This window comes from Hyaena hyaena, unplaced genomic scaffold (genome assembly GCF_003009895.1).
Source record: "Hyaena hyaena isolate Hyena2069 unplaced genomic scaffold, ASM300989v1 scaffold_138, whole genome shotgun sequence".
Classification (NCBI taxonomy): Eukaryota; Metazoa; Chordata; class Mammalia; order Carnivora; family Hyaenidae; genus Hyaena; species Hyaena hyaena.
In genome coordinates, this window is record NW_024080770.1 from 1,716,274 (window position 1) to 1,853,661 (window position 137,388).

Here is a 137,388-nt window from a genome sequence, read left to right on the forward strand (position 1 = left end):
AAGACACAGGAGGAAAGACAGACAGACGGCGGTGGGGGGGGGTGGTTCTTACACAAAGGGATGGTAAGTCAGGGTGGTTCACACAGCTTCACACCTGCAGAATCCCCTCCTATTTTGTTACATAGAAAGATTCAACACATGCCTTTCTCTGTAGCTGCGTCTTTGTCTCTCAAAAGACTACCCCCTTTTAAGTAACAGCATTATTGAGATATAATTCACAATTCAGTCATTTAAAGTGTACAATAAAATGGCTTTTATTATAGTCACAGAGCTGTGCAATCATCACCACGAGTTTAGAAGATTTTCGTCACTCTATAAAGAACCCCATTTTACCCAACACCTTCTAGGCAACGGCTACCCTACTTCCTGTCTGGATGCATTCGCATGTTCTTGCCATTGCACGTCAATGGAATCACACAGTATGTAGCCTTTCGTGTCTGCCTTTCAATTAGCACAATGTTTTTTAATGTTTTTATTTATTTTTTGAGAAAGAGAGAGAGAGAGAGTGTGTGTGCACGGGCTCTGAACGGGCAGAGGGAGACAGAAGATCTGAACTGGGCTCTGCCCTGACAGCAGAGAGCCCAATGCAGGGCTTGAACTCATGAGCCATGAGATCATGACCTGAGCCAAAGCTTAACCGACTAAGTTACCCAGGTGCCCCCAGGGCATCACTTTCATCTGGACATAAAGATTTAGGCAGTTTTTTAACAACCAAAATCAAACCACCTTCCAGATGTCCTTGCCCTGCTCACATCAGTCACCTCTCACCCCCCAACACATGTGCAGAACACTGGCCTCTTCAAGCTATGGCAGGTCAGGTCATGGTGCACCAGCACTGCCCAAGGCTGGCGTCACTCTTCCAGGGCAATGGGACTTGAGGGCATGGCATGGGCTCTCTGGGCCTCCATTCCTTTGAGCAGGTTATGAAATGGAAGATGAACACCAGCGGGTGGGGCTCAGGGAGAAGGCCGAGCTAAGTGCCTGTAAAAAGGCCACTTCAAGCCCCTCCACAGCAGCCATTGTTGGATCTGGAGGGAGGAGGACAATTCCAGGCTTCTGAATGCCTCTCCTGTGATGCGCTAATGGATGTGCATTATCAGTGTCCTTCCTGGCCACCAAGTCACTTTCCTGACTTCAACTCCTGGTTAGAGAACTCTGCATTCTTCTGGAAAAGCAGCTGTCATGTCAGAGGCCCAACAAAGGCATTTCTCCACAAAAGGACCATTATGACCGTCACTGCATCAGAATGGTGGCTGCTGGTGCCTGCTGCGTGGACATCAGTAGGAGAGCTTGGTGTGCCCTTAATGTCTGTGACATCTTCATTAAGACCTCCACCTCCAGGAAGTCCACTTTGTTGTTTTTTTTTTTTTTAAATGTTCCTTCATTTCTGAGAGAGTATGCGGGCCTGCATGTGCAAGTGTGTGCGCGCGCACACATGTGGGGGAGGGGCAGAGAGAGAGAGACAGAGACAGAGGATCCAAAGCATGTTCTGTGCTGACCGCAGAGCCTGATGTGGGACTCAAATCCACAAACCGGGAGACCATGACCTGAGTCTAAGTCGGATGCTTGACTGACTGAGCCACCCGGGCGCCCCTGGGAAGTCCAGAGATTGCAAAGGGATTAGAAGGGAGTGGTTTTGAAAGAACATACACATGGCTCCACGTGGTCACGTGCCTGCGTACAGAGTGGGTGACATTTCTAACGTGGGGCTGTAAGTATGAATTCATAGGCCTCTGTCCTACCTGGGGGCCCTGACATTGGCCCTGTGTGGAAAAGCAATTCCAGGGGGCTCTTTGCTTTGGGGCTGGCCTTCTGTAGGCCACCTGCACCCCCAGGGAGCTGCCTGCAGAGCTCTGCCCTGAGAAGAGAAGGAAATTCATCAAGCTCCCCCCTTGGCTTCCTCTGGAATTTGGGGAGAAGAGAACTGAGATCTGACTGGCCATAGAGCAGAAATTTCAAGAAAAACAGGGAGGGCAGGAGAGCAGCCTATGAAGAGGAGGGGCAGGGCTTTGTTCCTTAGCCCAGCAGGCTCTGCTGTCCCCATTTGAGGCCACATTCTATAAAACTAGTTATTTCTACCACAGCATTTGACAGGAGATGTGAGCTTAAAACCACAGAACATGGGGCCTGAATGGGACTGAGGGGCCCTCTCCTCCACAAGTCCCCTCTCTGCCACTGTTCAGAGGAGACTGTCCCAGAGGTGCTGGCCCAGGTCTTGAGGCGTGCCGATCGATAGCTGAGCTGGGTCTAGAACCTTCCACTGCTTCTTCCTCCACTTTTGATCCTGCCTTGGGCTCTGAGGGGCTGCACACCAGTCCCTGGGAGGGGCACACTCTGGCTCCTGGGCAGCTCAGGCCTTTCCCCCTCTGCCCACCCCTCCACCCCCCACCCCCACCCAGACAGCCCCAGGCTGCTGCACTAATGCACGCATTAGTGGATAAAAGCAGTCTCAAGGGGCTCTTCATGAGGCCCCTTTGGCTGTAATAAAGCAAATTAAAACCCCATTCAAAGGTCAATTGAAATCGCTTTCATTCCAATTCTCTGCACAAATTGATTCCTCTTTGCCCTTGGGGTCATACTGAAGGCCAGCAAAGTGGCCCAGCTGCGGGGCTGAATGGGAAGCTCTGTGAAAAGGGCCGGGGCTGGGAGGGGGGAGGGCACCAGGACCCTCCCCCATCCCCTGGGCCATGGGGCACCAGGGACGTTCTCCTCTGCTGTGCTCCAGGTTTCAGGGTCCCTTTTCGGAGGTTAGCTCTGCCCCCTAAGCCCCACCAGGCTCCACTTGGAGAAATTCTTAATTAGTGTTTCAATTGACCAGAGTCTAAGGGTGGTTAGCATTCTCAAACCTGCTGGGCGGTCCTGCAAGAATCCCTCTGCAGCACTATGCGAGGGGCTTTGAGCCTCCCCAGGGAAATTCAGAGAAGTGACTTGCCTAAGTTCAAGGAGCTCATGGTTTCCTCCTTCAAACCTCCTCCAAGCCCCTTAGCCTTCCCCCATATCTCTGAACGCTCTCACCCACTCACTATCCAGCTGCTTAAGCCAGAATCCGGAAACTTCTTTAAACTCTCCCTTTGCTTCACTCCCACATCTGCCCCAAATCCTGTTGAGTCAGACCCTGAAAAGAAGCTGTTGGCTGTTTGACGTCTGGTTGATTCTGCAGACAACAGCCAGAGCCGTCTCTTACAGGAACTCTAGTGAATGCCGTTACTCCCTTGATTAAAACCCAGCACTGGTTTCCCTCTTTTTTTGGCATAAAATCTAAGTCATCATCTAATGAACATCATAGCCCTCAAGACCTGTTCCCTCACGTCCCTCCATTCCAAGGGTGGCTCCCCTCCCCTTCCTCCCATTCCAGCAGCTCCTGGAACTCTCTTATCTTCTCTGACCCAGGGCCTTTGCACACTCTGTTGCTTCTGCTAAGAAGCTTTTCCCTCCCCGCTCCCACTCAGTTTCACGTTGTACTTATCACAGTTTTTAACTACTTATTGATGTGAAAATTAGTAATGGGAAACCTCACTACAATGGAGTCGGGTGCTTTCTGCAGGGGGAGCTCTCACACCCTAGCACCTGTGGTCAATTGGAGACAGGAGGAGATGGACTTGACCTTACCTAGACTTGACCTTGCACATGGATACTCCTCTACTACTCCAGCTGGAGGAAGGGAAGCTTTCCTCATCACCCAGGGCAACAGTGCTACCAGTGAAAAGCCATGCTTCAAACTCACAGTTTATTCCAGTGTAAACTTACCCCTATTCTCCTTAAAAAGCATGCCTCTCCTATATTCCTCAGACTTGCCTATAGTTTTGCTGTAGCTTGTGTGTCCTGGATTGCAATTCTCCTCTGAATAAGCCCATATTTTGCTGGTAAAATAACTGGCAGTGTCTATTTTTTTTAAGTTTATTTATTTATTTTTGAGAGAGAGAGCATGAGCAAGTCGGGGAGGGGCGGGGGGGGGGGGGAGAAAGAGAGTCCTGAGAGGTTCCACACTGTCAGCCCAGAGCCTGATGTGGGACTCGAACTCATGAACCATGAGATCATGACCTGAGCTGAAGTTGGAACTTTAACCAACTGAGCCACCCAGGCACCCCAGGCAGTGTCTATTTTTTTAAATATTTATTTTTGAGAGAGAGAGATAGAGTGCAAAAGGGGGAGGGGCAAAGAGCGAGGGACACACAGAATCCAAAGCAGGCTCCACTCTCTGATCTGTCAGCACAGAGCCTGACACAGGGCTCAAACCCTTGAATCATGAGATCATGACCTGAGCCGAAGTTGGACGCTCAACCAACTGAGCCACCCAGACACCCCGGCAGTGTCTATTTTTCAGGTTAATATTGACTACATTATTTTCAGTTTCCCTAGAGCTGAATTCACCACAGGGGAGGTCTGTCCAGGCCCACGTGAGGGTCAATAGCCGTTTGTTGAGTGAATGAGTGATAGAAGCAGCTCCTTCCCCACTGCACCTGGTGGCCTCTGAGTAAGCACTGGGTGGACACCGCGGGGTTGGGGCAGAGAGCAGACTGGACAATAGCTGCTTCAGAGTCAGCACGTGTCAGCTTGTCCCCACTCCCAGCCCGCCCACCCCGGGCCCCACCGTGAATCCTGCCCAAATTCTCCCCCTGGCAAACCCTGCATCCAGCCAGAGCCTAAGGACTGACCATGACTCTTTAATGACCCTCCCACTCTCTCCCCCTACTCTTTGCCCTCCCTTCCCTCCTCTACTCCTGGGTGGGGAAGGGAAGCAGACCCAGAGCCCCCGACCCTGGTCACCCCATCCACCTTGCTGTATAAGGGGTCCTCCTCTCTGCGGCATAAGGCGGGTCCGCCTCGAGCCTGGCAGCGCCCTGGCTTCCCTCTGGGAGGCTCCTCTTCCCCCAGGGAAATGTCCCCCATTGCCTGGCTCCAGTGCCTGGAGGCTGAGGGCGAAGCCACCCTCCTCATGCACCCCTCCCGTGTCGGGCCCCCAGCCACACATCCTTGTTGCCTTCCCCTGGAGGTCACCTCTGCACCTGTCTTTGTAACGCACTCACACCCTGGTGACATTGCTTTTTCAATTAAACCCTCAAAGGTGAAAAGCTAGGATGACGAGAGCAGCCCTGGCCCTGAGCCCACAGCCAGGTGTGGGTGCGTCACCTCAGCCCCAGGGTCCTCACACTCAAAGTCTCTCAAGGAGCCCTCATCTACCCAGTCCAGAGACCCCCTGTCGGCTCCTGCCTTCTTTCCCTGTCTTCTTGCTTGTCCCCTCGCTCCTCCCACTCTTCCTTCCACTCCAGGCTGGGCTCTCCTGGGGCCAGCACTCTATGACACTAAGGATAAGGGCTAGCACTCCGAAGGGCTAGTTAGCAGCCAGGCTCTGCTCTAAGATCTTTACACCTATTACCTTATTTTGTCCACATGACAGCCACTTGGCTTCGTGTAACCATTCCCTCATGTCACAGATGGGACAACTAAGAACAGAGAAGGTGGGGATTTGCTCAGAGTCACACAGCTCGGCAGTGGTTGAGTGGGGTTAGGATCAGGGAGTCTGGTTTCGGAGCTGCGAAACCGCAGCACCACAGTGTCTGTCCGTGAAGCCACAGCAACCGTAGACAGGGACGAGTCCATGACCCCCTCCCCCACACGGATGCCTCTCTTTGTGCTTCATGAACTTGCCTTTGCCTCATCTGCCCCCTCGCTGCTCCCACTTCTGGCTGGACTGGTCTGCAGGCCTGGGAGCAGAGCACTGGACTTCTGATCATCCCTTGCTGTATCCGGGCTCCGTCCCCTCTGATTACCCTCCTCACTGCCACAGAAATCTGGTCCTAGTGCTCTTCTGACTCAGTCCATAAATGGTCCACTACTTCCTCCCCCATGCTTCTGACTGTTTCCAGTATTCTCTCTCTCCCTCTGCTACATGCACCCAGCATGCCAGAAACATATCCAAATTTCTTCTGCCTTAAGCCCTTTGCACATGCTGTTCCCTCTGTCTGATCACCTTTCCTTTCTTCATCTTGGCATCAAGACTCAGCCCAAATCAGCATTTGCTTCTCTGGGGAACCCTTGCTGATCACCCACTGCCTCTACCTAGCAGAGCAAACCACCTCCAGATGCCTGTTCGGGAGGAGCGAGCCTTGTGTAAGTCCAGGCCCCCAAAGCAGCCACATGCGAGAGACCCCACGGCAAGACTACACAGAGACAGGAAGGAGTGTCTGAGGGGCCCCAACTATTCTTGACCCCAGATATTTGAGTCTTTCCAGCCCAGGAACCAGTCATGTGAAGGGGTGGCTTCAGTAATTATAGATGCCAGGCTTCAAGCTACCCAAGCTGATGCCAAGTGGGGCAGGGACATGCTGGCGGCTGCTGATCATACTGCAGATTTATGAGCAAAATGAGTGCTGTTTTAAACCACTAAGTTTTGACAGTGGTTTGTAGTATAGCGTTAGATAACCAGAACAACCACTACTGACACTTCGATATATCTTAATCTTTATCTCAATTCCTATCTTTTTCTCTATTTGCATCTATATCTTATTATACTTCCTCCACTTAACAACACATAGTAGTCACTTTTTATGTCTAGAAATAAACATCTACATTGTTTTGAATAGCTTCAAAGTATTTCATCACATGGCTTTGCCATAATTTTTATAATATACCCGATTATAGATGTTCAGTTTATTTTATTTTATTGCTACTATAAACAATGTCGTATGAATAGTCTTGAGCAGTATTTAGTGTAACTGTTAGGTAATTTCCTTAGGATAATTCCCAGGAAATGTTGGGTTGAAAGGTAAAGGCTTTGGTTCAGAGAGAAGTCCACTCATCTTCCCATATGGCTTATCCTACAAGTCTACTTGTGTCTATGCCTCCTTCTCCTTCACCACTGTTGTGGAAGAGGAAGACTGTCCACTGTTCGAAGGTCAGGTTCTTCCTCTGGATCTCATTTTTACTAATACTTGGATTAGTAGAAGACTTGGATTATTTGGTTTTCCCCTCTCAATTTCCCCCTCACCACTGGACCATTCCCATCGCATGTAACCATGCTCCAGTACCTTTCTGCTCTCTTTATCTGTGATCCTATATTACCCTCTACCACTGCCCCACATTCACCATTTGATTTTTAGGAAGTTGTTTTTATGTCAGGACTAAAGGGAGAAGCTAAATTCACAAAAAATAATGGGAAGATTTAAAAATCATACTTCTATCAGTAACTAATAAAATAAGAAGACAAATAATTTGAAAGGATATAGAGGGGCACCTGGCTGGCTCAGTTGGTAGAGCATGTGACTCTTGATCTTGCAGTCATGAATTCAAGCCCTATGTTGGGTGTAGAGATTACTTAAAATTAAAAAATAAAAAAGGAAAGTATATAGGATATTTAAGCAACCATAAAATATATATTCTTTTGAAATGCCTATGAAACATTAATAAAAGTGGGATATGTTCATCTATTAAGCAGCTCTCCCCACACCGCCTTATTTCAAAGGACTGAAATAAAATAGAGCATGGCCTTTGACCACAGGTGAATTAGGCTAAACATTAGTTTCAGAACATAACTAGAAAATCCCCAATGTTTGGAGGTTAGGCAGAACACTTTTTGGTAACCCATAGGTTAATTCAGGCATCTCAATGAAAATAATGAGATATTTTAAACTAAATGACAATAGAAATACAACATAGCAAAGCTTGTGGGATGAAACTAAAGCCACACTTTAAAAGAAATTTATAGCCATAAACATACATCAAAAAGAATAAAGGTTGAATATTAATTACCTAAGTAAAAGCATTCATTTAATGTCCAACTCAAGAGGATAAGAAGAACAACAAATTAGGAATTAGAAAGCAAAAAATAATAACATAGAAATTTCAGAAATAGATAAAAGTGAACAAATCATAGCAAAAATAAATGAAACTAAAATTAATTCCTGAAAAACACTAATAAAATTGATAAACTAAGAAACTAGTCCGGACAAAAAAGAGATGACATAAATTACCAACATTAGAGCTAAAAGGGGACCATAATTACAGATTCCATAGATGCTGGGAAGATAAAAAGAAAATATAAGGAAAAAATTTTAAGCCGATACATTTAAAAATTTAGATGAAATGGATAAATTTCTAGAAGTAGGCATCTTGCTAAAACTGACACAAGAAATCGATGATTAGAATAGTGTTATTCAAGTAATTGAATCTGTAATTCAAAGCCATTCAACAAACAAACATGGTGTTTTTTTTTTAATGTTTTATTTATTTCTAGGAGAGAGAGAGAGAGAGACAGCGTGAGCAGGGGGAGGTCAGAGAGAGAGGGAGTGACAGACTCTGAAACAGGCTCCAGGCTCTGAGCTGGCAGTCAGCACAGAGCCCGACGCGGGGCTCGAACCCACGAACCACGAGATCATGACCTAAGCGAAAGTCAGACGCTTAACCGACTAAGCCACCCAGGTGCCCCAAACAAACATGGTTTTACTGATGAGTTATCTCAAACATTTAGGGAAGAGATAAACACCATCGAATGCCACTTGTACCAAACTATAAAAAAGAGTGGAGGGTAGAGAGTTCCAGCTTGCTTTATGAGGACAGCTTAATTTTGATACCAAAATCTGACAAGAATTCTGCAAGAAAGGAAAATTACAGGCCAATCTCATAAACACAGATAAAACATCTTAAAGAAAATATTAGCAAATTGAACCCAGTGCTGTGTAAAGGTAACACAGCATAATCAAATTAGGCTCAATCCAGGAATAAGTGGTTGGTGTAACACTAAAAGTCAACAGTGTAATTCACCACATTATCTCAGTAAAGGAGAAAAATCACATTATCATCTCAATCAATCAAAATGACCTGTTCTAGGCTTTCAAAGAGACGCAAGTGCTAACGCAGCAAGGGCAACGGTCAATCCTTCCTGGTGGCATCTGCCAAAGTGGGAACAGCAACCTTCACTTCAGTAGCGATCTGGTTTCCTTTCTAATTGGATCTAATCAACAGCCTGATTTGGGTCTTGATTCTGGCCAGCTTTCGTCCCTTGCCCTCTTTTGGATCCTGGTTCCCCAATCTGCCCAGTGATTCTATATGCGATTCGGTGGTCTTTCAGTTCTGCTACATGTAATTAAGAACTCGGCTAACAAAGGAGGACAGAAGCTGGGTCATTCTGAACTTTTCTTGGTCTGGCTTTTCTGCTACCACCAGCTTGCCTTTTATTGTATTATAAAAGTAATACAAATAAGGTAAAATCACAATCTGATTTAGAGTACTCACAAGCCCGGTGGTAGCGAGGCAGGCGTGGGTGGAAGAGGGAAGATGGAAGACAGCATGGAATTTGCTCCAGCAATGAGGGCTATGTGTACACATGGGACGGGAATGGGATTCTTAGGAGAACAGAGAAAGCCATGTTTCATGCCCCCAGGTAGCACAATTAACCAAGTCAGGCTGCAGAGAACAGGTGACAATTGATAAGCTAAATCTTAATGCAGGAAAGTCTAATTTTCCTGGGTGGGTGGAGAGGGGAAGGATGTTCCAGTTGTGGGAGTGGCATGGACAAAGACATGCGGGCTTGAGAAAGTCGTGTTCATGGGAATGAGGATGTTGTGGATGATTGAAGGGCCAGGATGCAGGATGGACAGGTGGGAGACGACCCTGGAAAGAGGGTGAGCGAGGCCAGCTGAGAAAAGTTCAGTGCTTACAGTTTAGGAGCTTACATTTTTCCTGTGCCCAGAAGGGAAGGTTTGTGGAATACAAAGCCAATGTCACCAATCAGAATTTCTTAAGGGAATGTTGGAGTCCGAAAGAACATCTGACTGGGAATAAAGAAAGCTCCTGTGATTGGCAGATTAAAACAAGCACCTTGAAAAATATAAGAATTAAAAAAAAAAACCAAAAACAAGCGCCTTGATTTGAAGTTCTGTTTAGTTCCAACACTCCTCTCACCCCATGATTCTTAGTTTTTTCTACTTCTTTACTCCAGGTTAAGGTAGAGGCCACCGGGAAAGTACTTCAGCTGCTCTTTATAGAGCAGCTGCTTCCTGCTTCCCATTAATACTCAAAGGTTAACAGCACCTTTTCCTTGGGGGTTTGGGGCACAGGAGGGAGCCTGCTCTGGACTAGGCCCCAGGAGGGGCAGTGCAACTTGACTTTGCACCCCCAAGAAGGGGTGAGTGGCTCCTGGGCCTCAGGTGAGTGACTCCTGACCTTCTCTGCTCCCCCCTCGAGCCCCTGCGCCTTTCCACTACTCCCCCCACCTCCCACCCGCACCCCTAACCTGGAACAGAGGGATTGTGATTCCCCATGACATCTTCACTGCAGTTTCCAAAGGATGGGGAAATCTGAGGCATTACAGACGTAGCTCCCCTTTGCGGTGATATTTACCTCCAAATGCGAACGAGGCAGATGCTAGTCCAAGCACGTTCACAAGCAACTTCACCGTCTCCTCAACGACCTCAGCAGGTGCTCCAGGCCTGCCCCACACCTGGGTGCTAAGCCGCCTGCTCGTCCTACCTGGAGACCTAACACCATCCTTAATTAAGTTCTTTCCTGATGGCTGCCAGGTGCGCCCTTCAGCGGAACAGTGTTAATTCCAGCCTCCGGGGGCAGAGATCCAGCCCCCTTTCCGGGCACATCTGCTCTTGCGCTAGCCCCTACCTAGAATCCCCCCTCCAGCGCCCCATGGCCCCCCTTCTCATGGTCGGGGGAGTTGCTGGTTACGCTGCCAGGAAGTTCACGTCGGTTGCCCACCCGGGCGAGCCCCGCAGGTATATAAGGACGGAGGAGAGCGACCCAGGCCAGGCGGCGGCGAGCGAGGAGAAAGGACGGAAGAAAAGTGACCTAGCGAGGCCGAGGAGCCCGGCGCAGCGGGAGTCGCCCAGAGCGCAGCCTCTCCACTACAGGTAAGGGCGCAGCGGCGCAGAGCCTACCTCTTACCCCGGAGCCCCCGGCCCCGGGGCCTCGGGATGCTCTCTCCCGGCTCCGATCGCTGACTTGAGGCTCCCCAGGTTCGTTGCGGCCCTGAGTTTCCTGAAAACTTTCTGTACTAGGTGCGGCGTGGGAAGCCGCCCAAAGAGGGGGCCAGCCTTCGGCTGCTGGGCGAACGGCTGCGACGAGGAAAGCAGTGCCTCCCAGGAGCCTGCTGCCGCGCCTTCTCCGGGGAGTCGGGCTGCTAGGACCCCTGAGTCTCCTACAACCTTCTGGGGGAGATCTCGGGAAAGCCCGGTCTTTTGGCTCCTCTTCCTCCCGGATTTTCTTGGGTAGATGTCACTTCTTAAAAGATACCATACACTGCAACGCAAATTAACGTTGGGCATGGGAGCAGGAGAGTAATGGCTAAAAGTTACAATAAACTCTCTGCATTCCGGTCTTCTTTGGATTCAGACCCCTGATCCTCCTTTCCCTGCTCACCTTAGCGCATACAATGTGGCTAAGCTCCGATCAAGACACGGTCTCCTCTAGGAGACCCAGCTGGGGTTAAAAAGACGGGTCCCGTGTGGGAACTGTCCGAGGTTCTGAACCACCCTATGTGTGCCCTCAATAGGACCTCAGAGTGAATCTCCCAGCCCGAAGACCCCAGACTGAAGGGTGGAAGCAGCCCTTTGAGCTGATGGAGGCTCAGGCAAAGGAGGTTTCCCGTGAAAGAGGGAGAGTCTGCAGGAAATTTGAATCCCCCAAATTCTTCATGTATAAATGGGGAGGTGGTGGTTCTCACAGAATTGCTGGAAGCAGCCAAGGAAAGTACAAGCATGCATTTATTTTGTCCATTGTGAAGATATGCCCAGATTACACCTTATTGAATGGTTTACTATTCCGTTGACACTTTGTTTTGGGACTTGATGCATGTGTATAATGGTGAAAGGAGAAAACTCTGCATCTCTGCTTTTCTAATCTTTACAGAAGGGCATGACCACTGTGCAGTTTTAGACTGACAAACACAACGCTTTGTTTAGCTCAAAGAGCATTCATCTACACATATGAAATTCTAATAAGTATAGTTCAATTAAAAAGTTAATGCCGATATTAGTAAATTACAAATTTCTATTTATTTTTCCAAGGCTTTCAACTATTGTATTATATATACCACTCTCCTTACCTACAAAAAGCACAGTATTTGATGTCTCCCCATTGCTTTACTGCTTGTAAAAAAAATAACATGAGGTAATATTTGTTCATTGTAGAAAACAGAAAATACACATAAGTAGAAAGAAAACAAATTGCTTTCAGGAAACTAACTTTTTAGCAGTAGGATGGGACTCTGACAGGGTGGGCAGTGAGAATATTCCCATGTTGTACAACACAGATAGCCAGTGGGTCCGAGAGAGAGAGAAATGCTCTCTGGGGCTTTTCAGGTAGGCCTGAAATCATGAGGTAAGTTTTTAGAAAATGAAAATCATCCTGAATGACCAACCTTGAGAATTGAAGTCTAGTTGAGGGGACTGCAAGATCTGTATGATTTTACTTCTTTCTTCACAAATGTGTTATTCTACACTTGCCCATAGTGATATGTAATTACAATTTTTTTTAAAAAAATTAATGTATATTTATTTTTGAGAGAGAGAGAAAGGGGCAGAGAGAGAGAAGGAGACACAGAATCTGAAGCAGGATCCAGGCTCTGAGCTGTCAGCACAGATCCCAATGTGGGGCTTGAACCCATGAACTGTGAGATCATAACCTGAGCTGAAGTCAGATGCTCAACTGACTGAACCACCCAGGTGCCCCTGTAATTAACATTTTTCTGCTTCTCTTATAAATCGTGGCATATTTCTGACCCCACTGTGTTGTGTGGTCTCAGAGATTTAATATACATGGTCTTGCCCACCCACTTTGGGCTCCATTTTTGAACTACAGCATCAAAATGCTACAACAGGAGCAAGATGTTCCTGGTCAAGACTGGACACCAAGGCGGATCAATTCTCTCCCAGTTGCCCCTTTGGCCTGAGGTGCTGATGGACCGGCTCACTGGCTGCCAGCGCCATCTAATGGCTACTCTGAAAACACTCCAGTAGTGCCTGGCAATCGTTCAGGAAGGGAGCCCGGAGCTGGCTCAGATTTGGGGGAGAGGAATGGGGGTGGGGCAAAGAAAAGGAAATGGTTTTCTAAAGTAGATAATGAGAGCCAGAGAGAACTTTCATTTCCAAAACTTTCTCTATTAAAAAAAAAAAAAAACAACAACAACCTTGGCCACCCCTCCACAAATGAGAGGTTTCTTTTAGGCAAACATTTTTAAAATGCAAATGTCCATTAGGAGAGATAAGAAAATTAGTCATCCACACCTTAATGTGAATTACTTTTCTCATTTAACGAGGTTTCTTTCTACAGCTGTTTGAAGAGATCTTCTGAAGTCCAAAATGATTGTGGGTTGGTGGTGAGCTAGTGACAAAACTTGGGGTCAACTCTGGAAGCTGATTTGGGTGCAGGGGTGGGGGGGCGGGGACATGTAGTGGCAGAGCTGGAGGGCTGGTGAAAGTGTTGGGCACAGGGGGCAAAAGGGGGCTTTACTGCTCTTCTCTTTACTGCCTCCTGACCTCTTGACTTCAGCATCTGCCCAGGTACTTTCTGACTTCTCCGAAAGTGTCTTTGGTGGGTGCTCACGATGGGGGGTGGGTAGTTCCCTTCTGCTTTGTGTGTCTATCTTCTTCCCTTCTACATTTATAGCATCTTCAAGTCACCTATTTCAGACTACATCTGAGAGGCTCTGAGAACAAGACAAGTTCTGATATGTAGCATATTCAGAAAATGAGCCAGTTTTAAAAGAATGGGAGTCTGCTTTAATAATAAACCTCAAAGCTGCAGGAATCTAAGAAATAGTGACCATCTCAGTGATTTGTGCACAAAACATCAGATTAGGTAAGCTGAAGTTTTGGCCAAATTGGCCAGAGGTTTTATTTGCCTTTATGCAAACCTATTATTTTTAGGAAACCACATCTGAAGAATAATAGGATCCTGGTAGAGGAGGAGGGGAATAGACCATCTTGAGCAGGAATTTCAGAATTCCTTTGTCTTTCCCAAGTTACTCCTTGAATCTGGCATGTTGGAACTGGGGTTTCATGAAGATGGTGAAGTATTAAAGTTCAGGGAAACAGGAGAACTTAGCCTTGCCTTGTCATGAACACCCAAATTATTATCTCTCTCTGGTCCTCCCTTTCCTCATCTCTCAAATAAAGGGCCGGACCAAATGATCTCTAAAATAGCTTCCAGCCCTAACCTCCTTTGGGATCTGATTTTAATTGGAGACAAAGGGGGAAACTGCACATAGATTACCCAGGCCCTGCTCCCCTCCTCTCCACCACAACTCATACCAAACTTCTCCTTGAACTGCTCCTGTCCTCAAAAAGCCTTGAGCTCCACAAGTGAATGTGTTGTTAATATTGGCTCACAGTCCTTCCTGGTCAGTGGCCAACATTGTTCTGCTCCTTGTAGGGGGTCCCACCAATCTTATTTGCCTCTGCAGAGCCTCAGCCTGCCTGGAAGATGCCGAGATCGTGCTGCAGCCACCCAGGGGCCCTACTGCTGGCCTTGCTGCTTCAGGCCTCCATGGAAGTGAGTGGCTGGTGCCTGGAGAGCAGCCAGTGTCAGGACCTCACCACGGAAAGTAACCTGCTGGTATGTGGGCTATGGCCGCCATCTTGGTTTGGGCATCAGATGGGACTGGGGTGGGGACTGGGAAAGCACAAAAGAAAGGGGGCAGGGGAAGGAGAAATTCATTCCCAGAGATATGGGTAACTCAGCGCAGGGCAGGGGACTGAAGTCAGAATTGAGCCAAGGAGGGGAAGAAGCAGATTTGGGAAGATGGGTCTGCTCCACAATTTCTACTTATCTTACTACCCTGTCTTCTTATATAAAGACCCCATTCCATTTAAGCTATTTAGAGATATCACCATTAAAATAATAACAGTGATAGTAACAGTAATAATCATTGTTCCCTCTACTGTTTTATTCTATTCTTTTAGACTTTTTATTCCTTTTTAAATAACCTTGTGTCACATGCCATTTTCATTCCCTTTTAATCTACTATTAACTACAAAGGCAGCTTGGTAGTACTGCAAATCATCTCCAGAGGGAGAAGGAAAACCCAGGTGCCATTGTTCTCTGACTTGTGCTAGATGTCTCATGATTCTTCTGGAGGACTGATCTTCCACGACCTTTCCAGAAGCATGTAAAGGCCTTTTATGCCAGGCTGGAAGTGTGTGTGTGTGTGTGTGTGTGTGTGTGTGTGTGTGTGTGTGTACTGGGAGGCACAAATGAGAAATTATACCAAGTCAAGGACTAAAAGACACATTGCTAGTGTCAGTGACTGAGTTCGACCCTGCTGCCAGCACCTGCCTGGGGAGAGTGGACTATATATCACTACATTCAGTGTGTTTTGTTAATGGAGAGCTAGTAAAGGTGAAGAGAGAGAACTAAAAAACGCAGGGCTGGTTGCATGTACAATATAAAATAGAGCAACCCCAGGGAAGTCTGTGAGTCCTAGTTCAGAGAGAGACCCAAGAGACTCTTGATGGGAGACACCCACTGCACAGCCTCTCCCGTTGAGAACCCACCAGAGAAGGAGCACTGACCATGGTCACAGCCCATGGGTTCTAGCCCTGGCTCTGCCACTGAGGAGTTGTGGAAACTTACCAAGCTCCTTTCATGTCCCTGAGCCTCCTGCTTTGTTATACGTTCAGGGGGTGAGGAATGTGAGATAGTTTTTACTTTCCACTGTTAATATTCTGCAGTGTCATAATTCTAAATTTGTAATTCTGGAGTATGAAATTCCCAACTCGACAGAGTGGACAGGATCATTCTGTTTCCTCCTTTGCAGTCCCATGTAACTGAAAACTCAAGGCTGGAGCCTGTAGGTCATTTTCCCAAGCAAATGCGTACCATCCTCCAGAGATGCTTACAGAGAGCAGAGACATAGGCTCCATGACCCACGCAATGGAAACAATCCTGGCTGTTTACCCCTCCCTCCAGTCAGAATGAGGTGACAGGGAAGTGACCCACTCCCTCCCAAAGCTCACTGATTGGGGAAAGTGCAGGATCTGTTCAAAAGACTTGAGGGGAAAAAACCCCACAAAAAAGTGCCAGATGGCATGGGAAAATATTTGAGGCATGTACAAGGGAGATGGCTGGGGTAGGGCATGAGTTAGGCTTGCAGATTCCTGGGCTAAAGTTGAGGCATTATTGAAAACACAGGCTCTGGAGGCCAGATTTCTCCCACCTGAATAGATTCTACCCCCACTTTCAGCCCAATGCCCCTCCCAGATGCGAACTGAACCAATTTATTCAATATTCATTAAATGCCAATAACTACCACCCATTTACCATTTATTGATCAATTCCTATATATCACGCATAGAATAGTAAGGAGCCGACCCTATTCACAAAAGCTCGCGATAAGTAAACCACAGAGCGGGATGGGGCATTGGTTGTGGCTGTGAGGCAGAAGAGCCAAGGGGCCTAGGGGACAAAAGAGGAGATGCCTCAGCCGAGTCCGCTGTCCATGGGCGCCGAGAGGTCAGGTCCTGGCCAGGAGGCCACGGCTGCCCAAGCCTTATCCCGCTCCCGGACCACACGTGCCCAGGGCGTCGGGCTCCGCGCGGGGGGGCCGGGCTGCAGGACAGCGCGGCCCTAACCCCCCACCCCCACCCCGCGCGCTCGCGGCCCTCCCCGCAGGCGTGCATCCGGGCGTGCAAGCCGGACCTCTCGGCCGAGACGCCCGTGCTCCCTGGCAACGGCGACGAGCAGCCGCTGACCGAGAACCCCCGGAAGTACGTCATGGGCCACTTCCGCTGGGACCGGTTTGGCCGCCGCAATGGCAGCGCGGGCCAGAAGCGTGAGGAAGAGGTCGCGGCGGGCGAAGGCCGCGCCCCTCTGCCCGAGGGCGGCCCCGGGCCCCGCGGCGATGGCGAGGAGCTGGGCCTGCGCGAGGGCAAGCGCTCCTACTCCATGGAGCACTTCCGCTGGGGCAAGCCCGTGGGCAAGAAGCGACGCCCCGTGAAAGTGTACCCCAATGGCGCCGAGGACCAGTCGGCTGAGACCTTCCCCCTCGAGTTCAAGAGGGAGCTGGCCGGGGAGCGGCCGGAGCCGGTGCTCGGCCCCGAAGGCCCCGCGGCCTTGGCCGACCTGGAGTACGGCCTGGAGTACGGCCTGGCGGCAGAGGCCCAGGTGGCCGAGAAGAAGGACGAAGGGCCCTATAAGATGGAGCACTTTCGCTGGGGCAGCCCGCCCAAGGACAAGCGCTACGGCGGCTTCATGACCTCGGAGAAGAGCCAGACGCCTCTGGTGACGCTGTTCAAAAACGCCATCATCAAGAACGCCCACAAGAAGGGCCAGTGACGCGCAGCGGGCCAGAGGCTTCTCTTCCCAGAAGTGGACCCGAAGGCCCCCTCTCCGCCCCTGCCTCCTCCTGCGGCCTCCCAGCCTGGGTGTGCTACTCGCTCAGGCAGTGAGAGCCCCTGATAGTCAGCCTCTGAAAGCTGTCTGTAGTTAGGAAATAAAACCTTTCAAGTTTCACATCTGACTCTGACTTTGAATGTCCATTGGGTGAATGAAATAAAAATACATAATCCATCAAAAAAATACATATATATATATATATATAGGAGAAACAGTGGTTGCCGTGTGGCCACGTGGTAGTACATTTTATAGGTCATAGTGGGAATGAAAAGAAAATGCTCACTGCCCCCCCGACCCCCCGCGGTTGGTCTTAAAGGGAAGGGTGCGGGGTCTCCCCAGCTCCCCTCTATTAAAGAACAAACACTAAGTAAATCTGAAGGTCTCATTGCTTTTATTATTTTTTTTTTAAATATTTTTATTTCTAGGAGAGAGAGAGAGAGAGACAGCGTGAGCAGGGGAGGGTCAGAGAGAGAGGGAGACACAGAACCTGAAGCAGGCTCCAGGCTCTGAGCTGGCCGTCAGCACAGAGCCCAACGCGGGGCTCGAACCCACGAACGGCGAGATCATTAGCTAAGCGAAAGTCGGACGCTTAACCGACTAAGACACCCAGGCGCCCCCTCATTGCTTTTATTAAGTGATTCATGAGTCTGGTAGCATCCTGTCTAGTATGTAGAGCAAAGCTTAGGGGAATTATATAGGATGGAAGGTTTTTGAATTTTTTGCTTTTATTTTTATTAATTTTGAGAGTATGAGCCAGGGAGGGGGAAGAGGGAGACAGGGAGAGAGAGAGAATCCCAATCAGGTTCCGCTGCCTGCACGGAGCTTGCCTAGAGACTAGATCTCACAAACAGGGAGATTATGATCTGAGCAGAAATCAGGAGCTGGATGCTTGACTGACTGAACCTCCCAGGTACCACAAGATGGAAGGTTATTATAGGAAGGAGGGTTGGGCAAGAAAGTTACTAGCAAAAGAAAGGATTGTTCCAGACAAGGTCTTTCCTTAGAAAAGCAGGAGGTCTTATGCTGATCACCTAATCTTTGGAGTGGGAGGGGGCCTGTGCACGCGCCTACACAGGGCCTATGAAAAGGGCCCATGCAAAGGACTTGTGTGATAGATTATCTTACTGGTGCTTATCAGGAAATTCCTGATTAAGGAATTAGACTTACATTTCTAGGGGAGGTTGAAACTGCAATTAAGTAAGGTATTAAGTCCTGGTGACTTGGCCTAAGTGGTGCCATTTTAGGTCTGTGGTTCTCTTTTTAACACCTCTGAGAGCAAGTCCAACATTGGTTGAAGCTCATTGCAACTGGGGCCTGTGGGCTGTGGGTGGGAAGCTACAGTAAGGCCTCCCTGGATCTAGCTATCTGTGTGACCTCAGGCAAGTCTCTAAACTTCTCCCAAGATGTAGTTCTCTCATCAGCCACACCTCCCTTCCTAGTGTGGGGGCTATTATAGGTTTAATGAGAATATGGACGTGATCTTTTTATCACTGAGAAGCTACATGTGACAGCTGAGGGTTGGTAACGGTTAGATTGGACTGCACTTCCAGGCTACTCACAAATATTCTCAAACACTTGTTCTCACCTACGTAGACACGCATAAATACAATACACACAGATGCTTCTTCCAGTCCCTCAGGCTCAAGTCTTCACGTCTCTTTTTCCTCTAGCAACTCCCAAAATCCTCACCATATTGCTAGCTACAGCCTTTCTCATTATTCTCAGTGCTCAGCCTTGATCATCCAACAGCTTCCTAACTAACTGGTGTCCTTTACTTCAGTCCCTCTCCTCCCCAACCTATCATACACAAGTTCTTCCTATTAATGTATATAAAATCTCATTTTCCTCACATTCCCTGGTTCAAGACCCATTGCATCAACGTCAGATTCTGGGCCATGGCATGCAGGACCTTGTCCATTTTCCTCCCTCTCCTTACCAAACTGTATTTCCCGTGTTTCCACCTACTGATCTTCTCTTTTCCTTTCCTCCTTCACCCTCTGCCTCAGCTCTCCACCTTCCCCCACCGTTTTGAAACTCTTTTTAAGACATGAGCCTGGGCTTGAGTCCAATCCTGCTGGGAAAGTTGTGATCTCTTCCAGCTGAGCCTCCTCATTCTCAGCACCGGAGGGCACACAGACCAGCTCGAAAGGCAAGTTTCTAGCCGCACGGATGTCTTGTGTTCTCCTTAGGGAAACTCTAAGCTCCAAAGGGCAGAAGCCAGGGGTTGTGTTTCTTTTATATGTCGTCATGGTGTTTGTCCCATGCTGAGGCCATGGATTTACAGCCACACACATTTACAGTTCACAAGAAACTCATAGATGCTTATATACACACAGAGATGCAAACATACACGTCAATTACATTAGGCATACCAGTGGATGGCATACATTAAATCCAGCTGGGAAATATTTGTGTATGGAACCTGCACATATACCCCCATATTTTGATGCTCTAAAAGTTCATAATTAAGGAAAACTGTATGCACCCCAGGAAATCTTGTGTAAAGGGAATTGGAAAGCCATATTCTTAAGATAAAGTTTCCCCCACTGTGGGTTATACTATGGGACTAGAGTCTAGTCACTGTGATGAAGAAATGGCCCAGGCTTTCCCATCTGAAGATGCTCCCATGCTGGGAATTCTGAGCTTCATGTTTACATCCTGGTAGCATCCTCTCCCCCACTCCTCTTCCTTTTTAGGTGAGTAAAGTATGATAGGTGGAGGTGGCTAAATGTCAATAGTTAATGTTGGTATTTTCAGATTGTTTGCAATCCCCCCAAAATCATTTACTTTAAAGAAATCAAATAGACAACCATGTGGTGACAACATTAACATTTATTTGAAAAGGGCATCCCGAAGACTCACTGAGAAACCATGACTAATAATCCTAAAGAATGATCTTGCTAATAGTCCTTCTTCCTACACCCCCCCAACCCAATCTTCTTTCCCCTTCCTTAAAATAAAACTAATTTGATTCAATGAGTTTAAAATACAGAACACTGCCACAGGCACTAATTCTGCACTCCCATATAAATAATTCAGCTGTTATGTACATATATGGTCAACTATGAACTACATTACACACACGTGTGCAGGTGGGCACGTAACACTCTCAGCCAGGTCATGAAGGTCTACATGGATGCAGACACGTTACAATATGTGTAATGCTGCAGCATTTGTGGATTTACCGCTCTGCACTCCACAGGTCAGAACTGACATTCATGGAGGAAGAGCTCAGAAGGGGAAGGTGACGGTCCGAGGCCCCAAGGTCCTCCAAAGGAGAAAAGACCTGGTCAACCCCGCCGATGTTAAAGGAGAGCACAGAAAACTGCCTTCGGACCCCAACAGGCCACAGAGCTCACAGTCCCTGTCTCCTCCCCACTTCCCCGGCTGGCCAGGCCGTGTGACCAGCCTTCCACAATCTTCAGACCTTGGGTCACTCTAACCAGATTTCTAGGGGATGAAGAAGCAGTACATGGCCCAAAATCTCCTCAGACACCAGGAAGATGCCTTGTTTCGGCAAGATCTGCCTGCCAGGGTCTGTGGGTTAGGGGAAGCAGCATGACCTACTCTGATGAGGTGTCCTCCCTGTCTGCCTTTAAACTTCATACTCAGCCTTACACACAGGTCTAGTCCTTTCACACAGACCCCCATGGGCCGGCTGCCATTTTATGGTCACAGAGAAGGATTGGGAGAAATGGCCTCACTTCCCAGCGACACTTTCTGTGCCCAGGTCAGAAGGCCTGGGGACCACACAATAGCAACCGGAAGCTATCATGACCCAGGGGCCCCCAAAGCAGCCCAGAGGTCTGGCCTTTGAGCTGTTTAATGGTACCCCAAGACTGCTGTGATTCTCAGGCCAACTGAAACATGTCCCAGGGGACCCAGAACACCCAGGGCAAAGGGCAGAATGTATACGATCCTCATACTTCTCAAGCACTGTGGATGGTCCCAGCCCCACCTTTTCACTGTTCATCCGTTTAGACTTGTCTAGGAGGCTGGACAGAGGACAGCATCTGAGTGAGGGCTTTTTCAGTTCTTCTCACCTGCTTGGGCTCCTTCTTTGGTAAGGAGGCATCTAGGAGTCAAGAAACCACTTATCTCTACTTTTCAGAGAGAGGAAAATGGGAACAGGTGCAGGGCACTGGGGCCTCCACTGCAAGGGAAGGAAGGGGCCTCTGGCATCATATTGGTACTTTCTGCGACCAGCTTCTTACCCGCTTACATGACTCAACCACATTAATAGAACTTCCAAATCTCAAATGCATTCATGCCTCAAGTTCTGCTAACAGAATGCTAACCAAACCTACCGCTTGGCCGTGAAGCAAGAATCCTCAGGGGCTCTGGGGAGCAGCTGGTTTGGATGGGCTTGCTGGCTCACAATCAAAACAGAGACAGTTGGCAAAAAAAAGGGTCGGTCATGTGACAAAGGGCTGCCAGACGCCAGAGGGCTTGGAAGGCAGTAAGCAGTGATTCTAAGCCAAGGGTCAGGGAACACCCCCCCACACACACACACACACTCTGTTTGCTTCTCTCCTTGGGCTTGTGGGAAGGGGCTGTGTGTGTGTGTGTGTGTGTGAAGGACACTGCTGAGTTGACCAAGTAGTTGTCTGTTTGAGTTAACAGTCACCTTACACTTTCTGACTCTGAGGCATATTTGGCTAGAATCTAGGTTCTACTTCATGTCAGCAGGCAATCCAATATTCTACTCAGTGTAAGTTTATAAACTGAAACCAAGAAGAGAGCATTCAGGAAATGGCGAGTTCTCCAAAAGAAGCACATCTTTGCTAAGCAGCTGTGATGTAAAGAAAGAGCTGCTTCAGACAGATACAGGGTCAAGTGTAGGAAAAATGGGAGCCCTGTACCTTTTTCTTCACTCTGTTCCCAGGCTGGGGGAGGAGGGAGGCATCTGAGTGGGCCAACTGAGCTCTGGTTGTGGTGGCTCTAGAAAGAGGCTCCAGGGCCACGATGCCCATGCCCCAGGACCCCAAAGGGCAGTATTTGGGGCTCAGTTGTCATGGGGTAGACCCTAAAGTCAAGTAGACATGAGAAAGAAACCAGGTTTCTCATCAAAGCCAAGTAGGGGATAAAGATGGAAAGATCTGGTAAGGGAAGACATGTTTGTGGCTCAAGATTGAGATTTTTCTCTCAAGTTTCTTCCAAAGGTTATTTGCCTTCAAATTTTATTTTAAATGTTGTTTCCTAAGAACGAGATAGTAAGGTAAAGAGAAATCTAAGTTCATGCTTACAAATTTGGGTTGAGCGTTAGCCAAGAGCCACAGAACTGATCCAAAAGCTGCAGGGGTGGGGCGCGGGTGGGGGACAGGAGTCAGGCTCCTTGGGCCTTGTAATCATGCAGGCTGTCTGGAAGCCACAGGCCCACAGCACAGAGGCACCGACCAAGGGTAGAAACTATGGGAACGAGAGTCAGATAGCCACCCCCCTCCACTGAAAACATTGACTGCACATGTAATGGGAAAGTGCATACGTTAAGGTTTTCCCAGTTTGGGAAAATATACCAATTTGTCCTAATAATCAGGCTTTCATTATGTGTCTGTGTAGGACTGTGCACACAGGTGTAAGCAGAGAGTGTCCCAAGAAGCTTGCCCTCCCCTTAGCAGAAACGTCTGGCTTCTGACCCTCCCCACACTGCCTAACATTGTACCCTATAAAGGGTTTCCTTCGAGCCAAGAAATCTACTCACGCTCCCTCTTTTTAAAAAACAAATTCTCCAGGGAGGGATCTTCTGACCATTCACACCTTACTGGGAGTTACATCAGCTCAGAAAAGTTAGGGGAGGTTTGCCTGGAAGAGGAGAAAAGGGCTATTTTGGACCTTGGGGTTCTGCCACTGGAGGAGGCCCCAGGCGGGACGATGGGTGGGGGTGGCCAGGAGAGCAGACAGGCCGTGCAGCCCTTCCTCGGCACACAGATGGCACTCGGGGAAAATGGAAACCCAGACCCCAAAGGGGTCTCCACTGCCTCTCCCCAAGCCGGAAGGTTTGCCAACTGGCAGTGATGTCCTGACTTTGTCCAAAGAGTGGAGAGATCATTCCAGTGTTAGGTGCCGGATCCTTCTTTCCTTGCATGAAATATCCACAAGGTTGACTTCTGACATCCTTGAGGTGCAAAGCGCTGCTCCTCATAACCCCTCTCCCCCACCCCTTCCGCAGACCAGGCTGGGAGCTTCTCCCAAAGGAAGTGATGTGGGCAGGCCTGGGGGCCCTTGCGGTTTGTCTGGCGCCATGCAGAACCAGATTACCTCATTCTGCCCTCTCTCAAGCCAGAGGCTGTAGAAACATGCTAGGATCCTCAGGAAGAAAGGCATCAAAGAGAGAAGGCTCAATGCAGAGAAGCATCCGGAAGGGAGAGAACCACAGGTGGACCCAACAAGCTCCCTCTGAACGAAGGGGGTGAGAAGATGCCACAGAGGGACGTGGCCTTGCTGACTTCTGCCCTCTCCTCTACAGGGGGTGGGCCCAGCCTGGGGACAGCCAGCCCTCTCTACAAGCCGGTGCCCGCCCTTCACTTTAGCCCTTCGCTGCCCCACGTGATGTTCCTACTGCAGCTCCTCGTGTAAGGGCTCAGGGTGAACTAATACTAGAAAGATTCACAGGGATACAACTGGTGTGGTGAGCAGGAGAGTTGAAGAGACACCAAGAGGCTAGAGGCCTCCTGGCTGAGAGGAGGGAATATTCTAGGGGAGAGCAGCCATCTTCCAGCCTCGTGTGCTACTGCTTTCCAGGAGGAGCTAGTAGCTCTGCCCTGCTTCCTCTGACTGGCCGTGTCTCTGTCTAGTTCCCTCCTGGGGACTGGTGGCTCTGCCCCCCAGCCCCAGCCCCATGAAAGCCCTGTGTGCTACGCCCGACTCCAGCCTCCCTCTGAAGACCCTCCGGGCTCCTGGCTGACACTAAGGAGGAAACAAAGGGCAGGTGGGAGGCTGATTGGCCCCAGAGGGGCAGGGGGCTGATCTCCCTCAGGGAAGACAAGGAGGAAGTGGGAGGGCCCGACACTACATTTTGTTTAGCTGGGGAGGTGCTTGCCAACCAAGGTGCTTTTTCTCTGAGATCCCAGTTTGATTCCCAGGTCCCGGGGTGGGTTGTGAGGGCGAGCCCCTCCCTCAGACCCCACCCCTCTGAGGAGCTCCGTCTTTTGGAATTCAGTATACTCAGTATACGCACAGATCCGGAAACTTCATCTCGTAGACTGGGATGGAGTGGTTCTGAGGCTGGCCGTAGGCTGCGGTGATGGTGCCTGATGGGCTCGGCGGGGGGCTGAGGCAGGGACACGGAGGAGAGAGGCATGAGAAGGGGGTTCATGTCGCGACCCATGCAGTCAAAAAGAGGAGCTGGTTTGGGTTTTTCTTTGAACAGGGACCAGAGACCGTCACTCCATGGGTTCCTAGGTTTCGAGTTCTAGAATCTAGCTTGAAGTCTAGTTTCCCTGCAGGCTTTTTACAGTGGCATTATTGCTTTAGAAAGCACCAGCCTAAAGCCCTGGAACCCCTGGCTCTTTTTGGGGTTCACTGAGCTGTCTCTTTCTCCCTCCAGTCTTGATTTCCTTGGCCGGGAGAGTTGGTGGCTGACTCCAGCCCTGGAGACAGAGGCTGCAGGCAGGGAGGCCTGGAGACACGTGTGAGAGGGAGGACTCGGGAGGAGGGGGTCCCTGCCCAGGGCCGCCACTTACCGGATGGTGATTTCAAAGATCTGATTGAGTTTGCTCTGCAGCAGCGATGCCTAGACACAGACAGACGGAAGTGAGCTGGGGGCTCCCCCACACCTACGCCGGCTCTCGTGAGCCCAGCCGCCCAGAGTCCAGGCTTAGGGAGGGAAGCTGTGTGAGCTCATTGACAGCACTTGGGTGTGGCCCCTGGCCGTGGGTTCAGATCAGGGAGGGCCACCCCACAAAAGCACAGAGGCCAGGACCCTCAGGAGGACCTCGGCAGGCAGTCCTTTAAGGGGCTCGGTTCCTGCGAGTGGGGCAGTAAGGCCTTGTGGGCACAGAATCAGGAGGCTCAGAGCTGGTTTCAGACTTCCCCTTAACTCCCCAGGAGCAGCTGCGCACAACCGGTGGGTTAGGAAGGATGCGCCCTCCGGTCCCTTCCGGCTCCAACTGTGCCCACATGCACAAACAGTGAGAATGGGCCTCAGCTTGGAGCTCATGAATGAGCAGCACCTGCTCTGGAGATGGGCCATGAGGTTAGAATAACATAGGGCCAGGAAAATCTATATGTATCTACATGTACTATGTATTATGTTATTATCATGTATCAGGATATACCAGAAATATACAATACACTATATGTAATAGAAAATAACATGTATATTTACTGAGAGGGAAAAAGACAATAAAATAGAAGTTATTGGCGGATTTTGGATGTTTATGATCCTGTTTCATTGTCACTAACATGGCCACCGTGACTAACAGATCCTGACCTATAATCTGTTTCGAGAAATGTCTGTGCTCTTCCCTTAAGTACAGAAATAGACACGAGTCCTTCTTTTTACTTATCTGGAATCTTCTCTTTCAAATCTCTTTTCCAGGGCCAGGCTGTTGCCCTTCCCCTGATGGGGTCCCCTGGTTGGAAGCAGAACTCTGTGTTGCAAATGTTGGCCATCTTTCCTTCCCCCACCACTCCGTAACGAGGTGAGCACAAAGGCACCAACCTCGCAGAGTTGACGTGACGATGTCATAAGCTAATAAATGTCAGAAGCTCTGACGTGTATCTAGGTGCTAGTTGCCTACTTGCTATTACAAGTATTACTGTCTGTCTGTTTGATATGGGAGCTCATGAGGTCAGGACTTCCTCCCTATCTGGAAATTGTGAGATCTAAAGGAGTGAATGGCTAATAGCCAAGCCTTTTGGGTTTGGGGGAAACAATGCAGTGCCAGGGCATTGTTGGGGGATCTAATCTCTAATTTCTGGGTAACAAAAGTGCCAAGGTCTCCTAGAAACTCAATCCTATCCTGGACCCAAATCTAGTATCTGTGCTTGGTCCCCAAATACTTAACCCCTGTTATGCTTCACTCACCCGGGCCCCGCAGTGTGCCGCAATCTCCTCAAAAGGTGCCTTCTGGAACTTCTCCACCACCTGTCGCCGCCGTTCACGTTCCTGCTCCTCGACTGCCACGCTGTCCACTGCAGTACAGAGTGCCCAGTCAGCCCTTAGATCCTGCTCCTCTGATGTGGGGGAAGGGCTGGAGGAGATGGGAAGATGGGCAGACCCCTCCAGGGGAGCACCGTCTGTGATTGTGGTGCAGGGTGGTGAGCAGGGCATGGAGGGTGAGGTGCTATTACCTGGCTCCACAGGGCTAAATCTTTTCCTGATTCAGCCCGAGAGCTCAGCCGCTGTCCTTATGAAAGAGTTTGAGAATTAGTTAAGTGGACCCGTAAGCTGGGCTTTTAAAGCCCCAAGTGGTATTACCACTAGGACTCTCAAAGGAAGTTCCTGGAACAGGAAGTACTCTGGCTCTATTCTGAAAGGGACATCAACGATGGAAAAGCCAGACAAGTCACAAAAGACAATAAAAGCTCAGTCCTTATGGCCCAGCAGTCCAAGGTCGTCTAGTTTGAGGCTTCTACATATTCCTTTTGGTATCCAAAATGAGTTAGCAAAAATAGAGATGGTCAAGTATGTTCACACGTTATGCACATTCAGAAAGAACACCCTCAATGACAACAAAAATTAAAACAGTTTGGCATTTGAAAGCATAATTTATTATCAGTTCTTGGAAAAATTCTCTTATTTGGAATAACTTCATTGCCCAATAAGCCAGATAAATGAGTTACTGCTGCATTTTAAGATCTATTGCCAATAAATATTAAATGATGTTTTTAATATCCTTCATTTGTCAGCTTGTTCTTCTGTAACACGACCCACCAAAAAATAGTCACAGTATTTATACAAAATTGCTTTTTACAACTGGCTGGGACCCTCAATTGATTACTTTTTTTTTTAAGTTTATTTATTTTGAGAGCGAGGAGCAAGCAAGAGAGGGGCAGAGAAAGAGGGAGAGAGATCCCAAGCAGGCTCTGAGCTGTCAGCACAGAGCCTTATGGCAGGGCTCAGTCTTACAAACCATGAGATCATGGTCTGAGTTGAAATCAAGAGCGTGACGCTTAACTGACTGAGCCATGCAGGTGCCCCATTGATTACTTTTTTTTTTTTAATGTTTTATTTATTATTGAGAGAGAGATAGAGACAGCGTGAGCAGGGGAGGGTCATAGAGAGAGGGAGTCACAGACTCCAAAGACAGTCTCCAGGCTCTGAGCTAGCTGTAAGCACAGAGCCCAATGCAGGGCTCAAACCCAAGAACCGTGAGATCATGACCTGAGCCGAAGTCAGATGCCCAACCGACTGAGCCACCCAGGTGCACCCCCTACTGATCTCCATCCAGAAAGCAGAATTCCTAACTGCAGCTTTGGTGGTTGTTAGGAGTTCAGATGAAGCTGCCAGCCTCCCTTCACCTCTGTGCTGAACTTGCATCAGGCTGTACGCACCCACGCCTCCCCCAGGACCCAGCCGGCGCATCCCCTCCAACTTACCAATGGCCTTCTTCAGCGTCTCATAGGTGATCTCCTCGGCAGGCACTCGCTGAGGGAGAAGGAACAGAAGTGCTCAGGAAAGCGGAGTGGGGGTGAGGGAGGCAGTCTCGGCCTCCTCAGTTATCTGGCAGCCCCTTTGCTTCTCAAAAGACTGTCCCGATGGGAGGAAACTCCCCCAGGACACCACTTTCTCACCAGGGTCCCCGAACCTCCCCAAGCAGGCAGGCACAGAGCCTGTAAGTGGAGGTGGAAGGTCCCTTCCTCATCAGAGTGCTGACACTCACTTAAAAGAACTCACTGCCCTCCCCCCTAGCTTGTCCCCTTAAGCCCCGTGGGAGGAAAACACTGCGAAATTCAAAAATATCTCCTGAGAATGTAATGGAAAATATTGGCAGCAAGAGGAAGCAGTTGGCAAATATCTCAAATGTAAATTTCAAGAGCTGGATAACATTTTTGAAGACTTAGTATATAAAATTATCTACTGAGGTGATTTGAGTATTTAGTAAAGGTAAGACATGCTGAGGTTGGTCCAAGCACATGGATCCCAGGATCTCAGTTCTCACAGAGCCTATTAAAGGAGGTAGCAAACAATGAACCCAAAGAAGGATACCCCATGGACCACAGCCTCAGGCCAGAGGCTGAAAGTGTTTGAACTAGGTCCCAGGGACTAAGTCCCAGGTAGTCCCCAGTACACTCTGAGCTGCTTGAGGCAGGACCCACGATTCACTCATCTCTCATCACTTAAACATAATATTAAGTGAAAGAAATAGACACAGAAGAGAATGACTTCACTGACATAGAGGCCAAGAAGTGACGTAAGTAAGGCTAGTGGCACCCTTTGGGAAGGGGGTCTCTTGGGCAATGACAACGTTCCATTCCCTGATCTGGGTGTGACTGCACGGGTACATTCCTTGTGTGAAAGTTCACTGAGCTGTCCTTTTCTGATTTGTTTAGTGTTTAATGAACGCTGGAAAGGCCAGAGGTGTACAGTCATTGAAGACTGAGTCTGTGCGGGGCTCTTGGCTGGTCACTCAGTAGAAACGGCACAATCTGTTAGCGTGGGAATTATAAGCCAGAGGCGGCAGTGATCTCTCTGCGGAGTCCTCCTCTCTGCACATCCATCCACACAGCCTCTTGGCACTGACCAGTGTGTGAGATGCTAGGGAACTGTGTGGTGGCAACAGAGAAAAGAAGAAGATCACTGGTCAAGGGCAGGTAGAGAGAGGCTTATGGAGAAGATAGGACACAAGCTGGGCAGAGAAGAGTAGATGGCTCATGGGTGCAAAGGTGCAGAGGAAGGGATTCACACACGGGATTATCAGCAAAGACCTGCAGCTGAAGGGGACCCTGTGGGGGAGACCGAGCAGACCAGCATGTGACACAGTGGCTTCAGCCAGAGAGGAGAGGGAAGTAACATGATCCAGTAGGACCAGCCCAGACTGTAAATGGCTCTGAATGCCAGGTAGCAGGTTGGGGGCTTGACTAAACCCGCATTTATTGATCAACTGCTATGAACTTGGCAGATAAGGGAGCCAGCGCAGGGGTCCGGGTGGGGGGGGGGGGGGGGGATGGTGGGCTGAAAGAAGGTGGGTGGAAAGAAGGGTAGCCTGGCAGAAAGTCATGGGGTGGAGGCCCCCACACCCCTACTTCAGCTCCCAAGCCACCCCCGAGCCAGGCAGACTCTCCAGGAGGGAAAGGGACCCATTCCGGTGACCCAGGTGACATTAGAGAGCAGGAGGCTCTGTACACAGGCAAGCATTTCCCCTTCTACTTCACTTTACTCCTCGATTCCCGAAGGTCTCTCAGCTCCTGGGAAGGGAGGATCACAGCTCATGCTGTGGTCCTGACACACTGAGGTTCCCTGTCATGCAGCGCCGGAAGCCTCAGAGGACACTTGGTTCAGCCTCATTCCGCTCTTCCAATTAGTGTGAGTCAGAGCCCCCTTCCTTCTATAGGAAAGTTCCAGACAAGTTCCCCAGTGAGAGGAGAGTTGAGAAAGCAGCTGAGGGCGTGGCTGGAGGGAGGCTCGGTCGGGACCCCAATGACTTCTCCTTGCTCCAGAGCGTCTGAGGAAAGGCTCAGGGTTGACGTTGCCCTCCATGGCTCCCCCAGCCCCCAAGGGGCAGTAACTGCCCGGGGCCCTGCCCCACCCCCAACGAGCATCCTTCTCACTTCTTGCTGAAGCTTCCCCACGTCTCCATCAATTCCCTTATGGCAGGAGACACCATTAAACACAGTGTGTTTTGTCTTATGGCTTCAACTCCCTCGTGACCCCTTTCTCCCCCCCTCTGCCCCTCCCCTATTTCCTTCTCATCTGCACAAGTTGGGTATTTCCATTGTGATTCCTTCCTCTCTTTTACTCATGGGCACATCTGCTTTATTTTCTGAGGCAGAAGAAGTACGGGCAGGGGAGATATTGCCAGTTCATTTGAACAGAAGTTAGCTATTCACAGCCCCCAAGAGAAGGTGCAAGAGACATCTTTAAGCCACAACTTGGACTTTAAAAAAGCACCTCTGTTGATTGATCTGGAAGAAACACCATGAAAGCTATTCTCACCCCCATCTCTCCTTGTTAGACCTTTCAATATCCAACGCGGTGCCTGTCTGTCCCCACGGGAATGGGGGATGACTACCAGCAAGCCTTTCAAGAGTGACTTGTGTGACACCGCCATGGGGGTGTGCCTGGGGGGAGCACATACAGTTTCTCCAGATGGAAATGTCTATGATATATATGATGAAGTAAGAAAATGGGCTGCCCGAGGCATTTGCTTTCCCTGCAACTTAAAATGTGTTATGCACTTAAGGAAGCCTGGAACATGGAGCATCTGACTGCACAGGAGACGGGTCCCCTCCCCTTGGGATGCAGGACAGTATATCAAGAAGAGGACACTCACCTCCTCCTTCTCAGGGCTGTTTCTGGATTCCACCTCCACCTGCAGGGAAATGGTTTCTCCAATGCTCTTCCTCTTGGATAAGCGATCCTCATCTGGGAAAGGAAAGCCCAGAAGCTAGAGTTCCCAGGGCTCAGAGCAAGTGGGGATCACACCTCTAGCACCATCTCCCACCTCCCCTGCCCCCACCTTTGCCTGGCCCACAGTCCTTTGAGGGCTCAATATACACCAAGGCTACAGCTGGTTTATTTAGGGCTGCCTGCCTCCTCTGCTCATCTTAGGGTGGTGAGTTCAGCTCTTCTTAGGTTTTGAAATCATCAAGGAGCACACAGGCACTGCCCATGACCAGAAAGCAGACCTCAGCTTGAAAGAGTATCATCCACTCGTAGCACAAGTGGCTCACTGTCATTTGTGAAGCAGTTACTGAAGTGCATTTGCCTTTATAGTTTCACTGACGTCTCACACCAACCCTCTAAGGCAGGTATTGTTAACCTCTTGTTTTACAGTCAAGGAACCAGAAACTCAGAGATGCCAGGAGACTTGTCTCAGATTTTTTAGGAAGTGCACTGCAGAGAACGGGGTCTCTGATTCTACACCACAGCCCACGTGGGCGCTTTCCGCCCCATGGCGCCTCTCCCAGCCATAGCCAGCCTATCTCATGGGCCACTTTCCCCAAGGATCCTGCCCTGAGGAGAGGAGACGGGGGAATCAAGGTGGTCTCACTGCGTCTTTCAGCTCTGGTGTGACATGCGAGGTGCTGGGGAGGCGACAGAAGGGCACACAAGTCCCTCACTCTCACTCCCCCTTCGTGGTGAGGAAGAGCCAGAGGCAGCCTTGGAAGTCCTTGCACAAGCCTCCCACCTGTCAGCTGAGGGATGTAGGGCAGGCAGAGTCTGTCTGAGTTGTAGCCGCTGCCCCCTAGGACCTCACTGATCTTGCTCTGGCGGAAGAGGAGCTCAATCACTGCTCCATCAAGGTTCTGAGACAGCCTGGAATGCAAAGAAGGGAAGAGGCAACCGGAGGGATTTCCTGATGACTCCGTGTTACACAAGGAACACTCATCGTAACAAATGACAGAGAAGCGGAAGGAAAAGAAAACCACCCGCAGTCCCACTTCTCAGAGGCAACATCATTAGGTGCTGCGCAGAATCCCTCAGTCACGTGGTTATCTGCATGCACACACATCACCCCACCCCCTAAGTTCCTATTCTGTGATCGATTTTATCCACCGCCTGCTTCCCATGAACTTGTCTTCCAAAACCTGCTGGGGAAAGGCTGTGGCTCGTAAAGCTGACCCCTATTGTTGGACGTTTGTTTTTTTCCACAATATTTTCCTTGAATTCCTCTGAGGCTCAAGTGACCCCGGCCCCAGACCGCAGTCCGAGAATGCCACCTGGACCGATCCAGTGTCTTGCAGGAACGACTCCTCCAGGATACATGTCCCAGAGGCTCAGCCAAGGCTCCCAGGGGGTACGTCACATCCTCCACAGTGCAACACACTGACCCGGCTCGACGCGTGGATTACGGCCACATGAGGAAGGCCACGCTGGACCCAGGACTTCTGAGCCACAGGCAGGGCCCACTTTCGGCCCTTGAGCCCACAGAGGCCTCAGCCCCTGGCTTCAGACCCCTCCCCTCGCACTCAGCTACCTTGGGTGTCCTTGACCACGGCCCAGGTGGGCTCCTCACCTAGGCCTCTCCACAAACACGTCCTCGGGGAGCATGTACGGAGCCTCTTTCTTCCTGGTCTCTATCACCTGGAGTTGGGAGGAATCACACACAAGAGCTGGGTTTGCTGGGGAGGGGGCCTGGGCACAGGCAAATGACAGCGTAGGGAGAGGGGGCTGGGCACAGGCAAATGACAGCGCGCTCTCCCCAACCGTTGCTTCCTCCCCCAAACTCCCTGGCGGAGCCCTTTACGCTGGGCTCCTGAGGGAGACACTCAGATCCACAGGGGTCCTTAGAGCAGGCGGATGCTCAGGCTGTCCCCAGTGACACATGACACATGTGCATTAAGTGTCCTGCAAGTGCAGGGCCTTAGCCCCCGAGGGACTGTGGTTTTTGGTTCCTGGGCCCTATTTCCGTTTTCTATGAATATGAAAAGGGAGGAGAGGTCATACCAAGCCCACCCCCACCCCACTCCTGGACCTAGGAGTTTCCCTCAGTACCCTTTGCAAATTTTTGACGGGAAAGGTGAGAGTTACTAAGACACAAGCCGGGGAAGGACAGTGGGCGTGCAAGTCTGTGCTGGAGGCGGTGGAGACATGCTGCTGCTATTTTAATGAAGACGACGTCAGGGCATTGCCTTTCCTGCACTCCCTCATCAGCCTGTGCTGGGGGCACAGTGACACAGCACCCTCCCCCCAGTACCCCCAAGCCAGCTGAGACCAGACGTTTCCTGTTTTCTTTCATTTTGCTCATGTAAAGTTAATCCTAGACATTATATCATTCCACCTGTAAATACTTCAGTGGTTTTATTGTTGTTGTTTGCTTTCCTTATTTTGTTTTATTTTTCTTTAAGTTTATTTATTTTGAGAGAGAAAGCAAGGTAGGGGCAGAGAGAGAGGGGAGAGAGAGAATTCCAAGCAGGCTCCACACTGTCAGCACAGAGCCCGATGCTCCATCTCACAAACCATGAGATCATGACCTGAGCTGAAAATAAGAGCTGGACACTTAACCAAGTGAGCCACCCTGGCACCCGTGTTGTTTTGTTTTAAAATTTTTATTTTAATTTTTGAGAGAGAGAAAGCCCACGAGAAGGGGAGGTAGAGAGAGAGAGAGAGGGAGAGAGAGAGAGAGAGAGAGAAAGAGAGAATCCCAAGCAGGTGCCACACTTGGCTCGGAGCCTGATGTGGGGCTCAGTCCCACGACTCTGGGGATCATGATCTTAGCTGAAATCAAGAGTCGAGCACTGAACTGAGCCACTCAGACACCTCTTGTTTTTTTAAGTAGGCTCCATGCCCAGCTTGGAGCCCAATACAGGGTTTTAATTCACAACCCTGAGATTAAGACCTGAGCTGAGATCAAGAGTCAGACGCTCAACTGTCTGAGCCACCCAGGTGTCCCAGTTCTTCAATGTATTTTAAAATGTCTTTTGGGACATGTGATTATAGACTGGGTATTAGTTAGTACCCAGGCATTACTGATAACTTAATTAGGTATGTTAATAGCATGGCAATGATGTAGGAAGGTGTCCATATTTTTTTAGGCAAAATACCAATATATGTTGGGGTGAAGCAACATGATAGCTGAGATTTGCTTTAAAATAAGAAAAGGAAGGGGCGCCTGGGTGGCTCAGTCAGTTAAGCGTCTGACTTCGGCTCAGGTCATGATCTCACGGTTCGTGGGTTTGAGCCCTGTGTCGGGCTCTGTGCTGACAGCTCAGAGCCTGGAGCCTGTTTCAGATTCTGTGTCTCCCTCTCTCTCTGCCCTTCCCCTACTCATGCCTCTCTCTGTCTCTCAAAAATAAATAAATGTTAAAAAAATGTTTTCTTAAAAAGTAGTTTTCATCTCAAATCACATGAGAGGTGTGTGTACCTCTGTCTCTGGGAGTGAGGACGGCACAGAGGGGCAGGAAGTTGAGGTTGGGAGGTAGCAGGTGAAGAAGGGGTATAGGTTCCTGCCTGTGGCCAATGCCACCATGCTGTGTCAGGTCACCAGGAGGAAATGCTGCCTCTAGTAACTTCTCACTGTCCCTAGTTCCTCCGTCAACGCTTCCTCAATGCCTGGACTAAGCACAGGATTCATGCAACTAAGGACAAGTTGTTCTGGGGAAACCCAGGGTCGAGGGTGTCCTGAGCTGTCAGGGTCACGAGGACACCAACCTCATGGATGTGCTGGCAGAAGGCAGGGACCGTTGTGAGCTGGCTGATGAGGTTCAGGTAGGCAGCGCCCAGCGCGTAGAGGGCACAGCGGTTGTACACAGGCAGGTTCTCTTCATTGACCTGGGCCACGTCCTGTGGCAACACAGAGGGGACTTGGGGTTTCTAACTGACAGACTATACTGGTGCCCCCCTTCACCCAACCTCTCCTAACCTTCTTCAGAGGTGGCCTTCTCTAGACTAAGCCTTTTCCAGCATTTGCCCCATAACTTCCTGGGAGACAGAAGGCATCCTCATTAAAGCTGAAGTGTATCATCCCTAGAATGATCCGTGAGCTGGAAGCTCATAAGTACTTGGGTAGAGGGGTGTTGACTTCATTCTCCACTCTGCAGTTCCAGCTTCGGTGACCTTGACTGTCCAAACCCTCATCATTAATCCTACCTCTAGGATGCTGTGTCCTTTAATATAGACCTTGAATGATTCTTGGGGGACCAGGCTGGGTTGCTAAACTAGGTCCATATGTTAAGTTGAAAAAGAAGTGACAGTTACTAGGGATTGGGACACAAAGGAATCTTAAATCCTAGACTGAAGACAATCATGGCAGCTGGATTAGCCTTGCAGGATTCAGGCCCGAGACTGTCCACCACTGAACTCTCAGATTTGCCCTAATTCATGCTCCTAGGGTGGTATATGATGCCCACCTAGTTGCAGGACCCTGGAGACCCTGGTCTTTTGAGTCTGAAGGACCCACCCCAGTTCCCAGTATCCTTGACAGTACACTTCCACCCAGAAAGACTCTAGAAGTCTGAAGCCCTATGTGGTGAAGCATGGCTCTCTTAAGAGTCATGACGGAGGCCTGTTGAATCTTCAGGTCCCTGGGCTTGGGGGTAGAACTAGGAATATGTATTTTTAATAAATGCTTATGGTAATTCTGAAGCACAGCCAGGCTTGGGAGCCAGACGAATCTTTAGACGAAGTTTGCTTTGTCGGGGCTTATGAGCACCCTCTTGGTATTCCTTGGGATCTCATTCAGACCTTCCAAGACTTGAAACACTAGGGGCTAAAGGGTGTTTTTGAAAGGCTAAAGGGTGTTTGTTCCTTGGGTCTCTTTTAGCCTGAGGATAGGCTAAAGCCATGAATGAGGCATTCTTTGGTGGTTTCCCAAACAGAACCATGGCTTATGGTCTCTGGGGGAATGACCAACTAAGGGTGTGGTATTACCGGGCTCTGGGATAGTCGTTGAGCTGCTTCTACTTGGTTCTCTCATGAGTACTTGGCCCAAACTGGTCCCCTGCCCTGGGCCCTACATGCTGCCCACACCAGGTCCCACCTGAACAGCCAGCACCAGGCGGATGAGGTCCACTACCACTTCCTCGTTGGCCAGCTCAATGCTGATGAGCGCCAGCAAGCCGTAGAGCGCCTCGTAGTGCTTCTGTATGTTCGTCTCCTCCTTACAGCTCAGGTAGATGTGTCTGTAGAGCTGCTGGGAGTGCTGGGTGGGGGCAAGGGACAGTGGGCGGGTGGAGACAAGGAGGGCAAGGAAGACCAATCTGCAGGCGGCGCAACAGTTGTGTGTACCCCACCTCCACCCTCAGGGAAAAGATGCTTCTCTCTCTCTCTCTCTTTTAAGTTTCATTTATCTAAGTCATCTCTATACTCAACGTGGAGCTCAAACTCATGACCCCAAGATCAAGAGTCATGCTTTCAACTGAGCCAGCCAGGCACCCCAGGGAGAAGATGGCTTTAAAGCAGACCCCAGTGGAAGCAAATGTGCAGGACACGTTTAAGGAAGGGTCGGGGCAGTGAAACCAGCAATAGAAGCCACTGCGCAAATCCAGCTGCGTATAGAGGTCCACAGCCCAGCCCAGACTGGCTCACCAGCAGTGCTCCAAGCTCTGGCCTTGGTGTTGAGCGTGACCCTGAGGGCTTGGCCCCCTCAAGGGGTCAACTGGTCATCCTGACTAAGCAAACTCAAAGAGAGAGGGACAGGGGGACAGTCAGCACTGACTTGGGGGTTGGGAGGTGGGGGTCCACAGAGCCTGGCCCACCTGGGGTTCCTTGGGTCTTAAGGTCACACTTGCTAACCTTCTTCATGAAGACGGTGTCCTGTCGGGAGCACTTGTCCACTTTCAGCTTCAGGACAGAGATGTCGCTGAGGGTACTGGGAGGGGACACAAGGAGCTAATATGGGAATTGTTCTCTCACCTGGGTGTGACACCTATCGGGAGTCTTCTCCCCCATCACACGCCAACTGGAGGGGAGATGTAGAGAACTCACCTGATGGTAGAGAACTTGTGGCGGTTGCCGTGACGATCAATGAAGCTGATGAGAATCTCTAGAACAAAGAGACGGATCTCTGCGTCCTCCATGAGGGTGGTGGAGAGAAGGCGGTCGAGGAAGTTGCTGGGCAGGGCCGACATCATGTTGTTGCACTGGAAACCTGTGGACACCTGCAAGCGAGCCCAGCATGGCTGCGCTGAGGAACGCTGGCCCTTTCCATGCAGTGAGGGGCAGGGGAGCGGCCCGCAGAAGTGGGGTCTACAGCACCCAACCTCTCTAGCCATCACCCAGTCCAGCTCCCCTTGTCTTCCACCCTAAGCCCTGAACGTCTGTGGCCACTTTTCTGAACATGCCATCAACCACCTAGACAAGTTTTACATTGTAAAAAGCAAGCAAGGGCTAAGCACTAGAGGGGAGCAGGAGCCGGGGAGCCTCGGGACCTAATGTTCCAGCCGTCAGGGCACGGCTGATGAGCCCTCACCAGGAACACAATGTTGCATTGAGAGCACAGACAGTCACAAAGACATGGCGGGACAGTGGAAGAACTTACAGCTGGGCTGAGGGACCAGAACCCACACAAGGGCAGCAACCATTTCATTACATCGCTTCTATGTGGCCATATGGGGGGGAGGGGAACGGCTTCTGAGTAAAGCCAGCAGGCATCAGTAGACACATCACACATGATGTTGTCAAATCATTCAAAAGCAGCAAAACATGTTTACTGTTAAGTCCATTTTGCAAAATGATGCCTTTGGCGATTCAGCAGGCCCTTGAGGATCCAGCAGAGCCTGTGGCATCAACAGTAAACGCCCACTGAAGTGGGTGTGTGGGAGTGCACACCGTCACCTTGATAAGGTACTGGGTGCGACAGGATAAGGAGAGTAACGTCAGCGGAAATGGCAGTACCAGACCGAGGAGGTAACCAGATGTGGGCGGTGTCAGCATGAAAAGCCTTTATAGGGGCGCCTGGGTGGCTTAGTCGGTTAAGCGTCCGACTTTTGCTTGGGTCATGATCTCGCGGTTCGTGGGTTCGAGCCCCGCGTCGGGCTCTGTGCTGACTGCCAGCTCAGAGCCTGGAGCCTGTTTCAGAGTCTGTAACTCCCTCTCTCTCTGACCCTCCCCTGCTCACGCTGTCTCTCTCTCTCTCTCTCTCCTATAAATAAATAAAACATTTAAAAAAAAAAGAAAAGCCTTTATAAAAACCTAGTGGCATGCAAGGCATGGGCTCGGGAGAGGGCAGGCAAGGCGTGAATGGGAGTAAGTGGGCTGTGCAGACTGGCATGGCTGGAACAGAAACTGGGGCTAGGGATCCTTGAGATGGGGAGTCAAGGGAGAGAAAGGCGATGGGATTTTCTTTCTTTAAAAAAAAATTTTTTTTTTTGGTGTGTGTTTATTTTTGAGAAACAGAGCATGAGCAGGAGAGGGGCAGAGAGAGAGAGAGGAAGACACAGAATCCAAAGCAGGCTCAGCACAGAGCCTGACGTGGGGCTTGAACTCACAAACTGTGAGATCATGACCCGGGGTGAGGTCAGACGCTTAACCGACTGAACCACCCAGGTGCCCTGGCGACTGGGATTTTCCACCTTTGGTCTGAGAAGTTTGAAACCTGGAGGCACATCAACTGTAAACTGAGACCTACTATTTGAAAAAGAGCAACATGTGGGGAACAGTATTTCTAGAAAATTCTTCTTGTGGTTGTATTTATGATTGGTGCGGACAGATGGAGATAAGGGCAACTATGAGCATAACCTAGGTGTGAGATGTCCAGAGTTTAGGCAGGACTGAGCGTGAGAATACCTGGGGAGCCTGTTACAAATACGGATTCCAGGACCCCACTCAGACCCACGGCTCAAAGTTTCTAGGGAATCTCTCTATATTTTAACAAGTTGCTCATGGAGATGGCATTTGAGAACAATGAATCTGGACTCCAGTGATGGGTGCAAAGATGTAGACAGGAGAAATGTAAAACACTGATGAAGGGAACGACAGTGGCTGGAGACTGGGATGGGCACAAGTGCTGAGGGGAAAATAGGTGGAAAGGACCCAGGGAAGTACTTAGAAGGGGGAGGAGTGGGAAGGACAGAAACCAATAGATTCTATCCCACTAAAGAGATAATGTTTGAGTGACAAGACAACCAGGAGCTGATGAGGAACCTTTGTGAAAATTAGGAACAGGTGCCCTGCCTGCCTTGGGTGACCCAGGTCTGTGGATGCCCAGACTGCTAGTAAGTTCAACACAGGCTGGATTTAAGGCCCCTATTCACCCTTTTGGTTGGGCATATTCGTGCAGTGCGTAACCTGCACGGCTGTATGTGGTAGCCTTCTCTTGGTCTCTTGGAAGGAGCTGCCTCCTGTACAGACTGAGTAGGAATGCGGACAGGAGAGGCTCACCTGAAGGAGGGATTTCAGCAGCATAATCTGCGTCAGCCGGTTCCTGTTCTCTCTGTAGACCAGAGACACAAATACTCACCAGGATGGTGATGTGGGCGGAGAGCGCACACTTGCCTGCCCCGTTCCCCTTGTGATTAGATTCTCCATAAGGCTTATCTTGTTGAGTTGCCCAGGACAGTTGACTTGCAGAGCCAAGAAGCAGACCAGAGAATTAACGGCTTGCCCCAAAGGTGGGAGGCAGTTACTGGTGGGGCAGCCTAAGGAATTGTTGTGGGGTCCAAGGGCCCCTCTCAAGGCTGCTGAGGGATTTGAGAGTAGAGGGAGAGAAGTGAGGGCAAAACCAGGAAGGTCAAAGTGGAGAAAGGAGTGGCCAGAAAACACAGGGAGGGCAGCTGGGGTGGAATGGGCGGGAGAGGGTTCGGGGGAGAGAGGCTGGTGGCCTTACCCGGTCTTTCCCGTGTCTATGGGATGATGCAGGGAAGGCAGTGGGACCTTGCTCATGATGAAGAGGATCACCTCGGAGCGCTGGTAAGTGGGCAACGTGCTGGCAAAGGACCCTGCAGGGAAGAGATGGAGGAGGGGGTCAGTGCGGGTGAGGCCTGCAGCTGCCAGGGTCTCAGACGAGGAAACTACTGCCCAGAGTGCAGGCTGTGTCTCTGAGGAAGACAAGACGAGCAGAGGGAGAACCTAGATGACTCCAGGGGGCTCTTCCTGACTCCAGTTCCTTCACTTGTTACCGCGCGGTGGTTAGCGTCCCGGGGAGGGAGAGGGGGGCGCCGACAGTGCTAAGCCGGGAAGGCCCTGAAGTGATGGGCTCTACAAGCCGGAGAGGCGGCCGCGTGGCTCTCCCCTTGCGCATCCATGTGCACATCCGTGGCCGTTTCCCTGTCCTCCGTCCTGCCTTTTCTCTTCCTTCTCGCCTCCCCTCCAATCGCTCTAACGGGGAAGCATCAGAGAGGCCCGCCGGGGACTGGGGTGCAGGGAGAGGTCGTTCTGTGCTCTCCCTCAGGCCAGAACCGGGCCAGTCCGTGGGCTGTGCGCGCCGTCGACGGATTCCATTTTCTCCAACGTCCGCGAATAACACGATTTGAGCGGAGGAGCGGGTGACCCTCTAACAGGGCTGCGGCGTGGGCCCTGCGGAGGCCGCCCTCTGCCTCACCCAACCCAGTTGGGACCCAGCGGCGCCGGGTCCCGCCCGCCAGGCCCCGCCCCTCGCCGGGCGCCGCCCACCCAGGCCCCGCCCCTCGCCGGGCCCCGCCCGCCAGCCCCGCCCCTCGCCGGGCACCGCCCACCCAGGCCCCGCCCCTCGCCGGGCACCGCCCACTCAGGCCCCGCCCCGGGCCCCACCTATGGTCTTGATGACGGCCTCCTGGAACATGCGCTCTTCGTGCTCCTTGATGATCTTGGTGCCCAGGCTGAGCGCCCCGTCGTAGCTCCCGGTCAGGGCGTAGTCGATGCTGAGCCGCAGCTGCCTCAGCAGAGTGTTGAACATCTCCAGCACCGTGGGCCCTGAGCACAGCGGGTGGGAGACCCGAGATCCAGGGCTGGAACCGCCCCCGCCTCCCGCCCCGTCTCCCCTGCCCTGCATCCCAGCCAGGGGCTTCTTCTGCCCCCCACCTGCCCTGGCTGACTTCTAAGGAAAACCGGCTCTGACACCTCCCTGCGCTCCCTCGTCCTTTTCTGGAAGGGGAAGCGGCCTCCTGCCAAGGGCGGTTGTTTGTCCTTGGAGGCTTCCCAGCCCCTACGCTGTCACCCAGGCCCCCTTACCGACAGAGCCGGTGGCAGCGATGACGGCAGCTTCCGACAGGACCTCCACGATGCCCGCCCGCACCGTGGCCGCGCTGCGGCTGTTGGCATCCAGGTGGCTCAGGAGCTGCTGGATAACCAGGTGGGAGTGCTGCGGCTGGGGGGAGGAAGACGTGCTGGCCCCAAACAGCAACCCCCACGTGGCCTCTGCGCCAGGGCAGCCCTCGGCTGGGACCCCACGGCCGGGGTGGACAAAAGTGAGGTCCTGAGGCGGGTGGGCACCACCCCGGTTCCTTGTCCTCAGTGCCTCTCTCTTGGTCCAACAGGAGCCGAACCCTGTCCCAGTGACCACCTGGATTTCCAGAGTTGTCCTGGGCCCTTCCGCCTCAAATGGGTCAAAAGTCAATTTTAAAATACTGTCTTCCGTTTCATCGTTCCCGGGTCCCAGGTCATATGGACAAGGGCCACCTCGGCCACAGGGTTTATTTAGTCCCGGGGCGCACAAAGTGTAGCCCAGTTACATGGGGACAGTACAGCAATTGAGAGTGTTTAGTAAGCAATGCAACGAGGCCATCTGTGGCAGCCAAGTGTGGCCTGGGGGCTTGTATTTTGCATGAGTTTTTCATTTACTTTTTCCAAGAATTCTTACTAATTGTACTTTATAAAGTATTGATCTCTGCCGTACCAGAAAGAAAACCAAACCCGCCCTTCCTCACAGCTGGATTAAGCAGCACAGTTAGACACCCAGAGGCTTAGGAGATGTCACAGAGGACAGCTGGCTTTCTCCTTTGGCGCCCTGTCACGCTCCCAGAGGCGCCCTAGGCCAGGAGGACCAGCTGGACCGGGAGCCACCATACCTGAATCGAGTACATGATGATTTTAAAGCAACGGATGGCGAACACCTTGGGTTCCCAAAGACAGTGGTTGTCTAGATGGCTGTGGGGGAGACAACATGGGGGGATGGCTATGAAATGCAAAGCAATGTTAGGGAGGAGAGACAAGCTTGGGGGCAGAGGGGCCTCCTGAGAGACCCTGTCCCTTACAGAGCTCCCTGGCAGTGAGGGAGGGAAGGGCATGAGGGCCTCCCAGGCAGTCCCACAGCAAGAGCTGGAGGGAAGCCAAGGAACAGAGTTCCACAGCTGTGGACTCAGGAATGAAGCCAGGCACCCAACTTCAGTTTCGGGGGCCTCCTACCCACTCCTCCCCCGACCCTGCACATGGCCCCTGCATGGTGGCTTCTGCTGTCACAGCGCAGGGAATGCAGGCACAGACGAGGGACTGACTCAGCCATGGCACCACCACCACCCCTTTTCCACTCCCTCCGAGTCAGCAAGATGCCAGAACCCCAACGGTTCTCTGAGGGCTGGGGCTGGGGGTGGGGGTCACTCACATGAGAACAGGCTTGATGGCATTTTTGATGTTGCCAAAGGCGGCCCGGCCCAGCAGCTCCCGAAGGCACCTCTCGGCCAGCTCCGCTGGGTTCTCTTTCTCCTTTTCTGGCGCTTGGAGGGGCGAAGGAGAGCGGCTGCGGAAACACACAGCACGTGGGTAAGGGACGGAAGGCAAAGCCGGAGTCGGGTTTTGTGCAGCCTGAGTGTCTGTGCTGCATCCTGCAAGCGGAGAGATAGACAGGAGTCTGATGTGGGCCACAGGAGGTAACGCGGGAGACTTCATGGCTGTCAGAGATTAAACAGGGTCACGAAGCCCAGGGTGGAGGAAGATCAGGGGAGAAGGGGTCAAAGTCTCCTTCTGGGAATCCTTGAGGATGGGCCTGATGTGCCCCGTGGGAAGGACAGATGCCCTGCGCACCATGGGCCTGGGGAGGCACAGACCACGAGTGTCTCCATCCCTCCCAAGCTTGGCAAGGAAAAAGATGGGGAGGCACACCGAGTAAGAGAAAGCAAAAGACAGTGGGAGAGAGGAGGGAGAAAAAAAAAGAGGGAGGGAAGAAAGAAAGGCATGGTGGTTACCCCAGATGTGACTCAGTGTCACAGGGCTGGGCCCAGATCTGGAGAGAAGGAGCCCCAGGTCCCTGGGCCCTGAGACCGCCAGAGACCACAGAGGGAGCATGAGAGTGAGGTGCGATTCCAGGAACAGCCAGCAGAGGGCACACTATTACCCTCCCCTCTGTCCCCGACTCCACAGGCTCAAAGGACAGAGTGAGGACCTTAAACAGCCTCACCCACTTCCCAGATGGACAGCAACACGAGTCTCTCCCTGCATCCCATTTTACAGATGGGAAGAGCGAGGGGTGGGGACAGATGGATCCCATGTCTGAGGGCTCCCAGATTAAAACCCAGTATCTGCAACTTGTGTCCAGTGGCTACTGGCTGGTCAAGCATGTTTTGAGAGCCCGAAATAACAGTAGGAAGTGAGAGAGGAAGGAAGGTCAGGAAGGGAAAGTCCTCAGTAACCGGAGCCATGGAAAGCATTTAAAACCTCCTTGGCCTGCTGCTTTCAGAGAGACAGAGATAACCCGACTCCTGGTTCTCTGTGCTCCTGCCAGCACACACTTACCCCCAGAGAGCCCACCACAGGCACCATCCTTCTTTACGAATGCAGGTTTTAGGGGGCGCGGCAAGCTGCCAGAAGGCCAGACCCAAGGCTCCTAGGGAGCCAGCCTTGGACTCACTGCAGAACAAGTCGCAAAAGCCAAGATCACTGGCCTCTTCGCTGGGCTTTAGCAACCAGCCCAGGCCATGTGGTTCCCAGGCAGATGGAAAAGGCAGGCTGGGGGTGCTGCACGTGTCTGCTGCCCAAGCTCCAGCCTCCCCTGCTTACCTCTCTGCCTCCTCTACATGCTGCAGATTGAAAAGCAGTGACGGGACAATTTTGTCCATGTGCTGCGGGTCCCAGATGTTGGCCTGCAATTCGTCGTTCACCGTCTTCCTCACCACCCCTTGCAGACCTTTGATGCCTGACATTCTGATTCTGTAAGGAAAAGGGCAAATCACACCTCAGGCCCCTGAGAAGCCCTGCATCTGTGGTAAGGAGAGGGGAACGGCATGGGGGGTGGGGTGCATTCGTCCATCCAAAAAGCAGGATGGAGCGCACCTTCTGCCCTTCATGTGACTCAGCCCCTGGCTGGCTGGCTTCCTGTGTGAGTGGATGTGAGCCCAAGAAGCCACAGCCTCTGGCCTCTCCTGGAGATTGCCAGGCCGCCCTTGCCCGCTACCACTTGGGTTTCTTCTCCTCCTCGTTAGCACCCCGCTGGGTTTGTTCTAGCTTGAGCCGAGATGGAAGGGCTCAGAGCACTGCCAAGAACTGATGAAGCAGAATGCAGGGCTATGAGCAAGTTCCGGGGGGAAGGAGGTTTGCAAGGAGAGGCACAGAGCTGCCGGACTCTGGGCACCGAGGTCTCAGCTGGCGCTAAGCGGGCTGAGAAACCAGGAAATCGAGTAACAGCACAGAGGAGGCCCCTTTCACACCCCCCATGCCACTGTGCTGACCCAGGGGCCCTGTGGGCAGCATCCCTTAACTGACTGTGTGTTTCATCCCCAAGTTTCTATTTTTTTTTGTAACCAAACTTCTTTTTCTGATTATAAAATAATACATGCCGATTATAGAAGAGTATAAAGAAGATTTACCCCCATTGTCACCATGCAGAGATAACCATCACTGGCATTTTGGTGTCTTTCCTTTCTTCTGTGCATAATGCGTAACAGAATTAAGAACCTATTGCATCTGTAATCTGTATTGGCTCCCCTGCTCCATAACATTCTATCATAAGCATTTTCCTATTTCACTAACTCTTCATAAACGTGTATGACTACTGTCCTAAGAACTTTCTCAACTAGTCCCCTATTGGTCATTTAAGTTGTTTCTAAATTTTTTGCTACTATAATAACACTATGATAGGTGGCACCATATAAAACACTTAGATATGTTTCAAATCAGAGCCATGAGTGGAATTACTGAATCAAAAGGTAAGAAACGATAGGCTCCCAACATTGCCGTGATGCTCTCCCCACCCCCTGTGGGCCAGCCACAGGAGAATGCCATCTTTACCAGGTGTCGCATCAGTGCTGGGGAGGTCTCACTGTAAACATCTGTGCTAATTTATGCCTCAGAAAAGTAGCTATTTCAGTTCATATTCTTTGAAAAAAAATTTAAAAAATTTTTTTAAATTTTTTAACGTTTATTTTATTTTTGAGACAGAGAGAGACAGAGTATGAGTGGGGGAGGGTCAGAGAGAGAGGGAGACACAGAATCTGAAACAGGCTCCAGGCTCTGAGCTGTCAGCACAGAGCCCGACGCGGGGCTCGAACCCACGGACTGTGAGATCATGACCTGAGCCGAAGTCGGCCGCTCAACCGACTGAGCCACCCAGGTCACCCCCCAATTTTTTTAATGTTTAATTTTTGAGACAGAGAGAGAGAGACAGAGAGAGAGACAGAGCCTAAGCAGGGGGTAGGCAGAGGGAGAGGGAGAATCTGAAGTAGTAGAGGTGGCTACTGTGGGGCCAGTGCTGGGGAGAGGACAAGGGGCTCCCTCCCCCAGGGGCCCCCACTGCCCATCAGGGTAGCACGCTTCCAGAGTCCATGAGTACTTCAAGAGATGGGGACTGGGGAGGCCAGGATACTGCCAACCACTCACACGGTGACCCGTCATTCCACAGGCTCTCAAGCCACGGGAATCGGCAACCTAGGAGATAGAAGGATTCCCTTCCTGTTCCTCCAGCCCAGCCATGGAAGCTGTTGTTTGGGGCACATGGGGCTCCCTCACCCCGCTGATGCACAAAATAGGGTACTCAGGGCCTTCCTGAGGTGCTGGTGTGAGAAAGAAAAATGCCATTGACTGAGTTCTGGAACAAGCGCCTGGAGAACTGGGCTACTGTGGGTGTGCTGGCCACATGTCAACTTTAGCCCTGAAGCTTCTTCCTTCTCTGACTCCTCCAGCCCTTCTCCTTCCTTCCCCCTTCTCCTCCTCCCCCCTTCTCTCTCCTTCCTTGTCTCCTGAGAACATATTTTCTGGTTTCATGTGGCCTCCCCAAGGCGATAACACACCCTTGTGGGCACCTTATCTTCCAAACACAAGGCCTATCACGAAACACCCACTCGCTGCTTCCTCACCTATTTACCACCCCATCGGTCTGATGCCTTATCTTCTGTCTGCACATATTCATGTAAATTCCCTTGTGATTTTATTTGGGTTTTATTTCATCATTGATAAGTGTATTTCTGTGATTTAAATAACTTCATAGGTTTGAGTGTGTGGATGTAAAAGTGTATTCTGTAATTCAAGGTGTTTATCTGAAAGCATTTATTCGGGGTGCCTGGCTGGCTCCGCCAAAAGAGCGTGGGACTCCTGATCTTGGGGTTGTGAGTTCGAGCCACATGTTGGGTGCAGGGACTGCTTAAAAAAATGAGATCTTAAAAAAAAAAAAGAGAAAGCATTCATTCATTCATTTATTCACTCAACAACTGTTTATTGAGTGCTTACCAGTCTCCGGTACTGGTGCTGCATCTCAGATGCAGATGAGAAACAATGATTCTCAACTTCACAGAGCTTACAGTCTGGTGAGGGGACAGGCAATGAGTGAGAAACAATAAGCACATTATGAATCATGTTCATATGAAATGTGTTTGAAGGGGATCATGCTATGGGGGGAAAACCAGAGCAGGGTGAGGGAGAAGAGAAGTGGGTGCGTGGGATGTTCAAGCGAAGACAGGGTTGACTAGAGGTTATTTGGGCAAGGGCTTTCAGGAGGTGAGCAAGCAAGCTAGTCAGATCTACGGAGGCAGCAGTCCAAGCACAGGAACAGATCATGCAAGGGCCCTGTGGTAGGAATGTCCTTGGTACGCCTGTGGGGCAGTGAAAGGGCCTGTGTTACTGTGGGGGAATGAATTGGGGCGAATGTGGAGGAGACAAAGTCAGGATGGCAGCAGAGATCAGTCAATGTGAAGACTTGAGCTTTTTTAAAAACAATTTTGTATGTTTATTTATTTATTTTTGAGAGAGAAAGAGAGCAAGCAGGGGAGGGGCAGAAAGAGAGGGAGACAGAATCCCAAGCAGGCTCCACACTGGCAGTGCAGGGCTCGATATGGGGCTTGAACTCAAGAACTGTGAGATCATGACTTGAGCCAAAACCAAGAGGCGGACATTTAACCAACCAAGTCATCCAGATGTCCCTGAAGACTTGGGCTTTTTATTGGCAGGTATATATTGTGATTGATAGTGGTGAGTGGGTGTATTTCTGGGTGTATAAATGCATGTACTACTGAATGAAAGGGCACAGGTACGTGCATGTGTGTTATGTGTACGCTGTCGCTGGCTCTCAAATTTGGCTCCCAGGACCATTACTTTCCATCTGCTCCTATTTTGTGCCTCAGAAGGTTTTCCCTTGAAAGCATGTGTTGGGAGCCCAACTCTGCCCCCTTGCCCATTTCAGTCCTGACAGGTGCTCTCTTCCTCCCCAGCAACGTCAGAGCAGAGGTAAACACTGATGAAATTGGACAGCAAACTCTGGGCTGGGAACTCTGTAAGACCCATCGATGCTTTTGTCATCAGCTGAGGGGCCCCCTCCCTTCCCCTACTCACTTGGTCTTGATTTCCATGTCATCGTGGCTGGAGTGGCACATTTCACTGAAGCGGGATACAAAGAAGTCATAGCTCCGGTGATAGGACGGGGTGTCCTCCTCGATGTTGGCAAACTTCACAAACTATCCAGGAGGAGAGAAAGAAGAGTACAGGTGAGAGGTGAGCCACTGTGTTCTGCACCTGCGGGCTCTGGGACTTGCCGTCCCCTGGCCCCCTGCCCTACTGAAGCCACGGGACACACACATCCAGGAACCATGCATTCCAGGGTGTGGCTCTGGTCTGCTTCCCAAAGCACACCCGGTCTGCACACTCTATGGGTTCCAAATCCTGCTCGATCTTCCTGTCTACACCACATGACTGGACCCTGTGGCCCTTCTTGGCCCTTCCCTGCTGAGGTGAGCAGAGGTGTCTCCCTTAAGCTCCCACCTCCTTCTGCGTCCAGAGCTGCACCAAACACACGGGGTGGGGGTGGGGGGACAGTTAGGGATCCACAGAAACAGCCAAAGCCAACGCCAAACCGTCTCTCAACCCTTTAGAATGAATTCTGGGGAATCAAGAACAAATCTGAAATGTGATTTAAAAATGTCATTCCATTTTATTGCTTAAAATTTGAGCCCATTTTTTTAAAGTTTGCCCATTCAGTTAAGTCTTGCTCCGCGTTATCAGCTGCTAGATGCTTGCTGCCACATATCCAATTCTAAACAGGGACTTAATTTCAATGGAACCCCACAGAGAAGCAAGGATCATGGACTAAGTGGAGTCAAATTGCTAAAAATTAAGTATAATTCTTATAGGTTATTTTGCTTAATGTTACAAATTTAGTGCTGTGAACAACTCAGAAGGTTATGCTTATAATAAAATCTATTCTCCATTATTCTGTCTTGTGTTGTTATTTCATTTTTACCATCATTTGTTGGTTCTAAAAGGATATGCCATTATTTCCAAAATTATCTAGCTAGTGCACTCATAATATTATTGATTGCCAGTCTATTTCTCTATTTATTTACGAAAATATCTGTTACCTTTTCCTGGATGACAATTAGTAACTTCCACAAACATCATTAGTTATTCTTTCACTAAGAAATGTGCATTTATTTTCTGCTGACTGAGAAAATCTCAATGTACAAGGCAGATAAGGAGATCTTTCTTTCCAAGTTAACATCTAAAATGTTTACATCTATTTGAAAGCGAATATTCTGGTATTAGCAATAAATCCAAATGACACTGCTTGCATTATCGATGTGGTTCTGCACAACGCATCATGGTCATCCGTGTGATCACAAGGTCACTGACTGGACATGAGTTCAAGAAAAACAATCAAGTTAGCCTTTGGCTACATGAACTTTTTTCCCTAATGTTTATTTATTTACTTATATTTGAAAGAGAGAGAGCACAAGTGGGGGAGAGCCAGAAAAAGAGCGGAAGACACAGAATCTGAAGCAGGCTCTGAGCTGTCAGCCCAGAGACCGACACAGGGCTTGAACCCATGAACCATGAGATCAAGACCTAAGCCAAAGTCTGATGCTCGACCGACTGAGCCACTCGGGGGCCCCTGGCTATGTGACCTTCTTCAGACACATCTTAAGTGTCCATCTACTCAAAGGGGACATGCAGCCATCAGAGGTTCTAACTGCAGATCTATCTCTCACTGGTAGTGTGACTTTCCAGTGGGACATTTCACTTCCCTTATGCTCTGGTTTTCCCACAGTCTTCATTCACTAAGATTCTTTATTTTTTAATTTGTACTGTATCTACTTCACATATGATGAGGCAGCTTCAGACATCTTAACCTGAGTGTATGCAAGAGAAAACGCATTTAAAATAGTTAAAGCAAAACTGAAAAAAAAAGAGACCATACCAAAAAAAGAGATATAGTCAAAGATTTTGTCTCTAACATTTACTGATTGCGTAGACTCAAATGTATGTCAGGAGGATGGATGCCCAGACTTCATGTCCACTGGTTTGGGAGTTTGGGGGCCAGCAGTGCCGAGCGTGAGGAAGCTCGAGCACATCGGTACTACCTGAAGCATCTTACACACATCACCTCTTAGACTTCTCAGAATGGCTCTAAGTTACAGAGATTATGGTACAACGGAGTCACAGGGCTCAGCAACCACACAGACTTCTGCCACGTGCCCCAGACATGCTGAGTCACCCTGGGAGGAGCCCCAGGGGTTTACCTTTGAGCAAGGTCCCAGGAAACTTGCCGGGGCAGTCCCCATTTGAGAAATATGGCAGAGCCACTGATGGACAACCTGGGTGTCTGCCACACACACCATCACCGTCTCCCGACACTGATGCCACTCTGGGGCCATTCCTGGTCTCTGTGGGACGTGACGGCCAGTTCCCCTTCACTTCCAACTTTGTCTTCTTCTTCAAAGTGCCATGAAGCCAGGAGCGGGAGGGACAGCGAGCGGGTCAGGAGCACAGCCTGAGCACTTGTTCATGCCTGGTGTCTCTGAGACTGGCCGTTATCCATGCTGTACTGACTGCTAAATATTCTGACCAGTACTCACTGGCTGTCAGGTTAGAGTTGACATTACAATCAATATTTTAAAAATTGAGGAGCGTCTGGGCGGCTCGGTCAGTTAAGTGTTCAATTCTTGATTCCGGCTCAGGTCATAATCCCAAGGTTCATGGGTTCAAGCCCCACATTGGGCTCTGTGTTGCAGTGTGGAACCTGCTTGGGATTCTCTCTCTCTCTGCTCCCCCTCCACTACACTCATGGTCTCTCTCAAAATAAATAAATAAACTTAAAAACACTGAAAATCCATGATGGCTGCTGAGGTAACGCGGGACAGAAAACATGAGTGGGGATTCCTTTTCTACCACCATGGGTGGCCTTCCTCTAGACTGAGCTAACCGTTTCTTCCGAATTGATGCCAACGGCACCAGCGGTTGACCTCCCTCACTCTTCCCTTCTGTGACCGTCGGCGTCCCTCCATGTTTACCCTTCTGCACTCTTCTTCCCCGAAACTTAGTTCTGAGTCTTCTCAAATTTTGCTTTTGACAACACAGTTCTTCCATTTGACTAGACAACGGTTCCCCCTCTGCTGCTGGGGCCACTGTTGGACAGACATCTCCTTGCTCTGCCTCTTGTCATCTGTGTGACAGTGGACAAGTTGTGTAACTTCTGAGCCACGGGTTCCTCGTCTGTAAAGTCGGGACACTAGGACCTATGTCATGGGGTGGTCACTGGGACTAAGCAAGGGGAGGTCTGCAGTGACTAGCACAGCGCCTGACACTGAGGAGTGATCAGGAAACAGTGCTGCCGTGGCCTTGGTGACAGCGGCTGGGTATGGTCTGGTCCATCAGCTCCAGCCACCCCGAGGCCAAGCCCTCCGAAGCACCATTCAGGGACTGAGGTCATTTAGTGCAGTAAGGTGGGACAGAGCACGGCACGCAGGGGCAGGAGGTGGAGGCTGGCATGGGACATCCAGCAGCCATCGCTGCAAGACCAGGAACAAATCGGCGCAACATTGTTTTTCTTCTCTTTCAAACGCATCCGTCATCTCTTAGGAAGGTGAATAAAGTAGAGATAATTAAGAAAATCTCCCTGAGTTCCTGGACAAACGGGAAGTCTGTGAATCCAAGTTTTAATATCAGCAAGGCTCTCATTTCTAAGAGGCATACATTTGTTATGGGTCCTCCAGGATTCAGCACCGCCCAGTCACGGGATGGGTGTCCGCTGGGGCAGTGTACAAATACACACAAGACACCACTCGTTCTGTTTGCTCATCACACCTGACCAGAAAGACAAATTTCAAATATGGTTGTAGTGAAGCTTGTTTGCTCTGGTGTCACTCACACCTTGCTCTGTTGGAAGTTCTCAAAACAGTCAAAAGGCACGGGCCCTAGAAAAAGCTATTTATAGACAGGCATTCGTATCCAGATGGAGCCACCCCAGGCCCAGCGCCCCATCTTTACCGCAGGGTGTGGATGGCAACAGTATGCAAAACAAGCAGCTAACACCCACAATCCAACTTGTAACAACAATAAATATTTCCTTTTATTCCCCCAATTTTTTATTTAAATTCTAGTCAGTTAAGATACAGTGCAATATTGGTTTCAAGAGTAAAATTCAGTGATGCATCACTTACATACAACAGCCAGTGCTCATCACAAGTGCCCTTGTCAATGCGCATCCCCCATCTAGCCCATTCCCCACCCACTCCCCTCCATCAACCCTCAGTTTGTTCTCTATCTTTTTTTTTTTTTAATTTAAATCTTAGTTAACAACATTAAATATTTCTATGGCACCTGCCGCTTACACATCCTATTAGTTTTCTGGGGCCACATCACTCTGAGCTCTGCCTTCTTCTTCATATTGTTTTCTCCTCTGTATCGAATCTCTCTCTGTCTCTCTCTTGTAAGACCCTTGTGACTTATATAAGGCCCACTGGGCTAATCTAGGATAATCTCCCCATTTCAGGATCCTTAGCTTAATCAAACCTGCAGAGACCCTGTGTCCATATAAACCTGTGATGTCCCCAGGTTCCAGGGACTGGCACATGGATGTCCTTCAGTGGGCCATTTGTCAGTCTACCCAAACATGCATTATCTAATGTCGTTTTTGGCAAACCAGTGAGTTTTGCAGGACTATATTGCTCCCATTGTGAAGATGAGGAAACCAAAGCTCTAAGGGAGCAAGTGAATTATTTCAGGTTAACCAGCTTGTGACAAAGTGGGGCTGGCCCTCCAAGCTCCATACTTAGGAATTCTGATACTCTGAGGCTCTTTGCCCTCTACCAGTGGTTTTTATTTTATTTATTTAAAATTTTTTTAATATCTATTTATTTTTGAGAGAGTGCAAGCAGGGGAGGGGCAGAGAGAGGAAGACAGAAGATCCGAAGCAGACTCTGCACTGACAGCAGCGAGCCTAAGGTGGGGCTTGAACTCACGAACCATGAGATCATGACCTGAGCCGATGTTGGACACTCAACTGACTGAGCCACCCAGGCATCCCCACCTGTGTTTTTTAAATTTTTAAAAAAAAATTTTTTTAATGTTTTTTATTTATTTCTAGGAGAGAGAGAGAGAGAGACAGTGTGAGCAGGGGAGGGTCAGAGAGAGAGGGAGTCACAGACTGAAACAGGCTCCAGGCTGAGCTGGCAGTCAGCACAGAGCCCGACGCGGGGCTCGAACCCACGAACCGCAAGATCATGACCTAAGCGAAAGTCGGACACTTAACCGACTAAGCCACCCAGGCGCCCCTGTGTTTTTTAAATTTTAATGTGCATTGGCATGACCCGGGGAGCCAAATGCAGACTTCTGAGCCAGCCCAGATAGTGAACAAGACTATCTGGGGAGGAGGGCCCATGTGTCTGTATTCTGAAGAGCCATCCCTCAGCCAACTTCTCCCCTGGAGATTCTGGGGCAAGGGATCTCCAGACCCTATGTCCTTTGTCCCTTTACTAGCAAGCTGGACCAGTAGATCTGGAAATGTTCCCAGTCGGGCTGAGAGGGAGACCGCTTATTCAGGATGTTGGAGAAATGTAAAGAAATGTTCTTGGTAATGGAGGTCAGGCAAGGCTGGATAGATGGCCATCTCCTTTGAAGACCACCTCCTTTGAACTGGAGTGGTTCAGGGTTAAACCAAGGGTTGGTTGGGTGACCCAGCCTTGGCTCTGTCTCTGGAGCCCAGAGCGGCCTGGGGGCTAGAGCTTTGAGATGTAGGCTGTCAACCACTCTATTCCCATATTTCCCAGGACTCTTGCTCTGCTAGGAGGTCTGGCGATGAGAATGCACTTAATGTCCATCGGGAACCTCCTACACAGAGGGTATGTGCCCTGTTCATTGCATTATGAGTAATGTAAAATAGGTAACTTTTTGGTGCCAAGATTTCTGAGCACCCCTAGGAACCCTTGGTGTGACAGCTTGATAGAAGGAGCGTCTCTCTCTCAAGTCTGAAAGTATGACTGCCCCCACACACCGGCCCTGATGACCTGGTCAGGGAGGGTGGGCCTGGGGCATCCCTTGGGGAGAGCCCACACTGAGCTGCTCCTGAGTCTTCCAGGGGCTGACAGGAACCTTCAGTAACTGTGGTTCAGAGGCACCTGGTCAAGGCACCACACCCACTGCGGAAGTCCACCTGGGCAGTGCCACGACCTGGCAGACATGGGTTAGGACACGAGAGTTTCAGGGTGAGTAATGCCTTCATCCCTCTTACAGGTTAGTGTTATGGTTATAAGAAGGGGTCTGGAGCCAGTCTGCAGGGTTTGGTTTTTTTTTTTCTAACTTTTACTTATTTATTTTGAGAGAGAGAGAGAGAGAGAGACAGAGAGAGAATCCCAAGTAGGCTCCATGCTGTCAGTGCAGAGCCTGATGCGGAGCTCAAACTCATGAACTGTGAGATCATGACCTGAGCCAAAATCAGAAGTCGGACACTTAACCAACTGAGCCACCCAAGTGCCCCCGGGCTGCATTTCTGAGTCTCACCTCCTCCACTTATGAAGCTTATCTAGGGCAAGTTAATTAAGCTTCCTATATACCTCAGTTGCCCCATCTGTAAAATCAAGCTAATGAGAGCAGTCGCCTCTTCAACTTGGTATGACCAACCCACCTCAGTTGCAGCCTCATTTCCCTCCCAGTGCATTTTCAGTTCACTATGAACGCTCCCTGGATTCCCACTGGGCCCATTTATTTACCTGTGTGATGGTCACTCTTTTTTTCATACTGCATGATAGAGCAAGGACTTCCTGTCTGCTTCACCCCTATTACTGCTAATTCATACCTAACAAGTGGCTTTTGTTAGAATACTGCTTGCCTAATGAATAAGACTGTGAAATAATAAAGCTGGGTTTGTTTTTGGTTTTATATTTCTAAGATATAGTAATGATGAGGAAGGTCTCCATAGCAACAAAGGGAAGATTCTGGGCATGTGACACTTCAAAGGCCCCAGGCCCTACTAGGGCCACCCTTTCAAGATCAAAGTTTCAGCTCTTTCTACACAACAAAGGGTGTGCTTGCTGGAGCAGGTCACCAACCCTCCGCACAGGGAGCGGGGAGCCACAATTATGAGAATCTTGAGGGTTGCCAAGGGCCTGAGTTAATAAAGGGAAAGCAATCTCCAAATATTGACACTGTAAAAGCAGCTCTCCCCGGGTGTGGAAAATGGAAGCCGAGCTGGCTGGCCTCATGTCTGCACGAGCGGAGTGTCTCCAAGCAGAAGTTAGCCTTTCCTTCTCGTGCAGATGAGCGTTGTGAGCTGCGGGTCTAGAATCTCAGGGTACAGAGAAAAGCCCACCTGTCTCAGGGATCTAGATCTGCAGGCTGCTCCTCCACCAGGAGGAATGGGACCCGCTTCTCAGCTTCACCGTGACCAATCCTCACTGGGAAGCAGACCATTGGCACCACGTGGCTTTGACCTTAATGCTCCCTGCCCCAACCGCCAGCTGCACGTGTTGATAGCAACTTCCGGAAGCCCTTTTCAACTAAAGCCAGAGAAACAGCCCCACGGGGATGTGATCGATCATGTCCTGCTGAGGCCAGCGGAGGCTCCTTAGACCTAGGACATCCTCTCGTGTCTATCCACATCATGCCTTCTCTTTTTCAAGATTCTGTGCAACCTTGACTCGGTTTTCAGGTCTCTTGGGAAAGCCCCATCCTTGCTGCACGCAGAGGTGGTCTCTCTGGTCCCAAGCAGCCCCATGTGCCAGCCGGGTAAACACAGACCCAGGAAAGCACCAGCCACCTCTGCTCTAGAGGAATCCCCAGCTTTGCTGGTGCTGATCAACAACCCCCCCCCATGACCTAAGCTGTACCACTGGCCATGTAGTTCTGACTGGCTCCGCCTTCAAGGAGCCCCCTCCAGCAGTGGTTTCTGCACTGGTGTTGGATAGGGGAGCGTTTCTGGTCTAGAGATGACAGTCAAAACCGCAACAGTCAATGAATTGTCCAGGGGGAGCACAGAGGATGAGAAGACGGGGCAGCAACCGTGCAGACCACAGACATTGCAGGGGCGTGTGTAGGAAGCGAATCATTGCAGGGAAGTACGTGCATTTCCGATTGCTGCTGTCATAAATTACCACAATTTAGTGGCCTAAAACAATACAAATTTATTACCTTATGGTTCTGGAGATCAGAAGTCTAAAACAGGTCTGAAAGGCTGTGTGCCTTCTCGAGGCTCCAGGAGAGCGTTTCCTGGCCTTTTTTAGCTTCCAGCAGCCACCTACATCCTTTGGCTCATGGCCGCCTTCCTCCATCTTCAAAGCCCGCAGAGTGGCATTTCAAACCTTTCTCTCTGTCCCCTGCTTCCATCCTAATTGCACCTTCTGTCTAACTCTGACCCTCCTGCCTCCCGCCTATAAGCATCCCTGTGATTACATCAGATGCACCTGGATAATCCCAATCTCAAGATTCTCAGCCTGATTCATTACCTACAAAATCCCTTTGGCCATTTCAGGTAACGTTCATGGGTCTAGAGCATGGCTATCCTTGGGGGCTCATTATTCATCCAACCACAGACACTAAGAAGGATGAACCAGGTGGGAAGAGCTGGGGTGACGGGACTAAGACATCAAGGGAGCCTGAAGGAGGTGCAGTTAACAGGGAGAAATGCTCTCAGAGACAGAACATCAGCTGAGAGATGAACGGGGAATGCGTTACTTGCCTGGTTTCCACAGATTTCTCATGGCAAAGAAAAAAATGTACTTAAAATTTTTGTTTAATGTTTATTTATTAATTTTTTTTTTTGAGCGAGAGCTACATGCACTCACGTGAGCCAGGAAGGGGCAGAGAGAGAGAATCCCAAGCAGGTTCCACACTGTCAGCACAGAGCCCGATGCAGGGCTCGAACACACGAACCTTGAGATCATGACCTGAGCTGAAATCAAGAGTCAGATACTCAGGGTGCTTGGGTGGCTCAGTCAGTTAAGTTCCTGACTTCTGCTCAGGTCATGATCTCACGGTTTGTAGGTTTGAGCCCTGTGTCAGGCTCTGTGCTGACAGCTCAGAGCCTGGAGCTTGCTTCAGATTCTGTGTCTTCCTCTCTCTGCCCCTTCCCTGCTCGTACTGTCTTTCTCTCTCTCAAAAATAAACATTAAAAAAAAATTAAGAGTCAGATGCTCAACCAGATGAGCCACCCATATGTCCCCTAAATGTACTTTTAAGATGGAGAGAACTGGGGTGCCTGGGTGGCTCAGTTGGTTGGGCAAATGACTTGGGCTCAGGTCATGATCTTGCTGCTCATGGGTTCAAGCCCCACGTCTGGCTCTGTGTTGACAGCTCGGAGCCTGGAGCCCGCTTCAGATTCTGCGTGTGTGTGTCTCTCTCTATGCCTCTCCTGCACTTGCACTCTGTCTGTCTCTCTCTCTCTCAAAAATATACCTTAAAAAATTTAAAAAAAAATAAAATTCAGGTAAAATTTACAAAACATAAAGTTAACCCTCTTACAGTGCACAATTCAGTGGCATTTAATACATTCATGTTATGCAGCGAAAGCATTTCATCATCCCCAAAGGAAATGCTGTACCCACTAAGCAGTCACTCCCCCATCCCCTTTCCCAGCCCTGGGCAGCCACTAATTCTACTTTCTGTATCTATGCATTTACCTAGACTGGACAGCTCATGTACATCACACACTATGTGATCTTTTGGGTTGTTTCCATCTTTTGGCTATTGTGAATAGTGTTTTTGTGAACATTTGTCTACAAGTATTTGTCTTTGTATCTGTTTTCAATCCTTTGGGGTATAGACTTAGGAAGAATTGCTAAGTCATATGGTAATTCTATATGCTTAACTTTCTAAAGAACCACTAAACTGTTTTCCACAGTGTCTATACCACTTTACATTTCCACTAGCAACATATGAGGGTTTCAATTTCTACACGTTCTTGCCAACACTTGTCACTTAGAGGTTTGTTTTTTTTTAATAGCCATCCTATCGGTGTGAGGTGGAATCTCATTGTAGTTTTGACTTGTATTTCCCTAATGATTTGTGATGTTGAGCATCTTTTAATGTGCTTCTTGGTCACTTGTATATCTTTGGAGAAATGTCTCTTCAAGTCCTTTAACCATTTTTTAATTGGGTTGTCTTTCTGTTGCTGAGTTGTAAGTATTTTTCATACATTCTGGTTGCTGGACCCTCATCAGATATATGATTTATAAATATTTTCTCCTGTTCTGTGGTTGTCTTTTCACTTCCTGGGTAGTGTCCTTGAACACACAAAAGTTTTTAATTTGATGAAATCCATTTGTCTATTTTTTCTTTTGTTGTTTCTGCTTTTTATGTTGTACCTAAGAATCCATTGCCAAATCCAAAATCATGAACACATAATCCTCTACTCTAATTTCTTTTAAGAGTTCTATAGTTTCAGCTCTTACTTTTAGGTCTTTGGTCTATTTTGAGTTAACTTTTGTATATATTGTGAGGCAGGGATGAAAGTGCAAACTGTAATCCATTAATCTTCATAAGAGTTTACCATTTGTATACATCAGGCTAATACATCAGATCGGTTATGTAGGGGAACTTGGCATTTCTAGATTTAACATTTTCAATTTATCATTCGTGAGTAAGCTTTCTTTTAATGTTTATTTTGTTTTGGGGGGGCAGAGAGTGAGGGGGACAGAGGACCTGAAGCAGCCTCTGCACTGATAGCAGGGGGCCAGACGTGCATCTCAAACTCAAGAACCGTGAGATCATGCATGACCTAGGCCAAAACCAAAAGTCAGACGCTTAACCAACCGAGCCACCCAGGTGCCCCACCGTTAGTGAGTGATCTTAAAAGGTCAGGACACATGCTCACCGCACTGTCCCTGAGACACACATTTAGACCCATCGGGCAATGAGGCAGGGGCACAAATGCAAATCCCCAAACAAGTAAAGCGAGCCTAGTGGCCCTGGCTCCCCATCTTCTCCAGACTTCCTTGGTCACTTATCATCCTCCAAAACTCAGCTACTCTCATTTAGGGTAGATTTTTTTTTTAAAAATTACATGTTACTGCATACAATGTGCAGGAGTGATATTAGCAAATTTGGATTTTGTGACAGGTTTCAAACTAAGGTCATCCTTGTGGTGATCAAGTACAAGCTGGATGAACATCTATCAGGGATGAAGAAAGGGAGGGAGGGGGGAAGAGAGAAACCCTGTATAGGTCGAAGACTACAATACATCAGCTGTCCCCAAATCCACTGCTAGCATCAGATGGGAGGCAGAAACATGTAGATTCCCAGGGGACCCTCCAGAGACGCCAATCAGTGAGTCTGACTGAAACCTGGGAATCTGTAGGTTTCCAAAGCTCTGCAGGAGACTCTGTCATTGGCCGGATTCGGGTCCTTGAAGGATCCAGGGTTTCCGAAAAGATGCTCTGCAGAAGGGGGAGGTCTGTTGAGTGGATTCAGGCAGCAAAGCCACTTCTGAGGGAAAAGGTATAGGAAGGCAGAGCTGGCTCAGGGTGAAGGTTTCTCTCAACTTCTCACCCACAAGGCAGTGGGCCACCTGTCAGGGAGGCCTGGCCACAGGGAGGCTGGAGGCACAGCCGAGCTCTAGGGACAGGGGAGCACTCTAGGGACATAACATGGCACGGGGCTAAACGAATCACCATCTAAAGCCAGGTCTTCAGCGGTGCGAGCAGACAAGCTATCTGATTTTTTGGGTTTCTGTTTCCAAGCAGAGAAATCCAGCAAAATGAGGCTTTTATTTTTTTTTTTATTTATTATTATTTTTTTTTTTACAAATAGTTTATTGTCACATTAGTTTCCACATAATACTCAGTGCTCATCCCCATAAGTGTCCTCCTCTATGCCCATCCCCCCCTCCCCCCTACATCCATCAAAACCACACTGAGATACCACCTCACGCCAGTCAGAGTGGCTAAAATGAGCAAATCAGAGAACTCTAGATGCTGGCGAGGATGTGGAGAAACGGGCACCCTCCTACACTGTTGGTGGGAATGTAAACTGGTGCAGCCCCTCTGGAAAACAGTGTGGAGGTTCCTCAAAAAAATAACAATAGAACTAAACTATGACCCAGCAATAGCACTGCTAGGAATTTATCCAAGGGATACAGAAATGCTGAGGCATAGGAGCACATGTACCCCAATGTTCATAGCAGCACTCTCCAAAATGAGGCTTTTAGATGAGCTCAGGGTTTTTTCCCTTCTTCTCCTTTCCTCATATGTTCTCCTTCCCCCTCCTTCCGCATCTTTCTGTCAATTTCCTAGCAGCAAAACTCTGTACCCAAATGCAACGTTGCGAACTTCCATATAGGATCCCTCTGTCCTCCTTCCCGGTCTTCCTTTGCCCCCACGAGGCCTCAAACCCCCGTGAAAACCAGCTGAAAGTCCTAGGCTAGACTCATTAGGACTACATTGAGTGCTAGCATGCTGGCGGTTCTAAGATGATGAGGAGCAAAAGCACACTGTTCTTGGGGAGGCTCACGGGGGTCCCCAGGCTTTGAGAGCTAGAAAGAGCATGTGAGTGAGGGACGGCACTAGCCAATGCTGCCTCTGAATCTACTACCATTACTTGACTTAACTCACTCATGATTGCCTGTCCTTATATAACCTTCATAGTCTGCAGGACAGGAATCATTAGCTCACTCTCCTCTACTGCTGATGCGCTGACGTGCTGTGATGGGATCTAAGCATTTACAAGGCTGGAGCTAATAAATCACCTACCCCGGGCCAGGGTTTGCAGTGGGGAAAGGTAGCGTGGGCAGCCACCTGCTTCCGTGTCCCCCATGGGGAGAGGCCCTCTGGATGCCTGATGACTGGTTTATTTTCCATTCAGATGTTCTCTGTGAGACTATAGTTATCTTAAACAGGGAAAATGAAACAGTATCTGAAGCTGTTGCCAGGGTAACTTGACAAAAGGCTTCACCCTCAGCTACTGTATATGTAATTTGTCAAAGGCAGCTAGCTCAAAGAGAAGGGAGTAGTTGCTACTTTGGGTCCTTAAAATTAAAATTTAAAGACTATCTTCTTCTGGTTAAGTCAACTTAGGAAGAGCAGGAAAGCTGTTGTGATCCATGCAATAAAAAGTCAGAAAAGTCAGGCTGGGAATGCTAAGAGGCAAACCTTTATCTTTTTCTTTGTGATAGCAGGTGCCTATGAGGGCTGACTGTAGACCCACAGCTGAAAGTAGGTGGAAGAGGAAGATGGAGGGCTAGACATGGAAGAAGGCCATCAGAGTATTCAAGCATATATAGATAAATATGAAGCAGGGAGTTCTTGACGCATCTAATAGCCCTTCTCTCCCCAGACCATAACCTCTCATGATAGCAGCCATTTGTACGGAGACCAGCATCATAGAGCTTGGACCAAGGTCAATCAGCTCATGGTCTGGATGAGAAGACAGGTCCATAAAAGATAACCCATTCAAAGTTACCCAGCTAGGTAAGGGCAGAACCGAGCCAGAAGCCCTGTTTCCTGCTTCGGCACGATCTTTCCACTTGCCTGAGCCTCTGTCCTATGCTTCTTTGAAAGAAGCACAGGCTGGACAGCTTTCAAAGTATGCCCTGTGGAGTCAGGGGCCAAGCACAGGGCGCCCCTTGCCCTCAAAGGAATGGCTCCCTTTCCATCTGTTTTTATATCCACTGGGGCTCCACTTAAAATTATTTAAGGGAAAAATCTATTATGAAAAAAAAGCTTGACGATCACGGATCTAAAGATAAATATAGTAGATAGTGGTGGTAGTTGCAAAACCTTGTGAACATATTAAAATCCATTGAATCCTATGCTTGGCTATGGTGATTTTTATTTTTAAAATTTATTTTATTTCTTTTTTTAATTTTTATTTATTTCTAGGAGAAAGAGAGAGAGAGAGACAGCATGAGCAGGGGAGGGCCAGAGAGAGAGGGAGACACAGACTCCGAAAAAGACTCCAGGCTCTGAGCCAGCAGTCAGCACAGACCCCGACGCAGGGCTCGAACCCACGAACCGCAAGATCATGACCTAAGCGAAAGTCGGACGCTCAACTGACTAAGCCACCCAGGCGCCCCAAATTTATTTTATTTCCTAAATATTTCTTTAAATTTAAAAAACCACAAATACCCCTTTATTCACACAAAGAGGGAGAGACACTAAGAGGTGAGTTGTACTTAGAGTCGAAAACCAAACAGGAATGGCTGATAACAATGCTGACCCAGACATCCTCCGTGCCCCACCGGTGTGCCCCCCACTCCCCACTGCAGGGCCCCCGGGGAAGCTCCTTACCGAGTTGGTGCCAAGGATCTGCAGGTTAGGCTTCTCCGACTCTAGCAGCTTGGCCACCATCTTAAGGAAGCTCTCCACGAAGAGGTTGATGCTCTGACAGTGGCAGGCCATGAGCAGCTGGTCCAGGGCCTCCATGGCGATGCACACGTACCTGGGGAAAGCCACACCGTCACTCGGCCTCATGCCCATTCCACCTGGACAGCCTCTGGGTAATGAGGCTTTTCCATAGGCTGCCAACATTTGCACAGCCATTCCGCCCAGTGCCCACTCCAGTCTGACACAAGAGTCAGAAGGGACCAGAGCCGGAAGGGAGCCCAGAGACCAGCTCCCCCAACCCCTCCTTCTACGGATGAAGAACATGAGGACAGATGATGTGTACCAGTTCAGGAGTAGATACAAGCAGAAAGGAGCGATGCTCAGAAGGGCAACTTCTGAACCCAAGCCCAGTGAGATCAGAGGATCACTTGATCCAAGGTCAGGAAGTGTTTGCTGAACACCCACAGGGAAAAGCTCTGTCTTAGTCAGCACAGGGATGTAAGGAGGAAGAAGTCCTTCAACTTATGGTGCCTGGAGTTGGGTGGACAAGATAAACACACTGATATCTCCTCTAAAAGGAAAAGAAGAAACACTACAAGAAAATCATGCAGGACATCTCGCAAGGGTTCCAAAGAGGGGAAGAGATGGTTCTAGTGGGAGGAAGAGAACTTTCGGAAGAACGTTTATGAAGAGTCTGAGATGGGCCTGAGGGCCAGTCAACTGCAAAGGTTAGGGAATATAACACCTGTAGGTATCATGTTTGAAGACCTCAGAAGCCTAAGGTCATCACACAATATGGTTGATGATATTACCATATTTAGGTAATACGTACTGTACCTAATGAAGATGATGTTCTTTGCCAACTCTAAGGCCCTAACTACTTAATTCTTCTAAAGTCTAAAGCCTGCGTGAATATCTCCAGAAACCAGAAATACGCAGCATCCAATGATGAATGGGCATACGAGGTAAGTCAGCCCATCCCGGGTTTTCTTGACAACTAAATTAAGATTTCTTTATATTTTAAGCTAAACTTTAATACCTTTATCTTTTATTTATAATTCTACTTTCGGGAGCAGTTAAAAAAGAGGGCTAAGCCCTTCAATCACCCGAATACAGCAATCTCCTGTTTCTTGATCTTCTCTATGCTCAAAATACCCAGTCCTCCCCAAACTAGTCTTCACAGGACAGCCCCTGATTATCTTGGTGGTTGTCTTCTTCAACCCCTCTCTTGAATCCCCAGAAAAATGCCACAAGTCAAATTCCTGTTGAGGATTAGGAGGGCACATCTGAGCTCAAACCCCACATTTGTTAACAGTGGCAACAGGAGCCTATGGTCGAGTAAGACACAACCTGAAGGGTGTGCGCCCCTCTTACAGGCCCTCACATACTAAAGAAAACAGCGTAGGCATTTATTGGAAAAGGTTATCATTTAAATTCTATTGAGGAAGCTGCTGCAAATCTATCCAAAATTATTCTAGTTAAAATCTTTGTAGTTTTCTTTAGGGAGTTAGGTTTCTGAGGCAGAACGTTATGAGTTTTCCCTGGAATCTCTTTCCCTTCTTTTTCCCTAGTTATTTAGAATTTTAACTAGGCTTGTGGTGCTCATCTGGATGACCTCCCAGCCTTTTCTGCTGCTAGGTCAGCCCCCATGGCTAAAAGGGGGGCCTCGGTGGCGCAGTTGGTTGGGCATCTGTCTTCGGCTCAGGTTATGATCTCACAGTTTGTAGGTTCAAGCTTCACGTCGGGCTCTGTGCTGACAGCTCAGAGCCTGGAGCCTGCTTCAGATTCTGTGTCTCCCTCTCTCTCTGCCCCTTCCATGTTTGTACTCTGTCTCTCTGTCTCTGTCTCTCTCTCATGAAAATAAATAAAAAACATTAAAAAATATGAAAAAAAGTCTCTTATGGTTTGCCTTGCTCTCTGTTTTTATTCTTATTTTTCCTTCCTTTCCCCTATTTGTCTTTTTAAAACAAAGGATGGTTAAATAAAAAGAAAGCACAGGAAGCATGACGAGAGGTGAATTCTGGAGGTGCGATGAGGCCAGGACACAAGGTGCACAGTGCTTCTCACGGCTGTCATTCAGTTTCAGACATTGTGTGTCCAAACTGCCTTGCACGTGAGCCAGCTTTGCAAATCCAAACATATAAAGTAACAGCAAGCAGTCATGGTGTCTCCTAATTTTTTTTTCTAAAGACATTGGATACCATTTCGTAGGCACCTTTGAGCTTACTTGTATATTGAGCAATCATAAGAAAAACAGTCTCTCTGACATTATCCTGGCCACTCTTTAAAAATGTTAGGTGAATTGAGTCCACTCTTATTAAATTACTATTTAATATCATTAAATGCTATTACATAGTTATCTCTGGGCATGTTTACAAATGGATCAGGCCATGCTCTTATTTACAGCATGTCTTTCAAATACAAAGCCAGCATTGGGTCTTTGAGCTTCTTCGGGTAAACCAGGCACCATTTCCTGCTGGGCGGGGCTGGTGCTGGCCAGTCCAGGCTCCTCAGGGGCTAGCTAACATTGTCACAGTCCAGGAAAGCTGCCATTTCTTGCAGACAGTCCCGGCATGTTTTAGGTCAGCTGTGCTGGTCAGCGAAGCAGCCTGGCCGGGGTCCTTCCAAAAGAGATAGGCTATCCTTGCAGACAAACCCAGCCACATTCAAGCAACCAAACATGGTGGGTGGGAAACGGGGGCAAGCAGAGTAGAATTCTTTTCTCCTATGAATCATCCCAGCATCCTATGTAGGAAAGGCTTCACCATTAGTTCACAGAGTTCAACTGAGGGAAAGGAAGGGGTGGAGTGGGGGTTGGCAGGAGAAGAAACTAGAAGGCTTCCCAAATTCCAGAGCTTAGATTGCTGTTTTTCCTTTTCCTGTAAAAAAATTCCCAGAAAATCCTAAAAAGGAAAAAGCCATCCTTTGCTAGCAAAACGAATAAATGAATGGATAAAAAAATAAAAACTAAAAAAAAATTGGCTACTAACCAGGAGTAGAGATTTTGATGAAAACTGGAAATTATGGTAGAAGAGAAACTGAAAAGTCAAGAAGGTGAAGGCCCAGTTCCTTGAATACACCATTCTTTGTTCCCATACTAAGGATGGAAGGATTATAACTATGAACTTGAACTTTTCAAAGCATCTTAGAAGATTAGAAGTCAAAGGGACCTTGGAACCTCCTAGTCAAAGGCTCTCTGCTTTGGTCCTGGCTTACCATAACCTTCTGAGGTATGTCCTGGGGCTGGGCCTATCCTCTCCGAGAGAATAGAGTGTGGGGCTTCTCAGGGTGATGTCTTCTCAACAGGACCAGGGCCAGATAGGCTGGGTGATCTGGACTTGGTGTCCTGGAAGGAATCCAGTGTAATAATAGGTCTGGGAAAGTGAACTGGTCTGAGTACTGGGCGCAGGACGAGGCAGGAAGGTGCTGGTGAGGACCTCGCTGCAGGAGCCCGAGGTACACACAACAGCCGTGGGTGATAAGCAAGCGTCCCGGATGTACTAGGAGGGCTTCCCAATGGGTAAGGAAGGCAGAGCGCAAGGAGTCGGGGATAGAATTGGGCTCAGGGGCAGCAACCGACACCAGGAGAGGACACTTGGGGGTTATAACAGCAGGAGTTCTATGGCAAGGGCCACGGCAGGAGGCGAGTTATACCATCAGAGGAAAACATCCAGAGAACGAGGCAAGAAGTATCTCTTATTGAATTCCAGAAGGGGCAGCTGGTTCTGCATGAACACTCTATGCTCAAGCAAGAAGGAGCAGGTACCTATCCCTGGGAACCAGGTGTGGTTCGAGAGGAAAGGCAGATGCAAGGTCAGAGATGAAGACCACAGGCAGGAGAGAGCGGACAGCTTTAGCAGAACCAGTCATTGTCCAAGAATCACTCAAAGAGCAGTCGCCTTGACCAAGAACCTCTTATTCTAGACAGCTGGAAGGTGCTTGCTCAGCCCCAGTCCTGGAAAGAAACTTCTGGGTTTTAGGAACTCAAAAGCAGGGGCTGAGCTCAGCTGAGGGAGGGAAGATGCACCTCCTCATGCAGTAGGACTCTGCAGTGTCTCTGCCTGAGGGCTCAGCCCTGACCTCCAACCACATTGAAGGTCCTTCTGGGAAATGTGCATCTCTTAGGGGTCCCACCAGACCAGCTCCGGGGCCAAGCTCCTCGGGCAGTAGCTCGAATCTCTTTGACATGGCCATCGCCACCTTCCAGGGCTCCAGGCACCGGAGAACCTGACAGAATCCAACACAGCACTCTGTACGTGGTCAGAGCTCCGTGGTCACTGTCACCTGACCCCAAGTCTCAGGAAGCACTGTCATCACCCGCCTTGATCTCCAGTGTCTAGGGGAATTCTAGCACTAGAGCTGAATGGGAAGGGACATGCACAATGAAGAAGGAAACAAACACAAGGGATCCTCACTTTTCATGCTCTGCACATCTCTGCCCATCATCGTTCACATCAATGAACGGCACCTTGGAATTCACACCTTATCCCCTCTCTGCCCACATTTGGTTGTCACCCCTGATGCTGGACACATATTAAGGCAGCGATCACACACAACTGGAGTGGGTGATAAAGCGGGGAAGCCATGGGATGGAAGAGGAAGGTTGTAGGACCAGGTCGAACACCCAAGATTCACGTCTGTAGAATCAAACAGTAAATACAGACGCCTGCCTGATGACAGGGAGACACAACCCCTCAGACTGTCTGTGTGCGAAGATTTTGCTCTTCCAAAGCTGCCATCAGGAAGATGCTAATGACAAGGAAGATAATAATGATAAGTGTGGTATTGGGTAGGGAAAGACAGGCGGGCCAGGAGAGAGAATAGGAGATCAGCCCCAACAGATTTTTCTTCCTCAAATGTTTATGATTAAAGCTTCCAGTGAGGCATTCAAGGCTTTACTTAGATGTTGCAATGCCTATTTTAACAGAACGATACCAATTTTGAACTGTAGTTCTAAGGGCAGTGGAATGATTCTAAGTGGCTTGTGCGGGCTACATTTTTACCGAAAGAACCACCACTGCAGACAGGGCAGATAAAATTAGTATTAAATGTTTAATGTTATTGCTAGCATATTAGCTTCAGAGTCAATCTAGGAGAAAGTCATTTTTTCTTACCTGAGCGTGCTTTATAACATGTCAAGGCGATTTATATAATCAGCATGTACAGTGTATTCGTGCCCTTTTTATTGAGGATGTAGCCTACTTTTATTTTATAAAATGATGATAGAAATGTACTGTTGTTGGACTTGCTTTTATCCTCGGGATAGCGTGAGTTCAGATTTGCTGGTGGGTCCTGCAAAGGTTGGATGTCTACACCCTATCAGCACCACGTAAACCTTTCTACTCCAGTTTTGGTTCCGGCTCCACCAGGAAGAAGGGGCCTTGGAAGATGGCAAGGCTGGTGGGTAGCGGTGGGGGCCCATGACAGGGGTTGAGGGGAGAGGGCGCTGCATTCAGAGGCTTGCGGCCCAGAGAGCCGGCGCGAGTGTCAGCCAGTCGGCGTGGAGCGGGGCAGGGCGAGCGGAGCGGCGAGCTAGGGGCAGGCTTAGAAGCCCCCCGGCAGTCAAGCTGAGGAGCTTGGATTTTATTCTAAAGGAGCCAGGAAAGGATAGTTTCGGGTCTGTGATTTGTAGATCAGAGCTAGCGGTCCTCGACTGGAAGGACCAGAGCAGGAAGGATGGGGCAGGGAGACGATTTCTAACGCTGCCACAATCTGGAATCTGCAACAGGAGAGAAGTAGGAGCAGAGGAAAGTACAGGATGGGCTTTGTGGAGAACAGAGGCTCCACAAGGAACCTGTGAACCCTGCCCTGGATCTACTCTATCCTTTTTTTTTAACGTCTGTTTATTTTTGAGAGGAGGGGGAGGGGCAGAGAGAGAGGGAGACACAGAATCTGAAGCAGGCTCCAGGCTCTGAGCTGTCAGCACAGAGCCCGACGCGGGGCTCGAACCCACAGACCATGAGATCATGACCTGAGCCAAAGTCAGATGCTTAACCGACTGAGCCACCCAGGCGCCCCATGGATCAACTTCATCCTTTGCCCTGTGCCCAGGGACATCTTTAGGTTCTCCTACATGCAGCTTTGCTCCAAACTGTGGTGTGTGGCCAGGGTCGGGGAGAGGGGCAGGTCCTCTGATCACTTTTTTCATTGGAAAGTAACACATAGAGGATATTTAGGAAACACACAAAAAAAGGATAGAAAACAAAACAAAGTGCGCGCGTGCACACACACACACACACACACACACACACACAGCCACACTGCTCAAAAATTTATGGCATATTTGTTTTTACTATATTTTATAGGCATTGAGATTTGTTTTTGTTTATACTTTTTTTTAATTTTTTTACTTTTTTTTTTTTTTGAGAGAAAGAGACAGAGCACAAGTGTGGGAGGAGCAGAGAGAGGAGACACAAAATCCAAAGCAGGCTCCAGGCTCTGAGCTGTCAGCACAGAACCCGATGCAGGGCTCGAACTCACAAACTGTGAGATCATGACCTGAGTCAAAGTCAGATGCTTAACCAACTGAGCCACCCAGGTGCCCCTGTTTTTGTTTATTCTTTAACATGGTTGTAAAGCACTGTATACATAATTATGTATTCTATTGTTCATTTACTTATGGCATTTTCATTATTATATGGAAAATGTGTTTATAAACACCATTTTTGTTGAATAGATAATATTTCACCAAATGATAAACATAGTAATTTACTTAACTATTTTTCTCTTATCGGACCTTAATTTCCATGATTTCCTGCTTGTAAAAAACACCCTAATGAATATCTCTCTGTGTAAAGCTAGTTTATAACTTAAGATCGATTTCTTGGGGTAGATGAATAGAAAAGGAATTTACTAGATCGAAGGGCATAAATGTTCTTGAAGATCTGACCTATATTTCAAAATTACCTTCTAAAGAGGTTCAATCAATTCATACTCATTCTAGAAAAGTATGAAACTGCCTCTCATGTTGCCATTCCTTGGTTAATATTGGAAATGTTTATTTTGTCAGTTTGTAAGTGAAGATAGTATCTTAGTATTTCAAGGCACATCTTTGATTATAAATTTACTGAATATTATTATTCCTATTTCCTCTTCTGTGGGTTGGTTTTGGGGGCCCTTACCTCACATTTTTGAGCATCTCAGCTTCCCCACCTCCTGTTATATGCTGCTAATATTATGAGTTTGAATCCTTTGCCTTATTCTTTCAAAACACTTCTTTTTTTTTAAATTTTTTTTAATGTTTTATTTATTTCTAGGAGAGAGAGAGAGAGACAGCGCGAGCAGGGGAGGGTCAGAGAGAGAGGGAGTCACAGACTGAAACAGGCTCCAGGCTCCGAGCTGGCAGTCAGCACAGAGCCCGACGCGGGGCTCGAACCCAAGAACCGCGAGATCATGACCTAAGCGAAAGTCGGACGCTTAACCGACTAAGCCACCCAGGCGCCCCATTCTTTCAAAACACTTCTTTTTGCCATTTGTCTTTTACATTTTGATGGTTTCTTTGTTGACGTCAAAATACTTAAATTTTTAAACAGTTAAATCTATTGATCATTTGCATTTAAGATTTCTTTTCTCTTCTAAACATAGCAAGTCTTTCCCTCTCGGAAGATTGATAAATATTTCATTTGAGTATATTTTTAATGGACAGATTGCCTCTAACCTTGCCTTCTCATTAGAATGTAGATGGTTTTTAAGACAGTAGGTTAATTGGTTGGGTGAGGATAACAGCACATTCTGGACTAGACTAACTTTTCAAGGCCCCAGACTGAGTGAGGGCTTCTGGATGGACACCCACGGGGTACGTGGGCACTAAAAGAGGTGCTCCTGGGAAGCCAACATCCCCTTCCTCCCGCATCTTGGCAACAGCATCAAATTTTTCCCTGCTGTTGGGAGAACCCATGCAGCCCATCCCTCAGCCCCAGGCCCCTTTCTCTCAGTCTGTTCAATCGCCCTGTCTACATTATAGACTGGTCCTTCATTTCCATAAAAGGACCCTGTGTTTTGCCTTAAAAATATAGTAGCATTTCTGAAAGTATCTGTCTCACTTTCTCCCATGTCTTACCCGTATCGATGACGACCCACATCGCGGATGAGCCTCTCGGAGAGGTAGGCACCAATTCGGTCCAGTTTTTCTGGAGCCGAAAGGGCGTAGAAGGTCAGCTTCTCCATGTTGGTCTTCACCAAGCCATCCTGCAAGAGTTAGGCGATCATGTCTCACTGTGGCCATTCCATGGCTAGAAGGGTTCAAGTCTCAAAGTAAATAATGCGTCAATTTAATCATCGACATCAATGATGTTAATAATCATCAATTTAATCATAGAAGGCCACTATGTGTGTGACAAACCCATCATGTGGGTTTCAGGGATACAGAGATGATGAAGGCAAGGTTCCTGCCTTCCAGGAACTCACAACTTAGCCCAAAGTATGCCAACTATAAACGAAAATAGTGGTATAAGTGCACGTGTGTGTATATATGTGTATGCATGTGTGTATATATATATATACACACACGAATGTATAAATACACACATGTGTATAGGTGTGTATACGTGTGTGTGTGTGTGTGTGTGTGTGAATAACAAGGCTTCACTGGGAGCAACTCAGAATAAAAATATGCTGATATCCAGCACTAAGACATGACTAGGAAGAGGGGCAGCTTAGCCCCTCTATTCACCAGAGGACGCTGGAAATGTGACCCTTCAACTGTCTGTCAAGAAGCTGTCATTGATTTCCAGAGAGCAAGTCAAGAATATCAGATCCTGACATTTCTAAAACCACACAACCCATAATGCAGCCTGAGGGGGGAGTGGTGGCTTAGAAGCCACCAGGCCAGGCCCCCCTGGCGTACTTCCACCCAGACCACCTGACAGGTGCCAGAGGGAACCACAGAGGTAACACAGCCTCCTGAGCCAAAACCCGAGAACGGAAGTACTCACACAAAACGGCAGGGAAATTGTAGCATCAAGGGAGTTAGCGGTTTAAGGAACCATTGCTCCGAGAGACATGGGCGGGAAAGATGTCTCAGAAAGATTCAGATCTTCCCTGCAGACAGGTCCCCCCTCCCCCCCACCGCCCCTGCCCACTGACCAGGGTCTGAGCGGACCCAGTGGCAAGGGGCTGGGAGATCGCCTCCCCCTCGCAGCCCTAGATGGGCTGAGCTGGTGGGAGGTGAAGTCGGGCGGAAGTGAAACCCACCTCGGGATCCTCAGGGAAGATGTTGTCAACCAGCCTCTTGTACCTGGGGCGTAGAGCGCCGCAGCAGCCACACACACCTGCAATGGCAACAAGAGAAACCCGTGAGTGGGGGCCTCCTGGGTAGGCTGAGGGGGCCTGGGAACCAGGCCAAGGTGACTTGTAAGAAGCCAGACGCGGGTGGGGGGGGCACAAAAAGGTCCCTCCCCTGGAGTGCCAGGGGCCCTGGAGCGGGTCTCCCCTGACTTGCACACATTCCAAACCTTTGCCCTTTCTGCTTCATGTCTTTTGCTTGGGGGTCAAGGGCAGTGGCATATGCGGGCGTGATGCCAGGACACCAGCACTTGTCACGAAGCCAGGCCACGGAGAACCATTTTGAGGGGGTGGGAGCTTTCCCAAGGTCAGGTGCAACCCTACAGATTTCCCTGGCTCCCTGTATGCAGGCGGCCGTGCGCACGTGGACACTTTCTCTGTCTCAGTCTCTCTCTCTGTCTCAATCTCTCTCTGTCTCAGTGGCAGAAACAGCTTGCAGGAGTGCTCGTTCCTCCCAGGGACCCTCACTGACTCCCTACTTCTTTTATTCTCTGCTCCTCAGTCTCCTCTACGTCCTGTCCCCTGGGGCCATTTCCATTACAGAAGGTTAGATGAAACTATGATAAATTAACATTACCATTAATTATTAACATTTGAAAATGCATCTTTAATGCGGTGTGTGGCAGTGTTTGAAAACCACAGTGCTTCCGGGTGGGGCGGGGACTCAGGGGCCAGCCAGGCGGAGGTCCCGCTTGCCAGCCCCCCACCCGGGAAGCGGTCACCAGTGTGCAGCAAAACGAGAGACTAAGAACAACGTGGTACATCTGTAGAAAGCCGAATCTATTCCGTTTAGACGACTGTCTGACGTGACCTCTTCCTTTGTCTTCTGCTGCTGTGAAATGATGGTGCTAGGAAATCAGCAAATCGAACAAACCTTGGGAAAATGAAAAGTTGACTCTTTCAGGATCACACAAAGTTTTCAACGGACAAAGGAAATGGAACCGTCTGGGAACCGATGCTGTTCAACCTTCCTCTGGCTGCAAGGATCTCTCCTTCCTGGCACCCCTCACCCCCGGGGGGGCAGGGGGGGAAGGAGAGCAGGGGAGGGCAGGGAAGGGCCTGGGAAAGTCCATTCCCCCAATAATTGCTCCCTCATTCTACTAATTAATGCTTAATTCTGCTTGTGCAAACTCCAGTTGAAATGCAAATGCACTCTGGAAGGATCAAGCCTATGGGTCATTCAGAAAAGAATGACTTACTTTAGTGGGAATTACTTTAATCACACGAAGAGCTTTCCAGCCGCAGAGAAAAGCAGAGAAAAGCAGCCCTCCGGGAAGTTTGATTAGGAGGGGGGTGCGGGGCAGCAGTGCCAGCAAGAGGAAGAGGCAGAGATACGGGTAGGGGTGACTCGGATCCAAGGGAATGGTGCAAGGGGATCCCCGAAGGAGGATTGAGTCACGACTCCCCTCGCCCAGGCCACGGGTGGCTGCGCGCCCTGCCCCCACTCGCCCGGGAACAGGACAGCAGAGCTGGTCCGAGGTGGCAGAGACAGGCCCTCCAGGCTCCGCCCGCTGGGCTGGCCAGGCATCTCTGGTCCCCTCTCTGCCCACGCCTGGGAGGAGGTGATAGCATCCAGGCTCCCGGGGCCAGTTCTCACGATGGAACAGCTCTCGGGTGCCATTCTCCGTCTTGAGCCTCCAGGCCCGGGATTTAAGCCCTTCCTCCTCTCTCCCCTTCAGCCACCCGGCCCTCTGCCCATGCAGCCCTCAGGCTTCTTCCTAAGATGCCCCCAGGACGTGCCCTCACCTTCCTCACCGGGGACATGGGGACACGGGGACACGAGCCCTTTGTGTTTTAAGGGAGTGAGGAAATAGCAACCCAGAGAACTTAGGACTGAAAAGCCCCAGCATCAGTCCCCTCCTCAAACATTTCTGAGAGATGGATGAGGCAGGGCCTGCACGGGACAGAGGCCAAGCTCGCGGTTGTTAGAAACTCTGACTTGTCGAGCCATTTGGGGCACTCAGGGTGGAAGCCTCTGTGCAGGGGCGCCCAGGGGGCCTGCAGGTCTTGACTACAGCAGTGGGGCCAGGCCCGCTAGTATCTCGGTCTGGGGCTGCTGGCTCAGTTTGGTCTCCTGCTTTTGTGTTCTAGAAGGCGTGCGCCGCAGGCTGCCCTTCTGCTTCCTTCTCTGACCCACAGGCCTCTCCCTGGGGTGCGCAGGGGCCTGGAGGAGCCCCGGGCAGGGCCCCGCTGGGAGCCAGTCATAGCCAAGGCCCCAGGGCACTTTCCCACCAGTCAGGGAGAGGTAAGGAGGCCCAGAGAACCGGAGCGGAGAGCAGGTACCCGCTATCGGCAGAGCCGCCATGGCCTCCGGGGCGCATCCTGCCTTCTGTCCTAGGGCTTCTTCCTAGTCTGCTTTTGCTTTCCAACCTCCTCAGACGCCTGGAGAGCTTGTGAGGCAAAGTGGTCAACAGCGTGGCTTTTCCGGTCAAATCCCGGCACTGCCCGCCGCTTCCCAGATGCGTGATCTTGAGCAAGTAAGGACACTGCGCGTGAATGTCCTGGGCTGGTGGCATGAGGCTGTCGTGAGGTCGAATCGAGTTGATGGCTGCAAAGCCCTTAGAGCAGGCCCCCAGTACGGTCCTCTCCTCTGCATCCCCAGGCCCAGAACTGCCGCACCCTTCCGTAGCTGCCAGCTGGTACGTCTCAGGGGGACTTTCCCCCACGCTGTCCCCACTGACTACTTGCTCAGCAACAGTGACCAAGGCCAGCGGACATCCAAAGGCCTGAGAAGTCAGACCCAAGTCACGTTCCTTCAGATCAAACCTCATTAACCTGTGGGTGTGCAGCACGTACCGCTTGCCCAAGGCAGCTCTACGAATCTGCAAGTCACAACTTGACCTCCACCTCCAGCGACTGCCGGCACCCTCCCCAAGCCAGCGTCCCCGAGAACCTTCTTGCCTCAGCACGAGCTCTGCAAACCCCAATGTGAATGTGACATGCCAGAGGCTCCCTAGACAGAGCAGAGTCAGATGCCGCCGAGATCAAAGCAAGGGGGTCACTGGAGAGAATCCGCAGGACCGGGTCTCAGAAGGTCCGTCACTAGCACGGCCGCTGTCGTGCGATGAGGCAGGGAAACAGAAGGGAAATGAGAGGGAAAAGCTGGGGTTTTCCTTTGCTTCTTTTAGGGCTTCTAGTCTTGCCAAGACCTAAATCCCTACCCTACTCTACACACGTCTCGTAATGCAAATAGCCTATGTCCTCCTTGTGATACAAGGAGTTAATGATTTCCCTAGAATAGATAACATCCAAAGAAGGACCCGGGGACCGAGGAAGCCATCACATGCGTATTCCGGAACACGGTGCTAGACATCTCGATGCCAAGGCCCGCCTCCCCCCTCCACCGGCTCCAAGGAGTAACTTCTGGGTCCTCATCATTGTTCTCACTGATGCCTGGATGCCTGAGAAGACACATGCACCAGACCATTGTCCTCCATAAGAAACCCCCAGACCCCAGAGAAAGACAAGACTCATGCCCCTTCTCTTTCCGACTCTCGGGGATGGGCCATCTCTATCTGCTCTCTGCATCTTCAGTAAAACCGGTTGTTGTCTCTGGCTGGCTCTCAGCCTGAAGCCAAGGACCCTCTGGCCTGGTCCTGTGGGACCAACCCTGGGGGCCTCAGACCCAGCCTGCTGGCAGCGCCCTGGCGGAAGTGAAGGTAGACTTCACTGAGCTGACAAGACCTGGGGATGGGGGTGGGATGGGGGTGGGGCTCTGGAGAACAGAGCTGCGTTCCCCAAACCATGTTCCGTGACGCACTGGTTGTGAGAGGCTAACGAGAATCCTGCCGGAAAAGGGTCTAAGGACAAACAAATATATGAAACTGAGTAAATATATGAAATGTGAAAGCGTGCATGCCAAATCTCCCTATTCCAGATTCACGGTGCAAATCAGCATATGAAAGCCTCCGGGAAGGCATAAGGCAAAGGAATCTGTGGAACTTTGTTCAAACCAATATCTCATTATTTGCAATTACAAGTATCACCCTGATGAATACGTTTAACATTCTTCTTCCAAAGCATATGCACTGCCTACCATGGTGGGATAGAAAGGTATATAAATGTAGTACATTGGAGACAGCACTAATTTTAGATTTAAAAAATACTGGGTTCAAGTCCTGGTTCTGCCATTTTATCTGTGAGACTGTTTCCCCATCAATACAATAAGGAGAAAAGATTTTCCCTGAGATACAATTCTGTGACTGCCACCCCAGAATTTGCCACAGAACCTAGAAAGGGGGAAATCACCTACAGCTTTGAGAGTCAGGAGGAGGGCTTCTCCGAAGAGGAGGGACAAGCAAGATGTGGGGTAGGATTCACAGAGGTGAAACACACAGTGGGTGCTTTATTCCTTATGTGTCAGGCACAGTACTAAAATACTTTAGCATTAGCTCGTTAAATCTTTACAACAACCCATAGACGGCACTATTTTATCCCCATTTTACAGAATTGGAAACTGAGGCATCAAAAGGTTTGGTTACCTGCCTAGAGCGACATAGCTGATAAGTGGCAGACCAGGATTTGAACCCCAAATATCTACTTCCAGACACCGTGATGTTCTTAACTACTATACCAGGGATGGAGCTGGGAGAGCCAGAAGCAGTGTGCCCTGAAGGAGAGCACAGGTCACCCCAAAATATGCCTCTCTGACATAAAAATTATTTTGACCTGAAGGTAAGAAGCAATCAATGTAGAAAAAAACTCTCCCTTTTCTGCACAAAGGCAGGAAAATCTCCTTTTGCAGGCAGAGAAGGCATCAGAGGACTCTGCAAAAAACCTTTATTTATTAAGCTATCTCCCTAGTTACTTCTTCACTATTTACCATTTTCATGACTTTCAGCCCCAATTCCTTTGTCTTGTCAATTATTCACACATTTCTTGGTATTTTGTTTTTGTTTTTTGCCTAAAAGGTATGAAAGCTTCCTACTCTGGTCATATCTTAAGGTCTCATTCTCTAGTAAAGGTCCCTATGTCCATGTGAATCTTCAAATGTATATGCTTTTGTCCTGCTAATCTTTGTCAGTTCATTTTTATTTACTTATTCTTAAAGTTTATCTATTTATTTGAGAGAGACAGAGACAGCACGAGTGGGGGAGGGGCAGAGAGAAACTGTGAAGAGAGAGAAGAATCCCAAGCAGAGCCCCACATGGGGCTTGAACTCATGAAACCATGATCATGACCTGAGCCGAAATCAAGACATGGCTGCTTGACCGACTGAGCCACCCAGGCGCCCCTGTCTGTCACTTTAGTTTTCAGACCCAGGCCTAAGAGGGTCAAGGAACACCTTTTTGTTCCCTAAAATCTCCAACTGTAGAGTGTACACGAGTCGTCTGGGGGAACTCACAGAAGTGCAGGTTCTGGCAGAGCCCCCGCACCGCCACCACGCCGCTCCTGGTGCCGCCGGACCAGGGACCCCAGGCCACAGTGGTTAAGACTTTGGGCTCAGGGAGTCAGACAGGCTTAGGCTGAAGTCACAGCTCTCCCTCTTTTTGGCTGTTTGACCTTGAACAGGTCACTTAACTTGAAAGCCGAGTTTCCTCACCTGAAGGATGAAGACGGTAATTAATGGTCCCTCCCCAGGGGGCTGGGGTGGGGGTTGAGGGATACTTTGGCCCACTCACTACATCCTCCGCTCGCTCTTCAGCTCCCTTGAGGGAAAGACACGGAAGACCAGGCTGGGCCAGACCGAGGACAGCTCTGAGCAGCAGGCCGAAGAGTTTAGGTTTTGCCTGCGTTACAGGGCGCTCTGGGAGCTGCCAGCAGTGGGTGACTGTGACGATCAACCTGGAGGTGGCACACAGGGCTGGACACAGAGATTTAAGGCAGAGATAAGTGAGTGAACCGCCCCAGGTCGGGGGTAAATGCCTGAAGTGAGGGATGCTATCCGCATGGGAGAGGGAGGGGCAGAATCAGCAAGCCCCAGGGGCCCTGTGGGGACCCTACTAGGACCATAGGACTGAAGGCTTTCAGGTTCAATGACAGAAGACCAGCACCCTCCACCGAACTGGGGAAGACAGAGGTGGCTGGGGCCAGGGGAGTGGGACATCAGGTGGCAGAGCGTCCAGCAGGCAGTTGGTGAGGAGGCCAAGGGCTTGTGAGAGACACCAAGGCCGGAGCTCTGAGGCTCGTCGGCCCAGGCGGGACCACCAGTGCTTTCAGACAGGATCCGATTGCTCAGGGCAAATGGGCAGGAAGCCGGCTGCCTTGCCCTTTCCCTCTGCTGCTTTCTTCCTATTTCTCCCTCCCGCTACTTCTCTGTAAAGCGCTTCACCTTTTCCTCATTCTCTCACCTTCCCTAAGGCCCTCCAACTAAGGCATTTGGGACCTTCAGCCCTCTCCCATTGGTCCCAGAAACATGCCCTTATTAGCACCCTGCTGAAAATCAAAATTGTCTGCTTCAGTGATCCAATTATCTACATTACAAGATGCTAATAGCTGATAAACAGTCTTCCAGAGGGCATACGCATCTTTTTAAAAAGCTCTGCAGCCAAACAAAATAATCTCTAATGGTAGAATCTTGGAGGCATGGGGCAGGGGTAGAGTGTTTATATGAGGAAACCAGTCAGTATACAGGTGTCTATAAACTGATCTGCTAAGCTGGAGTTTTTTTGTTTCTTAAACCTTTTACATACCCAGTTTTAAGGAAAATTAGATAGAGAAGCAAAATTAATAGACTTGCTCTTTGGGGGCAGAGAGGAAGTATAGAGAAAGTTAATCGTTTTTTGTTTTTCAGCAACCAGAGGTAACTTTCTTTCTTTCTTTCTTCCTTTCTTTCATTTCTGAGAGAGACAGCACGAGCAGGGGAGGGTCAGAGAGAGAGGGAGACACAGAATCTGAAACAGGCTCTGGGCTCTGAGCTGTCAGCACGGAGCCCGACGCAGGGCTCGAACCCATGAACCGTGAGATCATGACCTGAGCCGAAGTTGGACGCTCAACCGACTGAGCCACCCAGGCGCCCCAAGAGGTAGCTTTCAAAAGAGGAGGGGAGGACAACTCTGAAGCCATATAGCTGACCGTATCCTGATTGGAGGAAACACAAGAATCACTGAGGAAAATAAACCTAATGCTATTTATGTACCATCCTATGTGCTCCGGGTTAGAAAGGGACCAGTCACATAACCAAAGAGATATTTTGGAATCTTGGCAAAAGGGCCGAAAAGCCTCAAGCAGCACTCTGCACTTCCTGGGTAAGTAATCAGAGCCAAAGGCAGGAGATAAAAGTCTCCTCTCTCATAAGGGACACAGCTGGCAAGGCTCAGTCAGAACCCCTGGCCTCTAGGTGCCAAAGCAGCTCGGGGGGTGAGGGGATTCCAGAGGCGCCTCTAGAAAGCTTCCAACCAGAAGAAGGTGGATTCAAAGTAGCCACAACCCAGCCAGGGAATAACCGGAAGAACAGAAGGCATAATCTGAAAACAGTCCATTGCTATGAGCGATTCCGTGATACATTTATATGGTATCTATATTTAATCCTGCTACTGATAATACTTATTCTTAATGTTGGTACATAGAAGTAGGTGGAGTTTAACTCACCACCATGTGCCTGTACAAGAACCTTTTACGTTCTGAGCCATTTTATTTTATTTTTTAATGTTTTATTTATTTCTAGGAGAGAGAGAGAGAGCGTGCGCAGGGGAGAGTCAGAGAGAGAGGGAGTCACAGACTGAAACAGGCTCCAGGCTCTGAGCTGGCAGTCAGCACAGAGCCCGACGCGGGGCTCGAACCCACGAACCGCGAGATCATGACCTAAGCGAAAGTCGGACGCTCAACCGACTAAGCCACCCAGGCGCCCCTGAGCCATTTTATTTCTAACGCAGGAGTCCTTTCCTTTCCCCGAGGGCTCTCTCGGGCTCCCCGGGGATCACGTCTGGCAGCTCCGACCACAGGACGCTAAACATAAATGTATTAAGGATCCTCCTCTGTCTCTGGGATCTGTCTCGCCTAATATTTTTATACCTATTTTAAGAAAGAGGGGAAAATGAGATGACCAACTTCACTAGTATGTAGCTGCCTCGGTTACTGAAAGCTCACATCAGTAGGGATTAACAGTGTCCAATGACAGGATTTCAGTGGCTTCCTCGAACCTGAAAACTCTAAGAATAGTCAGCCCTGCCCCGGTGGCTCTACCCCTCTCTTCCTGCCATCTCCCGATGGCTCCTTCTGCCCTAACTGCACGTGCCCTACTACGCAACCGTGCCTCAGGGCCCTTGCACTTGACATTCCCCATCTGGAATATTCTTCCTTATTTCCTCTGGGCTCTCCCACGTTTCCCCCTAAGGTCTCTGCCCCAAACGTCAGCCAACCGGGGAGAACTTCCCTGCCCACCGCTCTCCTATAATTCTCTACCCCTGCTTCATTCCTCTTCACAACACTCGTTACCAATTGACACCCTTTCTGTGTGCCCGCACTCTGTGTCCCCTGCACGTAAGTTTCTGGAGCGCAGGAACCTTGCCCGTTCGTCCCTGCTGAATCCCAGAGCCTGGATGGGGTCTAACCTTTTTGGGGAGGGGGACGATGTTTGTACATATCTGCTGAATGAAAAATGAGAGTGCGACTGGGGCAGAAAAGGAATCACGAATGTCAAAGTCAGTAAGGGGAGGACAAGGCATTTAGCAGAAGACCTCGGTTTCCCTAGCGGGGCCTCAGGGAAACGGAGGACAGCAGGCTCCAGCCCGTCTTCTGGGCTTGCCGCGGCCTGTGCCTCCTGACGCTGGGCTCACTGGAGCCCACCTCCCTCCAGGTGGGGGGCGAGGGGCGAAGGGGCGGGTAGCCTGGAGTCAGAGGTGTCTTGTGCCCTGCCACACGCTGCCCTTCCCCCTGCCTTGACTGATCGCTCATCAGAACCACTTTTGGATCTCAGGCGGGGCCAGCGGTGTTGCTCTGTGACCCTGGCACACAGCCGGGCAGCTCTCAGCGCCGCTGGCCGCCTCTAGGGCCCGGGGACCTCTCACCTGCCTGCCAGCAGCGTCTGTCCCCGCCACTCCTACGCTCTGCAGCCGTGTTTCACCTCTGCTCTGCTTGCCTGGTCCTGTCTCCTCCACTGACCTGTCCCCTTGATGGGAGCGACCCACCCACCAGGGCAACTGGGAGCCTGACACAACCGGAAAATCTCCAACACTAAACACGTCATTCTTTTCAACATTTAGGGCCCCGTTAACACAGCTCCCTGAGATACGGTGTTCATTCCTTTGGAGCCCTCCTGTCCTCCCCCCCTGCCCCAGCTTCTCATGTGCTGATCTTTAATATTGAAAAACAAACCAAAAAACCCCCACATTAAAAAACCAGGGTTTACACCCTTCTCTGTGCTTAGCAACACACCAAGCCCTTTACAAATATTTAATATAATACTCATCACAATGCCGTAAAGTATGTCGTATTATTATTCTCATTTTATAAAAAAGCAGGATCAGAGAGGTTAAGTGCCCTGCCCAACGTAACACAGCATGTGACATTCTGCCATGAGGCTCCTCTAATTCTCCCATCACTTTCCCTGACATGTATCTTCGGCAATTTCTCAGGTTCATCCCATGCTTTCTTTTGCCACAGCCACTCCGCTGGGAAGCCTCCTTGGCCTCTGATATCCAGTCCTTGTAAATGCCACTTGGCCCATCTCTGTGCTTCAAGTCATTCTCTGTGTAGGTTTGAGGCTGATCGTTGCTCGGTTTAGTTTCACAGACAAGCAGTTCGTGTGGCTAACTGCTACGTTAGATAATGCCTCCACTTCGCATTCAACAGGGGATGGCCCGTAATGGTGGCATGGGGCGTGTTCCGTCTACATGTCCACCCCCCTCCCTGTCCCCCGCAGCAGGCAGGCCTCTAGCCCAGGCTCTACTCCCGCAGCTGCTGGTCCAGCCGCCAGAGGCCAAGCCGGCTGCAAGGAGAGGGAGGTCTGCAGGGGAGCAGAGATGGGGAGCCACCCGGCCATGGACCGTCCCACAGCTGCAGATGAGAGCGTGTCGGGTGACGAGGACCAGGCAGAAGCTGGAGATGGTGAAGGGGCAGGAGAGGCAGAGCCTGCTAGGTCCTCCTTGAATGACCTCCGTTAATCACATCCCAGCTCTAGGCATTACCTGCCCTGGTGCCAGCCACATTGCTGTAGCATCTCGTGGTCTTCTACCACCGCTTGCTCAGCCCAAGCCATCCCGGTGACTCATGTTTTCTTCCCCCCACGTAAACTGTAAATTCCTCAGGTCTCTTTCCTCTGACTGCAGTACAGTATCCTGAGCCCAGCAGGCCCGGAGGAAAGCTGTTGTGACGCATAATGCCTTTGATCAGCGTGAGACCCAGAGAAGCCACCTCCTCTCCCGGCCCGTGGCTTCCTTTTTATAAACATCCACTGCCTTATCCCCATTCACCAAGAAAAATGTCTTTTTGCTCAAAATAGTTCGTATTTATTTTCTTAGCTTTACAATCCCCTTGCAAAGGCAAGGCCTGAACTTGATCACCCTTACCAAAGCAAACTAATTCTATTTAAGCAATTTACAATAAAATTTCACCCAGGGCCCATAGCACAGACACCCCTTCCAGATGAATTGGAGGAAACAGAACAAAGTTCGGAGAGAAAGGGGCGTCCGACTCAAGTGCCTCCGGAGAGGGCCCGGCCGGTGTCCTGCTGACGCTAACGGACCCAGCACGTCGCACAGTACTGGTGCTTGCTGGGTGCGGTGGGGAAGAGGAGGAAGTTTAAAATATATAGTTTTTGTCATCGAGGAGTTTTCTCTCTAGTTGAGACCACACACATTTAAAGATCATGATGTGTCACAATGAAAGAGAGGAGTCCATAAGCCTGAACAAATCTCTGGGAGTTTAATGAGTCCAGGAAGGCTTCCTGGAAGAGGCAAGATCTGAGCTGGATCTGTAGGGGTGGAGAGAGCTAGTAAGTATAGGTGAATCCACAAACAGAAAAATCAACAGCTTTCCAAAGGGGAAAAATGTAAGAAAACCAAAAAGGTTCTATCTTCTCTTTTTCCTTTGTATTCTTGTTTCTGATTTAAAAAAAAAATTTTTTTAATGTTTTATTTATTTTTGAGAGAGAGAGACAGCATGAGCAGGGGAGGGTCGGAGAGAGAGGGAGACACAGAATCCGAAACAGGCTCCAGGCTTTGATCTGTCAGCACAGAGCCCGACGCGGGGCTCAAACCCACGAACCATGAGATCATGACCTGAGCTGGAGTCGGATGCTTAACCGACTAAGCCACCCAGGTGCTCCCTTGTTTCTGATTTTAAAAGGAATATACACATTCACGTGTATACATGTGTAAAACAGGAAAAATAAAAATGAATGGAAATATCACTTACAATCACACTATTTGTGATGATTAATATTTTTGTGTATTTGTTTTAAGTGCTCATGTGGCTAATAGATTCTGTATTAGACAGCACAGAGAGAATGGAGCATTTCTATCATCACAGAAAGTTCTATTAGGTGGCTCTGTATTAGGGTGTTTCATACTGCCTTTTCTCAGATCAGTTCATTTGTGTTAGAGAATGTAGCTATCTTAATTTGATGGGTCATAATATTCCATGAAAATTCTTTTTTTTTTTTTTTAGTTTATTTTTGAGAGAGAGAGACACAGAGAGAGTGTGTGTGCTTGCGTGTACACGCAAGCGAGGGGAAGGGCAAAGAGAGAGAAAGACAGAGGATCTGAAGCAGGCTCTGTGCTGATAACAGAGAGCCTGATGTGGGGCTCGAACTCAAGAACCTCGAGATCATGACACTGAGATCATGACACTTAACTGAGACACCTAGGTGCTCCCTCCCCCCCATGAAAATTCTTGCAGATACAATTGTATGTTCTTATTTTTCACAAGCAATTCTCACTTTGCTTATTTCTTTTTCAGTTTCCTGTTAAGTTTGTTGCTTCCCCCCAACTAAAATTTAGTGTGTTTGTTTTAGTGTTTGTTTATATTTTTATTTTATTTTTATTTCTATTTTGTATTTTTTAAATTATTTTTAAATGTTCATTTATTTTTGAGACAGAGACAGAAACAGAGATAGAGACAGAGAGAGAGCAGGGAGGGGCAGAGAGAGAGAGGAAGACACAGAATCCAGAGCAGGCTTGAGGCTCTGAGCTGTCAGCACAGAGCCTGATGTGGGGCTCGAACTCACGAACGGTGAAATCATGACTCGAGCTGAAGTCGGATGCTTAACCGACTGAGCCACCCAGGCACCCGGGTGCATACTTTTAAATATATGCATAAAATTGGGATCATCCTGTGTAGTGTTAAAACCTATTTTCCTCTCTTTGTATGGTATCTACCTTCTGACTGAATATTTTTCAGAACCTCATTTTTAAGCCACTCACTACCGCACCTTTTGACCAGACTCTTATTTAATCATCTCTCACTGTTGTCCCTAATTGTTCATTATTCTGAATGATGTGGCAAATTGCCCTTGGTAATGAAAGCCGGAAGGGTGCGGGGAGAGCCTGGGTTGGTTCCATTGGTGGTAAGATCAATGACAACGTGTGGCTGCCAGACTAGTGGTGCCGTGGGGAGGCCGTTTGCAGGGCCCGGGGCCTGTCTTCTCGCTGCTCAGGAAGATTCGGGAGTAGAGAGGCCAAGAGGCTGTGCTGACAACAATGGGCTTGAGAAAGGAGGCAGGGTCCAAATTTCAGGACAGATTTTATTGGAAATAGAATTAGATAGCAGCTGAATTCTCCCTGGGGGGACACTTTGGGCCGGACGGTGTCTAACAGCCAGCCGCTGTCAGCAGCCTGACCTTTCGGAGCGTCCTGCGTTTCCAACAGGCTCACTGCTTTCCGGCCGATCTTGGTTAATCTGATTGCCACCTTAATTGAGGATGGGAATTAAAAAAAAGAAAGAAAGAAAAAAACAGAAATGTGTGCAATTGATTTCCTGTTGGGCTTCCATTCCTTACTGTGAGCTTCCCTGGGCTTCAGGATTGCTCTTCAAGCGAGAAATTTATTAACAATAAACAGAATGCTTTTCCATTCCTTGTCTCTTGGAACCACTGACAGAGGGGAAAAACGTATCCCAACTATTTTCAGGAGCCAGACAACCCAGCTTCCGATCCCAGTTCCGGGTTCTCACTGGCTGTGCACGCTTAGGCGAGGTGGTCAAGCTCTCTGTGCCTCTGGCTACTCATCTGCAAGATGGGCATAACAGAACCACCTCATAGGGTTGTGGTGAAGACAGGCTGAGTCAACACAGATGAAGCTCTAAGAACTCTTCCTAACCTATAATAAGCGCTCAGAAACTCTTAGGTATTATCGTCGTCAATATCACTCTAATCATTATTAAAATCTCTTTCCCTTGGGGCGCCTGGGTGGCTTAGTCGGTTAAGCGTCCGACTTTCGCTTGGGTCATGATCTCGCGGTTCGTGGGTTCGAGCCCCGCGTCGGGCTCTGTGCTGATTGCCAGCTCAGAGCCTGGAGCCTGTTTCAGTCTGTGACTCCCTCTCTCTCTGTCCCTCCCCTGCTCACGCTGTCTCTCTCTCTCTCCTAGAAATAAATAAAAACATTAAAAAAAAATTAAAAAAAAAAAATCTCTTTCCCGGCTTAGGAGGGAGAAGGCAAGACAGAATAAAATGGAATTTCTTTTTTTAATTTTTTTTTGAGAGGGAGAGAGCAGGGGAGGAGGAGAAGGAGGAGAGAGAGAGAGAGAGAGAGGAGAGAGAGAATCCCAAGCAGTGCAGAGTCAGATGCAGGGCTCAAACTCACGAAGTTCACACAGGTGCCCCTAAAATAGAATTGCAGAGCGAGATTGACCCTTTCAGTCCTTTGGTTTTATTTTATACTTGGAGTGTGGAGTGAAGTAGAAACAACTGTTTAGAGATTTTTGTTTTGTTTTGTTTTTGTTTATACATTTAAATCCAAATCGATGTTGGGCTACCTGGGTGGCTCAGTCGGTTAAGTGTCTGACTTCAGCTCAGGGAATGATCTCACGGTTCATGAGTTCGAGCTCTGCACTGAGCCCTGTGCTGACAGCTCAGAGCCTGGAGCCTGTTTTGGATTCGGTGTCTCCCTCTCTCTCTGCCCTCCCACCCAAAATAAACATTAAAAAAATTTTAAAAATCCAAATCTGGGTAGATACACATCACCCCTTGGAGGCCCAAGGACAAAGCCCTGAGGAGAAGCACAAGTAAGGAGGTGTCGTGTGAGCGGCAGCAGCAACTACCGTGTTTTGAGCCTGTCTGCACCGGGCGCTGCGCTGAGTGTCCACTTGGCATTTGTTTGTTTCACCTTCATGGAAAGTCTGTGGGGTTGACACAGTTTTCCTCATTTTACAGATGGCACCCATCCCGGGCTCTCATTCACTACGCTGGCTTGTAGAAACTAGAACACTGAGGTCTCCCCTCAGACACCTTATGCTGCTGATCGGCAAAAGCTGAAATGAAAATATATGCGACAGGAACATGGAACACATAATCAGGATCGTACTAATTAAATGTTACACAAACACAGAGCAGGACTGCCGAGGCAACCAGAGATGGGAAAGTAATTTCGAGGGGAGATTCATCTGAACACTATTTAAAAGAGAAGGATTCCACCGAATTATGAAAAAAAGAGGGCTTTCCACGTATCAAGAGGGGAGAAAGCCCACACCAGCCTATTAGTATCGTGGGCCTAGGTTATGCACTTTATGTTTAAAAAAAAATTCCACAGCTGTATCTTCCTCTCTCTCTGACCCTCCCCTGCTCATGCTGTCTCTCTCAGAAATAAAATAAATAAATAAATAAGTAAATAAATAAATAAATAGTTAAAGAAAATTTCCACGAGGTTAGTATTATCACTTTTCAGATGAGAAAACCAAAGCTCAGAGGGGTTTGTTAAATTGACCAAGATCACACAGGGAGCAAAGAACAGAGTGAGGAACAGAACAAGAGAGGCCCTCTGACTTTGGAGCAAGGTGTGCGTAAAAATTTGAGGTGTGAATGAATATGTCAGGCAAGGGTTTGAAGAACATGTGCCCAAGTAGAAAAAGATAATTTCGAAGGTGGATTATTTTTTTAAGTTATATATAACTTTATATATATTATATATATTATATATATATATAAAGTTATATATAACTTAAAAAATAATGTGTAATAATATATATAATAATATTAATATATAATAATATTATTATATGTATATATATATTCCTGATGTTGACACTCAACGACACTTACACAAGATGTTCCCGCTGGGGGTGGCTGAGTGATGGGTACACAGGCCCTCCCTGTACATTTCTTTGCAACTACCTGTGAATATATTTTACAAAATAAGAGTTCTTTTGGGGAGCCTGGGTGGCTCAGTCAATTAGGCTTCCGACTTTGGCTCAGACCAGGGTCTCATGGTTCATGAATTTGAGCCCCGCATTGGGCTCTGTGCTGTCAGTGCAGAGCCTGCTTGGGACCTCTATCTCCCTCTCCCTCTCTTTCTCTCAAAAATAAATAAACATGAAAAAAAATAGTTCCTTAAAAGTTGGCATATAACGAAGGAGGTGGTAACCTGCAGAGGACCTTGATATAGGGCTCTGATTTGCTCCTGGTGGCACAAGACCACTGTCATGCCAGAGCCTCTCTTACTGCCCAGCTGAGCGACCAGCCAGCCCCACACCGGGTTGGCTACAACTGGAGGAAGAAACAGGCTTGTCGACATGTACATTGAGCACTTACTCTGCACACCCCCCACAAGGCTGCCTGGGTGCTAACAAGACACAGGTCTGGCTTTCGGGACTCTTACAGTCTAGTTGGAGAAAAAGGCGCAACCAATAAATAAAAGGTAAGCCAGCCTGGGTGGACTGATGTTTCTCAAGAGAAGTTTCACGAGTTACGGCAATTTTAATTATTTTAAGAGAGAGAGAGTGTGTGTGCAAGTGAGCATGAGCCAGAGAGGGGCAGAGAGAGAGAGAGGGAAAGAGAGAATCCCAAACAGGCTCCACACTGTCAGCGCAGAGCCCAATATGGGGCTTGAACCCACGAACTGTGAGATCACGAGCTAAGCCAAACACAAGAGTTGGACGCTAAACCGACTAAGCCACCCAGGCACCTCCATAATCATCATTTTTTAAAAATGTTTATTTATTTTTGAAGGAGAGAGAGACAGAGTGTGAGCAGGGGAAGGGTAGAGAGAGAGGGAGCACAGAATCCAAAGCAGGCTCCAGGCTCTGAGCTGTCAGCATAGAGCCCAATGCAGGGCTTGAACTCACGAACTGTGAGATCATGACCTGAGCCGAAGCCGGACACTCAACCCACTGAGCAACCTAGGTGCCCCCATAATCATTATTTTTAACGTGGCTTAAAATCCCAGTGAGGAGGCATAAATCATTTGCTGAGCCTTTTCTGTATTATTTGACATTTATCTTGTTGACACTTTCATGCTATTAAAAATGTTACAGCAAGTCCATGTACATTGCAGCTTTTTTCCTTTTCTGGATTATTTCCTTAGGACAGTTTTCAGAAATTGAGAAAGTATCTTGTGGGTGGGGAGGAGCTATCTGAGGGCTTGTTGAAAAGCAGGTGTGAGAGGGTGAAGATCAACAACAGTCATCTGGACGGTGGATTTGAGTTTAGAGAGAACAGAAGAAGGGAGGCCACCAAGAGAAGGAGCAGTAACCATCACATAGGACAATAGGGCCAGACTCATGGCGAGGGCAATGAGAAGAGAAAGGAAGGGCCCCATGGGCCACACCCTTAGCAAGAACAGCCCAAGGCCATGGCTGACAGCACAGAGTTGGAGACGGAAGTCCAGCACCTGGAACTCGTGACCAAAATGGGGACCTCCCCCCACCCCCCCCCCCCCCCCCGCCCAACAGCGCTTCACTAGCCACACTGGTCCTGGAAACGGGATGAGAAAAGCAGCCACCACTGTGGCATGACAGTTTCAGGAGCACTGCATCAGAGTGACGTGCAACGTTTGGGACCAGCCGTGAAACAGAAGGTGAATTGAGGCCAGAGTCTGAAAACGATCCGGTAAAATCAATGCACTAAAAGCAGACACAAATCTGGAGGGAAAACAATGGAGAGAAGCCTTCCAGCACTGGAACTCCGATTTTCCAGATGTCTGCTGATCACGGGCACGGGAAACCGCTCACCACGATGTTTGTAAACAAAGGAACTCGGAGTGAAACCCAGCCAGCAGGCTGCAATGTATTTGAATAAGTAATTTAAGTGCAAACCTCACTGGCATACTTTGGAAGACTAGGTGACAACATGGAAACATTTTAGGATGGGTGTTTCGTGAGAAAGGTATATACTAAAGTGTGTCCCCGGTGTGGCCCAGACTATGGAAATTATGATTAAATTAGGACAGGAGATGGTCAGGAAGCAGTGTGACCTGTTGGAGGGTGTCAAACCACAGTGAATTTTCTCCTTTGTTTTCATGGCCACGAACGCCAGACATTTGCATTCTTTCCCCCAGTTCCTGGTCTGTGAGTCTGATTAGCAGGCTCTTTTCCCTCCAAGCCGCTGCTCTCATTCCTTTCCCCGTTCTTGGCTGGAGGACGGCCCATTCCCTCTCCTGGCTGCGGAGGGGCGCTTCTAATTTATAGAATGCTACCTGCTGTTCACCACGCTCCTCCTCCTCCGGGGTTAAACTTTAAAATCACCAGTAACCCATGGTAACCGGTGGGAAAAAAAAACCTAGTATGGAATCTTTAACAATTTTTTATTTTAGCATGCTTCAAAATGAGGAAAAAACAAAACAAAACAAAAAAAGCACAAGATAAGATACCCTGTGGCCACCAGAACAGGCGATGGCCTCTCTCCTCACTCAAATTCACATGGACTCTTGGCTATTCCCACGGCCTGGGCCTCCTATGCCCCATTTAGAAATCTAACTCAAAGAGGAGGCCTTGAACATTCCAGGGTTTTCTCAAATTCTGCATGGAACTCAGCCTGCTTATATTGCTGAATGCTGTCTGTGTCATCTTCAAATTGTTATTAATGTCTCAGTATTTTCAGAGCTCATCACAGCCTGATAGATAAAATCTAGGTTTCAGCTTCTCAGTACGAGCAGTGAGAACAAAGATCACAGTATTGCACGTCGGCCAGCTTTCTACAAAATAATAATAATAATAATGGTTTGTATTCCTACAAAATAATACTAGTGGTAATGGCTCCAAGGCACCGTCTGCCGGCCCTGACCCTGCACGCGTGGCCCGGGAGAACCACATGGGGAAGATGGATGTTTGCCCCTTCTTGGTTCAGAATTCCATTCTCAGTCTCTGCACTTGCCCTCATGCGCAGATCAGAGTGGGCTGGGGACTTTGTTTGGAAACAGCCTAAATGTTCATCAGTAGGGAGCTGGCTCCATAAACCCGTGAACCTCCGGGCATCGGCCACTATGCAGTGGCGGAAATTCATAAAGCCGGGCTATGCGTGCTCTCCAGAAACTCTCCAAACATACTGTCAGTTACAAAGGAGGCTGCAGAACACGTATGACATCAGACCATTTGCGTGAAACCCACACAGGCTGAACACACCTGGCATGTGCGAAAACAGGTGCATAGAACAGGCTGTGAATGCGTGAAAAAAGGCCGGTAAGGATACGCAGCGCAAGGTGAGCAGCAGTTACCTCCAGCGTGGGGGCTGGGGCTTGGGGCCTTGGGATGAGGGGACAAAATAGCCACTATGGACGCCAGTAGCCACTTGTGGTTACTTAATTTTTTTTAATGTCTTTATTTTGAGAGACAGAGAGAGAGCATGAGCAGGGGAGGGGCAGAGAGAGAGACGGAGACACAGAATCTGAAGCAGGCTCCAGGCTCTGAGCTGTCAGCATAGAGCCCTACGCAAGGCTCGAACCCACAGACTGTGAGATAATGACCTGAGTTGAAGTCGGACACTTAACCGACTGAGCCACCCAGGCGCCTCACTTGTGGTTACTTAAATTAAATAAAATTTAAAGCTCAGCTCCTTAGGCACAATAGGCACATTTCATGTGGTCAATAGCCACACGTGGCCAGTGGCTACCGTATCGAACAACACAGATATAAACCATTTACATGCTCGCAGGAAGTCGTCCTGGCCAGCTCTGATTTAGAGCTTTAGTTTTGATTTCAGTTTCCTCTCCCAATAAAAATGTTTGTGATAATAATACAAAAATGTATGATGCATGGATAATACAGAAATATACATAATTTTCATGTTTTTTCCATTTTCTCTTCAGATCTGGTAGGAATAATTTTCTGTTCAAATATTTGGAATCTAAGAGTTTAGATACACACACACACACACACACACACACACACGGGCTGTTTTCTGCATTTGCTCAGCTCAGTTCTTGCTAGAATTTTGACACAAAGTTGGTGTTAAAGACACAGAAGTCACTTCATTCACTCACACAGGCACACACCCATGCATGACACACAAACGTATTGAGTCCATTAGACGTGGTGGAAGACAAAAAGAAACGGAATGCACGGGGGGTCGCTTGGAGTGAAAGCATGTGCGCAAACAGCCAAAACAAAAAGGAAGTCCAAGTGTCACTGGGGTCAGAGAGCCGGCGTGCTGAGACTTCCAAGGGTGGAGGTGTCGTTTCAGTTTAGATGCTGCCCAGTAGAAACGAGGCACAGATAGTATACTGACAAACAAGAGAAGCAAGGACATTCCAGGCAGGGGGAACAGCATCAGCAAAAGCTCAGAGGAGCCAAGTCCAAGGGAGCATTGTGGGAGAGGGACGGCCAGTCTGTCTAGGGCAGTGTTCACGCGGCTGGAGCCATAGGGAGGGGCCGGGTGGTGACGTGCCCTCAGATGGCAGGCGAAGAGGAGACCTGTCACTACTAGTAAATCTTTTAGGTAATCTCTGCACCCAATGTGTGGCTCAAACTCACGACCCCAAGATCCAGAGTCGCATGCTCCATGATCTGAGCCAGCCAAGCACCCCTGGACCACTTATTGTGCTGTCGAATGTGTAAGGAGCCTATTTCCAGTGCATATGGGGATGGAGCGCGGTCTGCCCCTCCCAGAGGCCACGGAATGAGGCTTCCCTGGCAGAGGACCGGAAGCCGTGAACTAGCAGTGCCCATGTGGAGGTGTGACAGGCGTGGGGGGGGTCACACTGGGCGGGTGTGCAAATTCAGTCTCTCGCTGGCAGTGGAGTGGTGAGTAGGTTAAAAGGGAATCAGGAGTAAGGAAGGGTTTCTGCTTGGGGGCTCACCTGCCCCAGAGTGAGTGATGACATGTGGGGTTGGCGTGGAGGGCCAGAGATGAGGTGGGCCAAAATGTGGGCTCCCCTTGACTTCTCTCCCTCCTTTTCCCCAGTGGGAGTCACCCAAGGGGAGTTGACAGCTGAAGGGGGGCACTTGGAGACAAGCAAGTACAGAGCCTCACAGCATCTGCACAGTGACAGGCAAGGATACCTGCCATCAGATGGAGGTGGGCACCCCGGGGGCAACTGGCACACCAGTTTGGGGGGGAAGAAAGTTTCAAGAAGTGCAAATGGTCAAGAAAGGAAAACCTGAGAGCTCAGAGGGCAGCAAAGGCCTGGGGCTCAGCAGTCAGACCTCTGTTGGAGGCTTTCCTGACAGGTTTTCCGTAGAGTGGTGACAGTGGAAGCTCAAATACAATGGATAAGTGGACGGCCACGTGAAGGCAGGGGCGGGGAGGTGTAAGGTATATCGCCAGCTCCCATCACTTCTAATTTAGAAGCATCTAGAGTATTACATGGGTCATTTACTTAACAATAGCAAAAGCAATGCTTGGTCTATCTGCATCCATCATGGCGGACATGTTGCTTTGGCAGCTCACCCCACCCCCTACCCCATGTCCCCCTCCAAGCCTTCCCCCTCTGCCCCCGCCAGATGCCGTGTGAGTACCTGTGAGTACTTGAGGAACCACAGGCCTTCTCCAGTATCAGCAGTGCAGGCCCCTGCGGGGGAGGGGGGAACATCTGAGGTGGCCCTTGCAACTTGTGCTTTGAAAGTGGCCTCAGGACCCCAGACATAGTTTGTAGTTTTGATGATAGAATTACTGTTAACAGAACATTGTTGCTATTTTATAATTTACTTACTATTACTTTATAAGCATTGTTTATCAGTGTAAGAAGTGTACAGGTTACACTGGTTACACTTGCGGAAGGAAGTATTTTGTGGCCGTTTTAAGCCCAGGGAATCTTCATGAATGAGAACAAAGGGGGAAAAGTTAATGGTTATGTGTATAGCTGTCTGTGCGGTGCTCTGAGCTCACTGCGGGAATTCATTCATCTGAATGTATTCATCTGAGTACCTACTACTCAGCACACTGATCATTTGATTCTTAAAAAGAAATTTTTTTTTTAATGTTTATGTTTGAGAGAGAGGGAGCAAGGGAGGCGCAGAGAGAGAGGGAGACACAGAATCTGAAGCAGGCTCCAGGCTCTGAGCTGTCAGCACAGAGCCCAGGGCTCAAACTCACAAACTGCGAAACATGATTGGAGCTGAAGTCTGATGCTTAACTGACTGAGGCACCCAGGCACCCCTTGATTCTTTTTTTTTAAAGAATATGTGAACTATGGGGGGTAAGAAGCCTTCTGGTAAATAAGCCTGGCCTTCAGCAAGCTTGCGACATAGTAGAATCCATTACATGAAAACAATACAGTACTAGAAATTTCCCTGGCAATTTGGTTTAAGGTTGGAGCTAAGAACTAGAAATTAGGATTTAGGATTTATGACACACACCTCTGCCTTCCCCACTCCTATAATATGTCCAGCTTCCCACTGCGGTCACCAGGCAGCCTATAAAAAGCAGGGTTACTCACCTCCAGCTTTCAAATGAACACACAGTATCAAATATAGAAACCAGAGGAAGCTTCATTGTTATGGAGCCAAACTGATTGAGAGCAAGTGTGAGTGCTCTAAATATATAGAAGAATTAGCAGATTTAAGATGCAGACTCTCAAAGGCTATGAATCCAAGATCAATCTTTTAAAAGTCCAAATACATCAGCAGAGAGTCTGTCACAGCCTGAGCTGTTGGTGCCAGAACACAAAACAGGCACCATGCCCAGAGCTGCTAAAAAAATAAAGCGAGGACCAGGGTGGTCTCGGAGCCAGAGGGAAAATTTCAGAAGCAACATTTTTGAAATGCAAAACAGAATCAGGAGCAAGCACCAGAATTCTGCAAAAATGCAAAACAAGTCCTAGGTTGAGTCATACTAAAAATGCCAAGTAAGCAGCAGGCCATGCACAGCCAAGACCCATTTGTAATGAAGTGGTTCTAGTGCGCATGGGTGTTTGGGACATACATGCATGAGGAAGAAAGTCCCCCCAGAAGGTTCTGCCCTTTGCAAGAAGCAAAAAGCAGGTGGGCTAAGAAGGCAGCGAAGCAGAGTGCTGTGCGTCTCTGAAAGCAGAAACCCAGAGAGAAAGAAGCAGCTCCTTAGAAAGCTCTCGAAGAGGAGCGCGGAATGATTCCTCAGAAGCACATCCTTGGGCCCCGTTACTGCAATCTTGTCACTAAAAAGAATATTCATCATAAAATACCTATTACGATCCCTCCTGTTAATACTAACATCAGCTAACATGCAAGCTCCCATTATGTGTCAGGAGCCATTAAGAGGTTTGAATGCATTATTTTATGTAATCATCCCAACAATATTGAGGTAGGGTCTATTGTCTCCATGTTATAGATGAGGAAAACTGAGGCTTAGAGTCATGAAGGGACTTATCCAAAGTCATTGATCTGTTATGTGACATAGCTGGAATTCAAACCCAGGCCTGTTTGACTGTTCACAGCTGACCTTGACCTGCAAAGGAGACACTGAAGTTTATCCTTTTCAATGTGTCATTAGAAAAAAAAAGAATTTTTTTTTTTTTTTTAGCCAGGAAGATATAGGTCTTTGTGCAGAAATGGCACAAGCCAGCACATTATTAAGAATTATTAAGAACAGGTGAATAATTAGGCCATTAAAGGCTTAGCATTCTCAGGCAAAAGCCGTCACTGTGGGCTGTGAGGTCACAGAAGCCCCAGGGAGAAAATGGAAAAATCAATCCTGTACACACACCTGGCCCTGCCCAGCCACCAGCCGTGCCTATGTCAGTGCAGGGACAGTGCTGCAGGCCTGGTAAAGCCAGGCTTTATTTTGTCATTTAATGTCCCAGAGAGCAGGCAATGCCGGGGGCAGTGCTCAAGAGGCCTTACACCAGATGGCCCTGCTTTGCGGGCTCCCTGCCCGTGGCCTTGCCAGCACCATCAGCTCCCCGGCTGTCACAAGGGGCTCGACTTCCCGGAGCGGCTTCCTCCAGCCTCTGCTCAGCACGTACTCTGTCTAGTAGCACACGCCCCTGGCCAGCAGCTCTCAATGACCGCTTTGACGGGGCTGCTGGGGACCATCTTGGGCTGTGGGTGAGATCTCTGGTGCCGGCTGGCACAGGTCCTTGCTGTCTCCTGGCACACCCGACTGCCAGCGACACAAAACAGACCTGCTATTGTTTGCATGCGTGTTTTCTCTTCCTGGGCTTTCTACGGTCTTATTGCAATGTAATTAACATGCAAGAGACGCTCACATCTTAAGAGTTCACTGCCTTGAGTTTTGACAACTGTTTATACACTTGGGTAACCACCACGCAAACAAGAGATCAAACATTTCAGATCCCCCTAAAGTGGTCCCCTTTCCAGTCAAGCCCCTTACCCCACCACTGATTTCTAATTTCTATCATCATAGATTTGTTTTTGCAGGCATTCTCACATAATCATTTCTAAAACATACTTAGAAGATTCTAGATAACTACCCACAGGGCTTTCATGATAAAAAAAAATACATTTTTTATGTTTGTTTGTTTGTTTGTTTGTTGAGAGAGAGAGACAGAGTGCGAGAAGGAGAGGGTCAGAGAGAGAGGGAGACACAGAATCCTAAGCAGGCTCCAGGCTCTGAGTTGTCAGCACAGAGCCCAACGCCAGGCTCCACCTCATGGACGGTGAGATGATGACCTGAGTCGAAGTTGGACGCTTAACCGACTGAGCCACCCAGGCGCCCTGAAAAAATACTTTTGGTTATATTTATGTTCTGTGATTAAAATACACACTGACTACACAAAATGTAAAAAACGCAAAAATGTTTTTTTTAAAGAAGATTCGAGAATCATCCACGATCTTATGACACTAGAAATAACCGCTGTTAGTATTCCAGCCGTTTGCTTTCAGGGCTAATCCCCAGGCATTGATTATAGGCTGGCTCCCTCATGGAGTATGAGCTTTTCTGTAAATAAATAAAGCTTGTTGCCGCCATTTAGAGCTGCCCGTGTGAGAGGCAGCTCGAGCAAAAATCAACCTGCGACTTAAGATGCCAGCCCCTGTGGCTCAGTTGAGGTCAACACCTGAATCCACTGTTTATTTCCCTCTGTGGGATATGTCTTGTACGCCTCTCCCGCCAGACCTCTCGCAGCACTTCAGCCCCACTGCTCAGTGGCGAGCTCCTTGGGACACCCTGCCACCCAGGGTGAATGCGCCCCCCCGACACTGCCCCTGCTGCTTCCTCCAAATGCCATCCCATTCCAGCCCTCAGTTTTATTCATATAGATCTTCTTTCTTTAAAAAAAAAAAATTTAATAACATTCTTCATTTAAGTTGGAAGAGTTTTCCAGTGATCCAAAGAAGACGATGACATCAGTTTCTGGTCTCCTTTTGTCTACACCCCATAAGCAATCAGGTGACTAATGCCAGGTCATCAACCTTGCCTAGGCTGAGTAATATTCCACTGCATGTATACATCCCGGTTTGCTTATCATCTCATCTGTGGATGAGCACTTGGGTCGCCTTCACTCCTGGCTATTTTGAATAATGTTGCTACGACCGTGGGTGTACAAATACCTTTTTGAGGCCCTGTTTTCACTTCTTCTGGTATACATCCAGAAGTGGAATTGCTGGATCATATGGTAATTCTATTTTTAATTCTTTGAGGAACCGCCATACTGCTCTCCATAACGGCAGCACCATTTTCATTGCCCTCAGCAGCGCCCGCGGGGTTCCAATTACCCTACATCCTCACCAGAGCACGTTATTTTCTGGAGTTTTGATCATAGCCATCCTAAGCGAGCGGAAGTGATATGGCATTGTGTTTTTGATTTGCAAATCCCTAATAATTAGAGCACCTTGCCATTTATGTATCTTTGAAGAAATGTCTGCTCAAGTCCTTTGCCCATTAAAAAATTTTTTTTAATGTTTATTTTTGAGAGAGAGAGAGACAGAGTGCGAGCAGGGGAAGGGTAGAGAGAGAGGGAGACGCAGAATCCGAAGCAGACTCCAGGCTCCGAGCTGTCAGCACAGAGTCCTACGTGAGGCTCAAACCCATGAACTTATGAGCCATGAGATCATGACCTGAGCCGAAGTTGGACGCTTAACCGACAGAGCCACCCAGGCGCCCCTTCCCATTTTTTAACAAGTTTGTTGTGGTTGTTGTTGAATTGTAGGCATTTCCTATATATTCTGGATAGTAATCTCTTATCAGATGTATGATTCGCAAATGTTTTCTCCTGTTCCACAAACTGCCTTTGTACTCTGTTGCTCACCTCAGAGCAGGCCATTTAGAGCCCTTTGGTACACAGAATTTTTAAAATTTTGATGTAGTCCAATGAATGATGGTGTTTTCAATAAGAATCCAGGCAGAATGGAAGAAAATAACATTGGAATGAAATAGATCTTGGCTATGCCACTTTATAAGCTGGTTGACCTCCAACAAGTCATTTAAATTTTCTGAACTTTTCAAAAATATTTTAAAGTAATCTCTACACCCAATGTGGGGCTCGAACTTACAATACCAAGATCACGAGTCCCATGCTCTTCCAATTGAGCCAGTTGGGCGCCCCCTTTTCTGACCTTTCTTATTATTATCTGAAAATAGGCCAAAGGAAAGGAATATCTCCCACACAGGATCTGTGTGAAATTTGAATGTACATAAAGCAAGAATCATAGCCCCCAGCACTTGGAAGCCACACAGCTCTTACCCACACCTACCCCAACATACTCATCAGCTTGCGTCCCTAATCAACAGGACCCTAAGACAGGCACTGTTTGGATTAACAAAGGGATCATTATCCTCACCTTATCAATGAGGAAATGGATGCATAGACAGTTTACATAGAGGACCTGAGATCACAGTGTCTATACTGCCATCCAGATCTTTTGAAGATTCCTGCTGTGGGTTTACCCTCAGCCCCTGCTTCCTCAGCCTTGGGACACACAGCTCCTCCAATCCATTAGTAGACCGAAGAACGGGGAAACCCTTAAAGACCATCCAGGCCAGCTCTCCCAATTTGCAGATGGCAAAACTAAATCTGAGGGAGGCTGAGAATTTTATTCAAATTCACAGAGCCAGAATCAGCCCTAATGGGCAGCTCTCCTTCCCAGCACAGAAATGAATGTCCTTGATCAAGCAGAAGGAAAGCGTTGTATGACGTCCAGCACCACCCACTCCTCTCCAGAACACTCAGCCTTGTTCTTCTCTGATAGTGTTATCTGGGGGAGAAGAGGACATTCCTAGCAGTGCTGTGGAATAGCTTTGAGGCCAAACTTCTCAAGACAGTCAGACGTGTTTACTGTATTTACCAGGGGCTGGGCCAGGCTGCTAAAAGACCAGGCACTTTCTGGAGTTTGATGGAAACAATCGGAAGAGCCTGGTGTTTGTTCCTCTTCTATGCTGTCTGGATATGACCCTCAGCCAAGGTTGGCATCCCTCTGCTATTCTACTCAGGGCCTCCACACTCCAGCTCTGAGTCTAAAGGTGCACAAGGCTGTGTAGTGCTTTATCCAGGAACATTCTGGCCAGGTGCTTCCAAGCAATGAGAAACAGACATTTCATTGCCTTTGCCTCAAAGGGCCTTTTTGGGGTGCCTGGGTGTCTCAGTTGGTTAAGCATCCGACTTTGACTCAGGTCATGATCTTTCAGTTCATGAGTTTGAGCCCCATGTCGAGCTTTGTGCTAACAGCTTAGAGCCTGGAGCCTGCTTTGGATTCTGTGTGTGTGTGTCTCTCTCTCTGCCCCTCCCCTGCTCACGCTCTGTCTCTGAACAATGAATAAACATTTTTTAAAAATTTTAAAAAGAGCTTTTTCATTTTCCTTGGTTTGTGAAAGTATAATGCACAAAAGATAAGAATGGAAATCAAAATAAAGATTTACCCATAATTATACCACTAAGTGACTTTCCTTTTTTGAAGAAAAAGACTGTGGTATTTTTTCTGAGCTCCACAGACCAAGGAGGAAACATGTGAGAATGTCTCTCTAACTGCCCTTCACCATATCAGCGGGCAGGCCAAATGGCTGTTTTTCACGACTAACACCATCAAAGTCTAGAGGAAAAGTCAAATGGCTATATTCTGGTATATTCTTATGACCAATGGGGGAAGACAAAGTAAGATGATGAAATGTTGCTGCTGTCACTTCAGGATTCTTTTTGAATTCCCTTGCCTCGCCCCTGCCCACTATCATTGGTATCCTGGAAACAGGCTCCTCGATTTGGATGGACGGATGGACGGATGGATGGATGGATGGATGGATGGATGGATGGATGGATCAGTGGATGGATGGGTGACACATACAATGATTTTATAGTTCAATGCAAACATTTGAGCTCTTACTATATCCCAAAGATCTCTTCTGGATGCTAGGAAAAATAAAGATAATTAAGGTAGAGGTTGTGTCTTCAAGAGGTTCACAGATCTAGTGGAGGAAGAACTAAATGATATCCAGTGTGACAAATAAATAACAAAAATAACAGCAAAGTATAAGATACAGTGAAGATGTGGTAGGAGGCTACAGAGCTCTGGAGTTTTTCAGCAGCATTCTATATGCTTCTGCCCTAGAAGCATCCATCCTGTACAAGTAGTGAGAAGACATCACTTTATTACAGGTATTTCCTTTCTAAGGGATCTCTGCCAAGATCTTTATAAATGTTCTTGTAATTTGGCGATTCTTCTTCACACAATTTATAAATGTTATTTAGAGCATTATCCATCTAAAAAGAAAGTTGGGACACAGAGCGAAGTCTTTCTCAGTAAGCGTGAGATGAAGCGTAGAGCTCTGCCAAGTTAAGAATCTCGGCACTCCTGCTTTCCGGGTGCCTGAATGTATCCGGGTCCTTCCGTAGGGTGTCACCAAAGTTGGCATTTGAACTGAGAAGCCCTAATTCTCAGATTTATAGTCAGACCACAGGAGGTGCATTTTGATGTAAAGCTATGACAAAACTATGCCAAATCTACTAAAATGTTCAGTTTGGAATTCTTCCCTTACAGTGAAATTTGCTGTTTGGTATAAGGCACATTAATTGTCACCAGGCACAAAGGCAGGGTCTGCTCTCCCACGGAGCTCTATGAGCGCCTGCTTAGGAGACAATGGAGAAAAATGACTTCCACCGGCTGCATCAGCTTGAGCAAACTGTCGGACTTCTGAATCTCTGTGTCAGCTCAACCCCAGAAAAAATGGCTTCCACCACTAAAGCGCTGTTCTGAGTTGAGTTAATGAATAGAATGGCATGGAATAAACATTGCTAAATGTCAGTAACGCACAAGAACTTAGCATAGAGTAAGACTTGGCTAAAGGTCCTGTGTCTATCTTCTTTGTGGTCTACGAGAATTTCTCATCTTTCTGGTGCAGGGATGAGAGGCACACGGTCACGGGCCGCCAATCCATGGATGGCGCTCTAGGAGACAGGAAAGTGCTCAATATAATCAGTGTTATGGTTGTTGCATCTCGGGGACCTAATCTGGCCAGTAGATTTCAGAGACAGGTGTCTAGCTCACAATATGGAAGCAGCTCTCTGTTTTTATCAGACCCTTTCATCTAAGGCATTTAACAAACACAGTCTAAACATGACATTTCCATCCTTGTACACAGGGATGGTCACTGTTTCTGGAGAGGTGGTGGGCCTGCCCCCAGAAGCATCCACTGGAGTTGCTTGGATGGGGATAATATCACCTTTCATGGGCCTATAGTGTTCTATAATGTAAATACCTGCACCTAGACATTATCTCATTTGAGATATACCTAATATACCTAATATACCTAAATATACCCTCACTTCTTCAGGCAGACTGATTATCCTTATTTTACATGGGAGGAAATGAGCGCAGAGAGAGGGGAACTGTCCAGGGTCCTATGGCTAGAAAGTGGCCATGTGAGTCTGGGGCCACTGTCCCTCTCTCACACACACAGCTCAGTCCTAACCCACCCCCTCAGAGACAGTGATTACTGCATCCAGATTGGCTGGATCTGAAGATACAGGGAAGGAGGTGTTTTGTTTTTTTTTAATTTTATTCATTTTTGAGAGACAGAGAGACCCAGAGCACAAGCAGGGGAGGGGCAGATACAGAATCTGAAGCAGGCTCCAGGCTCCGAGCTGTCAGCACAGAGCCTGATGCAGACCTTGAACCCACAAACTATGAGATCATGACTTGAGCCAAAGCCGGATATTTAACAGACTGAGCCACCCAGGTGACCCAGGAGTTTTAATTCACAGCCAAACTGTCAGAGAAGCAGAAGGTACTCCCACTAAAGAAGGTCCAGTCTCTGTTCTCCTCCAGACCACACCACTGTGTGACTCAGCAGTGGCTGTGCCAGCCCCACTTTGTTCCTCTACCTGCCCCTCTCTCTGACATGAGTGCCCTAGCCTCCTGGGTTCTCAGGCCATCACTGGCTCCTGTATCTTATCTTCCACCCTCACCAACCTGTTCTCCTGGCTCCTTTCTTACTTATCCACACCTTGGGCTTTCCTGGGGCCTTTTCTCTCCCACAAAGCAAAACAATGATAAAGGAGGTGAGCAGGGTGCCCAGAGGTAGAGGATCCTACTCAGAAGTGAGAGCTCCCAGCTTCTGTGTTGATTGGCTTGGGACCAAAGAGAAGCCACATGCCCCTCAGGGATTCACCTGTGTCTTCTGCATGCCCCTGCACGGCCCAAATGAACACTGGTGAGGCTGTGAAGTAGAGTGAACTCTGCAAGGGAAAGGCCCATATTCTCTGAAACATTCAGAATATTACAGAGACAGCACTGTGTCAGGACGGGGGGAGTCCACGCTCTGCCTAGATTGAAATCCCAGCCTTATCACATGACTATGTAGCCACGGGCAGGTTACTAAAGCTCTCAATGCCTCCATGTTCTCATTTCTAAAATGAAAATAATAATCCCTAACCCATAGAGTTTGGGGAAGATTAAGTCAGTTAATACATAAAAAGTGCTTAGACTACTGCTTGGTACACAGTAGTGCCCAATGAATGGAAACGGGAGTAATAGTAATTGTATTGCTATTCAAAACACATCTAAGGCTGAAACACGCAGAGGGTCAGAAGTTACAAAGAGGTAAATAAAAAAGATGACGCTTAACTTAGGATTCATTCATTCAGTAAGGTATCTGAGTGTTTTACTCTGTACCAGGTAGTGTCTTATGCCCTAAAGAGGCAGGAGGGAAAGAGAGAAATGAGTTCCCTGCTCTCACGGAGCTGACAGTCTAGCAGGGCACAGACCAGAAAAATACTAGATGGTGATACACAGCTGTGCAGGGAGTTTAACTAAAGATCGTGAACGAGAGTGACCAGACGGCTTCTCCAGCTGGAAAGGCAAGAACGGCTTCTCCAGGGAGAAAGCCTTAGAAGACTCACAGTCATGTGTGGAAGGAGAACTCACATCTGTGGCCGTGAAGTGGGTCAAGAACCTCAGTGAGTCTTGGCTTGTGGCAAACCAGGAAGGAAGCCCAGGACAGAGCTAGGGGCAATTTCAAAGTGAGGAACCAGAATCATAAACTTGCATTTGGACAGGTCTTAATAGTCTCCAGACTGGTACAGAGCAGATTAAGGGAACTATTTTTGCAAAAGAAAAATCTAATTTAGACCAATATTTATGAAATATCTCCTCTTCTAGGAGGAGTTTGGGGAGGATTTTTCTCTCACATCTCAGTGTCTCAAAAAGCTGTTTTTGTCCTAGACAAGTGAACAACAACAACAAAAAAAAACCCCCTACAGATGCTATGAGTCTTACAAATGACTTTCCCCCTCTATTTTGGCCTACAGGAAACTCAAAACTGAATTTGCTGTAGGAAACTCAAAACTGAATTTACAACAGGGCCTGTTGGTATGTGGTTTTTTTTTTTTCCTTAAATAACTTTATACTTGGCTTTACTTTTTTCTGTACAATTCTTAGATTTTCTTGGCTTTGATCTTTTTATTTATTGTAGGACAGGTATGTCTATATGTGTGTATGTATGTGTATAATTATATGCTCCAAATCATCTTTAGAACAAGTTAAATTATAATAAATTTACAGCCCTAAGTGACTTAGCACCTATTTCAAAATAAACTTTATTTCCTATGTGTGCTTATATAACCCACATTTTATGAAACATGGGAATTTTTCAATTCCCAGGGCGACTGGGGAGCTCAGTTGGTTAAGCATCCAACTCTTGGTTTTAGCTCAGGTTGTGATCTCATGGGTTCATGAGTTCCAGCCCCACATTTAGCTCTGCACTGGCAGCACGGAGCCTGCCTGGCATTCTCTCTCTCTCTCTCTCTGCCTATCTCCACTCCTGCTGTCTCTGTCTCTCTCAAAATAAATAAATAAACTTAAAAAAAATAAAACTTTCAATTCCCTTATCTCCCCAGCCCCACCCCCAGTCCTACTGCCTTTTTTTTTTTTTTTTTTAAGGGGGCAAACATCTTCCACTGAAAAGGCACAATTGTAACCGGTCCAAAGCTTTCTCACCCGTTTTGTTACCACCTGTGGCTGCAACAACTATCTGTTCTTTTTCATTTTCATTTCATCTTCCTGCCCATTCTGCACAGTGCCCCCAGCTTTATTTCCCTAAATGATCAATTGAGCAGATCAGCCTTTTGGCCTTTTAAAATCTTCAATAGTTCCCATCCTCATAGGGATAAGTGAAAAGCCCTTATCCTGACAAAATCTCATCTATCAAGTCATTCTCTATCTAATGTTGTTAGTGCCTCCCCCTGGTTCTCTCTAGATAAGTTTTCTCTCTCCCCACCTTCATGCACTTTCTCACATTGGTGCCTCTACCCTGCACGCCCTTACCCTCTTCTCGAGACATCCAGCCCTCAGACCCCCTCTGAAGTCCTCCCCAAAGGTTCCACCTCGCAGTGCTCTCTTACACCTTGAGATTCTGCTGACTGAACACCGAACGCGTAACTCCATTCTACTTGCAACCCTGAATCCACCTTTGTATCATTCACAATTTTGCATGTTTTACCACCTGGTTACCTACTGAAATTGTAATTTTCTTGATGGAAAGGACTTCTATATGTTTTGTATCCCCCTTGATGCCCTATGGAATATCATATGTAACTGACACTCCACAAATACTTGACAGGTTATATCTATTTCCCTTCAAAACACAAAGCATAAAGCAAATGACAGGCCAGTGGTTAATATCCTCAATAAATCAAGCCCTCACTTGTATGAAAGTTCACCAAAATGTAAACAGTTAAAAAACACAGCAGGTGTTTAACTTCACTAGAAATAAAGAATACAAGTTAAAATGACACAACATTTCCATCAAATTGGCAAAGTTTAGGGGGAAAAGTCTCAATATTTAATGCTTTTGAGAGTACAGGAAAATAGGTCCTCTCATGGCTGCTAGGGGGATTATAACTGACATATATTGAAAACAATTTGACAATATGTAACAAATATTTTAAGTGTTTATATACCTTGAACAACCCATCTGGAGAGCCTAGAGAAATATCCCAAAATTCAGAGAAAGCTTTGGGCACCAGGTACCCTTCCCAGGCTTATAATACTAAGTGTACAACCTAAATGTACAATAAGGAATTATGCTTGCACCCAGTGGGCTGGTACACCACCATTAAAAAAATGATGGCCATTAACCTGGAGAGGTGGGGATGTTTATATTCTAATGTTAGGTAGAAAAAATACAATACAAAATTATGTAAAATGAATCTAATTCCAACCACGTAAGCAAATGCATGAAGGAAAGATATCAAAAGAGTAAAAGCAATTATACTTGTTTATAGTTTACCGTGTTTTCCAGATTTTCTAGAAGGATTGGATGACTACCAGGAAAAACAAGATGCTTTTCAAATTGGATTTTCCTTTATTTATATATGGAACAGGTCTCACAAGCACTGATATTAAGCTTATGGGACATATAGTTTTGTTTCTCTGCAAACTTTTTATTAAGAAACAGAGAGAAGAGAGAGTTGAGGGAAGAGAAGGAGAAAGCGGGGGCAGCTCTCTTATCCTGATTAATCTCTGAAGTGAGATGGGTGGGCGTTATCATCATTGTAGAGCCAGGAAACAGATCAGGAAGGCTCAAGTCCTATGTTGCCTGAAGGGCAGAGTCAGAGTTCAGACCCAGGCTATAGGGCTCTCGGATGCTCCTTCACCATCCTGCCCAGGGTAACAGCCAGGATGAGGCAAGAAACTTCAAGGAATGGGCAAAAGCAGGTGCGTAGAAATTCCTAGTAGTAATTTATATAATAATAATTTTAAAAAATTTTTAATGTTTATTCATTTTTGAGAGACAGAGAGAGACAGGGTGCGAATGAGCAGTGCGGGCAGAGAGAGAAGGAGACGCAGAATCTGAAGCAGGCTCCAGGCTCTGAGCTGTCAGCACAGAGCCTGATGCGAGGCTCTAACTCACAAACTGTGAGATCATGACCAGAGCCAAAGTTGGCCGCTTAACCGACTGAGCCACCCAGGTGTCCCTATAATAATAATTTTTTTAAAGGCTAGTTTTAGTGTCTAGGATTGTGGGCAGTCTTTTCCCTCCTCTTTTTTCTAGCCTGTCTATAAGGTAATGTTAACTTTCTACTTTTATGTATGCGCAAAACGAAAACTGCTTTTGGATTCACTGAACCGTGAGTCTCAAGAGGGATCCTGCTCTCCTCCTGAGGGGACTAGAGGAGTGGGGGCGGGCACAAGGGGAGGCAGGCCACACAGCTCCTGTCCCGGGCCAAACACCACACGATATGGCTGCAGGAGCCTCAAGATTTGGGGGAGGGGGTCTCAGCACACAAGCGCGCGCCTGTTGGGGGGGGGGGGAGTTTCCTGCCATGTCGAGCAGCAGAAGCTATGGAGCTTCCCTGCAGCAGTGAGCCTTGCACCTCTGGGGGCCTCAGCCCCACCCTGCAGCCTCTCCACACCACCCACACGGAGCCCACACGTGTGTGCTCTAAGGCATCTTTACAGAACGCTGTACGCCATTGCTCACTTCCCTACAGTCAGTGTCCTCAACCACGAAGCCTGAAGAAAGGCAAATGTGGAGGATGAGGCAGCACCTAGAGGTGGGGAGGGAGAGGTGAGAGGTGAGCTCTTAGAACAGCTTCTCCTCGGGGGGGATCGGGCTGTCTGGACTGTGGCTCTGGGGATGTCCTGTCCAGCTGCTCTCCATGGCCCCCGTCCTCATCCTGGAGGGCAGCATTTCTCACAGAGCTCTGTCTCCCCTCGGTGGGTGAGTGGGACACTCCCGGGCAGGACGGCCGTAGCCCCAGTCCCAGGAGAGAGGAACAGGGGAACTTAGTTATACAATTCTAACACAAAGAAACACGATGGGGAACCCAGTTTTTCAGAAGATTTTGCCCACAATCTTTCTACCTCAGTACAAAGAGCTTTTATTTTTCCAGATCCCTTATCAATCTGTGTTCATGGGTATAAACAAGGCTGGGGGAGGTCACCTGTGTCCTTTAGGAGAGCCATTTCCAGAAAGCAGCTGGGGTTTAGGGATGAGTGAGCGGCGAGAAGGCAGCTGGGGTGAGTTTGGTGAAGGGAAAGGAGAAGTGGCTTGAGTGGCTAGCGAGGGAAGGTGATTTGTGCGGTCAACCTCGGGAGGGAGGTGACGCAAACAGCCATCTTGGGGGGTTGGCAGAGAGGAAGGGAGAAGGGTAAAGAGTCAAGAGGACCTGGAGGCGCGAGGCTCTTGAGCACCTGGTCTCGTGAGTGGAGAACCTCTTGACGCACTGTCACATCCATTGCCCCGTTTCGAGGCTCACCCCAGACCGGGGAGGTAGATGGCGTTCTGCCATTTCACACGGACATGTAATTCTGAGCGATGACCCCACTTGTCTGCAGTTACATAGCCATGAACTGGCCCTTAGATTGAGAAAGGCTGACCCCAGTTCTAGGAATCCTTCCGTCTCAGACGGAACTATATCCTACAGCCAAGACAAGGGGCCCTTATTCTCCCACAGATAGAAGGAAGGGGATGGAAGAGGCTGGAGACACAGGAAGACTGAGTTGTTGGCGCCCAAGGTGAGGTGAGGAGGGGAGAAGAGGAGAGGGAGGGAGGTCTGTTCAGGATCCCCAGGCAGCTGAGAGGTGGCAACAGGAATCAGATTTTACAAATTCATAGTGGATCAAGTCATCAAGGTGCATGGTCAAGGGACAACTTTACCTACAGCTTAGGTGACTTTCGGCCATACATGGGGGACTCATGGCCCATCAGCCAATAAAATCCCTGGTGGCATTTTCCCACTGAGCATTTACCCAAGGCATGGGGGGGGGGGTGCGGCACACTGAACAGTTTTCATTTTCCCCCATTCCACCTAACTGTGTCACCTTGGACAAATCACTTGAAAAATATGGGAAGAACCAAATATAAGAAGTCTGTGACTCTGCCTTCCCAACCTCCCTGTCCCCTGCTTTTCTCATACGCTCTTGACTTCTGGAGAGAGAATGATTATAAGTATCACATGGACCCTTTCTTTTCACAAAAACAAAGACAAGACTAAAATCCAGGCCAACGAGCCCTCCCCTTGGGGAGTGGGTTCCCTTTTACACCTTCTAAGACAAGGCTTTGCACTAAGCAAGACTCGGGAACAATCTCCCAGCCAGCATTGCCGTGATTTTCCCTTGCTGCAGGCAACTGCACAGAGGATCCCTTCCTTATAATCTTTCTATGAATGATTTAGGACGAAGTGCCATCTCTGTTTGTATCTGGAGGAAGAAAAACGTAACAGAGAAATGAAAATCTGTGGTGTATCCAAAAATAACATCCAGATATGTGGGCCTCCCGGTTCACCTTTCTGTACCAACCGACTCTTCCTTGATCTGCTTCATACAACAGAGGCAGGGTGGGACCCCCCAAGGTCCAGACATCCGGGATCAGTTATCAAAACCATCTTGGGCTAAAGGCAGTGAGGTGGACCAGCAGAGCCAGGGTCCCTTATTCTTACCATTCTGACGGGCCTGTCCTAACTCCTAACACTGCAGGTGCCCTGCAGTGGGTCACATGTTTTTGCTTTGTCAAGTGATCTGCAGCTTTAGGCTGCACAGTCTGCAGAAAAGAGGGGGGAAAACAGAAAGAAAGAAACTAGAGCTTTCTTCTGGGAACCTCACAACCTCCTAGCTTATAAAACAGCCGCCCTGTTACCTTCCTACAGAGTCCCTCCCTCCCCCCCCCCCCCCCACTGGCCAGCAGAACACAATCTCAGGTCAACAACCCCCCTCCCTTGGGTGCATCCAAGAGGAATAATTCTTGCGGAGGGGATCGCCTGATGTTTCAACCTGATTCAGAAATGCAGATGTGGGATCAACGGGGCAGGAAAGGACACTCAGGAAAGGGCTGAATGTCTCTCTCTCTCTCTCTCTCTCTAGTGAGGCCCACCAATTGCCAAGCCTTGGTACCATGCTCAGCATCCTCCTCTGCCTCCATCAAACTTTGTGACTCACAGTCTGTGTGCAGAGTGAGGCAAGCTGAGCGGGCTTCCATGGTGGGTTAAATTGGGAACTTGCTCTTCTCACAACACTCACCCCTCTGGTGCCACCTGAGTGGGTACCTGGCCTAGCAGTGGGGATGGTGGGGATGGGAAGTGAGCACAGCTCCAGTTCTTTGGCTGGCCCTAAATAGCTGCTAGACCCTGAGTTCTAGTGGCTGATGGACTTACATCCATCGAGATCACATCTCTCTCTCTCTCTCTCTCTCACACACACACACACACACACACACACACACACACACCCTGCAGCTCAGAGTGTCTGGAGGCTCTGCAACGCAGCTGATTTCTAAACTGGTCTGGGTTTCCAGAGTTCCATTCATTAGAGCTGCAATGTGAGACCCAAAGCGCTTTCTTTTCTTCACCCACACGGCCTCCAAACCAGAGAAATGCCTGGCGAATTTTAAAGCAGAACAGAGCATCGGGGCCGGGGGGCGTCTGGCTAACTGTTGCACGTCAGTTGAGGGGATGGTTGGGAAAGGGAGGCAGAGAGGTCGGCGCAGCCAGAGGTGGCCAGCTACCCAGAGCGGCGCTGCTCCCTCGGCCGCGTCTCCTCCCTTCATCACTGCGGAGGGTGAATCTGGAAGTTGGGGAACCTGGGACCCGCAGGCGGCAGGCGGTTGGGGCAGACAGCGGCCACGTCCATCCAGGGGCGGCGACGCGAGGCTCCCAGAACTGGCTGGTGCCCCAGCCCTCTGCACCGGCGCCGCCCCCCACGTCCTCGGAGGCGGGCGCGAGGCAGACAGCGAGCTCTCCCCGCAATCCCAGATCGGCTTCCCGCATAAAACTCCCCAGCACAACGCGCTTTTGTTAATTCTGCAAATGCTGTCACACGACCACCTCCACCAACGCTCCCTGCCAGCTCCGCTCCAAGGGAGACCCGCTTTCCCCCAGGACGCGGCCGCTCGGGATCATCCCAGCCCCCAGGCCCTCGACGGACCACCAGCCACCACCCCACGTCCGCAAACAACCAGCCCAAAGGACTTCTGAGGACCCCAGGGTCCCCGGCCTTAAGCATCTTTGTCCTCTCCGCGCACCCGCGCGCGCACAGAAAGACAGAAAGAGCGCGGCCGGGCACCGAGTCCGCGCCCCCCGGCCTCGCCGGGCCCCGCAGGAGGACAATGGTCCGCGCCCTGCAAGTTTTCGAGCCCGGAGGCAGAGCCCTCCTTACCGTACATCTCCGCGGGGCGAGCGCCTCCTGGGAGGCCGCGTCGCCGAGTCGCCTGCAGCCAGCGCCGGCGGCGCCTGCCTTTCATTCACAGCCGGGGCGGCGGATGGCGGCCGCCGGCGGAGGCCGGGGCGGGGCGGGAGCCGGAGCGAGGGTGGGACGCGGGAGGGCCGGGGCCCGGAGCCGAGCGCCCATTCAGCCGCCCAGGCTGCGCGCCGCCGGCCTCCGCTCGGGTTGCTGGGCAGGGCCGCGCCGGGAGGGGAGGAGGCTATGCTAATGAGGCGCCCCGCCCCCTCGGCTGGGCCACTGCCGGGCCGCCCCGCCCCCGCCCCGCCCCGCCCCCGGCAAATTCCCGCTCTCCGCCTGCAGCGGCTCCTGCAGCCTCCTCAGACCCCCGAGCCCCCAGATACGCCTTTCGCAGCCTGTCGCCCCCAGGTCCAGGGCGGCGCGGTTCCTGGATGCGGCATTCCTCGGGGGAGTCACCCACCCAAATTCCCTGCTCGTGTCGGAATGCACGGGACGACAGCAGACATCACCCCTAACCCGCGGGCCCCGAGGGGCAGCAGGGGCTCCCGAAGCTGCAGGTGTAGCCCTCCCACAGATTCGCCCAGGATGCGTAGGCTGAGCCAGGGGGCGCATGGAGGAGGCATTGAGGAATCGCTCTCCTCTCTTAGCTCTCCTCCCTTGGCTCCCTTAGCGAAGCCCCGTTCCCGAATTAAGAACCCCGCTGTGGGCCTTCCAGCCAATCTCCGGCTGGGGCTTGCTACCAAAGAGCGTCCTTCCTGGGCCAGGGACGCGGGAAGCGCACCCCCCCCCCACCAGGTGCTGCAGGAAGCCCGCTTACTTTTAAACCTCTCTCGGTATACGTGTAAGTCATATGCTTTGCGTGCAGTATCCTCCACCTGTGCCCCAGGCCGACTTCTCCCTCTGTGACCGCGTGAGGAACAGACCGGAGGCAGAACGCTCACGCCCCACTCCCTAATGACTTCTTCTGGCCCAGCCCAGGGCTTCCTGAAGGTTTCTCCAACCAGACTCCTCTGCGTCTCACACATTCACCTGACCTTTCAGTACCCTATTCCTTAGTTTTTCCTCTTACCCCACACTTGAGGTGTTTTGTCCCTAGAGTATTCCACAAGTGAGGGAGGTAACACGTTCAACGTGGTGTAATGTCTCCCATTTTACAGAAGAGGAAACTGAGGCGGTTAATTTGAGTTTCTCCCTAGATACTGAGCTGTGTGTCTGCAGGCCAATCATCTACCCTCTCTGAACCTTGGCTTCCTGCAGGACTGTTGGGACGTTTCTATAAAACCTACCTGAAAGTATACAGTGGGCACTCAGTTATCTTCTTTCTTTCCTTCCTCACCCAGGGCAGAAAACAGAACTGGAGAGAGAATCCTGGTTGCTGGACTCTTGGAACAGGGCTCTCTGTTTCTGTTTGTCTCTGTCTTCATCACACCACCCCCCCCCCGACCCCCTCACTGTATCCAGGTTTTATTTCTGCTCCTGTACCTCTGTACCTCTTTTAGCAGCACATGCACGCACTGCCCCCCACCCCCCAAAACCTGGGAGGGGTCTCAGATCTCACATTGAGTCCAGACCCCCAGATGACTCACAAAGAAGTTCTGTCTGTATTCTCCGGTTTTAGGACGGGTCAGGTGGCTTTGAGATCTGCTGAGAGTCACACCTGGACCAGGGTGGAAGGGAGGATTTGGAGTCAAGCTTGGTCTAGACATGGGGAGATACTCCCAGTCCATAATTCTGTTCAACACAGAAGATACTCATTAGCCACTGGTGTCTGCAGCACGGTAGAAAATGCACTGTCTTCATGAGTGAACCGTCTGGCAGGTGTTACTCCCATATGAGGAAGTTGTGGGATGGGGGGGGGGGACAGGGGGACACAGCCTCCTGGCTCCCAGTTTAAACAAAAGAGCAAAATCCAAGGGTCCCAATATCCAGAACAGTGTGCCCATGAAAAAACCTCAAGCAGATATCAGCTATTTAGGTGAACTTTGGCGAGGAAGAAAAGTCAGAGTTGGGATTTCTATCCTAACTAGGCCCTTTCTGCATCTGCGGAAACTCAAAACATGGCGGCAAGTATGGCAGGAAGGAAAGTGGAAAAGAAATAACATTTACTGTGTGCACACTATGGGCCAGGTGCTGGGTCAGGCGCTTTATGCAGGTCATCTCAGCTAAGGCTCTCAGTGACCTTGCAAGATCAACAGTGCTATTCCCATTTTACAGCTGGGAAACTGAAGCCCAGAAAGGTGAGATGACTCTAGAGAATATCAAGCAGGGATTCAAGCCCAGGACGCTCTGCCCAGGATGCATTTTCTTCCCATCAGACTCTGATGCCCTGTAGCTCACACTCATGTACACAGAACAATTGCATTTTATTTATTTTGTTTTTAAACATTTTTTTTTGAGAGAAAGAAAGAGCACAAGTGGGGGAGGGGCAGAGAGAGAGAGGGGACAGAGGATCTGAAGCGGGCTTCGCGCTGACAGTAGAGAGCCTGATGTGGGGCTTGAACTCGTGAACCATGAGATCATGACCTGGGCCAAAGTCAGACTCTTAACCCACTGAGCCACTCAGGCGCCCCAAAACAAGTGCATTTTAAATCAAGTAGCTCCGCCTAAAGGTCCAAAGGCCATGCACCCTTCCTTTCCTTTTACCTACATTTGTTCCTCTGTCTCATCTGTATTTTACTCCCCTATTACCTGGATTTGGAGGGCAGAGTTTTCGTATGAACCAGAGGCTGAATCTCCCCGCAGTACAGAGAAAGGGGGGCTTAAAAGTGGGAGGTAATCCACAACTGGTGCATAAAAACCAAGAGTCTCACTCACATCCTGGGTGTCAGCATCCATGGCATGCCACCAGGCCCCAGGAGCCTGGCTTGCGATGGTCCAGCCTCACACAGCTGCACCAGCCCCTCAGCCACACAGCTACAGCGGCTCTTGCTCTGGGCACCAGCCTTGAGCAGTTAACAGCTTCAAAGGGCCTTCCAGAGGGAGGGAAAAGGAAAGAAGATGACAGCACCAGGGGATACAGCTTCAGAGAAAAAAATTATGAGGCCCAGAGAAGGGTCCAGGGAGACCCAGAGGAGAGATTGTGCCCCTAAGATTGTCATGTAGCTGATTAGTTGTTAAGCCTGAAACAGAACTCAGGATTCCTGACTCCAGGCCTGGTGACTTGAACCCCTGGCGCTTCTCCCTTGAAGCAGGTACCTTGACCTACTTCTCAGAAGCCGCAGGGAAAGAACAGCCTATAAAAACAATACCCAAGTATAGGAGCAGGTGGGTATCCCAGGGCTAAAGAATGCTTCTCCACAACACAGGAAACAGCTCAAGGGCCGGGTCAGTAGGACGTGCTCTTGGCCAGGTTCCTGGAAGCTGCCTTGGGCTGCAGGAGGGACACGGGGGGACAGAGCTGCCTTCTGCCGTGAGATCAGGGCCTGAGCGTCTGGGGTGGAGACGGCTGCTGCACACAGATTTCACCTCCACTAGACCAGATTTTACCAGAGGGTGAGTGAAGTTTGTGATATTGATTATTGACATGTCAAGGCTTAAAAGTACTCAGCAAATCCTCCTGGCCACCGCTGACTTTGCTGCCTTTGGTTCACCCTGTGTTCACGCTCCAAAGGAGTCAGGTTCCTCCATTAGCTGCTGTTGCCTGTGGTCCCTGGAGAACAGACTCCTTTTCTATGAGAAGTTCAAATCCATGTCCACTCACTTCTAGCAAGCCGTTCAGACGTTACCACGCCCTTTGCCCCACGCTCTTCAGTCGTTTTGCTCTGTCTTGCTCCCAGCTGTCAGGAGCCACCGGTTCCCCACCCTTCCCCTCCCATCTCCAGCCTGCCTGATGCTTGCTTCCACTGGGACACACTAAAGGACTTGAAGACCCACGGCATCACTTTCATCCACTGATCGGCATGGCTTAGAAGAGAGAAGAGGACATGGGAAGTGACTAGCTGGTCAGACAGGTGACCTCTGAAGGTCAGATCTGGCTTTCCAGACCTAGGCTAAGGAGACCTACGTTGAACCACAGCCAGAAGGAACAGGTTTGCCCGGGGCCTGGCCAACCTGGTCAGAACATGGTTTAAATGAAATTGGAGAAGGGGGAAGAACACCTCCAGGAAATTGTAAACCTGACTACTAGGGAAGGATACAGAAAGGGCCTATGAGATGCTGAAGTCTAAGGCCTGAAAAGTAGCACCAGTGGAGGAAGAGCTCAATGGAGCCAGATGCCAAGTCTCCAAGGAAGTTACCCTGGCCTGCCTGAGCCAAACCCAGGCTCCCCAGCCTTGTCTATTCACAGTCTTGCATTAGCTTTGAAAAACTACCTCCTCCTTTTCTTCCCAAAAGATGTTCAATCCTTGGCAGCCCTATAATTAGGAATCCTTGGCCAGGCCCATTTCCTTGTCCACCATAATTGAAGTAAAGGGGAGAGTCCATTTCAGCTGTAGCATATCATAGCTATTCCTGGCCTACTTAGAATAGCCACCAAAGCACTCTCAAAGATTTCTTTCATGAGCATTTTCTGGACCGCTTTGGGGACATAGAAAGAGGACATGATAAATGCCCTCTGCTATTTCTACCTTCCAATGTCTTTGAACTCCTTCCTCAACATTAAACTACATTGTATCTCAGCTTCATTTAGCACTGTTCTCTACTGTGGCTAGATTTTAGAAAGCCCACCAAGAAAATAGGTAGAAACACTTCCAGCTACTCAAATTAGTATGTTAAATTCAAATTTCTAGAAAATACATCCATGTTGGGGCATCTGGGTGGCTCAGTCGGTTAAGCGTCTGACTTCAGCTCAGGTCATGATCTCGCAGTTCGTGGGTTCAAGCCCTGCGTCTGGCTCTGTGCTGACAGCTAGCTCAGAGCCTAGAGCCTGTTTCAGATTCTGTGTCTCCCTCTTTCTCTGACCCTCCCCTGCTTACGCTGTCTCTCTCTCTCTCTCTCTCTCAGAAATAAATAAAACATTAAAAATTAAAAAAAAAAGAAAATGGATCCATGTCTATAAAATTCAGCCTGAATCTAAAATTTTGTTTTTCTTTCTTACAAAATCTATTCCCATGTGTGTTTTCCCCATATTCATATAAATTAACAAATCATGTGTGTGTGTGTGTGTGTGTGTGTGTGTGTGTGTGTGCAACTTGTCACAGTGTGTGCTAATCATTAACTCATAGGTTGTCCTTTCTAATTGGCCCCCTTGGGCATACTGGTACCTAATTCTAGTTTTATGTTTGGAGATAATGAGGAGTGAAGGGAGTAGAGTAGGAAAGGATAATTGGCTTCTCTTTGCAAGATATATCTTCATGGAAAGCAATAATAGCCTCATTAGATATAGGAGCAGGTCCTGTTTGGGCTGGTGGAGGCTCAGTGAGGTTTAGGGGAACAGGGTTTTCTGAGTTCTTCAGATTTTTGCATATATCCCCATCCTAGTGCTTGTGGTACAACACTTCCCTAATCAATGCTTTAACTTTGACATTAGAGACCTAGTGAGGCTGTGAATTCAGCTGACTTTGTAATTTGGCAACTCATGGAGCTTAGCTTTGAATTACCTCTGTCCTGTGGCTATAAGAAATGAGCTTCTTTTTCAGGCAGTCTTAGAAAATTTGTATTACAATCTGAGAACTTAAGGACTTGAGCTTGTAACTTGTTTTCTTTTAGGGAAACTACATCCAAAAGAAGTGATATTATTCCACATTGATTTCATTCTTTTTGACCTTCCTGTAGTTTGGCAGGAGCAAATAGTTGCTTCTAATGAACAGTGATCAGAGACATTATTTATCTTTTAATATTTTTTCAATCATTGTATGCCATGGGCATAGCATCCCTGTATATGAATGATATTTACTGCTCTTGGTCTTAAGTACCCAGGTAGCAGATTCTCTCTACCTCTCTTCCACCCATTCCCCCAAGGTTCTGTTGCCAGCAGCTATCTCCCAGCACCAGTTTCTCAATACTAGTCAAGGTTCTTGGTCCAGATAACATAAACTAAGTATGGCTAACTTAAGCAGAAAAGAAAGTCACTAGTATAGTATAGAGTTGATAGGAAGTCCAAGATCAAAACCCAGCCAGGAACCAAAAGTGATTGGGTATCCGGATACCATCAAAATAAGGTCACCATCACTAACAAAGGATACCCATTCCTCTGCATCCATTCTTTCAACTCCTCCACTACTGCAAGAACAAAGATATCCCACCTTCCGTATCTTCACAGTACTCCATCAACATTCAAAATTCTGTATAGTAGCAGCTGATTCACTGATTGTAGATCACATGCTAATACCTTTGGTAGAAAACAAGGAGAGCTGTCCCCCTTTCCATAGTGGGAGGTGGAGCCTTGTTTCCTACATATTTTGGATTCCCTCACATGGGAAGAGTGTTTGGATACTAGGTGGTCCCATTCCACTCCCCCTAGAAGAAGCCTACTATGGTCCTCAAACTGAAAAGATTTAGAACAAATAGTAACAAGACAATTAAGCCTAAGGTAGGTGATGTAATTTATTAGAGTTAATTATTTGAACAAATAAAAATCTCCATGTCTAGATAAATTTCTTTCTAAGATGCTAAGAAGTCTTGGAGAAAGGATTGGAAAGTAACTATCAATAAACCTTAAACATTCATGAGAAACTAGAGAGGAATTGAAATTGGATTGACCTTGCATGAAGGAAAATTGTGGGTTCTGCTAATTACCAGCTTGGTGTTAAATGTTGATAATTAATAGAATCACTTGGTTAAACAGGGTTGCTTGTTGTGAATACTTAGAAAATAATTAAATGAATACTTGGAACCAGTATGAATTTATCAAGGACCAGTCATAGTGACCATCTTTATTTCCTTTTTGAATCAATCAATCAATTTGTTATTCAATTAGTTGATTGGTTTTTGACTATTGGTAGACAAAATGAGAATGTCATAGGTAACAAGTTAAAAATACCATTCTTTGCTTTTACTAAAAAAAGAAACCATGATTATAGAAAAGGTAATAGAATTTTCTAGTGAAATGAACTCCTACTATTTTTCCTGCTTCAACTAAAAAAAGCCTAGAATTATATTAAAGGAATAAGAATCCACAAGGATAAAGAGATTAGAGGAGATGATGGGGCCATAGATGACAACACATTTTTGGAAAATGGAAAATAAGTGAATGCATGGAACTCACTTGGCAGAACAAAGAAAACTAGAAAGCAAGTGCTTACAAATAAGATGCCAATGAAAACAAGGCAATTTGGGCAGCAGAACTCCAGGAATTCTCAGGAATCAAAGGCACTAAGAACCAGATGTAAAGAGTGGAGCTGAAAACAGGAGAATTGGATACCATTCCTGTCCATCTACATTTCTGATCCTATTTTAGTGAGTTTTTAAAAATATGAACTGAAAGCCAAAGATAATCAGATATTTAAGAAAAGCATCTAAAATGAAAGATAGAGAACAAAACACAAAACAAACAGTAAAAAAGGACTTGCAGAAAATAGGGACAATGCAGGTAGTAGATGAAAACTTTGTATTTAACATCACCAGCGAGGGAAGGCAAGATATTACATCAATGAAAGATGACTTTTATTTTACACTGCATTTGGAGAGCTTTGTCCACTTATTGTACAGGGTAAGAGGTAGCCAAGTGGATAGATCTCCCATTAATGCAGACACTCTGTTTTGTGTTTGTTTGTTTGTTTTATATATTGGAATTTTAAAAATGGATTAACAAGATTTTAAAGGGCTCTAGGGTTAGAGTTTTTAAATTATTTTTAAAATGTATTTGTTATTAAAGTATACTTGACACACAATGTTACATTAGTTTCAGGGGTACAATGGAATGATTCTACAACTTTATACATTAAGCTATGCTGTCACCATACATAGTGTTTTTGATTTAAGCAACAGAAATTAACACGAGATGGCTTAAATAAAAACACAGTTCATTAGAAGGTTATGGGTAGTTCATCAAATCACAGGCAGAGGTGAAAAGTTAGAATCAGAAAGGGCAGGAGCCAGGGCAGCTCTGGGCTCCAGGCAGCAAGGATTAATAGCCAGCTGGATGAGGGCATGGTTGCTGTGAGACATCAGATCCAACTTGTTATTTTTAAGGTGCTAGAAGAGAGAGCCCATTTGTCCTAGGTTGGGTCAGGGGCACACCCTCTGGCTAGAAAAGCAAAAGTCACTTTATTATTTATTTTTAGTTTCACTAAAAGTACACCAGTGGAAAAGGAAAGTTTCCTCCTTGGAATGTCAGAGTGATATTATTAGATGAGGGAATAAAAACTAGGGAGCAAATCCAGCAAATTTCTATAATATCTATGGCTAAAAATAAGTTTGGAAACCATGAATCTGCAGAATTTTAATTTTTTTGCAATGACAAAGAATAGTCCATTGAAAGTATGTACAAAAATGTATTCAATCAATTACCTCTTAAGGGACATTAAGATTGTTTTCTCTTTTTTTGCTTTTATAAATAGTACCTCAACAAACATCTTTGGACCCCAGTTTTGCAGCATCTTTGTTGAGAAGTGGTAATCTAGAATCCTAATGGACAAGATGGGTGATTTGAAGGCTGGATGATTTCATATGAAGAATGCTGCTGGTCCATCGATGTTGACTTGCAGAGACTTCGGTCCATCGATGTTGACTTGCAGAGACTTTGCTAAAGTTATGTGGATTTTACCCTTGGCTTCTTTCAGTTCAACAACTTGATGGATGATTTAGATATAACACTTAAAAATGTACTTAACACATTTGCAGATGCCATCAGTCTAAGAATGATAACAAATATGGTAGAACGTCATTAAATTTCAAAATGATCCTTATGAACTGAAATATGATGTCTAAGCCAACACAATTAAAACTCACAGGAACAAATGCAAAAGTTGTGCATTTTTTTAAAAAATCAATTGTTATGAGACAGGAAGAGTAAGTGCTCTTTGGACAGAAATTCACAAAAAAGTTCTGAAGATTTTATTAAATGCAAGGTCAATATGGCTCGACAGTATGATTTGGCTACTAAAACCAAAACAAAAACGAGTGTGATCTTAGAAAGTATTAAAATAAGTAAAATATCTAGAACTTGGGTGATGCCACCCTCCTGCACCTTTTAATCTAGTCAGAGGAGAATGGCTGGGTTTAATTTTTACTGGTTACACTTTTAAAAAGAGATGGTAATGAACTGGAGTGCATTCAGAAAAGGCATCTAGTAGCCATAATGACAATTTACTGAGTGCTTACGTGTGCCAAGCACCATGCTAAAAACATTAGAAAAACTATAAAGCGGGTATAATTTTACAGATGGGAAAATAGAGTCATGGGATGCTCAATAACTTGCTTAAGTTCACACAGTTAGTGAGAAACCGGAGGCGGAAACCATGGAGTCTAACCCTGAAGGCTGCTGACAGCCACCACACATAAAGTGACCCCGCAATATAGAGTGATTTGAAGAACTTCAAGTAGATTGTCTACAAGGAAATATCTCACTGGCTAGCTGGACCACACAAATAAGCCAGTTATGCACTCGGCCTTCAAATCCAGAGATCTAAATATTTTACAAATTGAAAGTCAGCTAAGAAAAGGTTTTGATAAAAGGGAGAATTGTTTAGGGGTGCTAAACAGTGGAATTCATTCATTCAACAACTAGTTGAGTGCTACAATGTACTTGGCAATGTGGTCGGCCTGATAATATACTGATGAAAAAAACTAACGTTTCTTTGCCCTGGCAGAGTTCACCTCCAATGGAGGGCTGGGGGTACAGTTGACCCTTGAACAAGCACAGGTTTGAACTATATGGATCCACTTATATGCGGATATTTTTCAATAAATACAGTACTGTGCTGTAAATGTCTCTTCTCTTCCTTATGATTTTAATAATATTTTCTTTTCACTAGCTTAGTTTATTGCATGAATACAGTATCGACTACATATAACATATAAAACATGTTAATCAAATGTTGGTGTTATCAGTAAGGCTTCTGGAAAACAGTAGGCTATTTGTAGTTAAGTTCTGGGGAGTCAAAAGTTATGTGTGGGTTTTCTACTGCAGGGGTCAGTGCCCCCAACCCCTGTGTTGTTCACGGGTCAGCTATAATGAAATCAGTGATAGTAACAAGTGTAGTCAGTGAATAAGGAAGGAAGGAGCAATATGGAATCATATGGTAAGAACTCTTCCCCAGTCTAGAAGGGTAGTAGTTTGGTGGGGGTGGGGGAGGATGCATTTCCTTGGAAAATGAAGGCCAGGTTGAAACTTGATGAGTGAGCCTGACTTTGCCCACAGTAGGAGATGGAGAGAAGGAAGAGAGTTTTCTGAGCAAGGTTCAGATAATTCCAGTAAGACATGATGACAGCTTACGTATGGGCTGTAGGTTGAAGAATGGATGGATCTTCCAGAGAATGGTGAGCATACTACTGATAAGTACCCGAGATTATTTTAGATACTTCACAGATACATATCTTTAATATATAATATATAATAATTATGTGTTTATTTTAATATATAAGAAATTTATATATAACTAGCATATCAAACCTGATTTCCCAGATAATGTTATTTAAGATACAGCTGGATACTTAAATTTTAAAGTAGAAGTCAATGATAAATATTAAGCAAATAATGGCACTAGTGGCATTGTATTCAGAGAGCTGTTTATTGTTGGGGAACAGGGCTACAAAATTGCTGGGGCGCCATATTGCCCTGGGTCAGCCCTGCCAATAAAAGCCCTGTCTTGCCCTTCCCTTTACCTGCTCTCGACTCTTGCCCTGAGTTTTATCCTCCTTTGTCTTATTCTTGAAATTCCTCATTCTGCCCATGTGTGAACAGCTCTCTCTAACCATGTCCTCAATATAGGCATTCCCTGACTTCTGATGGTTCAACTTATAAATTTTTGACTTTCCAATGGCGCAAAAGAGATGTGCATTCAGTGGAAACCATACTCCCAATTTTGAATTTGGATCTTTTTCCTGGACTGCGATATGCGGAAGACCTTCTCTTGTGAGACTGGGTGGTGGCAGTGATCACAGAGCCCAGTCAGGTGATCCGAAGGTGACCAGCTAACACACTGACAATCTGACAATCCATCTGCACCCATAGGTTTTGTTCTTGGTTTTCAGCGCAGTCTCTAATACATTACGTGAGGTAGTCAACACTTTATTTATTTTAATGTTTATTTATTTGAGAGAGAGAGACAGAGTGTGAACAGGGGAGGAGCAGAGAGAGAGAGGGAGACACAAAATCCCAAGCGGGCTCCAGGCTCTGAGCTGTCAGCACAGAGCCCGACACATGGCTTGAATCCACAAGCTGTGGGATCATGATCTGAGTCGAAGTTGGACACTCAACCCACTGATCCATGAAGGAGTCCCATGATAGTCAACACTTTAGTATAAAACAGGCTTTGTGGTAGATGATTTGGCTCAACTCTAGGCTAACAGAAGTGTTCTGAGCATGTGGAAGGTGGGTGAGGCTAAGCTATGATGATTTTCTGTAGGTTAAGTGTATGAAATGCATTTTCATCTTATGGTATTTTCAACTTATGAGGGATTTCTCAAGATGTAACCCCACTGCAAGTCAAGGAGGATCATACTGGCTTTTGCAGTTCCCTAATTCAGGCTGTTGGTATGCTTTTCAGAATTAACTCTTCATAAGGCTTTTTCAAACAAACATATATCCTTTTATCTTAAAGTTTTAGGATCAGCCTTTGAAAGACAGTGGTAGATGACTGATACACTCCTCTTGCCCTCCTCCACTGCCTTCACAAACGGACACGTTCCCCAGCCTCTCCAGCATCTTGTGGATTCTCACCCCGGGTCATACTATTTACACCTCAGCAGAGCCAGAGAGGAGAGCTCAGTTCCAGTGTGATGATCCACTGCGGTCAAAGCACCCAGAGCCGAGCAGAATGGCTGCAGCTGTAAATATGGCTCAGTAGCCAATCGATCACCTGTCACCTCAGAGCTGCTGTGGCCAAGCATGCATCCAAACATCACAGCTCCCTGGGCCCAAGGCGCTGCCACCAGGTATAACGCGCAACAGACAATACAGAGGCAGGCAACGCACACATACATGCCTGGAGCAAGCATAATGATCATCTGTGCCGAGCTGGGATCTGCCTCACATCTTCAGCCCCAGGCCAGGGAAGTGTGTGATGCCGAGTTCAGGCCCTAACGGAAGGGAGACAGCTGTGTCATCACAGTGACCTGGAGCAAGCATGTCAGAGTCAAAAAACACACCGTCCTTGTTCCTTTCTCCGCCTGTGACCCATAGGCAACTCTGGGAATCATAAGTTCTGGTCCCTAACCACATGGTTTAAGGGAGAGCCAGAGATTTAGTTCTGAGATATCATCATCATTTTGTAACAAATAGTGAAGTGGAAAAAGCAGAGTGCTGATAGTAATGTCCCTGGGGAGCGACGCTCTAGCTCTCAGTCACGTTCCCCAGGGAGGAGGTCATGTTCCTAGGATATCCCAGACCCCATTTAAACCTTGAGCCAGTGCTATTTTCTCTTCTTGCTCTGAGACCAGAGGATTCAGGTGTTAGGCATTGCAGGGATGATAAGTAGGTTTCCAAGGGTAATGGAAATCACTGGAAAAGAATCTGTAAGCAAATCCTGTGTTAGTTTCTTCTTAACATCTATTAATGCATCATATTAAATAATGTAACTAAACAAAGTTTAAAAAAGAAAGACTACGGGGCACCTGGGTGGCTTAGTCGGTTGAGCATCCGACTTTCGCTTAGGTCATGATCTCGCGGTTCGTGGGTTTGAGCCCCGCATCGGGCTCTGTGCTGACTGCCAGCTCGGAGCCTGGAGCCTATTTCAGAGTCTGTGTCTCCCTCTCTCTCTGACCCTCCCCTGTTCACGCTGTCTCTCTCTCTCTCTCTCCTAGAAATAAATAAAAATATTTTAAAAAAAAGACTACAGAATTTAGAAATGATTTATGACAAATATAACTCATGGGAGCTTAGATTCCTAAAAAATTTACAACTAATAAAATTTTTATGGCTAATCTTTAGCTTCTCTGTGGCAACTGGTCAGAGTATAAAAGAATAAGAATAGATAATTTTATAGACAGGAAAATAGAAACTATGGCCTAAACCACTGATGGGAATTAGATAAATACAAATCAAACATCTTAGAGGTTCTATTATATACTTATAAGTCTAGCAAAAATGAAATAATAAAAGCCAACATCAATGAGCCTCAAGAATCTAAAAGGAAAAAAACACATTTGCACAATGATGCATTCATAGCGTTACTTATGATGCTTAAAATAATTTAGAAACAATCCCTAAAGATGTCACAATAAAGATAATTGAGTTAACTGTGGCATAATCAATATAATGGAATATTATATAGCCATTAAAATAATAAGCGTGATGGTCATAGAAATGTATATATTTGGAAAGTTGCAGGATTACAGAGAGTATGTAGGCAACAATGCTGGGTGAATGAGAGTTAGAAGTGATTTCAGAGAGACGTACTTGTTTATGGAATTTCCTTACCTTTCAAGTGCACAATCAACATTTATGCATTTAATGAGCACTGGGTGTTATATGGAAACCAACCTGACAATAAACTATTTAAGAAAAAAATTATGCATTTATAGACATACAGCATATAAAAAGAGGGGGTATAAAGTAATTTCTTCTTTTTCCTTGCTTCCCAGGGAACCCATGAAGACAAAATAAGTGTGTGTTAGATTTGTAACAGAGAGAATCAGAAGAGTTGTCAATAGAAAGCAATGTCCAGGAGTCAGGGAAGAAGTCCTGTGTGAAGTCAGGGGGCAGATGGGGTCAGGAGCCAGCAGCTATGAAAGCTTCAGGACCAGTGTTCAGTGAGAACCTCATCTAGTCAAGGACAGGCTCTCGAGGGAGGGTGGCCGAAAACGGTTGAAGTAAATCAAGCCCAAGAGAATGAAATGGCAGATGTGACAAAATTTCACTAATGCTTGGCTCAGATGGCTCTGAGTAACATCAGTAAGGAAGGATAAGTACAACTACGCACTTGCAGAAGGTTAAAGAGGACCTCGGAGGATGTCTGGCTCAATCTTCTCATTGTCAGAGAAGAGGCCCAGAAGAGCTACTCTCATCCACGCACAGCTGCTTAGTGGTAGAGCCGGGATTAGAACCCAGGGTCCTGATGCCTAATCACTGCCCTCCACCTCCCCGAGTGGTAAGTTAAGTGCTGCTGTTATTGTGGCTGCTGCCGCTGTTTGCATTAAGACAGCACCTCATTAACCGACTGTAGACTCTAGGTGATAACGATGTGTCAATGTACGTTCCTTGATTGCAATTAATGTCCCACTCCAGATGGGGAACTTGATGGGTGGGGAGACTTTGTGGAGCGCAGGGGGAGGGGATCTATGGGAACTCTCTGCACTTTCCACTTAACTTTGCTGTGAACCTAAAACTGCTCTTAAATAAATAAAATCTATTTTAAAACTTAAAAAGAGAGAGAGAGAGAGCGAGAACGAGCCAGAGAGAGCATCTCAATTAAACCTTTGGCCAGGGCTGGGACTCCTGACTGGGTCTGCTTCCTTAACTTCACTCCAAGTGGGTCCCCTACCAGTATTCCAGATTGGAACTGATTCCTGAGGATTCTGTGTTTCTCTGGACTCTGACCTTCCTTCCCAAACCCGCTGCAAATGTCTTGGATCAAGCTCTTGTTAGGTCTTCTTCTCCTCCTCCTTCTTTATATTCTTTCTCATAGTGCTTAAACCTACAAAAGCCTTGAAAGAATAGTGTAAGCACTCTCATATATTCTTCACCTAAACATAAGTTATTAACATTTTGCCACATTGCACTCTCTCTCTCACACACATACACACAACATATATGACATAGATATGAAAGAGCACCCATACATATCACACATATATATGCCAAAAGATTCATATATGCCATATATGTACATGTATATACATTATATATTTTATGGAGCCATGTGAAAGTAGGTTGAAGATATCAAGACACTTCACTCCTCAATTCTCCAGCATCAACTAAGAATAAAGATGTTCTATGTGGGAATGGCATCATTATCACACTAAGAAAACTAATATCTAATATTTGGTTCATATTCAATTTTCCCTAACTGTCCCCAAAGTGATTTTTATAGGGGTTTCAAGGTTTTGATCAAAGATCTCATTAAGGATTCCATATGTATGTGGTTGTTGGGTCTCCTTAACCTCCTTCAACTTAGATGGAACGTTCCCCTCCTAGGGCACATGGGTGGCTCAGTTGGTTAAGTGTCTGACTTCACCTCAGGTCATGATCTCGCGATTCATGGGTTTGAGCCCCATATCGGGTTCTGTGCTGGCAGCTTGCAGCCTGGAGCCTGTTTCAGTTTCTGTGTCTCCCTCTCTCTCTCTCTCTACCCCTCCTCTGCTCATGCTCTGTCTCTGTCTCAAAAATAAACAAATTATTAAAAATTAAAAAAAAAGAACATTCCCCTCACACTGTGTATTTCTCTTTTCCACACACCACACTTTTTAGGAGTTCTAGCCACTTTTCTTACGCCATCTCCCACATCCTGGATTTATCTGTTTCTTCATGATTAAATTCAGATTAAACGTCTTTGGAAAGAATACTGTATACGAGATGTTTTGTGTCTCTTCCTGCATCACAACAGAAGGCAAGAACACTGAATCATTTTGTTGTGCTAAGTTTGACCTCGAGGTTCATGTGATGGCCACCAGATCTTTCCATTGGGAAGATACAGATCCTCCTTTGTAATTAAGAATCCATTGAGTGATTCTTTAAGACCATATGAATATCTTAGCATCTGTGGATAATCATAGTCCTTGCCTGAACTGGGATCGCAAAATGGTGATTTTGCTACTTTTCCTAGTTTATTAGCTGGCATTCTCTGCAAAGAAGCCTTCCTCCTATCTTGCGTGTCTCCCACTGCAGTACTCTGACTACTCTTCCGGCCTCCAGTCTGGCTCACTTTACTCCATCTGCTGCCAGGAGCAGCATGCTCAATTGCAAATCTGGATACATCTATGCCTTGTTTAGAATCCTTCAGGGATAAAGTCCACTCTGTGAGCTTGGCACGGGGCTCTGTGATCTGGCTCCAGCCTACCTCTTCAGCTTCATCTCTCCCTGCACCCCTTGTCTGCTCCATTCAAATCATTTATACTTCTTCAAGCATAGCACCCTGTTTCACGCCCCCGACCCCTTACACACATGAGTCCCTCTGCCTGCAAGACTCTTCCCCACCCCCCAGCATCATCTGACCCCAACTTGTTTTTCAAGCTTTGGCTCACTCATCAGCTCCTCTGACCCGAGAGTTAAATAGGTATCTTTTTGGGGCTCTGATGGTACCGTGCCCGTGTCTATCATTGCACATGTGGCCCCACATGGAGAATGTTACTGGTTTGCTTGTCCTGCCTACCTGACCGTAAGGTTCTTGTGAGGAGACCCTTGTCTCTTATCTCTGCATGACAGAAATCTAGCATGATGCCTGGCATTAAGTAAACACTCAGAAAATGTTTCCTAATGAAGTAATTCATGTTTCCTTAAATTCTTAAATAAGGAATGTGATCAGCTTCACAACAACTAGATTATACGCTAGTTAAGAACAAAAAGCGTATCTTCTAGATCTTTGTATTGTTCACATCTCCCACCCTATTCCTTGCTAATTTGTTTTTTGTTTTGTTTTGTTGCAATTACATTTTAAATTTTATTTTATTTTATTTTATTTATTTATTTTTTATTTTATTTTAATTTTTACAAATCGTTTATTGTCAAGTTGGTTTCCATATAACACCCAGTGCTCATCCCCACAAGTGCCCTCCTCCATGCTCATCACCCCCTCCCCCCCCATCAGTCCATTCCTTGCTCATTTGCATTAGCTTTTCAGCAAGTAGGTTGACACTTATAAAAGTATATTGAGACATTACTTTTTACCTGTCCAATTTATGTTCCTTTTGAGAATTTCTCCTCCTCTACCTAACAGGATGGCCAGTCTCTTGCCTGGTCTTCCCACACATGGTGAGCTCATAATATGAGCTAGCCATTAAAGCACTTCCTTCTTCTTCTTCTTTTTTTTTTAATGTTTTTTATTTATTTCTGAGAGAGAGAGAGAGAGAAGCAGCTTAAGCAGGGGCAGGTCAGAGATAGAGGGAGACACAGAATCTGAAACAGGCTCTAGGCTCTGAGCTGGCTGGCTGTCAGCACAGAGCCTGACACGGGGCTCGAACCCACGAACCGTGAGATCATGACCTGAGCCGAAGTCAGATGCTCAACTGACTGAGCCACCCAGGCACCCCAAGCACTTCCTTCTTCTGACTGCAGTGACTGGTTTTCTTGGCCTGAGCCAAGTCTATCAGAGTCATCCTTGGGACTTTTCGAGGACGTAGCAAGGAAAACACGAAGAAAAAATAATGTAATAGCTATTGCTTCAGAGGCCATCTTTGCTACCAAGTGAGGGGAGCCTACCTGGCTAGGAAGCTAACTCCAAGGCAAACAAGTCAACAATGGTAAGACAGATCTAATGACATTATTTAAACCTTGAAACCCAGTCAGATCTGAAGAGTTATATTTAGGACTTCCTGGTATGTGAGTCAACAAACCTCTTCCTTTTGCCTTTTAAGTTGACAAAATCCTGACAAATATACAAGAGCTGATCCCATGACATTCCACATTTGGTCAAGCCGGTAAACTTAAATAAAGAATGATAATCTAGCCTCCATTTAATCTTTTCTTGATTTGGAGGAAATTATGTAGAGATGCTCTATTAGTGAGGTTTTTCCAGAGAAACAAACAAAAAAACTCAATAGGATATATAGTTATTGTTATATAGTTATTTATGAAAGCAGATTTATTATAGGAATGGGCTCATGAGAGGTCCCATGATCTACTGTGTGCTACAGAACCTGGAAAGCTAGTGGTGTAAGTCAGTCCTAGTTGAAAAAAAGATCTGTGAACTACAGGAGCTAATGGTGTAAATCTGAGCCCAAAGGCCAATTAGAGAATCAGGGACCAATGGCATTAAGAACCAGGAGTGTGGATGTGGAAGGACAGGAAACAATAGAGGTCTCAGCTCAAGCAAAGATAGCAAATTACTCTTCCTATGCTTTTTTGTCCTATTAGGGCCCTCAATGGATTGGATGATGCCTGTCTACATTGGGGAGGGCAGATCTTTACTCAGTCTACCAATTCAAATGCTAATCTCTCCCAGAAACACCCTCCCAGACACACCCAGATAAAAAGGTCTTTCCAGCTCTCTGGGCATCCTTTAGCCCAGTCAAGTTGACATACAAAGTTAGCTACCACAAACACCTGGATAGGCACCAGCTCTGTGGCCTATGACAACCAGGAAGAAAGTTTTTATCTAGGATGCTTCTCACCCCTCTCAGAAGAATTTGCGATATATTTGGGGGGCTCATTCTTGTGTTCCTGTTCTCTAAGTCTCTTCAAGGAAGAACTAAACAGACCAAGGGAACAGTCACTAATAGTAAGGGTTGGCCTGGATCTTCATGGTTTCTGTTTCAGATTATTGAATTCTTCATCATAGTTGGTACATTGCATCAATTTGCTTTTGAGGTCAACAGCAATCTGCTCTGCTGCTGGAAGCTCTTGATTTTGGGAGGATTTAAGGAGTCCAGGGTAGAGTGGTAGGGATCAGGGCTACCCCTGGATGCAGAGGTGTTGACATTCACTCAAGGACTTGTTGAGTTAAAAATGCCAACTGCATTTAAGGAAATCATCACTGGGGATATTTTCTAGCTTCCACCTTACATTTTCGGGAAATTCCTCAGTGAGGCAGGAGAGGAGGTAAGAGAGGCAGGGCTTCTAGAAAGTGGCCTGCAGGGCTTATTGACTACAAAGGGGGAAAGAGGAGAGTCTTGGTTTAAAGAAGATCCCCTCACATCAGCCGACTGGGTATCCTGGGCTCCTGGGCAGCTATTTTACAAAGTAAGAGAAAGAGCCAAGATCTTTAAGAAGAGCATTTACATGACTTTAATTTGAATTAGCTTAATTAGATGTTTTTCTCCTAACTACTGGCTAAGATTAGCCACCCCAAGAGACCAGAGTTGAGACGAAGTGTGGAAGAGGAAGAAGGAGAAGTCAGCGTGCATGGCTACCCCAGGAGGTGTGGCTGGGGCATTTCTGGATAGAGACTATGGGGAACCTAATTCCCTGGACAGAAGCAAATTGGGAGGAAAGGATAATGCGAAGACAGAGACACAGAAAACAAATAAATGAGGACACCCAACAATAAACTATAATCTCTCTGCAATTTCACTTAACACTAGATCTGCTGGTTTAATCAAATTTGTCCCTTCTAGAGATGCAGGGGTAAAAATGCTCAAAGAGTCCATCATGTTATGTCCCTGAGTTTGGTATGGCAGAAAGGGAGATGGCCATCCCCTTCTTCATCCCCTAGGAATCTATTCCAATCGTGGACTTTAATTTTTCTGACCCTTGCTACTAAATTTCATGCTGGAGCAAGAGGCAGAACCTGGCTTGGAATAAGAAAGGAAGATGGAGACGAGCAGAGCTTATCTCTTTACACCTGTTGCTGTGGTCACCTGGCAATGACAATGGGGCGGGGCGATCCCTGGGCCCCTAGGAGGTACATCTCTGACCTGTAGCTACTGGAAACCACCCCCCAGGCATTTTCAGCATTCGTGTCCCTGTTTATTAACAAAGCAGGGGACCCAGTTCTGCCCTGGACTCTAAGTTGAAGAAGACGTGAAAAGGTGATGACCATAAGCTTGAAAAGAACTGCACCCAATTTAAACCCCAAAACAACTTGGTGAGCTCAGGGACAGGAAGGAAAAGGAGACTGGATTCTGAGAGCACACTTACTTCCTTGGGGTCCCCTGATTTATATAATTCAAGTACCTAGGGATTCCAGAGCATGACCTCACAGCAACTATGAAAAAGTACCATGAGCACTGTTTCCCCAGAGGGAGTGAGAGGATGAAAAGTGAGACACAGAGGAAACAGAGGGAAGGAAGGTCAAGGGCTGGCACAGCAGGTGGTAGCCTCTCATTCCTCTGGGTGCGTGTTACAGGGCACAGTGACCCCACGGGCAGATGATTAGCTTAATATCTGCACTGCACGTCACATTCAGAGGAGGTTTCTCCTGGCAGTCAGGTGAAAGCCCCAATTTGTCATTTCACCTGTACACCTGGTGGGCCTCCAGGCACATGGCCCCTCCAGCCTGCCCTGCTCAGCCTCAGTCAGCGTGCAGCACTGATTCTCCGGTGGTCACTGCTGCCACTGTGGCGGTCACTGCCACAACTCCTGAGGAACCGGGGCTGTGTAAGCTACAGTCTCCTCAAATGCCCGCAGAGAGCCGGAGCGGCTGCACATGACTCTCCCAGCGAGGAGAAACCAGGCGAGAGCTGTGCCTGTATCCCTGACTAATGATCACGCCTTCAGGAGGGAGGCAATGACTCAAACTGTGTGGAGGCACCGCAAAGGGAAGAAGGAGTGGGAGGGAGGGAAGGGACAGGGAGGAAAACACAGAGGCAGGGCAGGGAGGAAGGAGAGAAAAAACAAAGGAGCAAAGACCTTGGAACTTTGAATCTATACGAGCTCTACTCCATGGCCTCTGAGATCATTAACATACAAAATGGTGAGACAGAATACCTTCACACAGCAGTCCAGTTCAATGTCACTTAGGAAGAAAGAGAGGACTAATGTTTTGAAAGGATATCACTATCATTGCAGTGGCTGTAACTTGCATATATATAATGTATACCGCATAGGCAAATTCAGTGTTCTACCAACTGTGAAATCTTAAGGACAAGAACCACGGCTCCTTTTAAGCTAGAAAAGTAATAACATACACTAAAACTGTTTTCCTTTGGTCTCATTCCAAGGATGCAAGTCTGGGCAGGAAGGATATTTAAAGACAAATTAGGTTCAGTTTTTCTATAGGAAGTTGTTATGTCCTGGGGTATATCATTTGACATGTGTTATATCTGATTGCTTGCAATAATAACAAGCTATATTATAAGAAGGGATTTGCTATGTTTGTGCACTAAATATGGGCACATAGGTGTATGTGTAAACTATAGTTTTACAGCTGTATTTATTTTCTAATTTTTTAAATGTTGTTATTTATTTTTGAGAGAGAGACAGAGCAAATGGGAGAGGGGCAGGGAGAAAGAGATGGAGACACAGAATCAGAAGCAGGCTCCAGGCTCCAAGCTGTCAGCACAGAGCCCGATGCAGGGCTCGAACTCATGAGCCATGAGATTGTGACCTGAGCTGAAGTTGGAGACTCAACCGACTGAGCCACCCAGGCGCCACCACAGCTATATTTAAAAGTTCATTTAATATTGCAGCCTAGCTGTTCCAATCCGACAAGAAGACCTAACATTAACTTTTTATTAAAAATATTTGTACCATCTTGAAATGAAACTCACAAGCAACATAGACTACAAAATCACATCATTTCCTAAAATTGACATATTCCTGTGATGTAAACGAGAAATAAAGGAAAGTAATTTATAATGAAACACTTTGTATTTTAATACATAAGTACTCAAGCACAGCTAAGCTAGAAAATACTATAAAACAGACAGATGCTTGTGACTACTTGCAATGAATAAGTTTGGCTTTAAGAAAAGTAAGATGACATTTATCTGAATACTGTTGATCTTTTATCTTTCTAGTTAACATTTAGAAATAAAGATTAAACAAATAAGCTTCTACATATCCATAAAAACACCATAGATTAGATCGATGCAAATGCAAGGTGATATAGGTGTGTTGACTCAAATCCCATGAGCAACATTACCAGAAGTGATATGATTTTCTGAAAGTTTGAGCAACTCTTGGTGAAGTTCCCAACAAAACAAAATGCAATATTCTCTCAATTTAACCAGCACTGGCACTGGTGGAAAATTCAGTATAGAGTAAATTGTAAATTGTGTGTAAATTGTGTGTGTGTGTATGTGTAAGACAGAGTGAGTGTATGTGTGTGTGTGTTTTCATATGTAAAATGGAGTTTACCTCTAGGCTTGGATAAGAATAATAAGGTTTTCTCCTACATGCATTTCTGGCAGCATTGGAAGTTTGTATGGGATGTTGGCCAGTCCTTCATCGTGTGAGTCTGTCCATGCACTGCAGGATATCCACTATCTCTGGCTCCTGCAAGGCAAGCTACCAGGGTTCTCCAATCGTTGCAGCAAACAAAATGGCACCCACAGATTTCCAAACACCCCCCAGGAGACTGTTCTTTTTCAAGATTGTTTTGAAAAAGAACAATTTAGAGTTCCTTGAAATTCCATAGGAATTTTAGGATGGGTTTTTCTATTTCTGCAAAAACAAAAAATGTTGCCGGGATTTTGACAGGAATTGCATTGAATCCGTAGATGGCTTTGGATAGTTTTGATATTGTAATGATACTCAGTCTTCTAGCCCATGAACACTAAATGTCTTTCCATTTATTTGTCCCCTGCAACTTTGTGAATTTTTAACTATTGGATCAAATTTTCTTTATAAGGATCTGGCCTTCTTAAGTCTAAGGTACTGGTCTTACTATGTCCCAAATTCCCACCCATTCCTTCTACTTTCTTATGACTTAGGGGTCAGTTCTTTCTCAATATTTCCTGATACGTTGTTGGCAAGGCAAGTCAAAAATCTATCGGATGTCCTCTGAACAGACTAAGACTTTCAGCAGGGATGCTAATGAAGAGATTCTAGAATTAATTAAGATATTGAAATTGCTGACTTATACACTTTTCACCAACACCAAGATTCTAAGATATCTTTCTCCCCTCTTAGACCATGTGTCAAAATCTTTTTAAATAATATTTGATAAATATTAGTAAATATTTTAGGCTTTACTGGCCATATGGTATGTCATAACTATGTAGCTCTGCCAATATAGTGCAAAAGCCTCCACAGAACAATATAAAGAAGACTGATACATGCCACAAGGATGAACTTTGGAAACATCACACTAGGTGAGAAAAAACAGACACAAGAGGCTGTATGATTCCATTTTTTTTTTTTACAAATAGTTTATTGTCAAATTAGTTTCCACATAACACTCAGTGCTCATCCCCACAAGTGCCCTCCTCCATGCCCATCCCTCCTCCCCCCCCACATCCATCAGTCCTCAGTTTTTGTCAGCATTCAAGAGTCTCTCATGGTTTGCCTCTCTCCCTTTACCCCACTATTTCCCCCCTTCTTCTCCCCCATGGTCCTCCATCAAGTTCCTCCTAATCCTCCTATACGTGCAAACATATGATATTTGTCCTTCTCTGCCTGACTTATTTCGCTCAGCATAACACCCTCAAGGTCCATCCATGTTGCTACACATGGCCAGATTTCATTGTTTCTCATTGCCATGTAGTATTCCATGGTATAGATAAACCACATCTTCTTGATCCATTCATCCGTTGATGGACACTTAGGCTTTTTCCATGTTTTAGCTATTGTGGAGAGTGCTGCTATGAACATTGGGGTACATGTGCTCTTATGCATGTATGATTCCATTTAGATGAAATGTCCAGAATAGGTATATCAATAAAGACAGAAAGTAGATTAGTGGCTTTCAGAAGCTGGGTGAGAGGGAGAATGGGGAGTGACTGTTAATGACTATGTGTTTTGGGGGGGCAGTAATGAAAATGTTCTAAAATTAGATAATGGTGATGGTTACGACTCTGTGAATATACTAAAAGCCACTAAATTGTAAACTTTAAAAGGTGATTCTTACAATATGTGAATTTATATCTCAATAAAGCTATTTAAAAAAGTCATAGACAACATTTAGACAAATGGGTGTGGCTGTGTGCCGATAAAACTTTATTTACAAAAACAGTCGGGATGTGGCTGTAATTTGCTGATCTTTACACTAGATTGTAAAATTAATATAGTCAGAGCTGTGCCTTGTTTATGATTAACCTCCAGGACCTAGTATGATACTTGTCAGACAAGTAAGGATTTGATAAATGTTGGCTTGAGTGAATGAATTCCTGACCAACATGAAACTTCCATGTCTTTAGTGAGTGTCTTAATAACATCCTTCCTGGTGTCTGTGTAAAACCACATCCAGTTCCATCTGTCTGGACTTAGCTTTTCTAACTCACACAACCACTCCTGTTTTTTTTATTTCAATTCTCTTCCAGCCACTCATCCTCTAAGAACAATGATCCCACTTGCCCATTATTGCACTAAACCTTACCTCTCCTTTAGCTTATTCCTTTTATATTTCATTTCTTCTCTTTGCTACCTGCAATTTCTCATTAATTGATACATTCATTTATTCAATAACAAATATTTGTGAAGCAGAAAATACTGTCTCTTACTTATATTCCTCCCTGCTTCTAAGAAAGGTGGAAACTGGGGTAACCCAAAAGTTAGCCTGAGCTCCATGGTCCCCAGTCTCTGCAGGGTCAGGTCTCACAGTCAAACAGAATCTAGCAACAAAAAGTATTTAAAAGAAATTGCAATCTCTATTTGCCCCAATTAAAGACTAGTTACAAACATTTATTCATAACTTACAGTAATATTTCATAAAAATTTCCTTCTCTACCATTCCTCTTGATCTTCATGTCTCTCCTTCTCCACTGTCCATTCTTCTTCTTTTTCTCCAGTGCAACATTTGTGCTTCTCCACACAATGATACATACCATTTTTAGGCCATCCACCATTCTTTGTATTTATATTCCAACCCCCTGTTGGGAGAGTGAAATCTTAATGGAGGCTCTAGAGCTGCTGCCAGATTCTTGGTTATTCGTAGTTTCTGCCTGAAATCCTTAAGATTAGGGAATGTAGAATTTCTCTAGGAGGAGTTGCCTTGTCTTATGCAAGAGAGGATGTTTCCCCCTGGGTAAAAATCCTCAAGACTGAAGGCTTCCACCAGCTGTTCCTCTTTGCCACAGCTGAAACAAATATGGGGCCATTCCCCATCAGCTCAGCTTCCAACTGTGGTCAATAAATTGGGATCTTAAAAATGCCAAGGGATCAGTGACCAAGTATTCATAGTGATACTTCTTGTGACACACTCTACCGCACTGAAAACACATCGGGCCACGAAGTCTCCAATCTGAGTCAAGTTGGCTCTCAGAGCCCCTTGATGGGGTTTGGAGAGCAGCTGACCACCATGCACTGAAACTTACTGGCCAGAGATCTGACTTAAGGGACCAGCTCCACCACTTCCTTTGCTCCCTAAACCCTCATCTGTTCTCTTTTTCAAAGAGAGATCCTGGTTGCTTTTTTGCTTATTCAGCCCTGAACAATTCACCAATACTGAGAATTCAATGGACCCTTGAGGTTGTGATACATCTTGATTACATATATTCTAGCATACAATCATCCTCATGTTATCTTGATTCAAGCACCCCAGATCCTCCAGACCTTGTGAATTTCATGCCATTCCAGCAGGAAGACATTGTAGATCTTCTTGCTGGTTATAAATCTGACCGTTTAATCCCCAAAATTATTGATCCACTTTGCTGTTCTTTCTTTAGAGAGAAAGAAGCTTTATACCAAAATCCCAGTTTTTCTATTTTTTGAAATCCATAAGCATCTTCTCAGGAGGGGACACTGGAAAGTGCCACTTGGCTGGTGGCATTTCTCAGCCCCCAGGGCTTTTCACTCCTGCACTGGTGTTCTGGCATGTGTTGACCACGACTCAAGTACTTTTCTCAGATCCCCAACCTTGCCCTTTCTGTAAATTTCTTGGATCTCTGGCAACCATTAGCCTGAACCAGTAGTTGCAAAGCCCACCAGAGAGCAAATTCCACAGAAGCTGTGGATCCTGGTACCTGGTCTTCATGGGTGGAGCCGGGCAGAAGCCTTGGGCTGTCACAGATCTCCTCTCCCTTTCCAGCAGAAGGCAGGTTAAAAACTAGCATCTGGTCTGCAACTACACAGGGGCTTTTCTTGGTTTCCTCAAGTTAGTGTGATTATTAATGTGGTTCTCTTTCTGGAACCAAATAGCCAGTGCTAAGCAACCCATTCTCTCCCAGTTGTAATTCTGATGCTAGTATCTTTTCAGAGGTATTTAATTTTGCAGCTGTAGCTTGGCTCTGTCCTTCCTCTGCTTCATATTTTAGTTGAAAGGTTTTGCTCAGGTTAGAAGGTCTGCCCTGAACACATTCATCTTCATCTTAATAAGGAGCATGCTGTCCCTTGCTAGCATTGCTTTTGGCCTCATAAGATCTAGCGCGTGCATGCACACACACACACCCACACACACACCAATTCTGTTCTTTGGCACCATCAATTTGCTGTTTGTTTCCAATATCTTTGCTTCTTATTATTTTCTCCTAAACATTTATTTTTTGAACAGTCAATAGCTGCACATGGTAGAAAATACAAGATTTCCAAAGGGTATTCAGTGAGGTCTCCTACTCTTACTTGCCAACCTTCAGCCCCTCTCCTCAGGCACCCACAATTGCCAGTCTCTCTGCATGTTCAAAACCTTGGGGGTGCATATTCTTAAAACCAACCAACCAACAAGAAACCTATATATGGTGATGCTGCTTTGCGCCTGGCTTCTTCCTTATCTATCTCTTGGAGAGAATTTCCCATCACCGACACAGACATGCCTCATTCTTTTTCCTAGCTGCCTGTGGTCCTACCAAAATAGAACCGAAGCCCCTCCCAATGGACATATGGGTTGTTTCTGATCTTTTAGTCTTTGTTTTCATGATCAAAACTGTTAACCAGATGAAGAGAGGTGAAAATAACTCTTGAATACCAACAACATTCCCAAGGTTACCACCAATCCTGTGAGGTTTTTATCAGCCTTTAGGACATTTCCCACGCAGATCAGCTGGTGAGTGTTTAATGGCTCTTGGCGGGCTTTCTGTCACATCTTGGATCCCTGCTCAAGGAGTCTCTACATCTGCTGATGGGGGATAGCATGCTTACATATGGCCATTTCTGAATACCCATCTCTAGGTTCCCTTCTCCCTTTTCTCCCCTCTGTTTTCAAGCTATATGTGATAAAATAGTAAAACAAATGGCAGAAAGAATAGGGGGCATGGCAGTTTGGAAGAAAGAAATTTAGATGAGCTAGGTAAAAACAAAAAAGAAGATTTTGGAGACAGTATTTGAGCAGGACCAGGCCAGGGGCTGGTACAAAGGATGGATTTGTGAATTAAACAAGAAAAACAGGGGCACCAGGCTGGCTCAGTTGGTGATGCAGCTGACTCTTGATCTCAAGGTTGTGAGTTGAAGCCCCACATTGGGTGTAGAGATCACTTAAAAATAAAATCTTAAAAAACATAAAGGCAAGGTAAACAGAAAGAGCAAAAGCAAAGAGAGGAGAAGTAATAGCCCAAGCTTAGAAGATCAAATAGATCGAAATGAACATTTCATGCTGAGGGGTGAAGAACTATGAGGTAGGTCCCATGAGGTAATTATGGACAATCTGAACTCACGGATGGTAAGTTTATACTTAATGTTGGAGGGTCTGAAATACGTCTTGCTACTTGGCAGGACAAGTTTCCTCAACTTGTTCTTTTTTAGAAGTGTTTTCACAATTATTGGTCCTTTGCTTTTCTATGTAAAATTTAGAATCATCTCGTCAGGTTCCTTTTGGGATTTTACTTATAACAGCATTGATTTTATAGACTAATTTAAGAACTGATACCTTTATATTTTTAATTTTTTTTAATTCTTAGGAGATTTCGTTTTAATTCTCAGGAAATCTCTATAAATAATTTCCAACTCTAAGTCAAAGACAACGAAGCATGAAGGGGAATAAGACGTGGCCGGCAGAATCAGCACAGTGGAAGCAGACCAGCACGGACTTCCGATAGAGAACTTTTAGATAGAGATTATTATACGGTTGCTATACTTTATATATAATATGCTTACTATATTTAAATAGGTAAAAGAATGGCTGACAAACATCTGTAGGGATAAGGGAGCTATAAAAGTTAGCAGAAACTTGGTTTCATTCACTGCTGAATGGCCAGGGCCTGGACCATTGCCTGTCACCTGACAAGAACTGATTGAGTAGTTGTTGCAGAAATGACTGAATATCTAAACACTAGGCCTCCTGTCTGGGCTCTTGTCACATATCCAACTGTCTGTTGGTCATCTTTATTAGGATGTTCTTTTGTTTGTTACCCTCAATTCATGCCCAACACATCCCAAATCTGCAACATGTTCAAAACAGAGCTCCCTAATGTCTACACTGCTTACCTTCTTTTTCTAGCAGTATGATCATCATTATCTCAGTACTCCAGCTCTACAACATGGGGTCACCCTTTCCCGCTCTCTGTTTCCTCTATGCCTAGCAGTCACTGCATCTTCTTCTACTGCCCTTCTTTCATTTGACCCTTGCTGTCCATTCCATTGTGACTAGAGTCTAGGTTTCCTATTACTGCATGCCTGGGTGACTACTTGGCTTCTAATTGCCAACCATCCCTACTTCTGTCTATGCTTTACACAACTCCTAAATTAATATTTCTGAAATGGTCTTCTGTGCATGTTAATCCCCTTTCCAAAATGTCTATCCATTGCACAGAACAAAAGCCAAGCACCTTGGCCCCCACAGAAGTCACACACACACAGCTTTTTCAGAATACCTATCTCTTTTGGTCAACCAATTCTTCAACAAATACTAATTGAGTTTCTATTCTGTACCAAGCTTTGTGCTAAGTGTTAGGAAATAAGCAAACAACAGAGACCCAGTCCTTGCC

The 137,388-nt window shown here is 47.7% G+C and overlaps 2 protein-coding genes across 3 annotated transcripts; one reads left to right on the plus strand and one right to left on the minus strand.

The window, feature by feature from the left end:
* Nucleotides 1-10,776: 10,776 nt before the first annotated feature.
* On the plus strand, nt 10,777-17,454 carry POMC (proopiomelanocortin). Its single transcript, XM_039238355.1, has 3 exons — nt 10,777-10,856; nt 14,408-14,559; nt 16,615-17,454. Exons 2-3 carry the CDS (start codon nt 14,428-14,430, stop codon nt 17,275-17,277), a joined length of 795 nt encoding a protein of 264 aa, XP_039094286.1. The 5' UTR covers nt 10,777-10,856; nt 14,408-14,427; the 3' UTR covers nt 17,278-17,454.
* Nucleotides 17,455-20,151: 2,697 nt separating this feature from the next.
* On the minus strand, nt 20,152-108,896 carry EFR3B (EFR3 homolog B). Of its 2 annotated transcripts, XM_039238346.1 has the most exons (24): nt 108,778-108,895; nt 70,930-71,006; nt 69,797-69,924; nt 61,702-61,852; nt 47,549-47,670; nt 43,790-43,939; nt 42,399-42,533; nt 41,866-41,944; nt 41,030-41,165; nt 40,610-40,771; nt 39,708-39,819; nt 39,263-39,314; nt 36,869-37,041; nt 36,677-36,752; nt 35,922-36,083; nt 34,595-34,726; nt 32,460-32,527; nt 31,632-31,759; nt 30,774-30,865; nt 27,880-27,928; nt 26,366-26,472; nt 25,020-25,069; nt 24,515-24,607; nt 20,152-21,412 (listed from the first exon to the last, which is right to left on the minus strand). In XM_039238346.1, the coding sequence occupies exons 1-24, from the start codon at nt 108,860-108,862 to the stop codon at nt 21,367-21,369; spliced, it is 2,565 nt and encodes an 854-aa protein (XP_039094277.1). In that variant the 5' UTR covers nt 108,863-108,895; the 3' UTR covers nt 20,152-21,366. The 2 variants fall into 2 exon arrangements, with proteins under 2 accessions (XP_039094277.1, XP_039094278.1); XM_039238347.1 differs by lacking the exon at nt 20,152-21,412 and having other exon boundaries at nt 24,502-24,607; nt 108,778-108,896.
* Between the last annotated feature and the right edge of the window lie 28,492 nt (nt 108,897-137,388).

What these genes read in the sequence shown, in the direction of transcription:
- POMC (XM_039238355.1), top strand. Translation starts at nt 14,428, where the DNA reads ATGCCGAGATCGTGCTGCAGCCACCCAGGGGCCCTACTGCTGGCCTTG. An exon ending in CCACGGAAAGTAACCTGCTG is followed by an intron (nt 14,560 to 16,614) that starts GTATGTGGGCTA and finishes CCCTCCCCGCAG; the next exon opens with GCGTGCATCCGGGCGTGCAA.
- EFR3B (XM_039238346.1), bottom strand. Translation starts at nt 108,862, where the DNA reads ATGAAAGGCAGGCGCCGCCGGCGCTGGCTGCAGGCGACTCGGCGACGC. An exon ending in TCGCCCCGCGGAGATGTACG is followed by an intron (nt 71,007 to 108,777) that starts GTAAGGAGGGCT and finishes TTGCCATTGCAG; the next exon opens with GTGTGTGTGGCTGCTGCGGC. An exon ending in TCATCATGTACTCGATTCAG is followed by an intron (nt 41,166 to 41,865) that starts GTATGGTGGCTC and finishes TCCTCCCCCCAG; the next exon opens with CCGCAGCACTCCCACCTGGT.